The sequence below is a fragment of the Martes martes genome, assembly GCF_963455335.1.
Source record: "Martes martes genome assembly, chromosome: 13".
NCBI classification, from domain to species: Eukaryota; Metazoa; Chordata; class Mammalia; order Carnivora; family Mustelidae; genus Martes; species Martes martes.
In genome coordinates, this window is record NC_137901.1 from 24089610 (window position 1) to 24232132 (window position 142523).

At 46.0% G+C, this 142523-nt stretch overlaps 4 protein-coding genes and 1 pseudogene across 7 annotated transcripts in view; 4 read left to right on the top strand and 1 right to left on the bottom strand.

The window, feature by feature from the left end:
- Positions 1-4032: 4032 nt before the first annotated feature.
- On the top strand, positions 4033-9854 carry CXXC1 (CXXC finger protein 1; the record flags this gene model as incomplete). Of its 3 annotated transcripts, XM_080821162.1 has the most annotated exons (15): positions 4033-4406; positions 5222-5340; positions 5441-5541; positions 5832-6067; positions 6159-6335; positions 6745-6771; positions 6849-7094; positions 7265-7372; positions 7548-7732; positions 8027-8234; positions 8313-8423; positions 8552-8601; positions 8749-8845; positions 9165-9317; positions 9401-9854. In XM_080821162.1, 15 exons carry the CDS (start codon positions 4404-4406, stop codon positions 9545-9547), a joined length of 1968 nt encoding a protein of 655 aa, XP_080677288.1. In that variant the 3' UTR covers positions 9548-9854. The 3 variants fall into 3 exon arrangements, with proteins under 3 accessions (XP_080677288.1, XP_080677289.1, XP_080677287.1); XM_080821163.1 differs by lacking the exon at positions 6745-6771 and having other exon boundaries at positions 4131-4406; XM_080821161.1 differs by lacking the exon at positions 4033-4406 and having other exon boundaries at positions 5201-5340.
- A 1065-nt stretch (positions 9855-10919) lies between these two features.
- MBD1 (methyl-CpG binding domain protein 1) lies at positions 10920-24332 on the top strand. The gene is given in 20 exon segments (XM_080821252.1): positions 10920-11071; positions 12469-12603; positions 15127-15241; positions 15332-15498; positions 15581-15663; positions 15828-15868; positions 16240-16386; positions 16491-16619; positions 17010-17129; positions 17213-17281; positions 17847-18014; positions 18358-18654; positions 18748-18885; positions 19228-19362; positions 19449-19510; positions 22438-22468; positions 22470-22518; positions 22521-22546; positions 22548-22725; positions 24195-24332. Coding segments are annotated over 19 exon segments (2082 nt in total). The 5' UTR covers positions 10920-11071; positions 12469-12493; the 3' UTR covers positions 24212-24332.
- A 719-nt stretch (positions 24333-25051) lies between these two features.
- On the top strand, positions 25052-69213 carry CFAP53 (cilia and flagella associated protein 53). The gene is made up of 8 exons (XM_080821253.1): positions 25052-25643; positions 29372-29601; positions 30299-30472; positions 52443-52746; positions 55850-56068; positions 63542-63758; positions 65742-65844; positions 68841-69213. Exons 1-8 carry the CDS (start codon positions 25338-25340, stop codon positions 69067-69069), a joined length of 1782 nt encoding a protein of 593 aa, XP_080677379.1. The 5' UTR covers positions 25052-25337; the 3' UTR covers positions 69070-69213.
- On the bottom strand, positions 36318-42380 carry LOC308353924 (transcription factor BTF3 homolog 4-like; annotated as a pseudogene). Its single transcript has 2 exons — positions 41847-42380; positions 36318-36382 (listed from the first exon to the last, which is right to left on the bottom strand). The product of its transcript is annotated as a transcription factor BTF3 homolog 4-like (transcript).
- Positions 69214-94330: 25117 nt separating the features above from the next.
- MYO5B (myosin VB) overlaps positions 94331-142523 on the top strand; it is a gene marked incomplete at its 5' end in the record, with an annotated part of 248587 nt that continues 200394 nt past the window's right edge. Inside the window, 2 exons of the mRNA XM_080821604.1 lie at positions 94331-94357; positions 94520-94711. Of these exons, the coding sequence (XP_080677730.1) occupies positions 94331-94357; positions 94520-94711 (219 nt within the window). The remainder of the gene's footprint in view (positions 94358-94519; positions 94712-142523) is intronic.

The window sequence follows — 142523 nt, forward strand, 5'->3', positions numbered from 1 at the left end:
GATTCATGAAGGGGTGTATTGGCTGGGGCTGTGAAATGGCTTCTTCCCACATAGCACAGCAATCACAACTGCTTTTGATTTGTAGCTGACAGTGAGTTTTTGTTTGTTTGCTTTTCTAAGATTTTACTCATTTATTTGCCAGAGAGAGAGACAGAGAGAGAGAGTGTGAAAGCACACAAGCAGGGGAAGCAGCAGGCAGAGGGAGAAGCAGGGTCCCCACTGAGCAAGGAACCTGATGCAGAACTCCATCCCAGGACTCTGGGATCCTGACCTGAGCTGAAGGCAGATGCTCAACCGACTGAGCCACCCAGGAACCCAACAGTGAGGTTTTAAGAACTATAGTATATCCTATCATGCAAAACCAGGAAGGCCATAGGGCTAGGTCAATTGCACTCAGCCAGACCTGTCTAGTAAGGCACATTCTATTTGGGGAAGAAAGAACAGTTTTTGTTTTTGTTTTTCTTTCTTTTTTAAAGGAACACATTCCTTTTCTTTTTTTTCTTTTTTTAAAGATTTTATTTATTTATTTGACAGAGAGAGAGAGATCAGGAGTAGGCAGAGAGGCAGGCAGAGAGAGAGGGGGAAGCAGGCTCCCTGCTGAGCAGAGAGCCCGATGTGGGGCTCGATCCCAGGACCCTGGGATCATGAACTGAACCAAAGGCAGAGGCTTAACCCACTGAGCCACCCAGGTGCCCCAACAGTTGTTTTTCTTGAGTGCCAGAATAATTATACAGCATGAGCACGTAAAACTAAAAAAATTAGCAAATAGGCCCTTAAATTTGGGAGGTGGTTTATCAGTCAGTCCTTTGGGCAGAGTATCATAATGTTTTAGGTCATTGACACTGAGGCTTTGACATTGCCAACCAATGGGTGATCATCTATGAACAGGTTGGACAATGTGGGACCTGTATTCCACCATCACCCACCACTTTGGCAAGAGCATTTGCTACTGGATCCCAGGGAGTTTTCATGTTCATTGCCTCAAACTGTCAGGTGGCCAAGAAGTCCCTGAGCAGTGGTGTGGTGGCTAAAAAGGCAACCGGTTTCACTACTACCCCTGTTCAGCATGGGTTGCCATGCCTCCACAGACTCAGTTGGTTAGGAGACAACAAGCTGAAACACATTCAGACTGCTTATTAGATTTAGCAAGATCATCATGGTATCAATTTTCTGCATCCCTAGTCTCACAAACATAACACACAATCAGAGGGGTCAAATGGGCAGTACCGGTGGTGGTCACTTTTCTGCTGAATGATCAGTTCTAAACTTCAGTCAAGTGCTTCTATAACCAGTGGCTGTTTCTGAAGGAGAGGTGAAGTGGTAAGTCTTGTGCTCAGCTGCAGCTGGGGAGATGAATGAGACATGGTCTTTCGGCTATTCCTCATAAGGGGGGAAATTCAGGGCATTCCACCAAGACTCAGATGGCAGTTAAGTCTTGCCTACTTGGCCTCTGTGGAGATGTGTAAGGCAAACAGAGTGCCATGGTATAATAACTAATCCTCCACAATATTTCAAACATGAAACTAATCTTGCATTTTGAAGATCATTCCTGGCATAAATATATTTGTTTATGGTATATTACCATTTTTACAAATTGCTAGATGCAATTTGCTTATATTTTGTTAATGACTTGACATCTGTGCAGAAAAGAATTTAACTTTGCCCAAAGAGAGGTCTGGCTTTTGGTCTCCTTGACTTCTGGGAGGTAATCTCTAAGCCCTTTAATGTCATTCCTGACTGAAGTGTCTTTGCCTGGGGGTCTTTAGTCACTGGATAGTCTAACAATGTGACTTAGGGTGAGAACTTAAAGTCACACGGTATCATGCTCTTGAAGGGATAGAAACTGTGATCAGACACATGGGTTGTCATTTTCTTTTCTTGTCACGTCTTTGTCTAGTTTGGTGGCAGGGAAATGATTATGAAAATGAATTGGAAAGTGTTCTTTCCTCCTCTATGGTCTCAAACACTTTGTATAGGATTGATCTTTTTTCCTCCTTAAATACTTGATGGAATTTATTAGTGAAACTATTTGGGCTTGGAGTTTTCTTTGGAGGAAAGTTTTTAATTAGAAATTCAAATAATTTTATAGCTGCTTGGCTACTCAAAATTCCTATTTCTTCATGTGTTAGTTTTGGGAAGTTGTCTTTTTCAATTAATTTGTCCATTTTATCTAAGTAGTCAAAAATATTGCATTAGACTGGTATAAATGTGTGAAAAATTCTCTTTTTAATGTCTGTCAGATCTGTACTGATGGCTCTTTTTGCATCCATGAGGTAAGTATTTGTTTTCCCACTGTTTTTTCTCAATTGAATAAAACACATTTAATAGGTTATATGTTAAAATTACAGTAATTGAATATACATTTAATTCAATTTAGTTATGTAACTTTAAAAGGTAATTAATTAGGTGAATTTGAATTAAAATTTAAGTGTATTAAATTGAAATTGAATGAATTAAATCATATTAAATAAAATGCAATATAACAAAGGAAACAATATTAAATTGAAATTAAATGACACACAACATTGAATTGAATCAATTGACTTAATATTAAATTATTTTAAACCAATTAAATTTAGTAAATCAAGTCAGCAGCATTAAATAAAATTTGAGTAATTACAATGAAGTTAAACTTGAACTATATTCCCTTAAACTTATTTTCATACATCAAATTGTAATCAAATTAAAATTGAATTATATGAAATTCATTTATTGATGTTAAAGTAAATTTATCAGTACCTTACCAACACATACATATTCATTTATACTAACTAAAATTAACTTAATACAATAAATGAACAACTAAATTTGAAGAATTAAATTTGTTAATTTAAATAAATTACAATCAAATTAAGATTAATTCAACGTGAATTAGAAAAAGGAGGCAAGTCTGGACCGGAAGGTCCGCTTTGTGGATTAAAAACACGTTTTAGGAAGAGAGGGTCATTGAATCCCTGTTGCAGTTCCTGTGTCTTCAGTTATCTGTGATGGTGTGGAGGGGCCAGAAGTAAAAATGTTTAGAGGTGGTGAAGAAAACGAAAACAAAAACCAGACTTCCGAAACCACCGGCAAGAGAATCATCAGTAGCAAACAAGTTGCTACCACGTCGGGAGCCAAGAAATCCAGAATTATCAGCAAACGGGAAAAAGTTTCTTTTTCTCCAGGCCTCTCTCCTCAACCCGAATCAAGTCGTTCTGACTCTGAATATGGACATGTGGACATTTACTGCGACCAAGACTCTCGCATTGGGTGGGGTTTGGGCGGGTGGGGGCACTGATCTGCTGTTTCTCATTTGACTTCGTGGTTGCCCGAGTTAGATCATTACCCTAACGGGACGTCTACCTCTCCGATCGATCCAAAAATATTTTTTTTATTGTACATGATCTAATTTTAAGATGTTACAATTAACTTTATAGGAGAGAATTGAATATGTATGAAACCAGAGAACTGAAATGGACGTCACCAGGAACCTGGCAAATCCACATTCTGGCGGTGGCCGGGGGTCAGGGGAAGAAGACTTGGTGAAGCTAGCTGTCTCGGATTTCAAAATCTGCTTTGGTTCGGCCACTTTCTCACCAGAGGCGGTCAGTTCACCACCGTTTATAGCTTTCCATGGTTGCTTCCATGAACCGTGCCAGGCCTGGCTGAGGAGCTGGAAGGAGTGAGGGCGGGAAAGAGTGGTGGACGGTGACATCGGAGACATAACAGTGGGAAAGGTTTCCTTCGCAGCGCTAAAGCACACAGTCTGCTGGCGCCCCATTAATACACGTGGAAGGGGAAAGTGACTGAATGGAAGAGTGAGTGTAACTTGATACAGGTAGTGTTTCGGGAGGAGCCACTCTTTCTTTGAACTTCTCCGCAATGCAAACCGCGGGCGTACGGAATCGATGGCCAAAATGGCGGCGCCAACCTGGACTCCGCGATTAGGATGCTGCCATGTATTGCCTGTGAACGTACGGACTCGGCCATCTTACGGAATCAGATTCCAAGATGACGGCATCTGAGTGGAAGTCGCGCATAGGCGCGGCCATAGTTCCTCCAAGGTTGTGTCCGTACAAGCGTACCGTACGGACTTAGCCCGCAAGGTGGCGGTGCCCTCGGGAAAGCAGCCATATAGGTGCGGCCATGTTTCCTGCAAACTTACGGATTTGGCGGCCGTACGGTCTCAGCAATCAAGATGGTGGCTCCTGAGCGACCGTAGAGGCTCTAGGCGGCAGATCTACTTGTTTGCTGCGGAGCCGACGCATTAGGCCTGCGCAATAAGAGTACGGTGCCCGGGAGGCGCGACCAAAGCGGAAGTAGTTGTGGGCGCCTTTACAACGGCCGCGGACGCCACCGAGAGGTCTGTACGGATTCGCGGGTCGCTGGCGGGGATCGCGGAGGGGTGCGCCGAGAGCGGAGAGATGGTGAGTACGGGTCCGGGGAGGGGGTCAGCGGTAGAGGTCAGCGGGCTTGGTAGTGGTGTGGTCCGTGGGCAGACTCGGGGGTCTGTGGTGAACCGTAAGGAGACCGAGGGCAGTATGGTGGGGGCCTGTGGTGAGCCTTAACAGGGGTGTGTGGGTAGAATGTTGGGGGTCTGATGTTCTGAATTTTTTTTGATGTGTGAGCCATCTGGGAGTTTTGTGATGAGCCATTGTGGGGGTCCGTAATGGAAGTTTGGTGGCGATCCCTTTCGGTAGTTCCGCGGGGGTCCGAATGGGAAATTGTTTGGGCAGAGTGATACGGGGTTTGCGATGAGCGGTACTGGTTAGTATGTGGTGAGCCGCGACGAGTCAGTGTCAAAGGACCGGTGGGGAAAGGTGACGGGGGCGGTTGTCTGTGGGCTTGATAACGGGGGATCTGCGGGGAACCGTGATGGAAATACATGTTCCGTCTCCGGAATCTACTCTGTGGTGTCTGTGAGAAGTGAGGGGGTCCTGTGAGGAGTCACGATGGGGGCAGCATGAGATGAACGGTCGAGTGAACTAAGTTATAAGTGTGTGGACTAAGTGATGGAAAGTCAGACAGAGTGATGGGATTTGTAAGTGTGGTACTGGGGTGTCGGGGTGAGTGTTGGGGGGCTTGTGGGGATCGTGATGGGAAGATTTATGAGGAGCTGTGACGGAAAGTCTATTGGCAGAATGTTGGGGTTTGTGGTGAGCCCTGATGGAGCTGTAACAAGGGACGAGGCACTATGATGGGGGTTCTCTAAGGAACCGTGATGGTGGGGGGAATCCCACAGGAGGGTGATGGTTCAGACCCGGAGCCTCCAGATGCTGGGGAGGACAGCAAGTCGGAGAATGGGGAGAATGCGCCCATCTACTGCATCTGCCGTAAACCAGACATCAACTGCTTCATGATGTGAGCCGGGGAGAGGCGGGCGGGGCTGACACTTGCAAGGTTGGGTGAGGCTGATGGGTCCGGCCTCTCACATCTGCACCACTCACCCCATCCTCTGCAGCGGGTGTGACAACTGCAATGAGTGGTTCCATGGGGACTGCATCCGGATCACTGAGAAGATGGCCAAGGCCATCCGGGAGTGGTACTGTCGGGAGTGCCGAGGTGAGGGGGGGGGTGGCCTGGACAGGGCAGGCAGATCCATCTGCCAAGGGAGGAGAAGCCATGAAGGGAGGTTGGGTCATGGGGAGTGGTGGTATGTGTCTGTGGGTGATTACTGGTTTGTGGTGAGCTAGAGTGGAGACTCCACTGTGAGCCCAAATACAGGGTCCCACCAGATGGGGTTGCTCTGCTCTGGAGAAGGGGGACAGAGAAGGTGGGCAGGATAGAAAAAAAGAGGAAGGAGTTCTGGGATCATCCAAATTTCTCAGTGTCCACCCACCTTGGCCCCACAGAGAAAGACCCCAAGCTGGAAATCCGTTATCGGCACAAGAAGTCACGGGAGCGGGACAGCAATGAGCGAGACGGCAGTGAGCCCCGGGATGAGGGTGGAGGGCGCAAGAGGCCTGCCCCGGATCCAGACCTGCAGCGTCGGGCGGGGTCAGGGACAGGGGTTGGGGCGATGCTTGCTCGGGGCTCTGCTTCGCCCCACAAATCCTCTCCACAGCCCTTGGTGGCCACACCCAGCCAGGTGAGTGGCTGCCATGGTTGGGGTGGGTAAGGGAATCCCCTTTCGGGCCCAACTGGAGTTCCTGATTTTTGTTCTGGGCTCCTCTCCTCAGCATCACCAGCAGCAGCAGCAGATCAAACGGTCAGCCCGCATGTGTGGCGAGTGCGAGGCCTGCCGGCGTACTGAGGACTGTGGCCACTGCGACTTCTGTCGGGACATGAAGAAGTTTGGGGGCCCCAACAAGATCCGGCAGAAGTGCCGGCTGCGTCAGTGCCAGCTGCGGGCCCGGGTGAGCATGGGTAGAGCTGGGCAGGGCCAGGTGGGGATGTCAGTATGTCCAGGAAGGGCTCATTCAGGCCAGGAGGGGTGGGCCAGGTGAGGTGGGGCCTGATTGCCTGCAGACAGGTGGGAAGGAGCCTGTCCAGATGAATGGGGCACGATCAGGTGTGCGGGGCTAGCAGGGGTGCCTCAAACCCTAGGTGGGCAGCGTAGAGCCAGATGTTTCAAGGCGGCCAGGCATGTCGGGGCCGGTGGGATGGGACTGAGCATGTCCTGGTTCTGAGAAGTGAGGGTAGTGGGTGTGTCTGGGGAGGCAAAGCGGGGCCAGTTGGTGGGGCTAGGCTCTTGTGGGAGGGGCTAGGGCAGGGCCACCCTCCATCCACCTGGGGCTGACCTGGGCCTTCCTCCTGCCGGCACAGGAATCGTACAAGTACTTCCCTTCCTCGGTGAGTCCAGCCCCCCAGGGCGGGGCGGGGCATGCGGGCAGGGCGGTCAGGGCCAGTCCTGAGATTCTGCCCTGCAGCTCTCGCCAGTGACGCCCTCAGAGTCCCTGCCGCGGCCTCGCAGGCCACTGCCCACCCAGCAGCAGCCACAGCCATCACAGAAGCTGGGGCGCATCCGTGAGGACGAGGGGGCAGTGGCATCATCAGCAGTCAAGGAGCCACCTGAGGCTACGGCCACACCTGAGCCACTCTCAGATGAGGACCTGCCGCTGGACCCTGATCTCTACCAGGACTTCTGTGCGGGGGCCTTTGATGACCATGGCCTGGTGAGCAGCCAGAGCGTCCCACGGTGGAAGGGTAGAAGTTACAGAAGCTGAGTTTCCATGATAAGGAGAGATGGAAGATGAGGCAGAGTATGGAAGGCTGATGTGGGAACTGACTCGTGGTGGGGTAGTCATGAGTGGGGCAGGTGGGGCAGTGTCTGTCTCACTTGCAGCCCTGGATGAGTGACACAGAGGAGTCTCCATTCCTGGACCCTGCGCTGCGGAAGAGGGCAGTGAAAGTGAAGCATGTAAAGCGTCGGGAGAAGAAATCCGAGAAGAAGGTGATGGAGAGGGTGAAATGGTTGTGGGAAGGCAGAGGGCAGGGAGAGGAGGGAGAGGCAAAGGTCAGGAGCTGGGTGGGACAAGAGCCAGAAGGGGGTGGGATATGGGGAGACCAGGGATCTAGGGCTGACTTTAACTCTGCCCTAACCTGACCTAACCTGCTTTGTCCCACAGAAGGAAGAGAGATACAAGCGGCATCGGCAGAAACAGAAGCACAAGGACAAATGGAAACACCCAGAGCGTGCCGATGCCAAGGACCCCGCATCACTACCGCAGTGCCTGGGACCTGGCTGTGTGCGCCCTGCCCAGCCTGGCTCCAAGTATTGCTCCGATGACTGTGGCATGAAGCTGGCAGCCAAGTGAGTCATTCTTGAAGGGTTTAAGGGCATCAGGGAATACGGGGTAGGGTGTGGCCAGAGCTCTCTGTATGTCTTCCCATCAGTCATCTGCCCACTCTTCAGTCCACAAAGCACCCATCTATCCATCCCTCGTCCATCTACCATTCAAGTGCTCATCTGCTTATTTATCTACCATTCACTCAGTTACCCTTTCGCCATTTGGTGAGCCATCCGTTCTGCCATTCGTGGATCACCCCACTTACTCTGTCGTCTGCCCCCTTTCCTGCCTGCACCTAACCCACTGCCTCCCTGCAGCCGCATCTACGAGATCCTCCCCCAGCGCATCCAGCAGTGGCAGCAGAGTCCCTGTATTGCTGAGGAGCACGGGAAGAAGCTGCTCGAACGTATTCGCCGTGAGCAGCAGAGCGCCCGCACCCGCCTTCAGGAAATGGAACGCCGATTCCATGAGCTCGAGGCCATCATTCTTCGTGCCAAGCAGCAGGCTGTCCGTGAGGATGAGGAGGTAGGCAAGCAAGGCCTAGCGGCACGGGGCCCCGTACCTGGTCCTGCCGGGCCTCATCGTTTCTTCCACTCCACACAGAGCAATGAGGGTGACAGTGATGACACAGACCTGCAGATCTTCTGCGTGTCCTGCGGGCACCCTATCAACCCACGTGTTGCCTTGCGCCACATGGAGCGCTGCTACGCCAAGGTCAGGGTGTCACCCTGAGGGGGAATATCAGTGGGTCCATGGGGGAACAGATGTGTTGTCTGGGGGTTGTCTCAGGTGGGCATGCAGCACACATCCACAGTTCCCTCCGTTTGTGCTCATCCCTCCAGTATGAGAGCCAGACGTCCTTTGGGTCCATGTACCCCACACGCATTGAGGGGTGAGTGTGGGCGCTGCGTGCAGTTAGACCAGGGAGGTTAAGGCTGGGGTCGGAAGTGGCATGTTGGGGCAGGATATGGGTATGGACAAGAACAGATGGGTGCCCCTTCTCTCCCTTCACTACCTCGTCTCTATTGTAAACCCCCAGAGCTACACGACTCTTCTGTGATGTCTACAATCCTCAGAGCAAGACCTATTGTAAGCGGCTCCAGGTGCTATGCCCTGAGCACTCACGGGACCCCAAAGTAAGTTTTGCCCTCAACTCCCCCCATTCTGTCCTTTCTTCCTCCTCACTGGCCACATTCATCCCTTGCTGCTTCTTTTACCTCCCTCCTTCCTTTTTCCCTACTTGACTGCTTCCATAACTCTCACTTTGCCTGCCTTATCACTCTTCATTCCTTTCCTTTTTCCTGTCTCATTATCTCCTGTTCCTCTCCTTTCCCATTCCTTTCTACTCCCTGAACTCTCTATTTCTTCCTTTCTATCTCTCTGACCACTCCCTATTCCTGTCCTCTTTTCTCCCTCACCGCCCCCATTCATCCCTGACCCCCGCTCTCCTTGCAGGTGCCAGCAGATGAGGTATGTGGGTGCCCTCTTGTACGTGATGTCTTTGAGCTCACGGGTGACTTCTGCCGCCTGCCCAAACGCCAGTGTAACCGCCATTACTGCTGGGAGAAGTTGCGGCGTGCTGAAGTGGACCTGGAGCGTGTGCGCGTGGTAAGTTTTGATGCTGAATGTGGCTGGAGTCAGGTGAGGCTTTTAGAGCTCCTTCTCACGGTTCTTTTCTGCTTCCCTGGCAGTGGTACAAGCTGGACGAGCTGTTTGAGCAGGAGCGAAATGTACGCACAGCCATGACTAACCGGGCAGGATTATTGGCCCTGATGCTGCACCAAACGATCCAACATGACCCACTCACTACCGACCTGCGTTCCAGTGCTGACCGCTGAACCTCACACTGGCCCAGAATTCCTCACACCCTGCATTCCAGGCCGAGGAGCTGCCCTGAATCTCCCATTTGTTTGTTCTGCCATTCATATGTTTCTCCAATGGTCCCTGAGTTTCTCCCTGTGCCTATCCACCATTTGACTACCCAGCTGCCGTTACCAGAGGGTCTCAGAATCTTTTCCTGTCCTTGTCTGTTCCTCTGTCTCTCCATTCTCTGTGCCTGGGGGGGACTGTGGAGTCTGCTCACTCTTGCCTCCCCCATCCTGGTTTTGTTAATAAAATTTTGAAGAATCAAGAAAGATTTCTACTGAAGGTTTTCACATTTATCCGGCTGCGACCACATTCCCAAACCCCACGGGTAGATGAGCTGTGGCACACACCTGTATTCAGAAGGGGTTGCAGCATACAGCTTTAAGCATACAGTTGGCACCTACTCTGTGTTCTGCAGGAGCCCCCCTTGGGCGGTGGGATGTGCCTTGCCGAAGGAGAGCCCAGTGGCCTACATTCTCAGCATTTCATCTTGAAACAGTGGGTATATAGTTGGCACTAATTCAGTATTGTGGTTGACTTACCACCCCTGTGTCAGCATCGACATCCTCCAAACTAGAAATGTATTCGATGGTGGACACAAGGTCTCGCTCTCCCTCAAACCCCTCTTTTGCGACACTTGTGTAACAGAAGTCCGGGAACCCCGTCCCGCCCTGTCGTCGGGGCTAGTGATCCCCCCACAGCACAGCCTTTCCAGGACGGGCCCCGACGGTCTCCGTTGCCCTGCCCTTCTGTTTACCTGCAGCGCGGCACCGCCCCCTTCTCCAGTTCGTGTGGAAGGTACTGGGGTTAGCGTGCGGCCGGACTAGTCTCCGCGCGCTCCTGCAACTGTTCGGCGGAGCGGAGAGAGCGGGACGCAATAGTCCTGGGGGAGATGTTCGGAGAACCGCACCGCACAGGCGCGACGTAGACGAGAGGTGGGAGAGGACGCCTCCGACACAACCTCAGCCTTGGGCACCCCTCCCTCCCGGTAACCGCTGCTGAAGACCTTCTGGGGAACAGTTTTAGGGCCAACCCCAACCCTCCACGCCCCCTTAGGTTGGGAGAGCGCAGGCGCAAGCCGGGTGGGCGGAGCGGGGAGAGCGCCGGTTGGGGAAGAGAGGCGCTCCGGCGCTGCAAGTCTCCGATAGGGGTGCGAGCCGTACTTGGACGTCAGGGTGCAAGCGCAGTAGGTCCCGGGCTAGAGGCGCGCGCTGCTGTGGGACTGAGCACGCAGGCGCGGGGGTCCTCCCCACTAAGGGCAAACGCCGGAGGGGCATTAGAGCGCAGGCGTCTTGCCGGGGGCGGGGCCCTAGAGGCGGGCAGCGGGTTTCCGGTTCCGGGAGCAACGAACGGCCGCGGCAGCGACAGCTACCGCTTCAGAGGAAGCGTCTGCGGAGGAGGAAGAAGAGCAGGGCAAGGCGGGAGTCACAGTCGGGACCCTCGCCATGGGTCCGCGGACCTAGAGCGGCGGAAGCTACCGGCCTGGTGCCGAGCTGGTGAGACAGTTGTGGGGGTGGAAATGGAGAGCGCTCAGGCGTAGGATGGGGAAGAATTGAGGCTCAGAACCCTGACGGAGAGGAATGAAGGGCCCTCAGGCCGATGAGTGGGAGGAATGGCGGCGTCGGAATACTGAAGGGGAGGAATGGGAAGGTTTTGCCTGAGGACGGGGAGTATTGGGGCTCAGAGCGCTGACAGGTGGACGTGTTGGGAGCCTGGACGAGGACGGAGAGGGTTGGGGAAGGATCCGAGCCCCGAGGGGAGACCTTGGTGCCTCTCAGGTTAAGGAGAGAAATGGGGGTTCAGAACGCTAAGAGGGAGAAATGAAGAGGGGTCTCAGGTTGATGACGGGAAGAAATGGGGCCATTGGGAGGTTGAAAAGGAGCGGCGGGGACTCCTGTGGAGAAGAGAAAGAATAGGGATACCGAATGCTGAGTTAGGGATGGCATCTTGGGACAAAAACGGGGAAGATTGAGGGGTGGGTTCAGAATGCTGAGGGGGGAAATCAGGGTATCTCAGGGTGATGAAGGGAATGGAGAATACGAGACACTGAAGGGAAGGAATGAAGAAACTTTGTAGCTGAAGTCGAGAGGAATAAGGTTTGGGGACTGCTATTGATGAAGACTTGTGTCTCGGAGCACTGACAGGGAAAATAAGGGAGGAGGAGGCTTTCAGGCTGAGGAACAGGAGTGAGGGGCTGTTCAGGGTAAAGAGATGGAGAAGCTGGGGGCTCTCTGGCAAGGACACAGAGGAAACTGAGGCAGTAGCATGATAAGAGGACATCAGAAAGGGAAGGAATGGGAGGGTTAAAAGACTGAAAGAGAAATTGAGGACTCCTGGGTCAATGATGAAAGTGAATGGGAGGTCAGAACACTGAGGTAGATAGAGTACTGGGACCTTGGTCTGAGAATGAGCAGAATGGGGGCCTCTTGGGCTGATGATGGGAGGAATAGGGCCTCTCAGGTTGGGGAATGGGGTGTAGGGAGGTTTCAGGGTGACAAAGGGGAGGCGTAGAGACCAGTTGGTTAAAGGCAGTGTCTCCTGGGAGGAAAGAGGTTCTTAGGTTGACAGAGGGGAGAAGTGATGGGTTCTCAGGCTGAGGATAGAAAGGAAGTGGGAATCAGGACCTTGATTAAGGAAAGAGGATCTTTGGGTTGAAGATTGGGACCCTTAAGTTGAAGATTGGGCTTCCAGGTCAGGAAGGGGGAGGAATGACAATCTTCTGGGCTCAGGACAGGGAAGAATGAGTTGGGAAAGGAGATTTTCTCTTGTATTGGCCAGTTGGCTGTGGGAGGTACCAGGCCTTGGACAAGCATACTAGCAGTTTGGGGGACTAGGGTACAACATGTTCTCTCCTAGTCCCTCAGTTTTCCTCATTGCTCCCTCCACATTGCAGGCCGCTGCTCCTTCCCGTGGCTTCCATGGCTGAGGACTGGCTGGAGTGCCCAGCCTTGGGCCCCGGCTGGAAACGCCGTGAGGTCTTTCGAAAGTCAGGTGCCACCTGTGGACGCTCAGACACCTATTACCAGAGGTACTGGGTGGGTTGTGGACAGGGTCATGGGTAAGGCTGAGTCTGGTTGAGCAGGGTGAAATCAGGGGGTGTGTTTAATTTTGTGGGTGGATTAAAATTATGCATATGTAGTCCATTCTTATTACTTGTGTATTTCATATTTGCTAATTTGCTTGCTAGAATTTGTATTCTTAAAGTTAATATTCCTTGTATTTTCATGGTCTTTCATAGACATGCACAGAACAGCAACAAGTTTAAGTCGCCTGATACATGCATTCCCAGCTGAGGTTGAATGTGACTTTCTTATTTCAGTTCTTTTACTGTAATCATGTGTCCTTTTCATGGTCTACTTAGTGCCATGTTTTTCACATTTTTGTACTTTTTATTGGTGATTTTAGTATTTAGAATGGCCCTCAGCATAGTGCTGAAGTTGCTATCTAGTACTCTAATTATTAGAGTCTTTTTGGGCCACAAGGAGAAAAACGTGATGTGCTGCAAGGAGAAAATACACATTAAATAAATTTCAGGTGTGAGTTGTAGTGCTGTTAGAAGTGAGTGCAATGTCAGTGAATCAAAAATGTGGTACATCTAGAAAAAGAGAAGGAAATTTTCCAATTTGTCCAACTTCCAATTTCTGGAAAATGCTAAAGTAACGCTGAACCTAAGGAAAAGGTGGGAAAAGGGCTAAGCCTAAAGATCAGTAATATGACCTGTAAAATAAAGTGTATCAATGTCAATATGACCAGTAAAACAAAGGGCATCGTGAGAGGCTGAAAGCCAAGGACGTTGACGGTTGTGTTACTCCTGTTTAGGAAAGTGTTGAATCTATCTTAGTGCTGACTGGCTTATGTGTTTCAGAAGGTGATGCATTGTAAAAAATGTTAAATTTGCATACAAGGTAGGTCTGCAGATTAAGAGTTTGGAGAAGAATTTTTAAAATACCTGTTAAGTGTTACATGGGAAATGTGTCACGCAGAAGACCAGGTTTTCAATACTGACAAGACTGGCTTGTTTTACAAGGGCCTTGGTAAAAGTACCTATATAACAATACTCCAAAGCTCCTGGCTTTAAATCATTCAAAATTATTCATTCATTCAAATTCATTCATTCAAATTCATTCATTCATTCATTCATTCAAAAATGAATGATTTAAAATCATTCATTAAAATGATTAAATCATTTAATCATTTAAATCATACATAAACGAGGTTACACATTGATCATCTGAGGCTCGCAGGAAGCTAACCTGTAGTTTCCCTAGGACCAGAGGTTCTATGTTCACTAATTCAGTGTTTAATGTGACTTTATACAACATACCACGAATGATAATCGGCCATTAATACGTGAATATACATGTTTGTGTGCTATTTGCATTTAAGGATCTAAGGTGTTTCAGGATCTATTAGTGATGCCGTTATTGAATTTACTCTTCCTGAACTTCCTGAAGTTCACTCTTTCTGAACTTTTTTGGTATCTAAGTTGCTGTTTTCCTGGAGGAATATAGTAAAATCATAAATATAATTGTTTGCTCATACTTAGTTGTATGTTTATCCACATATAACGCATATGAAACTGTCACAATTTATATTTTTAAGTGTTGTCATCAAGAACCGTAAAAGACTAGAGGTTTTGTCCTAATTAGGGCAAGATAACAAGTATGTCACAATTTTGTGGATGCTGGTGTAGGATATATGACACTCCTGGGTCAGAGATGAAAGATAGTTTATTAATACTCACAGTAACAGCAGTATTCAGAATGTCTTTATTTTCCTGTCAGTTCCCCAAATGCCAGTTCCCACATCATGACCCGAAGAGGGCTATCTGGCATCTGCCCATGCATTGGGTTGTAGGAAATGAACTACTTGAGATTCAGGAATCTAGTCTTTTATGTTAGGATAGTAAGGATGCCTTCCCTCTGCTCTGGAAGGAGAACTTATCTCTTATCTTCCAAGGCTGTTTGCTGTACAAACATCCTTGAAGAGATAGTTCATAACAAAGAACTATCAGTGCCTCTCTTGCAAGACATGCAAAAATGCTGGAGACCCGTGGAGTATTCTCTTTCAGTATTGCTTATTCCTACTTTGTTTTGTATGTAGTTGCGTTTGTATGTTTATGCATGCACTTGCATATATATTTATGTGCTTGTTTATTTGTGTGTATGTTTTTAAGCAGGTGTTTATCTTTTTTGTTTTTTACATATTTAGTATGCAATATTAACATACTTACACATTACTTAACAGATTGGGATTGGTATTTCTGTCTGTATAGACTATAAGTAGTAACATATGATATAAATACGTACGTATCTACGTTTATATTATTTATTTATGTATGCACATGCGTGGCTATTTGTACACATCTTATATTTCCGCTTTGCAGGCTTAGTTGGGGTACGACCTGGTCAGGGTTTACATGCCAATCCCAAGCTACCTCCTGTATCCCCTGCCAGCCCTACAGGCCTGTTCACCAGCCCAGTGGGAGGGTTGTGTGGGTGGAGTGGCCATGGCTTCACCCAGGTACCAACCCATCCTGGCCCATCCTTAGCCCCACAGGAGACAGGATCCGAAGCAAAGTTGAGCTGACCCGATACCTGGGCCCTGCGTGCGACCTCACCCTCTTCGACTTCAAACAAGGCATTCTGTGTTATCCAGCCCCCAAGGTACTACACAGTGTGGGGTACCCAGCAGGGATGACTGAGCCACCTAACACCTACCCACTGATCTCTTCCTTCTTTTCCTCTCATCTGCAGCCCCAGTCCTTACCTGTCCCTAGCAGGAAGCGGAAGAAGCCTTCACGGCCAGCCAAGACTCGGAAACGTCAGGTTGGACCCCAGAAGGGTGAGGTCAGGAAGGAGGCCCCAGGAGATGAGACCAAGGCTGATGCTGACACAGCCCCAGCTTCACTGCCTGCTCCTGGGTGAGTGGTGACCTAAAGTGAGCCAAGAGGGTGAGGGTTGCAGTTGAGGGTGCACTTAGAGCCCCACACCCATGTTTTCCAGGTGCTGTGAGAACTGTGGAATCAGCTTCTCAGGGGATGGTACCCGAAGACAGCGGCTCAAGACATTATGCAAGGACTGCAGAGGTGAGTGGCCCCCCAGGCCCTGGGACACAGAAGTGAAGCAGGTCTGACGTCAGGTTAAGACACCACTGTCAGACTGGAGGTTGAAGGGTGGACGTCAGGGGAGCGGCAGTGCGTGAGGGTAGATATCTGATGCTTCTTGTCCGCTTCTCCTTTTCCCTCTGCAGCACAGAGGATTGCTTTCAACCGGGAGCAAAGGATGTTTAAGGTAAGCACGACCTGCCTCCTCCTCACAATTGTGTGGTGGGAGCAGGATGTGATGGGGGCTTGTGGAGGGTCTGAAGGAATGGTGATGGATTCACAGTGTGTCAGAGTCATTTTGTAGGGAGCTAGCTACCATCAGTAGACAGTAATGGGTTGTTGGGGTGTCAGCAGTTTCAGCGATGAGGTTAACAGGGCACTGGTAGACATTGGGGTTAGCCTCTGATGGCCGCTAATCAATAGTTGTCAGGTACAGCGATGAGGCAAGTGGTAGACTACTAGACCTGGCAGTGGGGGCTAATAATAGACATGTAAGGGGCAGCGCACCTGGAGCTACTCTGTCTGGGCCTATGACCTCGCCCCACCCATTCCTGGCAGCGTGTGGGCTGCGGGGAGTGCGCAGCCTGCCGGGTAACCGAGGACTGCGGGGCCTGCTCCACATGCCTTCTGCAGTTGCCCCATGATGTGGCCTCGGGGCTGTTCTGCAAGTGTGAGCGGAGACGGTGCCTCCGGATTGTGGAAAGGGTGAGCTGGGCAGGTGGGGTGGGCCAAAGGCTTACCCTAGCCCCTGGCTCTCATAGCTCTGGCCCCATGCATCATGCTTGTGCTCCCTCCCATCCCCCCAACAGAGCCGAGGGTGTGGAGTGTGCAGGGGCTGTCAGACCCGAGAGGACTGTGGCCGTTGTCGAGTTTGCCTTCGACCTCCCCGCCCTGGTCTCAGGCGCCAGTGGAGGTGTGTCCAGCGGCGCTGCTTACGGGTGAGTTAGGCTGGAGGGGCCAGTGCTGTTGGGGCCAGGGCTGGGGCAGAACTCATCTGCTGTTAAAGTTGCTACTGCTGCTGCTGCTTCCTCCCAGTCTTGCCCACCTCATGTCTTCTTTTCTCCCTCACCCCATGCTCAACTCCCTGGTCCCACCTACTTGCCCCTATCTGCCAGCACCTTGCCCACCGTCTCCGTCGCCACCATCAGCGATGTCAACGACGCCCTCCCCTAGCTGTGGCTCCCCCTGCTGTGAGTGCTGCACCCCACACTCTGCCTGCCTGTCCCATGCATGCTTTCTGCACTTCTCTTGGGGGTGGGCATGTGGGTTGGGATCCTGTATCTGCCTGGTGCCATCAAGCCTAAACTACTCTTCTGGCTTTCTCCCAGGGTAAACGTAGCCGCCGCAGAGGAGGCTGTGACTCCAAGATGGCTGCCCGGCGGCGCCCCCCACGAACCCAGCCACTGCCTCCAGTTCCCCCATCACAGCCTCCAGAGTCCCCAGAGCTGGTGAGGCCCTGGTGGGCCGGGGGAAGGCACAACCCTAATCTTACCCAGTACCTGCCCTGACCCCAGCCCATTTGCCTCTGCAGCACCCCAGAGCCCTGGCCCCCTCGCCACCTGCCGAATTCATCTATTACTGTGTAGACGAGGACGAGCTAGTGAGTGGCCCCACCCTACTTGGACAAACCTAGACCCTCCCAGGGTACTTGGTTAAGCCCAAAGAAGCAGCTGCTGCAATGGGCCTAATAGGGAAACAGCAAGACACAGTAATGGGTACTAGTATGGGGTGAGCAGACAATGGGGGAGGGACCAACATGGGATCGATAGGTGCAGCAGCAGTAGCTAATGTCAGGTGAACCCGTGCTCTGGTGGGGCTAATAGAGGAAAAGTCGGCATAGTGAAGGGAGTTCACATAGGTTGAGCAGATTCAGCAGGTGCAGTGGAGGGTCACAGTGGAGGCTCAGCAAAATTCTGCTTGAGGTGGGGGCCAAAGACCTTGGTAGCCACTGGTCTAGCAGATGACGTGATGGATAGGCGTTGGAGCAGCCACAATTCTGATGGTATTGGGCACTGTCCACTACAATGATAGTGCCTGGTGTTGGACTAGCAGGTGCCGAGGTGTGACCAAGACCAGTGCACAGCTGGTTCCCTCTGATGAGGCTAGTAAAGGAGCAGCATTGGAATAGTGCCCATAATAGCATCCTCTTCTTGCCTGTCCCCCAGCAGCCTTACACGAACCGCCGGCAGAACCGTAAGTGTGGGGCCTGTGCAGCTTGCCTACGCCGGATGGACTGTGGTCGCTGTGACTTCTGCTGTGACAAGCCGAAATTTGGGGGCAGCAATCAGAAGCGCCAGAAGTGTCGTTGGCGCCAATGCCTGCAGTTTGCCATGGTGGGTGGGACAAGTTGATTCAGGGCCCCCAGTGCCTGGGAGTAGTGGTAAAGGCCTGGTAGGTGGGTGGGACAGGCCATATGTGCTGTGCATCTTCAGAGGAGTGGGCAGGGCAGTAGGTTCAGCCAAAGATTAGCAAACATTGTGCTGGGGCAAATGAAGAATCTGAGTGGCACTGACATTGCTAACAGGAGACCAGCAGGCTCGATGGTGAGGGCCTCCTGTATAAACAGGTTCTGTGCTAGAACTAATTGGGATTAGCAGGCATATTGATCAGGGCAGGGTGGTGGATATTGGAGTTGGTCACTGTGCCACATGGCCATAACACCCTGTCTTTATTCAGAAGCGGCTGCTGCCTAGTGTCTGGGCAGGATCTGAGGATGGAGCAGGGCCGCCCCCACCATACTCTCGTCGAAAGAGACCTGGCTGTACTCGACGGCCCCGTCTGGGCCAGATACTGAAGACCTTGACCACACCCACAGTCAGATCAGGCCGGGCCCAAACTCCAATGAAACAGGAAACGGGAAGTGGCTTTGTGCTACCCCCACCTGGCACTGACCTTGTGTTCTTACGGGAAGGTGCAAGCAGTCCTGTGCAGGTGCCTGGCCCTGCTACAGCTTCCACAGAAGCCCTGTTACAGGTGAGGGTCCCATCTTACCCTGCCCTCCCCAGCCCTATCCAGCCTTGTGCCAGGAAGCTGGGACCAAGTCTGCCGCAATCCTCCTTCACACAGGAGGCCCAGTGCCCAGGCCTGAGTTGGGTTGTGGCCTTACCCCAGGTGAAGCAAGAGAAGGTGGATGCTCAGGAAGACTGGACACCGGGCACAGCCATCCTGACTTCTCCTGTATTGCTGTCTGGCTGCCCCAGCAAGGTGGGGGTCAGTGATGGGTGGTCTGTAAGCAGAATGATGGTGGTTTTTTTGAGCAGAGCAATAGATGTGCTGATCGCAGCCTTACCATAAAGTTTCCCTACCTGTCTGACACATGCCCCACCTTCCCCAGGCAACTAACTTTGCCTGCTTCGCTGTCCAGCTAACAGAAAAAAGGAATTCTCTGAGGAAGGGGAAAGGTTTGTAGGTTGAGAGATGCGTTTTCTGGGCTGAAGTGTGTTGGAAGTGAGATTTGTCAGGACACTGACAGGTTGGTTGGTAAGAGACTATTGCCTTAGGCCAGCCCTGCCCTTCTGACTGATGCCTATTTCCCACCTCTCCCAGGCAGTAGATGCAGGCCTGCCACCTGTGAAGCAAGAGCCATTGGACCCTGAGGAGGACAAGGAGGAAGAGAGCAAGGATGACTCCGCCTCCGACTTGGCCCCAGAGGAGGAGGCAGGAGGGGCTGGCACACCTGTGGTCAGTGCTGGGGGACACTTAACCCTGCCTTGACCCTGCTTTAGCCCCATTGGCCATGATGACCCATGATATTAATTCTTCCCCAGATCACGGAGATTTTCAGCCTGGGTGGAACCCGCCTCCGGGACACAGCGGTCTGGTTGCCAAGGTGTGCCCCGCACAGTGAGGGATGGTATGGGGTTGGTGCTGGTCAGATGTGGGCCCTGAGTTTTAAAAGTAGAGTCAGTAATTTGGTGTGGTGCAGTGGGAGGTAAAGGCTCATATCACTGTGTTGATTATGATCAGTGAGGGGTTATGTGCAGGACGCTAGAGATTTCTCCTGAGGTTCAGGTCAGGGTTTTCCTTGGGTGTGTGTATGTTGGGGGGGGGGCGGGGTGGAGGGACAGGGGTCAGTGGAGGGTGAGGACTTAATGCCCTGCAATGAGATTTGAAAGAAAAATATAAAAGCCTGGTCCATATCTTCCTTAGGAAATCCAGAAGGGGTCAGGTTTAATATATAAATTTTTATTCAGAATCTTCATTTGGGGTCTTGAAGGCCTCTGGAGTTGACAGGTGGGCTGGACAGTGGTGGGTGGGCGGGTCTGGGCCCTGAGATAGCTCTGATCTGGGGCCACGTGCAACTGCTCAATCTCAGGCTGTCTTTCACCTCCTAGAACATCCTTTGTGGATGGGGTTGGGCTGTGTTTCTTGAGCCTTTCCTGAGCCTGTTGAGGTTATTAATATAGTTTTAGCTGCTCCAAAGAACTGTCCCTGCAGGCCTGGCAATAGGATGAAGGATAACTGCCCCTGAGGACAGGGCTGGCAGGAAGAGGACAAGGGAATGCTACCTCCTGCAGGATGTTCACAGACTGTACCATACAGCCCCAGACAAAGGCAACATAAACTGTTAGCTTAGGCACCTGGATTCCTTTGTTCCCACAAACTAGTTTCTGCAGGCCAGAAGCTCCTTCATCTGCCTTGGGCAATTACAGAGGTACTGACTGAGTACCTGCTGGGTGCACTGCAGTGTGAGAGCTACAGTGGTGAATACAATGACCCTGGAAGGCTTATCCTTCAGGAGACACACGGATTCCTGCCTTCAGGGAACTTATCATCTAAGTGAGGAAACAGTTTCCCTATGTGTGAAATCAGTACATGTTAATGGAGAAGGTAATGATGTGTTATCTCGTTTGTAATGGAGTATTTTAAAAGCGAGAAGAGAGAGAAGGGATAATTATGGGGAAATGGGTGGTGTGCACAGAATACTAGGAAATGGTTTTGTAATGCTCCATTTTGCAAAGAGCGAACTTCATTCAACATACAGACCTGCTCCCTCTTCTCTAGGTCCAAGGACCTTAAAAAACCTGGAGCTAGAAAGCAGTAGACTGGAGGCTTCTGCAGACTGTAGGATTCAAGGTGATATTTACAGACTGGCTTTATGAGAGAACACTGATCTACTCAGAGGCTGGACCATAGACCCAGGGGCTTATGTAGGATTCAGTAGGAACTGGAAAAACCTACCACCAAACCAGAGAAGCAGGCCTATTCAGTACAATGAGCTTAAAGAGGAAGTAAGCAGGAAAGGAAGAAAAAGAAAGTTGTTGCATTTGCTCCAACTGGTGCAAATCCCAGGAGCTTGACTGTGATAAGCTGTGGTGGGAGATCTGGGGTGGAGAGGGGCTGTAAAAGCCGCCACAAAACAGCCTGTACGAGCCATCTTCATGAATAATTTTTCAGTGGCTTCTGGATGAGACCTGGCAGTGTTTCTGAACATTTCCATTTCCTCAGAGAGACAGCATTGGAAAATTGTAATGTGAAAAAATGAGGAAAGGAACTATTTGGTTAGTTCCTCCTACTGATCTATTTAGTCCTCCAATCTTTTTAGGGAAACAATGATTTTTGCCCGTTTTTGCATATGGGAAAACAGACTCAAAGAAGTTAAATAACTTGTCCAGTGTCCGACAGACAGCTAGTATCAGTAAGCCTAGGAAAAAAAACCCCCAGGTTGTATAAACCTTGTTCTTTAAGCCACCAAACTGTAAGCTGTAATCCTATATCCGATAATGTATAATATTATAGTAACAGAAGTTTCCAGTGACCTTGAAAACAAGGTGGATTACCCTAAACACAACAAATTGTTTACACTGCTGCCTCTAGCGTGGTTTAGGGAGTGCCAAGACTGCGTGGATTTGGTCACCTTGTCACAGCATCCATGCATTCAAGAGACTGGGTTGTTCTGAGGCCTTGGGTGTTGCATAATATTCTTCAGACACTAACGGACATCCTTCTCCAGGGTTCACTGTCCATTTTGCTTGTTGCCCTCATTCTCCTCAGCCAAAGCAGTCTTCAGAAGTAAAGCTGCCAGGCTGGTTTATCTTTGCTTATAGCTTGCTTCCCCTGTCCCTTGATGACTTTTATGCTTGGTTTGTTCTTGGTCCCTCTCTATGAGGGGTCCAAGTTCCTGCCTCAACTCCTGCATAAGGGCCAGTCTTGACTCAGTCCTGCCTCACTTCCCAGTTCTTCATAAAGTGCCAAAAAGTTTAGACCTGTCCTTCATTACATAGCCAGCTTTATAGGGCTGTGCCAGGGTGCATGCCTCCTTAAATTTTGTAGCCTTTGTATCTCCCCTGCCTTATTCTAGTCCCAGCCCTGTAGCTTTAGATAATTCAGATGTAGATTAGACATTTCCCTGCTGTTAACCCTTTCTGCTACCCTTCTTTGCCCCTTCCTTTGCTTTACCTTCTTGAGCCAGAGACAAGACTGGCTAATTTTCTGGTATTGTTTTGTTCTTCCCAGGACCCAGGCACCTAACCCTAGTATTGTAATGTCTAAAATGAAATTTGATTGGCATTCAGACTTGTAAGAGTCTGATTACAGTGTGAGTCACAATACAATCAGAAAAGTAGTACCACTAATGTAAATATTATATATATATGTATATATATGTGTGTGTATGTATATATATATATATATATTATATATATGTATATTTTAAGGGACTTAATAGGGATTTGAGCTTATACAGAAGTGGGAGCTGATTAAACAGTCTCTAAGGCTGTTGTCTTTGCATCTAATGCTGGAGCTTGAAGTCTGCAGGGCAGGCAATCGGGAAGGGAAGATGGATGTAAAGTGTGGGAGACGGAGGACACTTTGGCGTGCACGAGCAAGAGCTGGAACCGGCGAGGATGGCCTAGAACCCATGTCAGTGTCTCACCATCTCCAACTGCGATAATGTGGGTGTCCTGCAGAAGAAGCTGGTGCCCTTCATCACAGAGTTAAATACTCATCTGGCCCAGGAATTAGAGAAGCAGAAGGAAGATCCCAGGGAAAGTGGAGCAGCTGCAGGCCTGGCTGCAGGCCTGACTGCTGCCCCACACCAACGAGGTGAGCCAGCAGATAAGTGACAACATGTGTGAACTGCAACAGTGCCTGGTGCGCCTGCACCAACCTTCCGAGTGTAAAAACAGTATGCTGCTGCTTCACTTCTGTCCTCCAGTTACCATGCAAACGGTCTCTTGTGGCCCATCCTAACCGGAAGCATACAGGGAAGGGAGTTCTGGGAAACGTAGCCTAGTCAAGGTGACACATTACAAAGCCACCCTGCCATGAATCAGCTCCCAAGGGTCTCACTGCTCACCTGAGGATAACTTGATAAAGCTACGTTGCTGGAAATGCAAAGCTGAAGACCATGGATTTCATGGTGACCCCAGCAAGTACAGAAATACTGTCAAGCCCACCCAGAAAAAAACTGGCTGGTCTCGGCTATTTTTGTGTCATTCATTCAAGTAATGAGAACCTGGCCCATGGTAGGCACTGTACTTGATACTGGGATACAGGAATGAAAAAGATACAGTCCATGCAATTTTATTAAATAACATAAGTATGTATTACAAATGGTGAATGGATATCCAACTTTATCATGGAATTTAATGGTGAAAATATAGAATTCAGGAAACTGTCGGGAGGAAAGCCCTTGCGTGAACCTTGGGGCACAATAGGAATTGGAAATAATATAAATAGTTTCTATCTCTGAGCTGTTCTATTTTAAAATTATTTTAAAATGATTTTTATTGTCCCGTTTACTGTTTCATATATTTAGTGTTTCTTTGGGGAGTGTCTTGATGGTGTAACAGTGTTGACTCTGAGAAAGTGGGATGGTGGGTGGCAAGATCAAGGTCAGGTTCTGTCGAAGGACCTTGGGCCAACCACTTCTCTAGGCCTTGGGGCTTGGCTGAAGGCGGAGGCTCACCGCTGGTCCCGGTCCCGCCCCTCCACCCTCTCAATAGGCCCGCCAGGGGGCGCCGGGGCCGCGGTCATCCCACCACCGCTCTGGGAAGACGCAGCCCCTCACCCCTGGCCAGGGCGGCCCAGGGGCGTGGCCTTTGCTGGCCGAGACAGCAATCCTTGGCCAGGCTGGGAAGAAAGCCGATTCTTCAGTAGTGGTAGAAACGGGCAAAACAGACCGGAGTTAAGTTAACGGGATGCGCCCAGGGGAGGGTGCAGCAGGACGAGCTCTCGACCGACGCTGGGACGTTTGAGGACAGCAAAGTGTCACCAGGGGTCGGCTTCCCCGTCGCAGAACTCATTTCGACAGGATCCTACGGGCTGTACGACCTCTGGGGTGTCCGACGCGCTCTCTTGTATCTCTGCTGCTTTTCCCAAACCCAGCGCCTGACTGAGGGCCTTTTCATTGCCTCCCTTCTTTCCCAAGGGTGTGGTGTGAGGGGTGGTTCCACCCAGACCAACTGGTGGGCCACTCGCCCGTGGGACACGAAGATCAAGGAACTGACCCTCAGGACACTGCCCAGGGAACCGAGACGACCTCTAATTTCTTTCTTTTTTGTTTGTTTCAGGCTACGTAAACTCTTAGCAGTAAATGAAAATGAGTATTTTACCGAACTGCAATTGAAAGAAGAAGCATTATAGGAGAAAAAAAAAAAGACAAAATGAGAATTATTAAAAGAGATTATAAAAAGAAAAAAGAGACATTATTTTGTGGCTGAAAAGCTGAACCAGCATTTCAGGAAATGGAATCCAAATCTAGAAACGTACCGCATACAAAATCTGAAGTGGGTGGATTACAAATGATTAAGGAACGCTAATTTACAGTAAATTGCGGCCTTACGACGCTATACACAGTAGTTGTACTTTGGTTATTGTTAGATGTCAGTGACTGACTAGGTTCTGATTTTTTTATGTGGTCTAGTGTTCTGTGCTGCTCGCTGCACTTGAAAAGGAGAGTACCAAAGCATTATTCTTAATTGGCTTTTAGTTACTACCACCTTGCTCTTGACCGGAAGTACAGCCCTGGCTCTACCTGTGCTTAAGGCTCTTTCTAGGTTCCCGGAGCTGTGTTGCCTGTTCCCCCTCCTCAGATACGGATTCTTAGGGCCTCATTACTTGCGCTTCCCATCCATGCCCTGACCCTGGTTTACTGTGAATGGTACCTCAGACTCTTGGTCTTTATTTTGCCCAGCCAGGTCATGCCATTGCCCTCTTAGCCCATCTGATTTGTCCCACATCCTGGAGTGCCCCGAGTCAGCTCTGGTTTCTGCCCAGTGCAATAGGAAGATCTTATTACTAACAAATTTATCATTACTAGTTTGGGTGGGCTGACAAGACAGGCTCTCTAGGCCTTGTCTTAGCTGGAAGATGAGAATACCTGCTGTTCCATCAACGCTTTAAGATATTTGTGAGGCCCAAAGGTTTTATGTGTGACAATACCTTGCAAATTACCGTAAAGAACTACAGAAATGTAAGGTGGTTGTCCTGTGATGATTATATATTACCATCAAGATTTACCTAGAAATGCCCACAAAATTTAACCTTCCCACAGAATATCCACTAACTTTTCTCATGCTTTTAGGCTGATTACAGGATATAAATAGCAAAGTCGATTGGTATGTAATTAGATTTTCACCTTCCCTTCGGGTTAAGGAGGCTTATTTCTGCTATTCTGATGAACCCTAGAGGAAGGGAGCGAGGTCGGTGGAGGCATGGCGAAGGGCGGGGTGAGGACTGCGCAGACTCAGCTCCTCGGCTCCGGGAGGAAGTTGGGAGCACCAGCGTCTATGGTCGCCATGGTGACGGGACCGACTTCGGCCCCTCCCACCTGCCCCTCACCCTGCTGGGCGCACCATGGCAACCAGACCTCTGCACTGCGGAAGCCGGTCCCGCAGGTCTTCGACGTTGGGATACCGCGGCGGACGCCGCCTCCATCCCGAGGGACTCGAATGTACAGCCAGCGATTTGGCATCGTACAGCGGGAGGTTAAGGGCCCCACTCCCAAAGTGGTGATCGTGGTAAGCACGGGATGTGTGTGCGGGACCCTACTGCTTTCTGCATCTCCCAGCACTCCGGGCCCAGCCAAGCCCAACCCGGCCCCAGCGGTGGCTCTCTCAAGGGGAGTAGGTGCCTTGTGCAGTGGGTTGAATTTTGAAAGAAGGAAAGATAAGGCCATTCACTTAGTTCCTGTACTCTGTTCCTCAGCCCCCCACCTTCCACTCCCCCCACCCCCACCTCGTATCAGTTATATTTAGGTTCTTTATCTGTAGAATCACCACTTGGGATACTGAGAGTTTTCAGTCTCCAAGACTCCCAAAGAAGTCTCCCATTGTGATGTGGCATGGCTGTCACAAAAAGGGTGCTGGGCCTGGGCAGGGCAGGATATCGGGTCTGGGCTGCTGGTGATTCAGCTGTATGATCTTGGGCTGGTCCTGCATTCCAGGGAAAGCGTATGAGGAAGGAGCATTGGGCTGTGAGAGGTTGTGAGCAGTTATACTGCCCTTCCTGTGCCAACTCAGCTGTAACAGAAGTGTCCCTGCAGGCTGGCAATAGGGTGGTTGGTTGCCTCTAAGGCTGGGGTGGTGGTAGGAGGCCAGGAGAATGCTGTGTGCTGCAGAATTTGTGATGGGTCTTGCTCAGAACCCCAGACACTTGGTTTATGCACCTAGATACCTTTGTTCCTACAAGCTAGTTTCTATAGGCTAGAAAACCTTCATGTGTAATTAAACAATTATAGAGATATTATTTGAGCCCCTGCTGTGTCCACAGCACTTTGAGAGATATGGGGGTAAAAACTGACTCTGAGAGGTTTATTTTTCATTAAAAGTCTGATCCCTGCCTTCCTGTTGCTTATTCTCTAATTGCAGAAATAGTTTGTTCATGCGTAAAACCATTAAAGGCTAACATGGTAGATATTCATATGCTATACTGTCTGTGATGGTATTTTATGGCAGAAATACCAGCAATAACGAAGGATACGGTTTTATTATGCACCACAGTACACATAGCAATTCTCATTCCACTCACAGACCAGCTCCCTCTTTTCTGGGTCCAAGGACTGTAGGTTCTGGGTCTGAAAATCAGTAGATTGGAGGCCTCTACAGACTGTAGAGTTCAAGGTTTCATGAGGGACAGAAACTGATCTACTTTGGGTTCTGTATCCCAACACAGAGCTTGGGGACTGGGCTATTGTTCAAGTGCCATTGCTTGTGTTGGGAACCAATAAAGAACATGAAAAAAAAATTACCACTGAACCAGAGAAGCAGGCCAATTGAATACTTTGAGCTTATAGAAGAATAAAGGGGAAAAGGGAAAAGTCAGTGTTGTGTATCTCAGAAATCAGAGTGTGATAAGAAGTACAGATGTTAGAGGTCACACTTGCGGTGGGGGAAGAATTAAAGCCACCAGGGATGAGACTTGAAGCTAAAGCATTTCTCCAGGAGAAAGCAATAAATGATGTAATGTGTGAAGTAAAGGAACAGTTACATGGTGAGTGCTGCTTGGGGACCCAGTTATTTAATTCTTAAAATAGTTTTTTAGGAGCACATTTATTTTGCTCATTTTGACAGGTAAGAAAACTGAGATTCAAAGAGATTAAGTACCTTGTTTAAAATCACATAGTTGTAATGGGTAGAGGGCAGAATCAAACCTAGACCGTAAAACATTGTTCTTTAAGACATATAAACTGTAAACTCGATCATTAGAAACTGTAATTTAACATGTTACAGTGACAGACCCTTCAGTGACCTTGGAAACACAAGGTAGTGATTAAATCCTATGTTTTTTCCTGCCTTTAGCATGGTTTAGAGTTGCAGTGTCCAATATGGTAGCCACTAGCCATACATGGCTTTTGAGCACTTGAAATGTGCGTAGAGTCACATGTTGAAATGACAATATTTTGAATATATTGGTTAAATAAAACATTATTAAAATTAACTTCCTGTTTCTTTTTACTTTCTAAAATACAGCTACTAGAAAATGTTGAAGTATGGATCTGTTTTACATTATATTCATGTCAAACAGTGTGGATTTTGAGTAATACTGAAACTGTGCATGAATTGGTATCACTTTGTTATTAGATAACTCCAGTTCATATTTTACTCCTCCAGACTCTTGTTCTTTCCTGACCACAGAGTCCTGTACGGTATGCCCCAAGCTTTGAAGGGGTTCCTGACCCCTGGCTACTGCTCAGGATGTTTCTCACTACCCTTTACCCTCATTCACCTTTTCAGTCAAAATGTACCTCAGAACCAGGTTCCTGCTCTGACCACTCAAGGCAGTTGATTCTTGATGACCTTGGTGTTTGGTTCTCAGCCCATACGTCTACTGGGAGCCTGAATTCCTGTGTGTATCCTGAACAAGGTGTAGTGTTGACCCTTTTCCACTTCATTATCATTGAATCTTCATTCATAAAATGCCATACATATTAGAGAATAGTAGTTTGATAATTAAGTGGCTCTAGACTCTAAATGGTTATGATATGGATTATCTACCTACCATATAACCCTCGACATCATCTGTCTCCAATCCACCTCAGCCCTGTCTTGTTCAACTAAAATTCAAAGTACCTGTATGTGTACCTTGAATCTTTTCATCAAGCTATCTGCAAATATTGATTTTCTTTTCCTAGGAGACTACTTTACCAAAACCTAACACTAGTATTTTGGTAATCCTGACAGTGATGTTAGTATAATGTTAGAATTGTAAATTATCAGATTGACTTTCTGCCATATGAGTTAAGAATTTTGTTACTTGTAAATCAGCATCGTGGAGTCTCCCTATTCACCTAAGGTTGACTTGATAAAATTGGCTGAAATACAAAGCTCGAGACCGTGGATTTCATGATGGCCCCAGGAGGAGTAGAAATTGCGTCAAGCCTACCCAGAAATGTTTCCTTCTTCCCTCCTTTCCTCTCTACCCCCTTCCCTTCTTTTCTTCCTTCACATTGAGAACCAACAGTGGTAAGGCATTATTCTTCAATGCTAAGAATACAGAAATGAGAAAGACTGTTCACATGATTTTATTAAATGTGTTAATATGTAATCAAAATTGTGTGTTTCCAACTTTTTAGTGGAAGTTTGTATTAAAAAATTTAGAAATTCAAATTACCCCAAAATGTCAGGAGTACTGTCCTTGTATTAAACTGGGCACAAGAAAAATAAGAAGAAAACATTACTATCAGTTTTTCTCCTTTTTCCTTTTCCTTTTCTCCCTTCCCAATCCCCTCCCTCTCTTCTCAGTATAGGGTTTTTTTAAACTGTCACAGCTCATTATATATATTCTATATACTTAGAGAGAGTAGCTTCTTCTAGTTGAAAGTATTTTGATGGTAACTGTGTGGTCTACCCCTGAGAAGCAATGTGGGGGCAAGATGAAGGTCAGGAATTAGAAGACCTCTAATTTTTGTTCTATACAGTTTCGCCCTGACTATTGGAAGCACCTTGGACAAATCACTTACTGTTTCTGAGTTTGACTAAATAATCACTAGAGTCCTGCTCAAACTTTATAATTCCATGTACTTTTACTCAAATGGCACTTAAATATTTGAGACTGATTTGATGACATCTTAAGTATAGGCTCAAAGAATCAAACATGTTAACCCTCAGGCACTTAAGCTATCTGCAGTTGTAGCAGGATGTATTACTTTGATACAACCAATGTTATTTAGTATTGGTGGAGGTCATGATTACTTGAAAATATGCAATCGATTTTGGATAGATTGTAAGTGATAATTATTTGTTTTCAGAGACCCAAGCCTCCCAAAGTTCACGGGGCCGAGCAACAACTGGAAAGAATCCAACGCAGCCATCAGAAACATCATGCTATTTTGGCTTCTATTAAGTCAAAGGAGAGAGATCGCTTGAAAGTTGAGTGGGACCAGCACAATGATCGTAAGTTTGTGGACAGTCTTGTGAAAGCAAGAATCAAGGATGCCATGCAAGGTTTCATCATCAACACTGAAGAAAGACGAAATAAGTAAGGTTCACAAACTGGTGCTTCAGACTGTAAAACATTCCCAAGATCCTGATGTGAGATTGACCAAAAATCAAGTGAATTTTTATATTAAGGATCATAGCCAAGATATTCATACCCTTACCAAATCAGTAGCTACTGTTTGTTTGTATTTTCACTTGTGATAACCCACATTTGATAGAAAGCTAAAGAATATATTGTTTAATATTTTGTTACTTTAGTTAAAATCTGTTCATATTCTTTTGCTGAAGATGTACATTATCTAATTTGTATGAAATCAAATAAAATATGGCACATCAGTTTCTGTTGCTTTAAATGAGGACTAGTCTTATTTTATAGAAGACTGCAGTGATTTTTTTTCCTTGATTGCAAGGAAAAATGTTTATGTTTATGATTAAACATGTTCTTTGGGGGCACCTGGATACCTCAGTCAGTTAAGTGTCTGCCTTTGGCTCAGGTCATGATCTAAGTGTCCTGGGATTGAGCCCGCCCTCCCCTCCAACTGGGTCCGTCTCCCTGCTCAGTAGAAAGTCTGCTTCTCCCTTTGTGCCCCCTCCACCACACCCATGCACATGTGCTCGCACTCTCTCTCAAATAAAAAAAAATCTTTTTAAAAAATAAAAATAAACAAAAGTAAATAAAAAACAGTAAAATGGTCCATGTGGCATAACAGTTTTAATTTTTTTGTAATTATTTTCAGGCTACGTGAACTTTTAGCATCAGAAGAAAGTGGGTATTTAACTGAAATGCAGTTGAAAGAAGAAACAATTAAGGAGAAAAAAGATAGGATGAGAGATAAAACCAGATTATTGAAAGAGAAGAAAGAAAAAGAGAGACAAGATCTTGTGGCTGAAAAACTAGACCAGCAATTCAGGTAATGATATCAGGAAAAGCACAGAGACTCTGAAGTTGATGTATGAAAAAATGATTTAGGAATACTAATTTATAGGAAAGTATGGCCTTGAGATGGTATTCCCAGTAGTTGTGCCTTTAAGTCTTGGTAATTATACACATCATTGGATAATGCAGGCACTGAAGGTTTGCTGGTTTTGTTTTGTTTTGTTTGTTTGTTTTTTAAAGATTATTTATTTATTTATTTGGCAGAGAGAGAGAGAGATCACAAGTAGGCAGAGAGGCAGGCAGAAAGAGAGGGGAAGCAGGCTCCCTGCTGAGCAGAGAGCCCAACGTGGGCCTTGATCCCAGGACCCTGAGATCATGACCCAAGCTGAAGGCAGAGGCTTAACACACTGAGCCACCCAGGCACACTTGTTTTGTTTTGTTTTAATCACAGTGTGCCTCCAACTGACTTTGCACATTTATGTCACCTGCCTGGCTTTTCAGTTATTGGAGGTTTTGTTTTTTTTTAATTAACATATAATGTATTATTTGCTTAAAGGGTACAGGTCTGTGAACCATCAGTCTTACACAATTGTTTTTCTGTTGTTTTGTAGTGAGAATGCTTCAGACCTACTGTGTTAACAAATTTTAAATATGCAATATAGTGTTATTGTCTATAATCACCATATTCTATGTTAGATCCCCATAACTTATTTATTCATCTTATAACTGAAAGTTTGTGTCCTTTGACCGACATCTCCTCATTTTTCCCACCCCTAGTCCCTGGGAACCACCATTCTACTCTCTGTCTCCATATATTCAACCTTTTTTTTTTTTTTTTTAAGTGAGAGTACAGTCTTTCTCTGTCGGTCTTAACCCACTTAGTATAGTGTCTTCCAGGTTCATCCATGTTGTCTCAAGTGGCAGGATTTCCTTCTTTTTTATATTGACTAATATTCCATTTCACACACATCTATGTGTACATAGATGTGTGTATATATATGGTATATATATCACACATTTTTTTTATCCATTCACATAACACTAGGTACTTAGAATGTTTCCATATCTTGACTATTGTGAATAATGCTGGAACGAACATGAGATTGCGGATAACAAGATACTGATTCCATTTCCTTTGGCTATATGCTCAGATGTGGGATTGTAGGATCATATGGTAGTTCTATATTTAGTTTTTTTAGGAATCTCCATTCTGTTTCTTATAATAGCTGTACCAACTTAAATTTCCACCAACGGCATACAAAGGTTTCCTTTTCTCTACATCCTGGCCAACAATTGTCATCTCTTATCTTTTTGATAATAGCCATCCTAGCAGGTGTGAGTTAATATCTCACTGTGTTATTGATTTGTATTTCTCTGGTGATTAGGGACATCGAGTGCTTTTTCACATACTTTTTGGCCATTTGTATATCTTCCCTGGGAAAATGTCTATTCAGGTCCTTTGTTCATTTTTTAATCCTATTTTTTGGGGTACTGAGTTGTATGAGTTCCTTATATATTTTTTATATTAACCCCTTAACAGATACACAGTTATCTGTTAAGTTATCCCATGATTGCCTTTTCCATGTTGTTGATTGATTCCTTTGCTGTGCAGAACTTTTTAATTTGATGGGGTCCTACTTGTTTATTTTTGCTTTCATTGCCTTTCCTTTTGGTGTCATATCCAAAAAATAATGTCAAGACCAATGTCAAAGAGATTTTTCCCTGTTTTTGCCTATGTGTTTTACAGTTTCTGCTTTTATGTTTAAGTGTTTAACCTGTTTTGAGTAAACTTTTATGAGTGGTATATATAGTACTCCAATTTCATTCTTTTTCATGTGGATATCCAGTTTTTTTAGTATATCCAATACTACTTATTGAAGAGATTATTCCCCATTTTGTGTTCTTTGCCTCCTGGTAAGAGATTGGTTAACTATGTATGTTCGGATTTATTTCTGGGCCCTCTATTCTGTTTCATTGATCTATATATCTATTTTTATGCCAGTACTATATTGTTTTAATTACTATAACTTTGGAATATAGTGAAATCAAGTGTGTGATGCTTCGAGCGTTGTTCTTTTTTTTTTTTTTTTAATCAAGATTGCTTTGGCTCTTTTGTGGTTCCATCTGAATTTTAGGATTGTTTTTTCTATTTCTGTGAAAAATTCCATTGGAATTCCAATTCCATTGGAATTTTGGTGGATATTGCACTAACTGTATAGGTCACTGCATAGTATGGACATTTTAACAATATTGATTCTTGGGGCGCCTGGGTGGCTCAGTGGGTTAAGCCTCTACCTTTGGCTTAGGTCATGATCTCAGGGTCCTGGGATCAAGTCCTGCGTTGGGCTCTCTGCTTAGCAGAGAGCCTGCTCCCCCCGCTCACCCCATCGCCTGTCTGCCTCTCTTCCTACTTGTGATCTCTCAAATAAATAAATAAAATAATAAAAACAACAACAACAACAATATTGATTCTTTCAATCCAAGAGCAAAAGATTCCTTTCCATTTATTTGTGTCTTCAGTTTCTTTCATCAGTTTTCAGTGTATAGTTTTCAGTGTATTAATCTTTCATGTCCTTGATTAAGTATTTTCCTAAATATATTATTATTTCTGATGCTCTTCCAAATGGGATTGTTTTCTTAATTTCTCTTTCAGATAGTTCATTTTTTGTGTATAGAAATGCAACTGATTTCTGTATGTTGTTTTCATATCCTGCAGCTGTACTGAATTTATTGATTAGTTCTATTTCTTTAGTGGAGTTTTTAGGGTTTTCTATATAAGATCTTTCATGTGCAGACAGTTTTGCTTCTTTTCCATTTTAGATGCTTTCTATTTACTTTTCTTGGCTAATTGCTCTGGCTAAGATCTCCAGCTCTATACTGAATAAAAGAGGCAAGAATGGGCACCCGTATCTTGTTCCTGATTTCTGAGGAAGAGCCTTCAACTTTCTACCTCTGAACATGATGTGAGCGGGGAGCTTCTAATATATGGCCCTTACTGTGTTGAGCCACGTTCCTTCTGTACCTAGTTTGTTGAGAGTTTTTATCATGAAACTATGTTAAATTTTGTCAGATTTTTTTTCTGGCCTCTATAGCCATGATCTTACAATTTTTATCCTTCATTTTGTTAATGTGCATCACATTTATTGATTTGTGTATATTGAACCATCCTTGCATCCCAGGGATAAATTCCCTGGGCATATGATCCTTTTTAAATGCTGTTAAATTTGGTTTACTAGTATTTTGTTGAGAATTTTTGCATTGATGTTCATCAGGGATATTGGCCTGTAATTTCCTTTTCTTGTATGTCCGTTTCTGGCTTTGGTAGCAGGATAGTGCTGGCCTCATAAAATGCATTTAGAAATGTTTTCTCTTCTTCAATTTTTGGAAACTTTTGAGAGGAGTTGGCATTAATTCTTCTTTAAATGTTTGGCAGAATTCACCAATGAAGCCACCGTAGTCCTGGGATTTTCTTTATTGGGAGATTTTTTGATCAGTGATTCAATCTCCTGATTCATTATTGGTCTTTTCAAATTTTGTATTTCTTCATGATTCAGTCTTTTAAAAAATATTTATTTATTTGAGAGAGAGATCACAAGTAGGCAGAGAGGCAGGCAGAGAAAGAGCGGGGGAAGCAGGCTCCCTGCTGAGCAGAGAACCCAGTGTGGGGCTTGATCCCAGAACCCTGAGACCATGACCTCAGCTGAAGGCAGAGGCTTAACCCACTGAGCCGCCCAGGTGCCCCATGATTCAGTCTTGATAGGTTATATATGTGTAGGAATCTATCCATTTCTCCCAGGCTAGTTAATTTGTTGGCTTGTAATTATTCATAGTAGTCGTCTATGATCCTTTATGGTTTTGAAGTATCAGTTGTAATGTCTCCCTTTCATTTCTGATTTTATTTTATTTATTTATTTATTTCTCTCTTTTTTCTTAGTCCAGCTAAAGGTTTGTCAATTTTCTTAATTTTTTCCAGAAACCAGTTCTTACTTTCACTGATTTTTTTTCTATCATTTTGCTAGTCTCTATTTTATTTATTTCTGCTCTGATCTTTGCTATTTCCTTTCTTCTGCTAACTTTGGGAATAGTTTGTCCTTTTTCTAGTTCCTTGAAGTAAAGTTAGTTGTTCACTTGAGGTTTTTCTTTTTTCTTAATATAGGTGTTTATTGCTATAAAATTCCCTATTAAAACAACTTTTGCTGCATCCTGTAAGTGTGGTTATGTTGTGTTTCCATTTTCATTTGTTTCAAGATATTTTCTGATTTCCCTTTTGATTTCTTCTTTGGCCCACTGGTTGTTCAGAAGTGTGTTTTTTAGTTTCCACATTATTTGTTAGTTTTCCAGCTTTCTTCCTGTTATTAATTTCCAGTTCTATACCATTGTGGTCAGAAAAGATACTTGATAAGATTTTAATCTTCTTTAATTTGATAAGACATTTTTTGTGACCTAGCATATAATATATCCTAAAGAATGCTCCACGGGTACTTGAGAAGAATGTGTATTCTGCTGTTGGTGGATAAAATGTTCTGTGTATGTCTGTGAGTTCTACTTGATCCAAAGTGTACTTCAAGTTCTGTGTTTCCTTATTGATTTTCTTTCTGGATGATCTATTTCCTGTTCAAAGTGGAGTATTGAAATCCCCTGCTATTACTGCATTGCTGCAATTTCTCCCTTCAACTCTGTTAATATTTGCCTAATATATTTAGGTGTTAGGTATATACATATAATTATTATATTCTTTTGATGAATTGATCCTTTATAATTACATAGGGACCTACTTTGTCTTTTTTTTTATAGCTTTTGAGTTAAAATCTGTTTTGTCTGATTTAAGTTTAGCCACCCTTTCTCATTTGGTTTCTATTTGCATGGACTCTTTCTATCCCTTCACTTTTCAGGCTTTATATGTCCTTAAAGCTGAAGTGAATGTCTTGCAAGCAGCATATAGTTGGATCTTGTTTTTTTTTCTGTTCAGCCACTGTGGATACTTTCAAATTTCCTATCTTTGATTCTTAGATTTTTTATTCTATTTGATCAAATCTGGTGGTGATACCCTCCCTTGCATTTTTCATTTCACCCATTGTATTCTTTAGCTCCAGAATTTCTGTTTGGCTCTTCTTTATGATTTCTATCTCTCTGTTGAAACTCTCACTTAGTTCATGTATTATTTTCCTGATTTTGTTTGTCTATGTTCTCTTGTAGCTCACTGGGCTTCTTTTTCTTTCTTTCTTTTTTTTTTTTTTTTAAGATTTTATTTATTTATTTATTTATTTATTTATTCATTCATTCATTCATTCATTTGACAGAGAGAGAGCACAAGCAGTGGGAGCAGCAGGCAGAGGTAGAGGGAGAAGCAGGCTCCCCACTGAGCAGGGAGCCCAGCATGGGGTTTGATCCCAGGACCCTGGGATCATGACCTGAGCCAAGGGCAGATGCTTAACCAACTGAGCCTAGGGATCTCCCTAGGGCATCTCCCACAGAGCTTCTTTAGAACAATTATTTTGAATTCTTTAGGATTGGTTACTGGAAAATTATTGTGTTCCTTTGGTAGCATCATGTTTTCCTGATTTTTTTGTGTTCCTTGAAGTCTTGTATTGCTCTTTTCACATTTGAAGAAGCAGTTACCTCCTCCAGTCTTTATTGGATTGCTTCAGGAGAGAAATACCCTCCTCAGTCAGCCTAGCTAGGGATTCTGAGGTTTTCTCAGACCTTTTTACAGTTGTCCCTGCTCCTCACTTCTTGTTCTTTATTTTCAGGGAGAGGATTTTTAAGATTGTATGCCTTCTCTCAATCCTGAAAAGCCAGGCCAGATGCTGTGAGCCTTCCATTTGTTTTCCCTAGTATGGTACCCCAAAATGCTCAAACTCGTGTACTTTCTCTCAGTCTCACAGAGTTGGACTGGCTTTCTGTGCATGCTGGCTAGCCATCTGCAAAGGCTCACACTTATTGTCTAGTGGAACACATGAAGGGAGCTGCCACAAGGGGTGTGCCATGGAGTAACAGGGGTGTTCATAGGGTGTGTCGGCAGGCAAGTGTCGCCAGTGGCTTACAAGCGGGCTTTCTGATGGAGTTCATGTGGCAGTTAGGAGGATACATGTCCCTTGATGAGTTCCAGGCCCTGGTTGTTGTGTTCCCTGCCTCTTCCAACCCTTCAGCCATGCACCTCAGTATTTTGGCTAGGGTGAGAAAGAAGCAGGACCTTTTGGAAGAAGTCAAGTGCTTACTTACATGCTTTTACTTTCTCCCTTGAGAGAAATCATGAACTGAGGGACATCTTTCTTGGCACTAATTTTGCCACCTAGGGTGAGAGGCGACATGGATAAAAATGAAGCTGTTCTTGCTCCTTCAATGTGTCTATTATTGGATTTTTGGCTCTTGTGGTGTGCCTTCCCCATGGTATTCCTAGACTCCCACAAAGGCACTCTCATCCGTGGGCAACTATCAAAATTGATTCTATGGGAGGATAATGGTAGAAAACTTGTAGTCTACTGCATCGCTCATGTCCATTCATGCAGGTACAGAATTTGTGTAAGTCCTGTGCTCTAGTGTTCTGTGCTTGTCTCCCAATTAGAATGGAAGTACCAAGTGAGATTCTGTTACTGAATTTTAGATATTCACCTCAGACTTACTATTGGCAGGAAGTTCCTGTCACAGGAAGTCTTCGGTAGAGTTGAGTTTTCCCCACTGTCCCTAGTGCTGTCTTCTCCACCTGTGCAGAACATGTTCTTGGTTCCCTCTTCTTTACTGTTTCCCTTCCTGGTCTCTCGGTCCTTGGAGTCTGATCACCTTAACTTTTGATCCACTTCCTGACTCATAACCACAGTGACTCTCAGTTTTCAGATCCCTGGTCTTCAGTCCAGTTCTTTGGTTGTCTCCATCAATCCTTTTTGTTTTGCCTTTCCATCTTGGGATACCCTGAGTCTATGCCCTCATTTCAATCCAATACCCTGTACTTATAAGAGGGAAGATATGCTTGGAAGTACCTGAGGGTGATCTTCTGAGATGATTTGTATCATGAAGAGCTTGGCAAAGGCTTTTAATTTCACAAACTGAGAAATGCATTACCTCTAAAGCAAAGGTATACTAAAAAAAGTCTCAGTTTTTCTCATTTTGCTAGTCTCTATTGTATTTATTTCTGCTCTGATCTTTGCTATTTCCTTTCTTCTGCCAACTTTGGGAATAGTTCAGCTCTTAGAGCAAGGACATATTTGCATATTTATAATTTCATTATATATGTAAGTCCTCAGTTATATTTTCAGTGCCTCTAATAATGCCTTATAAAAGTGTGAACATCAAGAATTACTATTATATGTCTCAGGATGATATGTTGATTTTGCCTCCCCCTTTCACTCATGTTTCTTTTATTTTTTTAATTTTTAAAAAATATTATATTTATTTATTTGACAGAGAGAGACACAGCGAGAAAGGGAACATAAGCAGGGAAAGTGAGAGAGGGAGAGGCAGGCTTCCTATCAAGCAGGGTCCCTGATGCGGGGCTCCATCCCTGGACCCTGGGATCATGACCTGAGCCAAAGGCAGACGCTTAACGGCTGAGCCACCCAGGTGCCCCTCATTCATGTTTCTTAATGTAGTGATGATCACATGATGTAACCCATGCAATGCTCCAGATTATCCACTTTATTGGTGTCTTAATTTTGGAGTAACTGATTAAAATTTTTATCTTCAGAAGGGATCTTTAAAGTTCAGATGTTACCTGGAAATGCTTAAAACATAGCCATTATCATTCAATAATTAAATAAATATTTCTGAACCCCTACTTTGTGCCAGATTCTGTGATTAAATAATAGATTGATTGGCTTAACTACAACAACAAAAAATGATGTCACTTAGGCTATCAGGTCACCAAATGTGAGCCAGGCATGTTGTATATTATGTTACTCTGGATTCATGAACAGAATAATGTAACAAAGTAACATAACAAAGTAAATGTAAACCCTGAGTTAAAAGTCTAGCACAATTCAGAAGGAATACAAGAGTACATTTTATATAGCATGCAAAATTTGAGCAGATGAGAAATCCAAAGGTCAACAGGTGCAAGGAAGCAGCAAAACCGGGCATGTAGAGGATTAAGATATGGTTTCAAAGGCAGAGCTTTTGCCACCTCCTCTCTCTCTCTCTCTGCTATGAAGTTGTTATTAATCATATAGACTGTCTAAATCCTCCTAGTAGAGGCCCAGAGGACAAGTAAGCTATTTCAATGAGTAGTGTGTACAAATTACAGATACAGCTGAGCTAGCAGTAAATTAGACTGCTCAGACTGAGGGAATAGAAAGTTCCAGGGCTTGGGGAACTGCTGAAGGAGGGCAGTGAAGAAAACCAGAGTAGTAATGCATAGGGCCAGAAGGGACTCGTCACTTTTTTCATCTAGCAAATGGGTAACTTGAGTTCCACAGGTATTACTTTTCTGGAGTCTTAAAGCTTGTAGTAACCAAGACAGAATTACACTTGGATTTTCTAGCCTATGTAAAGTGTAACCTCACCACTGTCCTTGGTAGGACTCAGACACTCCCTACTGTGTGCTGGAGGAGAAGATGCAGGGAGGGACAAAGGGGACACTGGCAAGGGAATTTCAATTACCATTCATATATTTTCCACTCCCTGGTAAATGTTGCTCAACACAACTTCATAGAGAAGTTGTATAACTTGCTAAGTAGATAAATTATTAGGCTTTTGAAGAAACAGTTGTATCCTACAGTGTTATAATTCATCTGAAAACAAATTGTTTCAGTATTTTTAATGCAATATTGCCAATTCTTCAATACAGAGCATCACACATAGTTTTAATTCTTTATGAGAGTGAAGGATGAGGATTAAATTTTGACCAATGATGCTAAGTCAAGCCCCATTGGGGCACTGGGTGTCTCATAGGCTAGAAAATCCAAGTGTAATTCAGTCAAGTGTCTGACTCTTGATTTCAGTTCAGGTCATTATCTCAGGGTCCCGGGATTGAGCCCTGTTGTTGGGCTTAACGTGGAGTCCGCTTGAGGATTCTTTCTCTCTGCCTGCCCCTCTCCCCACTTGTTCTCTGCCTCTTTTTCAAATAAATAAACAAATAATCTTTTTAAAGATCATGCTAGTTCAGCAGTAAATAAATGAATAAATAAGGCCCCATTATTGAAATATAACTGGAGCTTTAATACATATGTAGAGCAAGATGAAATTGCTGCTCCTCCTCCTCTGCTATCTCCTCCTCCTCCTTTTTGTATCCCCCTGTATGAATATGCCACAATTTATTCACTTCCCAGATGATAGGCATTTCAGTTATTTCTGGTTTGGGACTCTTATGACTGCAGCTGCTGTGAACATGCCCGTATGTGTCTTTTGGTAGCCACATGCTTTCATTTCTGTTAGGTACCTAGAATATTTGATGACTGGAATGGGTCATTTTTAGTGTTCCATTCCTCTAAACAGAAAAATTATTTTCAGTAATAATGAAATGAAATGAGTAATAATAACAAGACAGCCAATGATTTCTCTTATTTTAAATTTTAAAATAATTACACATTCACAGAAATTGTCAAGAGTGTAGGGGTGCCATGTACGCTTATCCCAGTTTCTCACCATGGTTATATCTTAATATAACTATAGCACAATATGAAGAAAATTGACAGTGGTACATGTGTGCACAGTTCTGTGTCATTTTATCATGTGTAGATCCATGTAACTCACCACAATCATGGTACAGAACTCTTCCATCACCACAAAGATCCCCCTCATGCCACCCCTTTATGGTCACACCCACTCCTTGCATCCCCACCATTCCCAATCTCTGCCAACCGCTAATCTCTTATCCATTTCCATCGTTTTGCCATGCCAAGAGTGTTACATACAATATGTGAGGTTTTGAGATGGGCTTTTGTTACACAACATAGTGCTTATGAGGTCCGTCCCAGTTGCTGCATGTGTCAATAGTTGGTCCTTTATAGTCCCTTGTATGGATGTACTTAGGTTTGTGCAAACCATTCACTACTGAAGAACATTTTGGTTGTTTCTAGCTTTTAGCTATTATAAATAAATCTAATATGAACATTTGTATACAGATTTTTGTGTGATTGTAAATTTTCATTTCTCTAGGATCACTGTCCTGGGCTATTGCCAGGACTTCCTGTGTATGTTCATTTTTAGAGAAACTGCCAAAGTGTTTTCCAGCATGGCTGTCCCATATTACTTTTGCACTAGTAATGTATAATAGACCAAGTTTTTCCATAGTCTTACCAGATTTTTGTATTGTCACTATTTGAACAGAGGTATGGTATGTATTGATATCTCATCAAGGTCTTTTTTTTAAGATTTTATTTATATATTTGATAGTCAAAGATCACAAGTAGGCAGAGAAGCAGGCAGAGAGAGAGGAGAAGGCAGGCTCCCTGCTGAGCAGAGAGCCCGATGTGGGGCTCGATCCCAGGACTCTGGGACCATGACCTGAGTCAAAGGCAGAGGCTTCAACCCACTGAGCCACCCAGGCACCCCTGATATCTCGTCAAGGTCTTAATCAGCATTTCCCTAATGGCTGGTGATGTTGAACTACTTTTATGTGCTTATTTGCTATCTGTATATCCTCTTTGGTGAAATGTCTCTTCATGTCTTTTGCCCATTTTCTATCTGGATTAGCTATTAAGTTTTTAGAGTTCTTGTGTATTCTATTTTTTAAAAAGATTTCATTTATTTATTTGACAGAGAGAGAGCTCGTGAGCGCAAGCAGGGGGAGTAGCAGACAGAGGGAGAGGGAGAAGCAGACTCCCCGTTGACCAGGGAGCCAGATGCAGGGCTTGATCCCAGGACCCTGGGATCATGACCTGAGCCAAAGGCAGACACTTACCTGACTGAGCCACCCAGGTGCCCCTGTTCTTTATATATTCTAGAAATGAGTCCTTTGTATGGGATAAGTGGTTTGGAAACATTTTTCTTCTTAGTCTATAGTTTGTTTATTTTGTTCTTTTTCCTCTTAACAGAGTCTTTCACAGAGAGAAAGTTTTTAAGTTTGATGAAATCCAGTTTATCAATATTTCTTTTATGCATCATGCTTTTGATACATTGTGAATTTTTTTTATTATATGGCCATTTAAAAATCTTTAATCAAATTTCATCAAAGATTACTGGCCATATTACATGCCAGGATTAGCTTTCTACAAACAACTTTGCTTTCTGTGTACAAATCAGTGTCAGTGAAATAAAAAGTAAAATTGTATCCTAGGCGAAGAACTTTATTAACCTTGTTTCAAACTGTATTCCCAGGCTTCTTCAGCTTAATTAGCTGCCAAGAATGAATTGTGCATAAGCAAAAACTGAAAAGAGCTGCAGTGTCCAATGGCTTGGGCTTAAAAATATTAGAGATCTAGATTTTATCAGATCCAGGGATAAAATTTTTAAAAAGCAATCATAATAAAAATAACAGCTCCCAGTAACTTCTTCAAGTTTCATCTTCTTCAGAAATTGACTCCAGTCAGTTTGCTTATTCTTGGAAGCTTCATCAAAATTCTCTGTAAGATCTGGAACTTCCTCCTCCTCCTCCTCTCCGGTAGCAAGTGGGTCTTTTCCATCCACAGATTGTTAGGGCAGAGCTTCAGCCAGTCTTCAACTGGTCAGACTGTCGGTACCAAGTTGGCTTAAGATACCGGCTAGCTTTTCCATCAGCTGCTTTGTGTCAGTGTGGCCTGTAATGGTGAACGTGTTTGCTGCCAGCAATGCCTGAACTTTGGGGTTGTTAAAGTGCATCACTGTTCCTTGGTTTGTGAACTATTCACTTCTTCAATACCAGAAGTATTGTGTACCCCTAACTTCTTTAAGGAGAACTGAAGGTTTTTATCATTGGCTGTAGCTCTTCTGTGAACCACCTTCCTCTTTTGGTGAGCAGTTCCTTTCCCACCAATGTGCACTTGTGCTTGCAGTTAGGTGAGTTTTTCCTGGTGGGTGATAGTTTCTTTCATCAGTCTTGTTGGAGCAGAAATGGTACCGCCCCGGGGGGAGTAGGGGCGGCGTTTAGGTGATCTCTGTCAGACCAGCTGAAATTAGGTGCACACATGCAGGGATGCAAGATGGCAGCTAGAGCTGTTTTTTTTTTTTAAGATTTTATTTATTTATCTGACAGAGATCACAAGTAGGCAGAGAGAGAGAGGGGGAAGCAGGCTCCCTGCTGAGCAGAGAGCCCAATGCAGGGCTCCATCCCAGGACCCTGAGATCATGACCTGAGTTGAAGGCAGAGGCTTAATCCACTGAGCCACCCAGACATCCCCTGAAATTTGTTTTTAAGTGTCCTATATTTATATGCAATTAGTGATTAGATCCCAGATTCAAGTAGACATTTTTTGGCTTTATTTTGTTTTTGTGTTTTTATTAAAGGACTACCTTAAGATGTGTTGTCAGAACACTTGAGAATTGTCTTGCCTCTGTTAATTACTGACAGAGGTGATAGAATGAAGTACCAAAGAATCCAGGTTTCAGGGCCAGACTACCAGGTCTTCAGTCCCAGCTCTAGCACATATGAAATGTATGAACTTAACCATGATGCTTAACTGCTCTGTGCTTCCATTTTATCTAACCCAGAGATAATAATAAGAATGAACTTGGAGTGATGTTGCAACATTGGTTGTTATGAATATTACAAGAGTTCATAACATGTCAACTGCTCAGAACAGCACCTGGCAAATAATAAGCACTTAGTAACTGTTGCTAATAATATTACAACTACTGGCCATGTGGTTTGGGAAGACATTAAGGTTCCCTGAGTTTCAATTGCTGTAACTCTAAAATGGGAATAATACTTGCTGCTCCATCTAAGTTATAAGACACATGTGAGGGTAAAATGTGAAAGTACTATTTATTTATTTATTTATTTTTTAAAATTTTATTTATTTATTTTAATAAACATATAATGTATTTTTATCCCCAGAGGTACAGGTCTGTGAATCGCCAGGTTTACACCTTTCACAGCACTCATCATAGCCCATACCCTCCCCAATGTCCATATCCCCACCACCCTCTCCCGTCCCCCTCCCCCCAGCAACCCTCAGTCTGTTTTTTGAGATTGAGTCTTTTATGGTTTGTCTCCCTCCCGATCCCATCTTCTTTCATTTTTTTTTCCTACCTACCCCCAACCCCCCATATTGCACCTCCACTTCCTCATATCAAAGAGATCATATGATAGTTGTCTTTCTCCGATTGACTTATTTTGCTAGGGATAATACCCTCTAGTTCATTCACGTCGTCGCAAATGGCAAGATTTCATTTCTTTTGATGGCTGCATAGTATTCCATTGTGTATATATACCACTTCTTCTTTATCCATTCATCTGTTGATGGACATCTAGGTTCTTTCCACAGTTTGGCTATTGTGGACATTGCTGCTATAAACATTCGGGTGCACGTGCCCCTTTGGAGCACCACATTTGTGTCTTTAGGATATATACCCAGTAGTGCAATCGCTGGGTCATAGGGTAGCTCTATTTTCAGTTTTTTGAGGAACCTCCACACTGTTTTCCAGAGTGGTTGCACCAGCTTGCATTCCCACTAACAGTGTAGGAGGGTTCCCCCCTCTCTGCATCCTCGCCAGCATCTGTCATTTCTTGACTTGTTAATTTTAGCCATTCTGACTGGTGTGAGGTGGTATCTCATTGTGGTTTTGATTTGTATTTCTCTGATGCCGAGTGATGTGGAGCATTTTTTCATGTGTCTGTTGGCCATCTGGATGTCTTCTTTGCAGAAATGTCTGTTCATGTCCTCTGCCCATTTCTTGATTGGATTATTTGTTCTCTGGGTGTTGAGTTTGCTAAGCTGTTTATAGATTTTGGATACTAGCCCTTTATCTGATATGTCGTTTGCAAATATCTTCTCCCATTCTGTCAGTTGTCTTTTGGTTTTGTTAACTGTTTCCTTTGCTGTGCAGAAGCTTTTGATCTTGATGAAATCCCAATAGTTCATTTTTGCCCTTGCTTCCATTGCCTTTGGTGATGTTCCTAGGAAGAAGTTGCTGCGGTTGAGGTCAAAGAGGTTGCTGCCTGCATTCTCCTCAAGGATTTTGATGGATTCCTTTCTCACATTGCGGTCCTTCATCCATTTTGAGTCTATTTTCATGTGTGGTGTAAGGAAATAGTCCAATTTCACTTTTCTGCATGTGGCTGTCCAATTTTCCCAGCACCATTTGTTGAAGAGGCTGTCTTTTTTCCATTGGACATTCCTTCCTCCTTTGTCGAAAATTAGTTGACCATAGAGTTGAGGGTCTATTTCTGGGCTCTCTATTCTGTTCCATTGATCTATATGTCTGTTTTTGTGCCAGTACCATACTGTCTTGATGATGACAGCTTTGTAATAGAGCTTGAAGTCTGGAATTGTGATGCCACTGACTTTGGCTTTCTTTTTCAATATTCCTTTGGCTATTCGAGGTCTTTTCTGGTTCCATATAAATTTTAGGATTATTTGTTCTATTTCTTTAAAAAAAGTGGATGGGATTTTGATAGGGATTGCATTAAATGTGTAGATTGCTTTAGGTAGAATAGACATTTTCACAATATTTGTTCTTCCAATCCATGAGCATGGAATATTTTTCCATTTCTTTGTGTCTTCCTCAATTTCTTTCATAGAATTTCTTTATAGTTTTCTGAGTACAGATTCTTTGCCTCCTTGGTTAGATTTATTCCTAGGTATCTTATGGTTTTGGGTGCAATTGTAAATGGGGCTGACTCCTCAATTTCTCTTTCTTCTTTCTTGTTGTTAGTGTAAAGAAATGCCACTGATTTCTGTGCATTGACTTTATATCCTGACACTTTACTGAATTCCTGTACAAGTTCTAGCGGTTTTGGAGTGGAGCCTTTTGGGTTTTCCACATACAGTATCATATCATCTGCAAAGAGTGATAGTTTGACTTCTTCTTTGCCAATTTGGATGCCTTTAATTTCTTTTTGTTGTCTGATTGCTGAGGCTAGGACTTCTAGTACAATGTTGAACAGCAGTGGTGATAACGGACATCCTTGCTGTGTTCCTGACCTTAGCGGAAAAGCTTTCAGTTTTTCTCCATTGAGAATGATATTTGCAGTGGGTTTTTCATAGATGGCTTTGATAATATTGAGGTATGTGCCCTCTATCCCTATGCTTTGAAGAGTTTTAATCAGGAAGGGATGCTGCACTTTGTCAAATGCTTTTTCAGCATCTATTGAGAGTATCATATGGTTCTTATTCTTTCTTTTATTAATGTATTGTATCACATTGATGGATTTGCGGATGTTGAATCAACCTTGCAGCCCTGGAATAAATCCCACTTGGTCGTGGTGAATAATCCTTTTAATGTACTGTTGGATCCTATTGGCCAGTATTTTGGTGAGAATTTTCGCATCTGTGTTCATCAAGGATATTGGTCTGTAATTCTCTTTTTTGGTGGGATCCTTGTCTGGTTTTGGGATCAAGGTGATGCTGGCCTCATAAAATGAGTTTGGAAGTTTTCCTTCCATTTCTGTTTTTTGGAACAGTTTCAGGAGAATAGGAATTAATTCTTCTTTAAATGTTTGGTAGAATTCCCCTGGGAAGCCGTCTGGTCCTGGACTTTAGTTTGGAGATTTTTGATGACTCTTTCAATCTCCTTAGTGGTTATGGGTCTGTTCAGGCTTTCTATTTCTTCCTGGTTCAGTTGTGGTAGTTTATATGTCTCTAGAAATGTATCCATTTCTTCCAGATTCTCGAATTTGTTGGCGTAGAGTTGATCATAGTATGTTCTTATAATTGTTTGTATTTCTTTGGTGTTGGTTGTAATCTCTCCTCTTTCATTCATGATTTTATTTATTTGCGTCCTTTCTCTTTTCTTTTTGATAAGTCTGGCCAGGGGTTTGTCAATCTTATTAATTCTTTCAAAGAACCAGCTCCTAGTTTCGTTGATTTGTTCTATTGTTTTTTTAGTTTCTGTTTCATTGATTTCTGCTCTGATCTTTATGATTTCTCTTCTCCTGCTGGGTTTAGGCTTTCTTTGTTGTTCTTTCTCCAGCTCCTTTAGGTGTAGGGTTAGGTTGTGTATTTGAGACCTTTCTTGTTTCTTGAGAAAGGCTTGTACCGCTATATATTTTCCTCAGGACTGCCTTTGTTGTGTCCCACAGATTTTGAACCGTTGTGTTTTCATTATCATTTGTTTCCATGATTTTTTTCAATTCTTCTTTAATTTCCTGGTTGACCCATTCATTTTTTAGAAGGATGCTGTTTAGTCTCTATGTATTTGTGTTCTTTCCAAATTTCCTCTTGTGATTGAGTTCTAGCTTCAGAGCATTGTGGTCTGTAAATATGCAGGGAATGATCCCAATCTTTTGATACTGGTGAGACCTGATTTATGACCCAGGATGTGGTCTATTCTGGAGAATGTTCCATGTGCATTAGAGAAGAATGTATATTCTGTTGCTTTGGGATGGAATGTTCTGAATATATCTGTGATGTCCATCTGGTCCAGTGTGTCATTTAAGGCCTTTATTTCCTTGTTGATCTTTTGCTTAGATGATCTGTCCATTTCAGTGAGGGGAGTGTTAAAGTCCCCTGCTATTATTGTATTACTGTCGATGTATTTCTTTGATTTTGTTATTAATTGGTTTATATAGTTGGCTGCTCCCATGTTAGGGGCATAGATATTTAAGATTGTTAGGTCTTCTTGTTGGGCAGACCCTTTGAGTATGATATAGTGTCCTTCCTCATCTCTTATTATAGTCTTTGGCTTAAAATCTAATTGATCTGATATAAGGATTGCCACCCCAGCTTTCTTCTGATGTCCATTAGCATGGTACATTGTTTTCCACTCCCTCACTTTAAATCTGGAGGTGTCTTCAGGTCTAAAATGAGTTTCTTGTAGGCAGCATATTGATGGGTTTTGTTTTTTTATCCATTCTGATACCCTATGTCTTTTGATTGGGGCATTTAGCCCATTAACATTCAGGGTAACTATTGAGAGATATAAATTTATTGCCATTGTATTGCCTGTAAGGTGACTGTTACTGTATATTGTCTCTGTTTCTTTCTGATCTACTACTTTTAGGGTCTCTCTTTGCTTAGAGGACTCCTTTCAATATTTCCTGTAGAGCTGGTTTGGTGTTTGCAAATTCTTTCAGCTTTTGTTTGTCCTGGAAGCTCTTTATCTCTCCTTCTATTTTCAATGATAGCCTAGCCAGATATAGTATTCTTGGCTGCATGTTTTTCTTGTTTAGTGCTCTGAATATATCATGCCAGTTCTTTCTGGCCTGCCAGGTCTCTGTGGATAGGTCTGCTGCCAATCTAATATTTTTACCCTTGTATGTTACAGACTTCTTTTCCCAGGCAGCTTTCAGGATTTTCTCTTTGTTGCTAAGACTTGTAAATTTTACTATCAGGTGACGAGGTGTGGACCTATTTTTTTTTTTTTTGAGGGGCGTTCTTAGCATCTCTTGGATTTTGATGTTTGTTCCCTTTGCCATATTAGGGAAATTCTCTCCAATAATTGTCTCCAATATACCTTCTGCTCCCCTCTCTCTTCTTCTTCTGGAATCTCAATTATTCTAATGTTGTGTCATCTTATGGTGTCGCTTATCTCTCGAATTCTCTCCTCGTGGTCCAGTATTTGTTTGTCTCTCTTTTGCTCAGCTTCTTTTTTCTCTGTCATTTGGTCTTCTATGTCACTAATTCTTTCTTCTACCTCATTTATCCTAGCAGTGAGAGCTTCCATTTTTGATTGCACCTCATTAATAGCTTTTTTTATTTCAAATTGGTTAGATTTTAGTTCTTTTATTTCTCCAGAAAGGGCTTTTATCTCTCCGGAGAGGGTTTCTCTAATATCTTCTATGCCTTTTTCGAGCCCGGCTAGAACCTTGAGAATCGTCATTCTGAACTCTAGATCTGTCATATTACCAATGTCTGTATTGATTAGGTCCCCAGCCTTCGGTACTGCCTCTTGTTCTTTTTTTTGTGGTGAGTTTTTCCACCTTGTCATTTTGTCCAGATAAGACTTACTTTCTCCTCCTCTAGAATTCTGCTGTTCTTGGTGAGTGAAGTTGGTCTTGGCTGCGTTTCTTGTTGATCTTCTGGGGGAGGGGCCTGTTGTAGTGATTCTCAAGTGTCTTTGCCGCAGGTGGAATTGCACCGCCCTTGCCAGGGGCCGGGCTAAGGAATCCACTCAGGTTTGCTTTTAGGAGCTTTTGTTCCCTGAGCGCTTTCCGTAGAGATCCGGGGGACGGGAATGAAGATGGCGGCCTCCCAATCTCTGGCCCGGAGGAGCCAAGAGCTTGGGGTCCCGCTCCTCAGTGCGCCCTCAGAGAAAAGCGCCCAACCGCCTCTGCCTCCCTGACCTCCGGTCGCACCTGGAGTAAAGCAATCAATTGCTGGCACTTGGAGAACAAGCGCCCGTTCGCTTCTGTCTCCGTGGCCTCCGGCCGCGCTCCGAGCCCACCCAGCCTGCGACCGGCACAAGGTAACCCCGGGCTGTGGGCTCACACCTCGGCTTTGTCGCTGTAGCCGGCTTCCCCGCTCTAATACCTGTGAGCTCTGCGGCACTCAGACGCCCCCCAGTCCTTCTGTGACCCCGCGGGTCCTGGGGTTACGCTGACCCCGCCTGGGCTTCCCCCTGGTTTAGCCTCTGGAGCGATGTCCCTCCGTGGAGCAGACTTTTAAAAGTCCTGATTTTGTGCTCCGTTGCTCTGCTGCTTGCCGGGAGCCGGCCCCTCCCCCCACGGTCTGTCTTCCCGTCGCTTTGGATTCACTTCTCCGCAGGTCCTACCTTTCAGAAAGTGATTGATTTTCTGTTTCTAGAATTGTTGCTCTTCTTCTCTTCGATTTCCGTTGGATTTGTAGGTGTTTGCAATGGTTAGATAAGCTATCTAGCTGATCTCCTGCTATCCGATGTCGTCTCAGCCTGCTACTTCTCCGCCATGTTGACTCCTCCCCCTATTTATTTATTTTTTTAAAAAATATTTTATTTATTTATTTGACAGAGATCACAAGTAGGCAGAGAGGCAGGCAGAGAGAGAGGAGGAAGCAGGCTCCCCATGGAGCAGAGAGCCCAATGTGGGGCTCGATCCCAGGACCCTGGGATCATGACCCGAGCTGAAGGCAGAGGCTTCAACCCACTGAGCCACCCAGGCGCCCCTGAAAGTACTATTTAAAACACTCACAAACCTAAGGTTTTCCTCTTATCAATGATTATTTTAATTAAAATACATAGATACATTTTTATCTGTAGATAAAAATGAGCTTCCCTGAATCAAGTGTTCTCAAGGTTAAGCGAATAGATGAATCATTGGGATGTAGGAAGGAAATGTTTGATGTTTTTTATTTAAATCTCATCTGTCTTTGGTTTTTGTTTTTGCTATATTTAATAATTTAGGTGATATAGTAATATAGTAATAATTGCATACAGTTTATAAATAATAATCCTACCTGTTTGTGGGTGCTTAGAATTTTTTGTTTTTTGTTTTTTTTTACTGGAAAGGATACCTAATCAAAGTTTGAAGATTTACTGATCTAAAGAAATACTTGATATGAGCACCTTCATACAGTGTTAATTCAGGCTTTCTTGGCAACATATGTCATCAGGTGCCTTACAACATTTTTGTACTCACTCTGATTTTATATTAAGGAAAGGAATACCTTAGGAAATCATCAGAGATAAGCAGAAAGAGCTACATTTATAAATATGCATTGCAGCATTATTGTAAGAGTCAGAAGTAACCTATACATTCATCAAACAAGGAAATATTTAAATAAATTGATATATTTAAAGGCTCTAGCCTCTATTCCATAGCTTAGTAAATTATAATAAAGTTTTGGGGTTAGGTATCTTAAGAAGATTCCATGAAGAGACATTCCCAAAATAATGTTAGGTGGAAAAATTAAGATATAGAGAGATATCAATATAAGTACATAGATACACAGAATGACCCCAATTCTAATAAAAATGCACATACACAAGACTAGAATGAAATACACTAACATGCTAAAAGCAGTTATCTCTGGGGAGGGAGATTAAGCATATTTTTATTGTTTTCATACTTTTCTATATTTTCCAGTTTTTCTGTATGTATTGGTTTTATAACTAGAAAGTTTTAAAAAAATATTTTATTTATTTATTTGACAGAGAGATAGAGAGCACAAGTAAGCAGAGCAGCAGGCAGAGGGAGAGAGAGAAGCAGGCCCTCTACTAAGCAGGGAGCCTGATGAAGGGCGTGAACCCAGGACCCTGGAATCATGACCCAAGTCGAAGGCAGACGCTTAACGACTGAGCCACCCTGGCACCTCAGAAAGTTTTTTTTTTTTAATAAAGATTTTTATTTATTTATTTGACAGACAGAGATCACAAGTAGTCAGAGAGGCAGGCAGAGAGAGAGAGGAGGAAGCGGGCTCCCTGCAGAGCAGAGAGCCCTATGCGGGGCTCGATCCCAAGACCCTGGGATCATGACCTGAGCCGAAGGCAGAGGCTTTAACCCACTGAGCCACCCAGGCGCCCCAGAAAGTTTTTTTTTTTTAAATATCATAAGCCATACTTGTTGTTCTTAGGCTTCAGTTTTTCATTAACTGAATAACTTTTCCGGAGTATAAGTCATAGGATTAGGAAAGACTTTAATTTGTTGTCATGGCCAATTCTGATAGAATTTCACTGATGAATTTATTTTTCAATGTTAAAGTGGTTTTTTTGTTTGTTTGTTTTTTGGTAACCTAGCAATTCAGCTTCTGTAATCTTTTGAGCTTTCCACAGAATATAAATAACTGCCAGTTACCATTATTTTGCTAATAAGCATAACTGTATATCAATTTAACCAACAATTATTTAATGGACATTGGGTAGGTAGTATGGGGAATATATTTCTGAAATATATGTTCCTGAGTCCCAGCCCTCACAGAGATTCCCCTTTAGTCAGGGAAATGAGACTAGCCCTCATCAAATGTTGAGCAATGCTTAACCATATCTGATAAATGTCAATTTCTGTGTATTGACCATGCTTGTAGTTTTAGACATCAACCTTTCTTTCAACCTTAGCAACTAAAATTCTTTGAAGTTCTTTATTGAGCCAATTCTCAAATTTCAGCTTCTTGGTGCTAAACTTGATGAAACTAGGAAGACTTGGTGTTTTATAAGCATTACTTTGAATCAGAGGTTCTCAAACTTGACTATATGCTAGAAGTTTCTGAGGTGCTCTGAAAAAATGTAGGTGCTTAGATTCTGCCCCCAGATATTCTAATTTAACTGGTCTGGACTGGGAGTAACAGAAGGAAGAAGTGGAGAGTGGGATTTTAAAGATACCCCTAAGTAATTCTAAAGTGTGGACAGTATTGAATATCATAGCCCTTAAACTAAAAACAGGCTCAAGGAAGAACTTCTGAGGAAATTTGAATTACTAAGACTAAAAGGAAGGACGAGGCCTAAACACTTACAGAGAGAGTATTTCTTCTGGAATGGTGACATAAGCCTAGATATGAAAAGGTAGCATTTGGGCTATTTTCCCAGCTCTGGCAGAAACCCCTTCAGTGACATGGGTCCCACCAGGAATCCAGGGGCATTGGGGCAGCTTTACCGTGATATGCTGACCCTTAGCTCTTTTCTTGGCTTTCAGGGCCTCTTCCTACCAAAGCCTTAATCTACGTGTAATATCGCAGGGACCCATGCCTCTTCTGTTTCCTCTGTGATCATAATAATAGTTACCGTTTATTTAGCTTCTATTATCTACCAGATATTTTCATCCATTTTCTCTGATCCTTACCAGAACCTTGAAAGAGAATTGTTTTACAGATAAAGAAACAGGCTCAGATAGGTCGAGTTTTTGATCCACGGTCACACAGAAATGTCAGATTGCTGTTTCAAAGTCTGCTCGGCCAGACTTCGGTGCCTGTGCTTTGTCTGTGCCCTCATGCCGGTCTCCCTGCTGCCCCTCACACGTCTTCTCAGCTCTGGTGGCCTACCTCGAGGACTTTCACTTTTCATACTTCAGTGTCTGTGCAGATGTGTGCTTAAATAGAGCAGTATCTCATGAGAGGCTGGGTTTTGCCTCTTAAAAATTCTCCTTTCAGAGAACGGTGTGAGGAGCTCCGTGCTGAATTGTTTTGTATCCATGAGAAGAAGGTGAGCGAGGAGCGGAAAGCACAGGTAGCTTTCAATGAAGAGCTGAAAAGGCAAAAACGGGTGGAAGAGCAGATGTTCTCAAAGCTCTGGGAGGAAGACCGATTAACCAAGGAAAAGCGAGAAGCTGAAGAGGCGAGGAGGCAGAGAGAGCTGGTGGAGAACACACGCCTGGGCCTTAATGCCCAGATCACGAGCATCAAAGCACAGAGGCAGGCCGAGCAGCAGCTGAAGGAAGAGGAGGCACGCTTTGTGGTGGGCCTTTTATGATGCTTGTTGTGGGATGATCCACTCAATGGGCATAGTATGCAGTTTGTAGGCCTGCTACCATGCCCTTTGCCTCATGGCCTGGCTAGTTCCCCGGGCAACGGCCATGGTCAGAGCCTTGGATTCCAAGGCCCAGTCAATAGTGCCATCCCATCGCACAGGGCAAGTTAACTTCACTACTGTGACTTGGTCTCTTTCTCTAAAAAATGAGGCAAAAGGCACTTGTCTTTGTTGTGAGGATGAAATGTGATAATCATGGGCAGTACCATGAAGGGCTGGTGGCAGTTTGGCAACATCCCCCCATTCTTTGATACGGATAAATGACAGATTCCAAATCCTATGTAAAGTGCTATGCAACAGCTACAGTGGCCCCTCTGCCCCAGCCACCAAAATCAATCATTTTGTTCCAACAAGGTCATTGCCCCTACTATAGAGAAATTAGAACTATCACTGGAAATGTATGAAAGCACTAAAAAAAGAAGCAATTCTATATGTATATAAAGCTTCCAGCAACTAGTACTTCAATGTCAACCAAATTTAGAAAAAATGTGTATTTTCCTGGGAAGTCCCAAGTATTGAAATTTAGAACCATAAGAAATGCTAAAGGTAAGATAAAGGTAAGATACTTCAGAGCCCTAAACATCATCCTGGGTTTGAGACTGTTTTTTTTTTTTTTGGAGACTTTGATGTCTAAATATTTTAGCTTCTCTAAGAAAATTGAAATGATGGCCCCCAAATTACTTCTGTTGTAAGATACCTAGTGAGTCATTTTTACTCACAATACTTCTGACACCAAATGTGTGGTTTTTTTCCTCACACCAAAGAATTCTATAATTCTCCATGGGTCCTACCAACTAGGTGGCCTACAATTTGATTGGATTCTGACACTAGCTACCAGCGATAGCATTAGACTCCACAGGTTTAAGGGCTCAGTCCCAGAAGACTGCTTGGACTCCAGAGACCAGTCACAAGTGGTAGGTCCTCAGGGTACCCACACCTCTGTCCAACGTGGCTACAAAATCAGTTTCTCTTAGCTCCCCTTAAGTTTGATAATTCACTAAAATAGCTCAGACACCTCCAGAAAGTACTTTACTTGCTATATACTGGTTTATTTTAAAAGGTACAATTCAGAAACAGGCAAATGGAAAAGATGCATAGGACAAGGTATGGTGGGCAGCACACAGAGCTTGCATACCCTTTCTGGGCATACTGTGTTCCCAATACCTCCATGTGTTCACGAACCCTATTATTTGGCATTTTAATGGAGGTTTTCTTATATAGGCATGATTAATTGGGTCACTTACCATTGATGATTGGACTCAATTTCTGGCCCCTCTCTTCTCTGGAGGTAGAGGGATATCTGGAACTGAAAGTTTCAACCCTCTAATCATATGGTTTGGTCTTTCTGGTTACCAGCCCCACCCTGAAGTTATGTAGGGGCTCCCACCACCAGTCATTACGTGAGGGTACAAAAGATAGTCTTACTGGGACGCCAGAGTGGCTCAGGCATGTCATTTCCCCCTTAAATACATGTCAAGTATGTGTCTCAATGACATGATTAAGGACCTTTCCTTATACATGCCAATATCAGACCTAAAAAAATTAACTGTGATTCCTTTTTATTATCTAAAATCAATATCAAATTTCCATCATTGTCTGAACTATTAGATATTTAAATCAGAATCAAACATGTTCTTACAGTCTCTCTAGAAAGGGGGACTCTATCTTTTTCAAAGTAAGGCACAATTGAGGTTGAAAGGGATGCCATAAATTCATTACATCAGCACAACAGGTGCACAGTCAGAACTACCCCGGAGAAATCAAGACATGATGAACTGCTTTTAGGTCTCTTAATCTTGAACACTTCTCTCCTGTCCTATCCTATCTCCCCCATGTCTCATAACGGGGATTTGGCTGATTGCTTCATCCTGGTGTAGTCAGGCTTACTTTAAAAAAAAAAATGTGGCCTGCTATTACACTGACTTTCATTTTTGATAGCCATTGCTTTTCCTTAGATGTAGCAGAGGTTTTTGACGTTTTCTTTTGACCCTCACAATTCAGGACTTACTATTCATGACATTAATAGGAAAGTCTAGCATGTAACTGTCTTCTCACAAACCAGTGATCATGGTGACTGTGGCTGTTGTGAATCTCAGTTAAATCACACTGGGAATTGTATACCATCCTCACTATTGCCATGTCATCTCTTGTCCCAGCTGGGCAAGTACTTTTCCCTCCAGGACTTCTCAGCTGCCTCTGGCACAAGGACTAATGCTGCAGTTTATACCATACCCAGATTTTCTAGCAAACCCACAATGCCTGACAATATTGGTGCCCTAGTTAAAACTGCTTGACTGGCCAGGCAGTTAAGCCACCTCAGAGGATCAGAAAGATAAGAAAATGAAAGGAATGGGGGAATAATTTTAAAAAACAAAATGCATACAATTTAATTTTGTATATGTAGCTGATGGCACCTTTCCAGTTTGGGGCTCCTATAGCTCCTTAATAATGTGTCCATATCTGGATGTTGCAGGTGTACATAGAAGAGTAAAGTCTAGAAGGCCAATACACTGAAATGTTGAGTGTGGTAGTGGGTGGTGGGTACTAGGATTAAAAGTGATTTCTCTCTATACTTTTGCATATTTTGAACTCCACAACCATTTATTATTTCATAATAATGCACAGCACAAAGTGCTATTCCTGATGCGGCAATGAAAAGTCAAGTTTTCCATCTTACAGTCCCTCTAAATTCAGGTGTGTGTATCTCCAAGAGACACTTGATTCTCAGTCTCTTTTTTTTTTTTTAAAGATTTTATTTATTTATTTGACAGACAGAGATCACAAGTAGGCAGAGAGGCAGGCAGAGAGAGAGAGAGAGGAGGAGGAAGCAGGCTCTCTGCTGAGCAGAGAGCCTGATGAGGGGCTCGATTCCAGGACCCTGAGATCATGACCCGAGCCGAAGGCAGAGGCTTTAACCCACTGAGCCACCCAGGCGCCCCTGATTCTCAGTCTCTTAAGTGAAATGATTTACCTTCTGTTTTGTTTTGTCCAACTGTACTGATGCATAATCTTCATTATTGTTTTGCCTTAGGAAAATGACAAAGCACAGGTGAAACTTGAGAACGAACAGGATAAGCTAAAGAAACAGAAGGCAAAACAGGAAATTAGGGCTGCTTTGCAGAAAGCCCTCCAAGAGAAGATAGAACATATTCAGCAGGAATATAGAGAAGAACAGGATTTGGACATGAAGCTTGTGCAAAGGGCCCTTCAAGACTTACAGGAAGATGCTGATAAAAAGAAGCAAAAAAGAGTAAGATGTTTGTTCAAAATGTGCTACTACTATGTACTGAACAAGATTGCTCGCTCAGTTTTCAGTCTTACGGGAGCCAGCCACATGTGAACCATACTATGCTACTCTTAAGTGTGGTCCACGAACCAGCAACGTCAGCATCATCTGGGAGGATGTTAGAAGTAGAAATTCATAGCCTCCAGAATCAGAGTCTCCAAATTAAAATCTTGGCAGGGGCAAGAAATCTGTTTCAACAAGCTCCCCCAGGGGATTCTGATGCCCATTGAATTTGGAGCCCTCCTATAAGGTGGAGTTGGCATTGTGATAGCAGGATGGGAGAGAAGGAAGTGGGTGACTAAGTATGCCGTGAAGCTGGCAAAAATGTCACTGAAGAAGTGGTATTCGAGTTGGACCTTGAAAGATATGTAAAGTTTTGTCAGGCAGAGAGTAGAGAAAAGTGTTGGGTATGTATTCTGTTGTCTGTTCTTTTGAAATTTGTATTGAAATCTTGAGGTCGTTGTACCTTTCCCGTAGGTACTATTTTTTTTTTCGTTGTTTCTTTTTAAAAATAAACTTTATTTTTTAGAGCAGTTCTTGGTTCAGAGCAAAATTGAGTGAAAGATACAGAGATTTCCCAGGTACCCCCTGCCCCTACATAGGACGTAGCCTCCCGTGCTACCAATATCCCCCAACCAGAGTGGATATTTGTTACCACTGATGAAGCCACATCGACACGTCCTTATCACCCAGAGTCCATAGTTTACGTGAAGGTTTACTCTTGGTGGTGTACATTCTATGGGTTTGAACGAATGTAAGATGACATGTAGCCACCATGAAAGTATCATACAGTAATTTCACTATCCTAAAATCCTCTGTGCTCCCCTGGTTGGTTCCTCTCCCCTGACTCCAAACCCATAGAAACTACATATCTTCTTACTGTCTCCAGTTTCACCTTTTCTAGGATGTCATCAAGTTGGAATCATACAGTATGATGCCTTTTTAGATTCACTTATTTCACCAAGTACTGTGCATTTAAGTTTCCTCCATACCTTTTCCTGACTCTATAGCTCATTTCCTTTTCACTCTTAATAGCATTCCATTGTGTGGCTGGAGCACAGACTATCCAGCCACCTACTGAAGGATATCCTGGGTTGCTTCCGGTTTTGGTGATTATGACTAAAGCTATTATACACATTTGTGTGCAGGCTTTTGTGTGGCTGTATGTTTTCAGATCATTTGGGTAAATGCCAAGGAGTTTAGCTGCTGGGTCATCTGGTAAGAGTATGTTTAGTTTTCTAAGAAACTGCCAAATTGGCTTCCAAAGTGGCTGTAGCATTTTGCATTTCCACAGTCAGGGTCAACTGTACATACTAGAGGCCTGGCCCAGGGTGGAACTCCAGGTATGGGCTCTATTGCTAGTTGAGCAGATCTCAGTGAGCTCTGTGGGGTTGCCAGGGGTGCACCTTGGAAAGGAATGCATGGTGTCCATGACTGAGTTTAGAATCACTGTGACTTGGGCTTCTGTGTCTAATAGAGCCAGGAATGTCTGGTGATTGCCTTTGTCCCAGTGGACCACCAGAGTCGTAAATGGACAATTGTGCAGATGGGACAAGCTCTGAGGAACTGCCAAATCCCTAGGGTCATTTTCTGGGAGACTGTCAAGCCTGCCATCAGGGATGTTGTTTGGGAAAGAGGGAGCCTTGGGATCTCTGAAGGCCTCTGAGACATTAACTTTGGGCTCTGTAGTGAGGTAATCACTTGTTTTAAAGAGAGGAGCTTACTTCATATTTGTCTCAATATAAGATCGCTAGGCACCCCCAACTGGTGGAGCTATTAGTACAAGGCCCCCTGCTATTTAAAATGTCTCAGACATTGCTTCCTGACAGATTTGGCATGGGAGCTCCAGGACCAGGAGACAGGAAGGTTGCTCTACTGGGTTGGTTGCAGGCTTGGCACCTGAAAGCTAGCCTTGGGCTTGTGTGCTGCCTTGGTATTATAAAATCTGGGAGTCTAGTTAAGTGTCTGTCTCATGGGGTGCCATCAAGTTTACTCTTTCCAGTGCCTGCTGAATAGTATGGGAGGTCCCCACAAAGTGGAGGCAATGGCCCTGTTAATTTGGGAGGGGGTTTGTCTGTAAGAGGAATTATCTGGATTTATGGACAATTGGGGCCTCTTCAAGACTGGAGATAAAATCTGGGTCCTCTGGGTTGCTATGTTCAGAGACGTGATAGACCCATTGGACCATACCAGTGTTACAGAGGACTCAGGCCTCATCTAGTGTGTTCTGCTGGCTTTGAGCCTTTGTGGTAATAACTACAATAGAAGGGTGAGGTCAGCTCCAAGCCATAAAAATCCAGGCAAGCGGAGGAAGAGATTCTCCCTCTGTCTTCAGAGCTGGTGCCTTTGGGTCTGGACTCTCCCTCATCATTGGAATCCTTGATTATGGTGTTTCCGTTTTCCCGCATGGAAGGCTACAGGGGTCCTGGAGTTGGGATTTCCCTCCTCTCAGGTCAGTTAGGCTCAGATAAAAACTGCAGCAGGTTAGGCTCTGGTTAAATATTTGCTCCTGAGAGCAAACCCAAGAACAGCATGTTCTGGTGGTGTATTTCAGAATGATTCCATTTCTTCTGCTGCAGGAAGCATGAAAGGCTTTTTCTCTGATCTTCACTGTGAGAACTTGGTAGAGCTTCAGGAGGTAAAACTCCCAAAAGTGTGGTCTCCCCCACCTTTCATGACTGGGTCCCCTTAGAGTTTTTAACTCTTAGAAGTGTCTACACTGAGCCTCTAGCAATTCATCAGTTGCAGGTTTTCCTATCCCAGCACTGGTTCCCATAGAAGTTTCTGCTCATGGGTTTCCACTATGGTAATTTGTGATTGTCTGTATTTACCTGTCTGTCTCTCCAATCTGGGGGCAGTGGTTTACCCTGTGACCTCACTTCTCTTATGGAACCAAGATTGTTGATTTCTTTTTAAGATTGATTTAAAAAAAAAAAAGATTTTTTTTTTTTTTTTTTAAATTTCTGAGAGAGAGAGAAAGAGAGAACATGCTGAGCACTGAGCCAAACACAAGGCTTGGTCTCATGACCCTGAGATCACGATCTGAATCGAAACCAAGACGCTTAACAGCCTGCACCACCCAGGCGCCCCATGATTGTTGATTTATTAAGTTAAAATTAAAAGCTGATTTATTAAGCTTTTTGCTTGTTGTTAGAATGCCAGAATGGCACCTTCTAAGCTCCTTATATACCAGATTGGAAACCAGGAATCTTCTACTATTTTTTTAATTAAGTTTTTTATTTTGGGATAATTATAGATAATTATAGATTCACATGCAGTTGAAAGAAATAATACAAAGAGATGCCATGGACCTTTTATTCAGTTTTTCTCTATGATGTCTTGAATAACTATAGTATATTATCACAGCCAGGATATTGACATTGAACTGTAAGGATATAGAACATTCCCATCACAAGGATTCTGAAGAATCCTTCTTTGGCCACATCCACCTCCCTCTTGTCTTCATTCCCTTCTTAATCCTTGGCAACCGCTTACCTGTTCTCCATTCCATAATTTTGTCATTTCAAGAGTGTTCTATAAATGGAATCATATAGTATGTAACCTTTTGGGATTGACATTTTCATTCAGCGTCACTCTCTGGAGATTTATCCAGGTTATTGAATGAATCAGTAGTGTTTATTTTTATTGTCAAGTAGTGTTCATGGTAAAACTGCACCATGGTCTGTTTTTACCATTTACCTGTGTATAGGTTTTTGTATGAACACAAATTTTTGTTTCTATGGGGAAAAGGCTTTGAAGGTTAGTTGTGATTGCATGTTTGGTTTTTTTTTGTTTGTTTGTTTTGTTTTTATTTTTATTTATTTATTTATTTAAACATTAAAAAAAAATTTTTTTAAAGATTTTAATTATTTGCCAGAGAGAGAGAGAGAGAGTACACACAAGCAGGCAGAGAGGCAGGCAGAGGCAGCGAGAGAAGCAGGCTCCCTGCCGAGCAAGGAGCCCGATGCGGGACTCGATCCCAGGATCCTGGGATCATGACCTGAGCCAAAGGCAGCGGCTTAACCAACTGAGCCACCCAGGCGGCCCTGTTTTGTTTTGTTTTGTTGGTTTTTTTTTTTGAAGAGTTTTTTTTTTTTTTTGCAAAGATTTTATTTATTTATTTCACAGACAGAGATCACAAGTCAGACAGAGATCACAAGTAGGCAGAGGCAGGCAGAGAGAGAGGGGGAAGCAGGCTCCCTGCCGAGCAGAGAGCCCAATGCGGGGCTCGATCCCAGGAGCCTGGGATCATGACCTGAGCCGAAGGCAGAGGCCTTAACCCACTGAGCCACCCAGGCGCCCCTTGTTTTGTTTTTAAAGAAAACTGCCAAGCTGTTTTCACAGTAGCTTTGCCATGTGATCAGTAATGGTACATTCCTACCAATAATGAATGGATGATTGAGTTTCTCCTCATCCTCCCCAACATTTGGTGGTGGCACTCTTCTTTACTTTAGCTCTACTGATAGATGTATAGTGATATCTCATTGTTTTTTTATTTTACATTTCCATAAAAACCAATGATGTTGATCAATTTTTCATGTGCTTATTTGCTATATGTATATCCTCTTCAGTGAAATGTTTCCTCATATTTCTTTCCCGTTTTCTAATTGGATTCTTTTCCTTCTTTCTTTCTTTTTTTTGTTATTGAGTTTTTTGTTCTCCATTAGATCACTTTATTTTATTTTTTAACAGCTTCACTAAGGTGTAATTCATACAATTTTCCCATTTCAAATATATATTCAGTGGCTTTTTGGTATATTCACGTAAGTGTGCAACTATCACCACAGTCAATTTTAGAATTTTATATTATCTCACTCTTCCCTCTTCCCCACGCCTTGCCCCCATTCCTTTTTTTTTTTTCAGATTTTATTTATTTATTTGATAGAGAGAGGGAGGGTTGGAGAATGCACACAAGCGGGGGATGGGGCAAAGGGAGAAGAAGCAGATTCCCTGCTGAGCAGGGAGCCCAACTTGGGGCTGGATCTCAGGACCCTGGAATCATGACCTGAGCTTAACTGAGCCACCCAGGTGCCCCTCCTTACCCCCATTCCTAAGCAACTACTAACGTATTTTCTGTCTCTATAGATTTGCTGTTGTGGACTTTATTATGAATAGAATTATATATTTTGTGACCTTTTGACTGGTATCTTTCACTTAGCATAATGTTTCAAGGCTTATCCATGTTGTAATATGTATGAATAGTTCATTCTTTAATATGGCTGAATAATTCTTCACTGTACCGATGCATCATGTTTCATTGTCAGCCTATGGATATTTGATTTGTTTGCATTTTTTTGGCTATTATAAATAATGCTACTGTGAATATTCTCATATAAATTTTTGTTTGGACATAGGTTTTTGCTCCTCTTGGGCATATACGTAGGCGTAGAATTAATGAGTCCTAAGGTAACCCTAAGTTTTTGAGTACTTGCCAAATTGTTTTCCAAAGTGGTTTCACCATTTTATGTTCACACTAGCAGTGTCGCAGGTTTTGATTTTTCCACATGCTTGTTTGCACTTGTTATTGTTTGTCTCTTTTATTTTAACCATCCTAGTGCGTCTGAAGTGATCTGTTATTGTGGTTTTGATTTGTATTCCCTAATGAGTAATGATGTTGAGCTTCTTTTTCTGTGCCTATCAACCATCTGTATATCTTCTTTGGAGAAATCTATTTGAACCTATTTGAAATTTCAAGAAATCTATTCCAATCATTTTCCCAATTTTTAATTGGATTATTTGACTTTATTACTGAGTTGTAATAGTTCTTTATATGTTCTAGATACAAGTCCCTTATCAATAAACTCTGTGTAAATATTTTTTTTTCATCCTGTGGGTTGTCGTTTCACTTTATTAATGGTATCCCTTGAAGTACAAAAGTTTTAATTTTGATAAAGTCCGATGTATCTACATTTTGTTTTGTTGCTTGTGCTTTTAGTGTTATATCTAAACATCAGTTCCTACCCCAAGGTCAAGAAGATGGTGGTCCTATGTTTTCTTCTTAAAGTTTTATAGGTTTAGTTCTCCCATTTAGGCCTTTGATCCATTTTGAGTTAACTTTTGTGTATGTTGTGAGGTCGAGGTCCAACTTCATTCTTTTGTACACAGATACCCAGTTGTCCCAGCACCATTGTTGAAGAGACGGTTCTTCCCCTATAGGATTGTCTTGGTACACTTGTCAGAATCAGTTGATAGTGAATGTGAGGGCTTATCTCTGGACTCTTGATTCTTTTCCATTAATCTGTGTGTCCGTCCTTATGCCAGTAGCACATATATATATATGCCTTGATCACTGCAGCTCTGCAGTAAATTTGAAATCAGGAAATGTGAATCTTCCAACTTTGTTCTTTTTCGGATTGTTTTGGCTTTTCTGGCTCTCTTGCATTTCCATATGAATCTGGAATCAGCTTGTGGATTTATGCATAGAAACCATTTTGGATTTTTTTTTTCCATTTTGGATTTTGATAGGGATTGTTTTGAATCTCTAGACCAAATGTAGACAGTTGCCATTTTACCAGTATTGTCTTCTGATCCATGAATATAGGATGTCTTTCCACTTATTTTTTCAGTTTCTTAGTTTTCAGAGTATAAGTTTTGCACTTCTTTTGTTAAATTTATCCCCACAGATGAGACTATGAATGCAAGTTATTCTGAGGGTACAGTTCAGACCTTGTCAGTCCTCCCCCAGATTTATGATATTCTCAAAAGCAGTCAGAACAGAGATTGGATGGAAAGGCACAAGTATAATACATGAACAACAGAGACGCCAACTAAAAATGCCAGCATTGCAAAGCCCAGTTCACAGTCATAGCTGCACATTAAAATCACTTGGCGAACTTAAACACTATTCATTAGAACAGACTCTCAGGGTGAGATTCAGCCCTTGGTGCTTTTTAAAGCTCCCAGGTGATTCCAGAGTATAGCTAAGGCTGAGAATGTCTGTTATCAAAGTATCAAGTGACCATCTTGTAGTCAGAAGCAGTGCTGTCATAGTAGTAATGACTTACTTTATCAGGTTACAATTTCATAACCTACCTAAATGGAAATAAATGAAGATAAAGCTGTATAATTGAAAATTATGCAGGAACTGCTTTGAAAAACAGTTTGGGAAAGTATTTGAAGTAACTGATTCAAAAATGTATTATAATTATAGCACAGGTACAAAGAATAGCACAATAAACACCCATATGTCCTTCACTGAGCTTCAACAACCACCAGCTAACGGCCTTTCTGTATTTTGTGTGTGCCCCACCCACTCCCTACCACCACTCTTGAATATTTTGAACTAAACCCAAGAGAGACTGTTTCATCCATAAATGTCTCATTATGTAGTTCTAAAAAATTGGGATTGTAGCTCTAAAAGATTGTTTTAAAACTTATCCTCCATACCATTATCACACCTACAATTTTAACAACGTGAGGTAATTCTTCTGTTTGTAGGAAGAGATGGCAAGAGAACAGGAGATATATCTTCAGTATGTGGCACAGCGGCGTGAGGAGGAGAGAGCTCAGGAGAAAGAACTGGACAGAATATTAGAGGCAGAGAAGGAAAAGAAGCTGGCCGAGAAGGACAAGGAGCTGCAACTTGAAAAGGAGGCAAGGAGACAACTTGTGAATGAGGTCATGTGTACAAGAAAACTTCAAGTTCAGGAAAAATGTAAGGACGTGAATTATAATAATATTATAGTTGGGCCTTAATTAACTTAAGTAGTAACCAAAATATTTATTAAGTAGGTATTATGTGTAAAATGATATGAGGGATGTAAAAAGGATTAAGGCAAGACCCCTGCCTTTCAGAATTTATCTAATTTAATCCTTGGAGTATAAACTTATGAAGAGTTTTATATCCTAGTAGAATCTGAGGAATCATGTGCGTTGAATGGTCTGTGCACCTTAGTGACTATAAAAGGGAAGAGAGAAGGTAGGGCACAACGCACACCTCCCTCCTCCCTTTTATCTGTCCCTCTTTTCTTTCCGCAGGTGTTTCCATACCTCCATGCCTTTACTCGGGTAGTTTTCTCTGCTTATGATGCTTTTGATCCTGAGAAATCCTGGAGATCCTTCAAGGCCAGCTCAGATGTCTCATTCCTCAAATATGTCCCCTCATTCTTAATAAATCCTCTTTCTAGGACTCTCACTATGGCTTGCTCACATCCCTGTCTTAGCACACCTTTGTATGCCTTCAGCTCCAAACTGTGCTTGGTCATGAAAGGAAATATTTGTTGAGAGGGTGGACTGCCACCTTCAGATTTCCAGTGTTCCATGTCCAGCCCAGTGGACCAGAGAGGTAGTAGATAGACACATTTACCATTCAGGTACTATTAGACTTCACACTAGTTGTCTTTGCAAGAGAAAGCTCATGTATTCTCTACTCCAGGAATTATAACAACCGTTGAAAATTGGTAAGCCTGTATTGGGTGGAGTTGTAAGAAAATGAGAAAAAAAGCCTATAAACTAAAAGATTTCTGTTTACCCCTGATAAATATTTTAAAATATATTGAGGCAACATGGAAAATTTAAGTATTTGGGGCCATTTTTAAACAAAGGAACAAAATCAACCGTAATTCTACCACCCAGGAATAGCTACTATTCACAGCTTCATGTATTTCCTTCTAGTATTTTTACTATGTATATAGCAAATTAGGATTTATGTTGAAAGTATTGTTTTACAGCCTGCCTTTGCCACTTACCATAAACATTTTTCTAGGTCACTTTTTTTTTCAATTATAAAATTTGTAATGCTGCCTAGAAATCTATAATGAAAATGGACCATGATTTATTTCATCTAAACACAACTAATGGACCTTCAGATTGTCTTTAATCTTTTTACTATTATTTTAGAATTGCAGGTTACTATCTCTGTACATAGTTCTTCTTGGCTTATATATGATTATTTAAGAAAAGTTCCTATAAATGGATTTGGGGGCCAAAGTTGTACATTTCAGTTGTGTTTTTGCTGACTGTATTTATTCTTTTGTGAACTCTGGTTTCTTTCTTATTTTTTCACCCTTACTGGATGCTTATGTTTTTAAATTTTAATTTATTAATGCCTTATATATTATAAACTCAGACCTTTTCTAATTATTTTGTCATAAACTCTTTTATTTTTTTTAAGATTTTATTTATTTATTTGACAGACAGAGATCACAAGTAGGCAGAGAGGCAGGCAGAGAGAGAGGAGGAAGCAGGCTCCCTGCTGAGCAGAGAGCCCACTGCGGGACTCAATCCCAGGACGCTGGGATCCTGACCTGAGCCGAAAGCAGAGGCTTTAACCCACTGAGCCACCCAGGTTCTCTTGTCATAAACTCTTTTTAACATAAATGACAACAGAACTGTTTGTTCTTGAGATGAGAAAGGTAAGAAGTGTTCTAATAGTGATAATCTGGTTTGAAAAAGGCTGATCACAGATTTTCAGTGAAAAATCGTTGAGAGTAATATCTGTGTAGATCACACACATTCAAACCTAAATCCTCTTCTTCCCTTGATGGAGAGGACTACTTTTACCCTATCGACCTAAGACACAGTCCAGTGATTATAGGCTCTGCCTCTCTAAAGACAGGATGACCCTGATGCCCAGAGGAATGCCAGCAAGCCTTCTGAAGAAAGTCATTTACCAAAAATTACTTTTGTTTTTCTTCAGTACAACGAAAGGCAAAAGAACAGGAAGAACGTGCTATGGAACAGGAACGCATAAATGAAGGTCTGAAAGAGCTTAACCGTGAAGAGAAGGAGAATTTTGCAAGGTATGATTTTGTTTCCTTTATTATTGTTTACTGCCTAAAAAGGGGGAAGATTTTTAATGTAGGGAGAGGACAATGTGCCATCACTCATGCATTACTGACATTTTTTACATCAGTATTACATTTGTCCTAAAAGCTCCAGTCACTTTACAAAATCCCATATAAAAATAAACACCAAACATCTTGGTAAAATTAAATTTTATTGTTATTGTGTACATTGTGATTATAGACACAGGTATTAAAATGAATATTAAATATAACTATTAAAATGAATGAATACCTTAAAAAATAAAGTAAGTTAAAATGATTTTTTAAAAATAGGCTCCAACATTAAATCCTAATGAAATAATAAGAAGACTATTCTTTCACATGAAATGAGCCCTGAAACTCAGTGTGGCTTGATTAGTTGAAGTGGCAGAAATGGCTTCTGAGAATGGAAGTCCATACAAAATGTCCTCAGGAGAATTTTTGTAGCCTCACTGGAAAACTGAAATGTTCTGGGTGCTTTGGGAAATAGCACTGCCTTCCTCTGACAAGGCCCCTCTGAGAGCCACCACCAGGTTCTGGCGGAGGAAATAGGCAGATCCCTCCTGGCAGCATTTCTTGGACCATAGCACCCCTTTCCCACCGATGACCAAGATACCCAATTCAGGTGACCGGTGTGGTGGAGGAAGATGACTTGGTTCCTCTAATTGCTGCTCCCCTTTCCTGTCCCTTGGCCCTGTCCCATGACACACATACTTGGTACATAGACATAAGCTCCTTTCATTCTAGAAAAGAGTCGGGTTTATGTACCTGAGCCTAGTGTGAGCCTAGTGTTTGGGGGGACTAACAATAATTTCTGGCCTACCCTACTGATTTCCTGCTATTGCCTCTGCTCCGGAGGTCTTTCCTTCTCACTTCTGAAGTTTATTGTTGGAGATGTGAGAGGGACCTGATAAATAGCAATAGGCTTCCCTGCCCAACTTCTGAATCAACTGAGAGAAGGAAAACAGTATGTGTGGAAGGTATCATAGCTACCTTTCGGTGCATAACAGAATGCCCCATGATGTGTGCCTTAAAGTGAGTTATGATTATCTCTGACGGTTCTCTGGTTGACAGGGCTCCCTTGGGTGATTCTTCCTTGAGGTCCTTCATGTGGTTCAAGTCAGATGTAAGCCAGGGCCACATTCATCTGAGGGCTCAACCGTCCTGGACACCTAAGATACCTACTCATATAGCTGGCAGCGTGTGCTGACTGTAGATGGGGACTCATCCGCTGTTGTCCCCCAGAACAACTTCATGTGGCCTTGCCATGTGCTGGGGCTTCTCACAGTGTGATGGCTGGTTCTGACAGGGAGAGTTCCAATAGACAGGATGGGGAAGCTGCCAGGCCAGTGAAGGGCTGCCCCTAGGACCGGCGTAGCATCACTTGTCATAATCCGTTGGTCACGAAAATAGTCACCAGGGCTATCCAGATTCAAGGGATGGAGACAGAAGCTCCACCTCTTGATGAGGGGAATAGAGGTCCACATTGCAGGAGAGCGCATGGGAGGGAGATGCTGCTGTGACCGTCTTTAGAAAATGGACTCTGCCACCGAGGCGTGTGCATGCTTTCTTTTCTGATAAAAGCTGATAGTTTTAAAATGAGGCTTATAGATTATAAAATGGCATGACCACTATGGAGAACGTATGAAGTTTCCTCAAAAAATTAAAAATAGGGGTGCCTGGGTGGCTCAGTTGTTGGACGTCTGCCTTCAGCTCGGGTCATGATCCCAAGATGTGGGATAGAGCCCCGCTTTGGGGCTCCCTGCTCAGTGGGGAGTGTGCTTCTCCCTCTCCCTCTGCCTCTCCTCCTGCTTGTGCTCTCTCTGTCTCTCTCTCAAACGAATAAATAAAATCTTTAAAAAAAAATTAAAACTAGAACTACCATGTCATTCGACAATCCGACTTCTGGGTATATATTCAAAATAATCGAAAGCAAGATGTTGAAGAGATATTGACACAGCCATGTTCATAGCAGCACTGTTTACAATAACCGGGAGGTGGAAATAACCCAGGTGTCCATTAACACATGAATGGATAAACCAAATATGTTATATACGTACAACAGAATATTAGTTAACCTTAAAATGGAGGAAAATCCTGTCAGATGCCTCCTCATGCATGAACCTTGAGGGCATTATGCTAAGTGAAATAAGCCAGTCACAAAAAGACAAGTACTATATGATTTCACTTATACGAGATCCCTAGAGTAGTCAAATTCATAGACACAACAAATAGAATGGTGGTCACCAGAGGCTGGGGGGAGGGGGAAAAGGGAGCTCTTGTTTAATGGGTGTAGTGTTTCAAGTTTGCAAGATGAAAACGTCCCGGGGAACTGATGTACGACAACGTGAATGTACTGAACGCTACTGAACTAGATACTTAAAAATCGTTCAGTGGTCAATCTTACGTTGTGTGTTTTTTACCACAGTAAAAACAAAACAAAACGAAACAACACACTATAAAATTTAAAATGTGGTTTATATGTTTAACATGTGGCTTATGTGCGGAGGAAATCGTCTAGTTCATACTGAACAGAACGAGGCACACTCACCCCGCCAGGCTCCAGCAATGCCAGCCTGCTTCGGCTCTCCCGCAGGCGAGTGGCCCTTTGACAGCAGCGTGGAAAACCTGCAGACTAGTCTGTTCCTGCTTTGACCAGTAGAGAAGTCATTTCTTCTCAGAGAAGAGTGGGAGAGGGGCTGGAGAGAGGCCAAGGACTCACTCCAGATAGCAGGAAATGTGAGGGGGCGAGAAGTATTCCCTCCCTAAAATCAGTATTTGTTCTGTTCATCTTAATTATTATTGTGTAAATAAACACATTATTGAATTTTCCGTCTATTTTTTCCTGTATCACCCTGATTTTAATGGGAATTTTAATTTGACTTCAAAAGTTACATTTTAATTATGATGCCCTAAATGAATCCAAATGCTTGCTTTTACAATTTTGTACTTTGACATTTCTAATACCGCAGGCGCTCCAGTTTGGCCCAGGAGTACAGAAAGCAACTTCAGATGCAAATGTCCTACCAGCAGCAGGCCCGGGAAGCGCAGAAGGAGGAGGAACGCCGAGAGTTTGAAGCAGGGGTCGCAGCGAACAAGATTTGCCAAGACAAGATCAGGGAGATCCTGTCCTTCCATCAAGTGCTGCCCCAAAACATTCATCCCATGCGGAGGGCATGCCCTGATAAGCTCCCACCATAGTTTCATAGACGTTAATATATTTTTTCACAGTCATTTCATGTCTTTACAACCCATGGATAAATTTCCTTTATTTCTCTGAGTTTGCATAATTCTACATAATGTTATTCCTTCAAATTAAACTTTGTGCCTTTTTTTAGACTTCATAGACTTACATATGTGAGTGATTTATTTCATATCATACAGTTATTTTCCTGACTTACCCCCACACCTCCCTTTCTTGGTCATTTATTAATAGCTACAGTTTCTCCACCCCCCCCACTCAAATGCCCATTTTCTTTAGCCTTTGTCTCATATACATAATTGCTTTGTCTCATATACATAAATCACCCTATCAACAGGGCAGAGCTGGGCCTAACAGCCACTTTCATTAGCCCACTTATTTAAATATTACATAAATATTTTCCTTGCATGTGACTTTGGCAAGAATGGAACAAACCCCTTGTTTTTGTGGAGCTTATGTCCTGGGAGAGGAAACCAGACAACTTATTAAGTACTATAAAGCAGGAAATGGCAAGAGTGCTTGAAGATCAGTTTGAGCAGCTGATACTCGAATGAACCAGCGATATGGTTATCTGGGCAGAAACATCCCAGCCAGAGGAAAGAGCCAGTACAAGGGGCCTGGGGCAGAAATCTGTTTAGTGTGTTTGAGGCATAGCATTTGTGCAGAGTGGAGTGAGTGAGGAACAAAGTGGTAAAAGATTAATGAGAAAGGCAATGAGGGCTAAATGATGTAAGGCCTTGGAGCCATGGTGAAGACTAGCTTTTCCCCAGCTATGAAAAGCTGTTACAGAATTTTGAGCAGAAGAGTGACATTAGATGTAACAGGGTTGCTGGCTGCAGACAAAGGCTGAGAACAGATTTTGGGGAGACAAAAACAGACTCAGTTAAGGAATGATCATAGTAGCCCAGGTGAGAGGTGAGGATGGCATGGTAGCCAGCCTCCACGACAGTCCCTATGATCCTCCCCTGTATCTCCGCCCTTGTGCAATCCCCTTCCACCCTCATCCATGGCTGCCCTGTGTGATCAGTGAGATACTTATACCCCCTCACAGACAAAGTGTTCTAGCGTCTTCTAGAGAGCCTCCTTAAAAACGACGGGGAGGGAACTTTTGGAACTTCTGGGTAAGGAGCTCTGGAAATCCTCTCCCCAAAGGGCAATGTTAAAACGGGAAACTGTCAAAAACAGCCATTTCAGCACTGGAAATTGACCAAAGGCATGGAACAGATGGAGAAGCATTTATTCAAGAAAATCTACAAAACCGTGCTGAGAATGGTGGGAATCTGTGGCCTCCTGGCCAGGAGCTGCTGCCACATCCCCCTCAGCTACATGGAGCAATAGTTCCACCAGGGCAAGGCAGGCTGTGAGGACCTGCAACCTCACCGCCAGGGGAGGCCGACTTGACTGGGAGCAGTATTTGGAACAATACATGCTTGGGGCATTGTCAAAGTAATAGTGGTTTTTGTGGCAGTCAGAGAAGGCCAACATCACAACTAGCCTGAGGTTGTGATACTGATTGGGACAAGCAGCAGAACAGCCAGAATTTACAGGAAGATCTGGGGAACGTGACAGCCATAATGGGCTTTGGTATTTGAACGGGTTTCCACATATTCTTGGTAGTCAGGAAGGCTGTGTAGACAGAAAGCTACATGCTTGCTCATAAAGGACAATGGGCAGGTCCTAACAGTCTACTGATCCTTGGCCAAATGTGAGGGCTTGCACATACAGAAAGTAAAAGCTGGTGCAGATTTGGCCTAAATTTTGAATGTGCTCCCCAACCCTCACACAGATCCACAGCAAAAGGTAGAAGCCTTACTAGCTTCATCACTCACTGAGCATACGCCATAAGGACAGAGGGCCAGCCCTAGGAAGCCAGCCAGCCTTAAAAATAAAGCAGGAATTTTATTTTATTTTTATCTTTTATTATTTTCAATTAACTGATGTATGATACATCATTAGTTTTTTTTTTAAAGATTTTATTTATTTATTTGACAGACAGATCACAAGTAGGCAGAGAGGCAGGCAGAGAGAAGAGGAAGCAGGCTCCCCGCTGAGCAGAGAGCCCCATGTGGGGCTCCATCCCAGGACCCTGGGATCATGACCTGAGCCGAAGGCAGAGGCTTTAACCCACTGAGCCACCCAGGCGACCCTCATTAGTTTTTTTTTTAAAGATTTTATTTATTCATTTGACAGAGAGAGAGATCATAGTAGACAGAGAGGCAGGCAGAGAGAGAGGGGGAAGCAGGCTCCCCGCTGAGCAGAGAGCCCGATGTGGGGCTGACCCCAAGATCATGACCTGAGCTGAAGGCAGAGGCTTAACCCACTGAGCCACCCAGGCAACTCACATCATTAGGTTTTGATGTTTAGTGTTCAACAATTCATTAGCTGCATATAACACCCATTGCCCATCACCACATATGCCCTCCTTAATAACCATCACCCTAAAACAGGAATTTTTAAAAAGATTTTATTTATTTGACAGAGAGAGACACAGTGAGAGAGGGAACACAAGCAGGGGGAGTGGGAGAGGGAGAAGCAGGCTTCCCACAGAGCAGGGAGCCTGATGTGGAACTCGATCCCAGGACCCTGAGATCATGACCTGAGTTGAGGGCAGACACTTAATGACTGAGCCACTGAGGTACCCCTAAAACAGGAATTTTTAAAATGAGCAGGTATCAGTATTATCTCCTCAGGTTGTATAAAGGCTCAATGAAGTCTGGAATATGTACATGATTTGATTAGCTACAGAACGTTACTCATATGTGGGCATTAGTATGCGGCCCATACTCCCAGTGCAGGGTTCTCTCCTCAATATCTCTAATTTGTGGCCACCTGTGTTCTCTTTGGACTCTTCCATTAGTAAAGAGGTTCTTTACATCAGACTGCAATCTATGTCTTCTAGGTGTTGGCAGAACATATATCCAACAAAGGACTCATTTCCAGAATATATAAACAGCTGGTACAATAAATAAGAAAAAGGTAACTCAGTCGAAAAATGGACAAAAGACTTGTGCTGACACTTCACAAAAGAGAATAAGAAAATGGGCAATAAGCAGATGGGGAGATGCTCAGTGTAATTGCTCACCAAAGAATTGAAATTTAAACCACCACGAATAACTCTACACACTCAGCGAAATGGGTAAACTGAGAAAGACAGGCCAACAAGTAGCGGGAAGAACACGAGCAGCTGGAACTCTCCTACACTGACGCTAAGAATATAAATTTTAAAATCACTTTGGGATACTATGAAGCAGTATTTGCTAAAGCTGAAAATATATGTACCCTGTGATCCAGAAATTCCTCTTTGATATTGACCCAATGCATCCGCATATGCGGCAAATGCCATGTATGACATTGCTCATAGCAGCACCATTCGTAATAGCCCAAACTGGAAGCTGCCCAAATGCCCACCCAGAGTAGTATGGAAAACACTGTACACGATGACACTGAATGAACTTTGTTGCATGAAACAGCATTGATGAGACTCATGGACATGATGAGCAAAATAAGTCAGACGTGCTATGACGTTCCACTTATGAAAAACCCAGAAGCAGGCAGAACTAATTTTTGGTATTAGAAATCAGGTGATTACCCTTTTGGAGGAGAGTTCCTGGAGAGGGACTTTTGGGTATTAATGTTGTGTTTCTTGATTTGGGTGGTGGTGATTTAGTGTGTGCACCTGAAGAAAATTCTTCAAGCTGCACATTTAAATAATTTATTTATTTATTTGTTAGAGAGAGAGAGAGTGTACACACAAGCAGGCAGAGGCAGCGAGAGAAGCAGACTCCCCACCGAGCAAGGAGCCTGATTCCGGACTCGATCGCAGGACTTGGGATCATGACCTGAGTCGAAGGCAGGGGCTTAACCAACTGAGCCACCCAGGCGTCCCCAAGCTGCACATTTAAAATCTGTTTTCTCTATGTGTACTGGCTCCCATTGAGTTAAGAAAATCAACCTTTCTGAAATAGCTACTATTGGTCATGGTGCTTGTTTCTGGATCTTTACAAACTAATATTTGGAGGCCACTATCATGTGTCTCGCCATTTATTCTCCAGGTCAAAATATTTCATTGGTCCATGCACTGCAGAACCTTCATCATCGCCTTGCCCTCTAGTGGTCACTGGTCATTTTCCCAGATGTGTATTAAAACAGGATGCTCGGAACCAGATAAAAGCAGCCCAGAAGAGGTCTGCAGAGCCCAATACAGTGGGACCACCACTTCCTTTAATCGCTGCATTATACTTCATTTAATGCAGTTCACGGTTGGGCACCCACCATCCAAACTCAATTGGAAAAATGTAGTCACAATTGTCTTGTCCTTGGCAGGCCCTACCTGCTTGTTATAAACAAGCTGCATATAAACCCATGACTAATGATGTTGTACTCAGGGAGCCCTGGTTGGTGAACTCAAGGAGGACCTGGGAGGGAGGCACACCCAGAGCGGGGACGGACACTCGTCTCCCCATACCTTGCCATCCCCGGCTCCTCTGCTCAGCTGTTTCTGAGTTATATTCTTTATAACAAAGCTGTAAATGTAAATATAGAGTGTTCCTGACTTCCGTGAGCTCTTCTAGCCAATTATTGAACCCGAGGAGGAGGGATGGTAGGAATTCCCAATTTGTAGCTGGTTGGTCGGAAGTCTAGGTGTCCCAGGACTTGCGACTGGCCTCAGAAACGGGGCGGGGGCAGTCCTGTGGGACTGAGCTTTTAATCTGTGAGATCTGCACTAACTCCGGATAATTAGCGTCAGAACAGAACTGAATTGTTCAATATCGGTATTCTCCAGAGAATCACAGAATTGGTTGCTGGTGTTGGGGAAACCCCCCACTTAGCAGGGGGTGGTCCTGGCATTTGAACCCTGATGGAATACAGAGTCTGCACTTTCCGTTTCTTTGGTTCGCTGCCTCCCCACAACGGGTGGTACTGGCAAAATCAATCAAGGACAGACTTGTACAGCGTAAGAATCCATCATGAATATTTTAGTTTTCTTTATTTTGGAAATGATAGAACAGAAACCCCCTCCAAGTCTCCTGTCTCTTGGCTCAGCACTTTTCTTCATATAACATCATGATTTGTTACCAAGACCTAATTTATCAGAGCACTCTTAATCAACCAGGATGCCCTTCCTGGCTTGCTGTCGGGGCAATACAGAGCATGAGGCTCTTTTCACTCTATTTCCATCATACTGTGGCCTGTATCCACACCTTACGTGGGCTAACAGCATTTTGGTGCAAATCCATCAAGAATACTTATGCACACACACTCCATAAACTACAAATGGGCATGAATATTTTTCTTTCTATAAAGCATCCTTCTAATACTTTGATTATCTTATATAAACTGGGCAAACAGCCCCTCAGAATATAGATGAGAACTTCATTTAATAAAAAGAATAGCTTCCTATATAGGGACATCCCTGAGATAATAGGAAAAAGTCACAATAAAGAGATGTGATTCTGTTTATGCCTCCGGAGATGCGGTTGGCTGGAGAGAGCTCTAGGAGCCAAAAATTGCCCCTGGGTATAAACTCTGAAGTTCTAAGATGTGTGTTTTGGATAGAGGCTGGACTTACTTATTGTTTCCAAGCATTGTGATGTGGGACTTTTATTTGAAATGACTTTATAGATGAGGTTCTGGGAAAGCTGACATAACGAGACAGTTTCATGTTGGGTTCTTGCCCCATGTATCATTAATCAGCAGTGTGACTTCCGGGGGGACTATCTGGGATGTCCTTTTGTTGTCTAAAAACCGAGGTGCTGGGGCGCCTGCATGGCTCAGTTGGTTAAGCAACTGCCTTCGGCTCAGGTCATGATCCTAGAGTCCCAGGATTGAGTCCCACATCAGGCTCCCTGCTCAGCAGGGAGTCTGCTTCTCCTGCTGACCTCTCTCCTCTCATGCTCTCTCATTCTCTCTCTCTCTCTCTCTCAAATAAATAAATAAAATCTTAAAAAAAAAAAAAACTTTAAAAACCGAGGTGCTTCTAGCTGGAAGGGTCCTGAGAGAGTATCTAGACCAAACCCTTCACGGTAGAGCTGAGAGAGAGACTCAGGCTATGAGGACTTGGCTGCCGTTAGGTTATTTGGTAGGTGATCTGGGAAGAAGTTGGGGATGGGCAGAGTAGCAAGGAGCGGCCAGTGCAAGCCACTGCTGGTCGCTGGGTCCCATTCCCACCTGGGGGCCTTCTGAGGAACCGTGTAGAAAGCCTCGCAGGTACATATTGCCCAAGGTGGCAGCTGGGGCACTTCTCGCCCCTCTGGCCCCTTCGTTGAGGGCTGCCCCTGCGGTGGCTGGGAGGCTAAGGAGGCTGTGGGAAGGCCCTGGGTGATAAAGCAGAGTCATGTGGGGGACGCCCCTGAGGTGTTTCCTGGAGCCCCAGATGGAACCATTGCTAAAATCTGGGTTTTATTTATCAAGCGAGTTGCTTGAAGCAGGTACCAAGTCTTAGACAGCTCGAATGATCCCAAGCTTTCAGCATGAGATTGTGCACAGAGCAAGTCTTCAGAAAATATTTCCTCATTTCTTCTTGGGTAAGAAAGGGAGGATCAGTAAGCAGAGTGACAGGGTGACCGTGGAGCCTTCTGTCTGATTCTTCCACACCCAGACCTAAGAGGGCCAAGCAGGCGGCCATGGGATGAGGCCCGGCTGAGAGAGACCAGCCCCAGAGGAGCCCCGGCAGGGCCAGCAGCCGGCTCGAGCCGACAGGAGGCAGAGAGCCCTGACGTGAAGCGGCCAAGGCCAGACGCAGGCTGGCAGCTGGGCCGGCCGTTGAGCCGGGAGAGGCCATCCGAGGTAGCAAGCCTTGAGGATTCTACGGCTCCCAGGTCTGGACGGGAAATGTCCTGTAGCCACAGCCTTTGGCAGAGAGCAGGTAAAGGGCTCCTGGAGGCTGTGGGAGAGGTTTGCCCTCCCTCTCCTCACCGGGGGAGCTAGAATGTTCACAGACTCACAGTTTGATCCTGGCACAGGTCTACTCTGTCACGTCTCCACACGCGGGCTTTCAGGTGAGGGACTACCCAGGCCCAGGTTAGCCGGATGGATGTGGGGAGTGTGGGGTAGAAATGAAAGGCATTTTGCCCCTTTGTGTCTCTGGTCACTCAGTAAAGGTCCCGCCTCCGATGGTAGGCTTCTGCCTGCCTCTCTGTGGGGGTTCAGCGGATTTGGGCCTGAGCAAGAAAAGAAGATAGGACCTCGAGATGGCAGGAGCATACACAAGCTTCGGTGGGGCGCGGCGTGGCCGGGGTTGCGGGAAAGGCCCATCCCTCACGGCAGGAGAGCCAGACAGCAGGGAGATCCAGCTGTCACCGTCCAGAAAGGGTGAAGGACAAGGGAAGCTCTGGGGGAGAGGGGGATCAGGGAGGGACTCACAGGTCTAGGGGATGTTGCTCAGGAGCCCAGTGGGAAGCCTCTGGGTCAGAGAACTCCAAAGGGGCTCTGGCAGCGTGGGGCCTGACCTAGGCCCTATCTCAGTAACAGCATGTGGTGGTGGTGGGGGGGTGTCGTGGGGTAAGTAAAGCAGGCTAATTGCCTAAACTTTTGTGTGTTTGGGCTATTTTTTTTTTTAAGATTTTATTTATTTATTTGAGAGAGAGAGATCACAGGTAGACAGAGAGGCAGGCAGAGAGAGGGGGAAGCAGGCTCCCTGCTGAGCAGAGAGCCCGATATGGGGACCCTGAGATCATGACCTGAGCCGAAGGCAGAGGCTTAAACCACTGAACCACCCAGGCGCCCCCATTGTTTGGACTATTTTTAATATAATGGGATGTGTGAAGATTTGTTTGGCATGGGAGGGCTTTTGAACTAACAGGTCTCTCAGCCTTCCTGTAGAAAGAAACAGCCCAGGGGCCAATACACGGAGGCCACCTTGGGCTCTTTTCCTCTAACTCTCCTAGCACCAAGAACCCAGCTACACAGAACTGATAGTCAGGGATCCCTAATCCCTAAAGAGACTCCATCCAGCTCCACACACGTCCCAGGGCTTCACTCAGTCACAGTTTTGGGCTGTCTCCCACCACTAGACTATGAGCTCTCTGGGGGAAAGACCCAGCTAGGAACTGAGTTGGGTCCCCGTCCCCCTATCCTGTGCTAAAGCCCTGCCCCGCAGTGTGACTATTGAGAGATGGGACCTTTATGAGGCAATTAGGTTTAATGAGGTCACAAGTGTGGGCCCTCATCAGATAAGACTGGAGTCCTGATAAGAAGAGGACGAGACAGCAGAGATGACCGGCTCTCATCATGCAGAGAGGCAGCCCGTGAGGATGTGAGAGGTGATGCTCTTCAGGCCGGAAAGGGGGGCCTCCGAAGAACCCAGCTGCCTGTGGACACCTTGATGGTGGACTTCCAGCCTCCAGATGTGGAGATTTATTTTCCAGAGAAAATAAATGTCTGTGGTTCAAGCAGCACAGCCCGTGGTAGTTCATGAAGACAGCCCAGGCAGAGTGATACGGAGCCTTCTTACTCCCCCGAGGATCTCTCACGGCACGTAGGACGGTGCCCGGCCTGTCGCAATTCCTCAACAGGTGTTTGGGAAACTGAAGCGCAACGTGTGAACGAATGAGTGATGCGTGGGGCCGAGGGTGCCCAGGGTCTGGACGGTCTCACAAAACCCGTGGCTTGTTGCAGGAACATGGTAGAGACAGAGCAGCCCACCAGCACTCCCCTCCAACTGCACCACCTGAAAAGCTTGCAAACCAGGCCTGATGCTAAACTTCATTAGCAACAAAACCTGACCCACACGAGTGTAAAAGTACTTATGATGATCTCACTAGGTTTTGCCGCAGAACGACTACTGCTTTTGATTACTGGGAACTCTCCCACTGAGAGTATTATTAAATCTACGGCTTAGGAATCTAATCTGGGTGGCTCAGTGGGTTAAAGCCTCTGCCTTTGGCTCAGGTCATGATCCCAGGGTCCTGGAATCGAGCCCCACATCGGGCTCTCTCCTCCACAGAGAGCCTGCTTCCTCCTCTCTCTCTCTGCCTGCCTCTCTGCCTACTTGTGATCTCTGCCTGTCAAATAAATAAGTAAAATCTTAAAAAAAAAAAAAAAGGATTTTACTTACCTTTCTAAACTCCAAAAGATGTAGAATTCCAAAACTGGGACGTCTGGGTGGCTCAGTGGGTTAAGCGTTTGCCTTCAGCTCGGGTCATGATCCTGGGGTCCTGGGATCGAGCCCCACGTCTCGGGCTCCCTGCTCAGTGGGGTGCCTGCTTCCCCCTCTGCTAGCTGCTCCCCCTGCTTGTGCTCTCTCTTGCTGAAAAATAAATAAAATCTTCAAAAAAAAAAAAAAAACCCACACAAAAAACCCCAGCAACCCATATGTGGCCCTGAGGATTTTGGATAAAGGATTGTGGCCTCGTGTTGCCTCAGGGGTTAATCCCAACCCCACAGCTGTCAACCTCAGGAAGACCAGGGCAAACACTAATTATCTGGTATATAAATAAACCGCAATTGCCATTTGAACAGAATGAGAAATAACTTAATCCTACGCTGGGGAGACGTGTGATTGGAATTAAAACATGTTTATTGATATACACGCTCCGGACGAGAAGTTGATTTCCTCAGCCTAGAAAATGTGCTGAGTACAGTTTTAAAAGAAGTAATGAGAAAGTACAGTATTACCATGGAAAACAGCAGTGGTAGGGTTTACAGTCCAATTGGCTTTTTATAAATTGCCTTTGACAACTGGAGAAATCAATAAAAATGCAATTACAAGAGCACCCACGATTATTCTGTATGACTAGCAGGCACACTCCTATAAATAATAGGATAAAGTTAACTTGCTGAATATACAGAGTCGAGTCTGTTTTTCGTAGAACACTCAAAGTCTTTGGTAACTAGTGCTCTCTCGGCTAGGTTAAACCCCTGCGAGACCCTGTGGAGCAAATAAAACTGATATGGCGTCTTCCGTTGGGGAGGTTAGCCTTGTCCAAGAGCAAGACCTGGGGAAAGAAAGAAATGTGAACAACACAAGGCAGCATATAATAGTGCCATATTAAATATAATCAAGTGCGTAGGACAGACTTCCTGCCTAGCCTTCTTTTAAAGGCTCCAGAATTTTCATGTGGCTTGGTTGAAGGGGGAGGCTTCCAGGTTGGAAGACAGGTACAGAGAACGTGTCTTGAAGGTGCATGGAGTGGTGACACACAGTTTCTGTTTAGATTTTGTGTTTATTTTATTTTTTTTTAAGATTTAAAAAAATATTTTATTTATACATTTGACAGAGAGAGATCACAAGTAGGCAGAGAGGCAGGCAGAGAGAGAGGGGGAAGCAGGCTCCCCGCTGAGCAGAGAGCCCGATGTGGGGCTCGATCCCAGGACCCTGAGACCATGACCTGAGCCGAAGGCAGAGGCTTAACCCACTGAGCCACCCAGGCACCCTAGGCAGGGATTATTAGAAAAATTTACAAATGAAGGAATCCAGGGCCAAAGTGACTTAGTCCCTTAGGTCCTCAGGTCGGGCAGCTGGGAAGGTCAGGATTTGAATTGAGTCATCTGCCTCCCAATCCAGAGCCCTTTCTAACATACGTTGTGAGGCAAACCACTTTCGAAGCTTTTTTTTTTTTTTTAGGTTGCAGAACTTTGAACTACATGACTTACAGTATCTTAAATCACTTGAAGAAAATAAGTAGTTCCAACGAAAACAAAAAGCAAAAGCAAAAATAAAAACCTTATAGTGTGGGGAATTCTCACTTGAAAATGAGGTATGGACTCAGAGTGAACGCCATGCCCACAGTAGGCTTTGAATAAATGCTTAGTGGTCCTGATTCATACGGAAGGAGTCCTGAGGTTATGGATTCAGTTCGCAACTCTCAGTGTTTATAGCTACAGCCTGAGCAAGGCTGGGGGAGAGAGAAGTACCACTCTTTCCCCACAGAGTGGTCTGCCTGTAGTTGGCTGGTCCAGGGTGTGTGTGTGTATGTGTATGTGTGTAAATTTAGCATGCTACTAATCATGGTGACATTTGAAAGCCCTGTTATGCATACAGGCACACACCTCTCCCTACCCTGGAAACTGAGGCACGGTGCTCAGCTCCTGCGGGCCCCCAGCTTCCAGGGCCAATCAGGAACCGGCTGTGGTCTCTCTAGCTCTTTCTCCAAAGGACTGACTGCTGGTCTTGCTGCAGCCCAGGAAGCAGCCATGCTCTGGACCCTGACTCGGGGAGAGACGCTGGAGACAGGTCATGGTGACGTGTGGAAAACTGGGGTGGGAGAACTAGATCCTGACAAGGATTTAGAGCAACAACACAAAACAACAAATCATTTCATTGTAAATGCTGTAAATCAAATCCCAAGTCCGGGGCCAAGAGCTGGAGAAATTTATGTGCAGTAAAAAGGCGAAGGAGGTAATCATTCAGGTTGAATGTGCTTTCCCAACAACGTGTGCTAAATGAGGTGTCCACACTGTCAAGGAGAAGGGAGACTCTTCTACTGCTTAGCAGAGAAATTACGTTTCCTGTAAGAGAGTCATCCAAGCCACCTGGGTTACAATGGTAAAAAATAGAAAAATCAGGTTCTATCTCTGGCAGTCCCTGTGTCACCGCCCAGACCCCCAGTTTCCACTTTGTGACATTCGTCTGTCTCTCTCTCCTCCCAGCCCAGCATGCAGTGACCAGGACTCCCCTCCATGACCTCCCCATCTCTCAGGCCTTTTTCTCCCATGAAGACACATGGCTTTCCCTCCTCCCCCACCCACAGCAGGTTCTCCTCTCTCTCTTTTCTGACTCCAACTCATCTCTTCTTGATGTGTGCAACACCCAGCCCTCATCAGAGAATGTTCAGGAAATCTAATCTCTGACACGGCTATGACCCTGGTTTGAGCCAACATCTTCATGGGACAATCCTGCTTGGGGTTTCCTACCACCAGGAGACTCCTGGGGATGGACTTCAGGTGGCTTCCGGGCTTTTGTTATTTCAACTCTCACCAAAGTGGGATTTCTGGGGCAATGGGAATGTGCATTTTAATGTTTGATCACAATTGTCAAGCAGGCAGCGATATCCTCATTGAGGCTACTGATCAGCTTCAGAAAAGAAGGGGCTGATGGAGGGCTGCAGGTCAGGGAGGGCGAACACCCCGGTTAGGTTGCTTCAACTGTTTTGTGTATGTTTCAAGTCATATCAGAAAATTTGTTGGCACATCTGAAAGGATTGCAATGAACGAAGCCAGACCGAGTCAGAGGTGATCACAACATGACATTCCTGCAACAGCTCAGCGCCCCATGTGGTCTGGACGAGCCCCCAGACTGGTCCAAGGCGCTGATGTCCTGCCTGTGGACGGAGTGCTTGACTGCGCCACCTACTCTCTCAGCCCAAAATGTGCCAGCAAACGGGGTCCCCCATTTCTTACCTCTCCATCAAAGCAAAGGACACTCTATTCATCAAAGCTTGTGTCCCCTGTCATACCCCAAATAAATGTTATATTGTAATCATAGTTTGGCGGTCCACTTGCGACCGTTCATGGCTATTAAGATCCACTGACCTCCAACCAAACAGATCCCCTGGCGTTAGCATGAAGCCTGGGGAGGTCCCAGTGGTGGGGCCCAGCAGTGGGTCCCAGGGATCCTGACAGGTGAATAGATCACAGCATTGAGAATCTGAAGCAAGATACAGGCAGGTCCAGGCATCCAGGAGGAAGTGCTGCAAAAATTGGGTTGAAGGCATGAGACCTGGGCTTACAGATGGGACCAGAGACCAGGGGGAAGACCGTGGTGGGGTGGCCGAGTCTTTTCCCAGAAAAATCTGGGTATGCCACTGGGCATAGGACAGAGAGGAGGGCACCAGGACAAGAGGGGGGTTCAGGTCCTATAACCACCCTGTGACCATGTCTTTTAACATGGTTGTAAGCAGTAAAGCAGGATCCCAGTGACTGGAACTGGAGTTCAGGGCAAAGGAGCATCAAGAACCATGTGGGCATTGGACTGACTTTGGGCTTAAAACTGGTTGCAGCCCAGGGAGGGGGAGCTTCCTTGTGGGTGGTACTGGAGGTGTGAGCAGTGGGGAGCCCGGGGCTGTACGGTTACTGCCCTGACCACCTGTGGAACGAGCTTTAACACCAGCTGGAGCAGGAATGGCCAAATGCTTGAGTCAAAAGACAACTTTGTGAGAATTTTACAGCCTGATTTATGGAGTAACACATGTTGAAATAGAAGCTGACCATAAACTTTCGGTTAGAGCACAAAAATAAAATGCTAGATGATATGCCTCCGCACGATCCAAAGCTGCCAAGACTGCGGATGCAAACATTATTGGGGCGCCATTAGGTGGCTGCTAATGGACGGCCTGGAGGGGAGGAGCCTCCTTGGCGCATGCGTAGGCACAGCCCAACCACGCTGTGGCAGAGCGGGAGCTTGGCTCTCCCTGGGGTAGGGGGCTTGCCTGTCACTTTGTTACCTCGGGTGCCTAGGAAATGCCCAGCTCTTGTAAAAGCGTGTTGAGCAAATAGGTGAAGATAAGAAGGAAGACTTTGTTTTGCATAAACGATAGCAGCTCCAGCCCCATATTTTTCTTCTGATGGGACAGAACTGTCACCGGACAAGGACATCCTGAGATGTCACCTGTACTGGATTGAATCATGTCTCTCCAAAAAGACATGTTGAAGTCTAACCCCCCAGTGCTTCAGAATGTAACTTTATTTGGAAATAGGTTCATTGCAAATGTAATGAGACAAGATGGGTCATACTGGATGGACTGGGTGGGCCGTAATCCAATATGACTGGTGTCCTTATAGAAGGAGGAGAGGACACAGAGAGACACAAATGCACAGGGAGAATGCTGTGTGACAACGAAGGCAGAGACTGGAGTGACACAGCTGTTAGCCAAGGGACCCCAAGCATTGGCGGCCACCACTGAAAGCTGGAAGAGGCAAGGAAGAGCTTTCCCTAGAGATGCGGGGAGGAGTATAGCCTTCAGACACCTTGATTTGGGGCTTCCAGCCTCCAGAACCATGATACATGAATTTCTGTGGTCTTAAGCCACCCAGTTTGTGTTTCTTTGTTGTGGCAGCCCCAGAGAACTAATACATCACCCAAACCCCTACTTCCTGCTGGAAAGAATTATGCTTGCGATGAGGACATCCTTAAGAATTAGAGAACAAAACGGCTTATGTTCTCACGAGAGGAGGGGAACAATACACGGATAAGTAAGGAAAAGATAGACTATGCCAGACAGTGATAATGGCATGGGGAAAACAGAGGGGGCTGGGAACATGGAATGACAGGAGATGTGACTTCCAGTGAGGTAGGCAGGGAAGGCCACAGGGAGAAAAGCCCTGAGGAGGTGAGGGGGAGGACACCTCGGAGCCAAGGCAAAGGCCCCCTGGGGACTGGCCTGGGAGTGTGTGAGGGACCCGAGATGCCGGCGGAGGGGAGTGGGTGCAGGGAGTGGAGCTGAAGCCACTGCAAGGACTTTGGCTGAAGGAGACAGAAGACCTCAGACGTTCGTCCACAGGGGCATCTAGAGAATGGGAAAAAGACATCCTAGACAGTGAAATGTTTGTGGAGTTAGGAAGCATGGGTGTGGGGTGGGGGGCTGGGGCCGGAGCTGAAGGGTGGGGGCCACACCAGTGAGCACTCAGGCTCCAGGGAGAATAGATGGTTATGACTGGGCAGGAACAAGAAAACAATGTAAGACTTAGAAGAAAGGCGCTAAGATAAAACCACATCTTCGGTCTCTCTGCTCAGCAGGGAGCCTGCTTCCCCCTCTCTCTCTGCCTGCATCTCTGCCTACTTGTGATCTCTCTCTGTCAAATAAATAAATAAAATCTTAAAAAAAAGACAAACCTGCACATCTGATGACTTTGCCCATGTGTTATCTCTTTAAGGGTGTTAGTGTTTGAATGATAGATGCCTACAAGTATACATGGCCACTGAAAAAGAATGAGTCAATTTCCCAAAACAGATCAGAGTCACAGGCCAAAGTATCTCTTAATAAGCTCAGAGGCAGTGGTAAGTGGGTGTTTTCTGCCAGGCTAGAGAGTTTCAAGGTAGCTAATCTGAATTAGGCCAAGTTTGAATATGCAAGGAATTTTCTGCACTCTGACTTGAGTGCAACTTGTCTACTCTCTGTAACTAGCTCTTGTGAAATCGGGAAAATTAGGGCTAGCTAACAGCTTCCTTCAACTCTAGTATTCTATCTGGGTTTGTGTCTGCTGGTCTCGCCTTTGGACCCCTCCACCGCCTCCCCAGACACAGAGCAGAGCTTGGCAATGAACGATACCGGAAGCAATCTCACTGTGTGCCTGCTCTTGGTGTCTAGACCCGCACACGGGCTTCAGTCCCTAGGCAGAGGCTCAACGCAGCTAAACTAACATTTATTGAGCATCTTCTAATGATGAACACTCTCCTGAGATCTGGGAATTCCCTAGTGAACAAGACAGACAAGGGAGATAAGGGCTCTGATTCTCTGGAGCTTAGAGTGGTTGGAAGAAGGGCTGGACAGGAAATGATAGGAATATGAATAAGGGATTTCAGAGTGTGATGTGACAGAATGGAGAGAGAAATAGAGTGAAATCGTAAGCAGGGGGATGAAGGAAATCCCTCTGATTAGGTGCTAGTTGAGGTTAGGAAATTGACCAGAACTAGGGAGAAGCGAGTGAGGCACTAGCCTCGGGTGCAAAACTTTAGGGGGTACCAAAAACTCAGTAATCAAGATAAATAATATGGGTAAAAAATAAAAATTCATGCCCAACATATGAGGAATGAAACATCCAGAATTTAAATAAAGGCAGGATCTGACAAGAGCTGTGATGGGTCATATCAGACCCTGAGGTCAACGGAAAAAAATGTGTGTCCCTGTTTATATGTTTTAGTGTGTTTCTTTAACAGTTAACTTTGCCCAGAAATAGATTTTGGAAATATTACTGATGACAGCCTTTGCTTCATTAAAGCAAATACGTAAAGTGGTCCTACATTCTGTTTGGAGGATTGGATTGTAAAGGGTTCACTCAGCAAACTTGGGGTGTTCAAATCCTTTGCATTCCAAAGAAAGAATTGGTTCTTGATCACCTCCTGGGAGTTACCCTGTAAGTCTTTGGAATCCTCCCTAGGAGTGTCTTTGTGTGGCTTGGACTTAAGGCCATACCAGAGAGTTTACACTGTCAATGTGATTTGGGTTGATGGCCTTTTTTTATTCACCCGGGACCCGCCATGCTCTGTCAGTTTCACGTTGAGGGTGGAAGGAATGGGACTGGGTAATTAAGGTTGGTCAGTGGGGACTCATGCCTGGATGACTGACCTCCCATAAAAACCCGGGAGGCTTGGGTGGGCTTCGCTATTGCCAAACAGGGACAGGGAATGTCATGTTGTCACACATCCTTGCAGAGAGAAGTAAGAACTGCACCTATGAGTCTACTGGTAAGGACAACCGGAAGCTTGTGCTAGCCCTCTCCTGGACACCACCCTACGCACCTCTTTCCTTTGCTGATTTGACTTTGTATCCTTACCCTGTAATAAACCCAAACCATGAACAATATAACAGCTCCGCTGAGTCCTTGTGAGTCCTTCCAGGGAAGAACCAAACCTGAAGGTGGTCTTGGGAGAGCCCTCATCCCAGCATAAGTAAGAGATTTAAACATAAAATAATGTGACTTTTAATACGTGTGATTTTTATTATTTTATTATTATTTTTATTATTTATTTATTTATTATTTTTTATTTTTTATTATTTATTATTATAATTATTTTATTATTATTTTATTATGATTTTTTCAATCCTTACCCACTCCTTTCATGTTCTGGGGGAAAAAATAACCTTTAAAAATATATATGAGAGGACACCTGGGTGGCTCAGTCGGTAAGCATCTGCCTATGGCTCCGGTCATGAACCCAGGGTCCTGAGATGGAGTCCCGCACTGGGCTCGCTGCTCAGCGGCGAGCCTGCTTCTCTCCTGCTGGTGCTCTCTCTCTTTCTCTGTCAAATAAATTAAAAAAATTACACATATGTATGTATACACACACACACACACATATATATATATACATATGTGTATATATATATATATATATATATATATATATATATATATGAGAGCATGCATATAGGGGCTGCATTGGTGCTGTGGCTTCAAACTCTTCTATGAGTCAGCAGTGGTACTTTACATCCATATGGCTAAGATTTGGGGAAGAACATGTGTGGCTGGTGAAAATCAAGACTTTTGTTTCAGGCAGGTTAAGTTGGGGATATTTTGAGACATCCATGTGGAAAAGTCAAGAAGGCAGCTGCATGTTTGAGCTGAGTCCCCAAAACACATTGTATTTATCTCTAAACATCTAGTCCCTTTCAGGGTGTTTGAAACATAGTGGGTGTTTATTTATTTTTTAAAAAGTTATCTATAAGAGAGAGAACACGTGCGTGCATACAAGCAGAGGGGTACAGAAGCAGGGGGAGTGGCAGGCAGAGGGAGAAGCAGGCTCCCCGCTGAGCAAGGAGCCTGATGCTGGGACTTGATCCCAGGACCCTGGGATCATGACCTGAGCTGAAGTCAGATGCTTAACCCGCTGAGCTGCCCAGGCACCCCTGGAATGTAAATTCCTAATAGGAGGTTACCTGGCCACCCCTAGAATTAAAGCTCAAACTAACTGTACACTGAAGTATTCCAAAGTATATTATAGACATCATCAATCTCTGGTACCAAATAGAATAGAAACACACCCATGCAGTGCCAGAAGGCTTCCTGGAGGAGGTGGGACACAGGGGTAGTTCTAATGCAGAGGTTCTTGACCTTGGCTCGCTCTAGAATTACCTGGGCGTGTTTAAAGACCACACCCCAGAACAAGTGAATTGGGGCTTCTGAGTGGAGACACAGAGGTCAGGTTTTGTGAAACAATTCTCAGGTCACTTGTATGTGTCACCAAGACAGAGAATCACGGCCTTAAATGATGAGTGGGATTTGGAAACAGACAGCATTTTCCAGGCAGTTTGTATTAATTGGCTAGATTGTATAATTAACACAAGCCCTGAGATCCAGTCTCTGGCTTTGATGGCCCCTTACTTTATCTCAGGATGTGAGAAAAGTCTCATCTGGAATTAGGGAGAAACTTGGGTCCCACAACAAGATGTCTATTTGATGGTTCAAATTTGATTTCTTAATGGGTGATATGGACGGAAGGGTGTGCTTTCTGAGCAAGGCAAGTGGGGAGAGATTGTGAGTGAATTTCTCTGTCCCTCAGGAAGGGCTTGTGGGCCTCCACTTCTTAGTTCTTCACAGAAACGTCCAGGCCAAGAGCTGCTGGGCCGCCAACCAGCTCTGTGGCTCTGGGCAGGTCCCACCTCCTCTCTGAGTGTCAGTGCTCCCACTTGTCACATGAGAAGGTTGGACGTTGATCTCCTTGAGGCCCTTCCAGTTGTGACTTTCAAAGATCAGGGAATTATGGAATACAGAAAATGAGAGAAAAAGCAAAAATAAAACTGGCTGCTGAGAAAAGTGTCCAGAAGAGGGCGCAAGACGCTGGGGATAGAATTAACTGGGGTCCTGGCCATTCTCTGCAAAGGGATCCTGCCTCTGGTTCCCTGAGAGCAGCCCTCGGTGAAGGGCAGTGATCAGAGACCGGGGAGGGGTGGTGCTGGGCCGGGGGGGTCAGAGTCGCTTTTGCAGGATGTGTAGATTGTGGCATGGAGGCTCTTCACTTGCATTTTCTTTGATCCACACCAGTTTATTTTTTAACTCCCTTTTCTCCAAGCTCCAGTAGCTATGCCGGTCCTTTCTGGGGGTCATTACAGTTACTTATAGAACAGCCTTGGGTTCTGCGAACAGCTTGGGAGCAGAGATTTTGGGGGTTCTGGGGAAGTGTAAACTCCACTTTTTTCTCTGGCTCTTCCCCCAAGAAAAGAATCTAACCCTTTTGCTGTAGTCAGGGTGCCTCTAGGAAGCAAAACCCTTCATTCCATTTGGGACTAAAGCCAAGCTTTAAATGAAACCCCCACTGAGGAGAACAAAGGATTTACAGTCTTACCGATTGCAAAGGACTGATACCAAACCTTCCCAGGAGCCAGCTTTGAGATGGGGCTTTTCTTCCCATGAGGTTCTCAATATAACATTTGCAACAACAGATCTAGACTCTCTTTGGCGTCAGGAGCGAGGTGGATGGAGGACAGCCACCAGAGCCTACGCCCTGCCGCCTGGGGCTGGTACAGTCCAGCCTCGCACCCGCACCTGGTCGCAGAACCTACAGCAACCTTGACAGTGATAATCCAGCCTCTGCTTGAATTACTCCCGGGACAGCACACTCACTTCCTCATGAGAGGCCAGTTTCTCTCTTAAGCAGTTTTCCTGATTAGAATGTACTTGATCTTTGTGGTTGTCCTCTAACTTCCTCCCTGTGGTCTGAGTCTGGCCTCCACAAGGCAGGACTAGCCTAATGTGTCTTTGGCATGACAGATTTTCAAGTATTTGAAAACAGTTATGCCGTCCCCATTTCTCTGGTTGGTTTACCCAGCCCTCCACATTCCCCAGGGCCCTGAGTCCTTTCTCTCCCTCACCTCCCCCTGCCAGCATCTTCAACCATCCCCACATAGTAGGGCACCCCCACTCCTCACCACCTGGGGGTGCAGGAATCCAGGTTGGGTTTGGTGTCAGGGCCTCCTCCTTACAGAGGGTAACAGAATTCACTGCTGAAGACCTCACTGGCTGAGCGCTAACTTAGAATGAGGGAAAGGGCGCCTGGGTGGCTCAGTCGTTAGACGTCTTGGGTCATGATCCTGGGGTCTTGGGATAGAGCCCCGCATAGGGCTCCCTGCTGGGTGGGGAATCTGCTTCTCCCTCTCCCACTTCCCCTGCTTGTGCTCCTGCTCTTGCTGTCTCTCTCTGTCAAACAAATAAAGTCTTTTAAAAAACCCAAAAACAGAACAGGGGAAAAATACATCTGCATTGCCCTCAGAAAAACTCAGAGATGACCCTGAAGAAACCACAAAGCTAAAAGCATTCCACAGCACCGAGGCTGTTAATGCCATTTTATTTTATCATTATTTATTTATTTGTTTTTTTAATTGGAGAGAGAGAGAGAGGGAAAGCATGAGCAGAGGCAGCAGCAGAGGGGGAGGGAGAAGCAGGCTCCCCACTGAGCAGGGAACCTGATTGGGGGCTCGATCCTCGGACGCTGGGATCATGACCTGAGTGGGTGGAAGGCAGATGCTTAATCGGCCGAGACCCAGGTGACCCCTATCACCATCACCATCATCATCATCATTATTATTTTAAGTAAGCTCGAAGCCCACACAAGTGGGGCTTGAACTCACCACTCTGAAAGCAGGAGTCGTGTGCTCTACGGATTGAGCCAGCCAGGTGCCCCAGTTAATGCCATTTAAAATCCTAAATTCCTAATAAAGTCTTAATTTGGTAGTTTGTGCGAGAGGTTGCCCTTTGCTCTGATGGACTTTCTTGCTTTCAGGCTCTCCAAAGGGATTTTGAAAAACCATGTTATGACTCCACACATTTTTAGTTTAATAACTGAAATTTTCATAAGTTTAGATAGTTGCAACAGATGCAATTTTTGGCATGTTGTACATACTGTCAGCTTAAAATAAAGCTCAAACTCTTTTAAATGGATTCAATGGGTTCTCATTGCCGCAGCAATTTGATACCCTCTGTTGCTCGTTAAGAGAACACACAAATGAGTTCTTTAAACATTCGTTTTTTTCTTGAGCTTGAAATTCCATTCTACTTTCTCTACAGAATTTTAGTCCATTTTTATGCCAGAAACTCTTTAACCCACCACCCTATAATACTTACATATAACAAAAGTATGTATATAAACTAACATATTTTAAACCATTTTTAGTGGTCTAGTATTAACATTATCCTGAACAAAAGACGGTGTTTTTATGTAACTTCAAAAATCTATTCTGACTTTCATTCTAGACATGGGTGCTATATATTTGTTTACATACATTAATAGATGTGAAAGGAAGTTCTAATAGAACAATGTCCCTCCATCCTTCGAGTTCCTTCAGAGTTGCCAAAAACCACACAGTGATTCATCAGAAGATTATTTTTAATAATCTGTCAGCTGACAGGGGTGTCTGGGTGGCTCAGTGGGTTACATGTCTGACTCTTGATCTTGGCTCTGGTCATGATCTCAGCGTCCTAGGACCAAGCTCCCTTGAGTTAGTGCTCAGCAGAGTCTGCTTCTCTCTCTCTCCCTCTCCCTCTGCTCCTCACTACCCCCTCACCCCCATCACATGCACAAATCTTTTAAAGACAATAATCTGCTGGCTGACAGCGGGTTTGGGTCCTCCTTCAATTTTGTTGCTAACAGAATTGGAATCCACCTGTCCTGTACAGGGTACCTGGCCCCTTCAGGAGAGTCACTCCCGTTATCAACACCAACGTTTCTAACTGTCTTTCCGTTTGGTGTTCTGGAGGCCCTTGCTCCCCAAACAAAGCATCTTTCTTTTGAGCAGTGAGGAGGGAGATCTGATAACGAGACCCCCTTCACTGCAGTCCTGTCTGTTGGCAAATCAGTGTTGAGATTTGCCAGGGCGAATGGAGATTGAGAATCTGGACACTGACTCCCTTAAAATAGATTATTGACTAGAACTCCTTGAAATGTCTTGGCATACACTGGTGGACCCCCCACCCCAGTAAGAAGATGGCTCCCTTGCCGGTAGGAACATTCGGCAAAGCAACCCGCCACGAAGGGATGAGAGGAAATTGTGGGGACGAAGTTCTTACCAGCAAGCCAGTCATCACAGTACACTTTCTGTATGTGATTTTATTAGTCATCTTTTGGTGCATCACAAAGCACCCCAAAGATCAGGGGTTTCAAACCACACCCTCTTATTATCCCACAGTTTCTGCAGGTCCCCAGACTTTATTATGTTTCTTTAATTGAGACACAGCATTTTCTGAATCCTTTATTTGAGGGTGTTTCATTTGGCTACGATCAAAATGTCAGCTGGGGCTGTGGTCTTCAAGTCCCATCTGGAGGCTCAACTAGCAAGGAATCCACTTCCACTCTCACTCATTCACCTATTGGGAGAATTCAGTTTGAACTGACCCTACACCAGCTGGGGTACTTATTAAACACGCAGATTCGTGGACCACACATGGACCAACAGAATTAGCACCCCCTGGTACCCCATTGGCCTGGTACACATTAACGGTAAAGAACCCCCAGCGTAAAAACAAGTGCTTAGAGTGAGACAGAGTGTAGTTGAAGGCCTGCTCTAGAATGTTCCCCCCACCGGCCTCACCTTTCTCATCTGTGAAATAGATTCATTATTCAAACTTCCTTTATAGGGCTGTTCTGAGGCTCAGACAAGATCCCGGAAGGAAAGCAGTTGGCAAGTTTCCTGGCACAAAGTGAGTTTTAAAAAATCTGTATTATTATTCAAAGAGGGAAAAACCATATCTAATTGTGAGATTAGAAATTCACAAAGCCCTGGCCAAGAGTAGGATTCTCCTCAGGGAGGTAATTTGGTTCAGTCAGCATGAACTGAGCTTTTAATCTGTGCCAGGGATGATGGAAACTAGAAGGTTGGAGACAGGGAGGGGATGGGGAGGAAGGATGGAAACAAATGAGTTTCAGGTTAATGCTAGGTCCTGGTGGGATTGCTAGTGTTGTCAACCGGGCAGGTGGAAAGGTGGGTCTACAGTAAGGTTAGAATTAGATTTGAGAGTTAACAATGCAGTGAGAGGCAAAATGGGGACTGTGGATGAGAAGAAGAGATTTGGGAAATGGGCCACAGTTTTATTGAAGAACCAGCAAACAGAGTTAGAAAAGGACATCACGGGGTGCCTGGGTGGCTCAGTGGGTTAAACCTCTGCCTTCGGCTCAGGTCATGATCTCAGGATCCTGGGATCGAGTCCCATGTCAGGCTCTCTGCTCAGTGGGGAGCCTGCTTCCTCCCTCTCTCTGCCTACTTGTGATCTTTCTCTCTCTGTCAAATAAATAAATAAAAACTTAAAAAAGAAAGAAAGAAAATGGCACCATGAAGGTATGTTTAGAGAGGCTGGGAAAACAAGAGGAAAAAAAATGAGAGGTGCTAAGAAGAAGATGGTTGAACCTGAGTGGGGAGAGTCCTTTACTACCCCATGCTTCAGAGGAAGAAAACAATTTCAGTAGGATGCGGGGTGAGCAGTCATTTAGGAAGGGACTAAAGCAGCAATTCTTAACCTTGGCTGTCATTAGAATGACCTGGGAGCTCTTAAAAATCCTTTTACCTACGCAGCACCCCAGACAAGTTAAATCAGAATTTCTGGGAGTGGACATCAGGCATTTGTTTTTATAAAGGTGCAGAAAATGTTGAGAACCCTTGAATTATGGAGGACTGGGTTTAAGTGGAGCCAGCTGGTACAAGCTACTACCTGAAGTTTAGCAGGAAAGAACAGAGAAAGAGATGCTGGTACAGACGAGACCCCTGATGGAGAATGGTGATGAATCCAATGTCCAGAGCAGACATGGGGACTAAGCTTCAGCAAGGGGGTTTCTTTACCCAAAAGGGGAGAATCCCTTAGGTGTGAAAACAGGGAGCTGGCTCCACTCCCAGCCTTTCAGATTCAGCAAGTCTGAAGCCTGACAATCTGCAGCTCTAAACTTCCCAGGTGATGCTGATAGCCCTGGGTTGCACTTGCAGAACTACTAGAAAACAGGAAAGGAAACTAGGCAGATAGATTTTTGAGTGAGAGATAAGTGGTGGAGCCATTTCCTTTCTGCTCCAGCAGGTGATATGAAGAGCTCCATTTCACTTCCAAGGAGCATCCTCTCCAAGCTTTGGTCACTGCATTTGTCAACCTTGGAAGTACAATGTTTTAGAATTACGGAGGAACTTAAAGTTTCAGACACTAGGGTCCCACTGTTCACCAATCAGAATTCCTGAGGGTAGGGTTCCTTCCTTGGATCTGGTAAAGCTCCCTGGGCCATTCTCATTGAGGAGGCGCAGTTGGGAAGGGTTGGGCAGGTGAATTAAATGGAGGTCCTGGATTCCACGTGGGAAGGTCTTAAATGCAGAGAGTTTAAGAAGCCCCTTCGAGGGTCTGAGGCTCTAGAACTATTTCTGCAGCGGGGATGGACACACACTGCAGCTGAGAACTACCCTCAGAGGCCATTCCTCATTTAGGGACAAATGCCACCTTCAGATAAACCAAGGTCCTTTTTTTTCTACAGTATTTGCTCTCCCTCCGCCAACTCCTGCTAACTACCTTCCTTTGGGCTGAAGTTTACTTTGCTACTACAGGTAGAAGGAGGACAGAAGCTACTGCAGGCAGTCAAATGCCATTAGCGGGGAGGGGGGCGGGCGGGACGGGACAAAAATGAGGTAGAAAGTGGCAGAGAAATGGAGAGTGCGCATGTAAGAGCGAAGAAATGCAAGACTTTCCACAAAGGCTAACCATAATCCTCTGATGGGGGTGACGGCGGTTAGGAGCCTAATTGGAAGCCGTGGGTGAAACAGGCAAAACAAGTAGAGAAGCTACGAACCCACTTCTTTAGTAAGGACTTTAGGCCAGGGAACTCAGTTCGACGGAGACCATCGTTTGTATAGCTAAGTCCCCTTTTATAACCTCCCATGACAACTGAATTTTAATGAGAGTGTTGAACGCAGCCACGTGAAGTCGGGGGAAATGATGGGAGGTTTCAGCCATAGACTTTTATTCCTCTATTTCCTCTCTCCGTCCTCGCCTCGCCGTCTGTTACTTCTCTGTCTTGTTTCCCCTCTCCCTGCCCGGCTTCTCCCGAGGGCTCGGGGAGCGTGGCGCGGCAGGTGCAGCACCCGCGCGCACCTGTGCCGGCGTGCCCTTGGCGGCCAGCAGGGGGCGACCGGCGCCAGCTGCGCGCCCGGCCCCGCCCCCGGCCCCGTGGACCCCGCTGCAGCGGGGGCGCGGGAGGGCGCGTCCAGCCCGGCCCCCGCGGGGCTCAAAGGCGGCGGCCGCTTGGCACCGGCCGCCCGCTCCGCGGCCCTCCCTCCCTGCCTTCGGCCCTCCCCCTCGGGCGCCCGCACCTCCTCCCATACCTGAGCGGGGAGCGGCGCCGCGCCGCCTCCTCCCCCGCCCGCCACTCCTGCCCGGCCGCAGCTGCGCCGCCACCGCGGGAGTAAAGGTCGCGCCGGCCGAGGGCGAGCCGGCCGCGGCGCCTCCGGGAAGCCGGCGGGACAGGTCCAGGGGCGAGCGGCGAGACACCGGGAAACTCTCGGCCGGCCCGGGAAGATGGCGCCAGGAGGGCCGGCTGTGGACTGAGAGCCGGCGGGCGGAGAGGAGTCGGGACCCGCCGCGCGGCGGGGCACGGGCAAGGGCCGCACGCCAGGCGCGGTGCCCCGGCGCGGGCCGGCCCGCGGGGTCATGTCGGTCGGCGAGCTCTACAGCCAGGTGAGTGCGGGCCGCGCGCCGCGGTCCCGGTGGCCCAGGTGAGGGCGAGAGCTGCGCGCTGCCGGCCGCCGCGGCCCTCGGGGGCGCCCTCTTCTGCGGTCCCCGGAGGCGGACGGGGGCCCGGGAGCCGCCCGGCAGCCTCCCCCCCTGCTTGCTCCCCAGCGCCCAGAACTTCGGGAGGCAGAGAAAGTTTGGCTGCTCCGGGAGCGTCCTGCGCTGACCGGCCGCGGCTCCCGGCGGCCCGGTGGCGTCCGCTCGGCAGCTCTGCCTCCGGCCGGGGCTTCTCGCCTCCTCCCCGACGCCCTGCTGTCGCTTTCCTCGCCTGGCTCTGCTGAGTTTCCCGGACCGGTGGTGGTGGGGTGGGGTTGGGTGCTGCCAGCTCCCAGCCCGGGGCGTGGGGACAGCCCCGCTGCCGCCCCCTCCCCTGCCAGTGGACCCCGCTCCAGCCGCTCTGCAAAGCAGCTCGCAAGGGCGTCCCTCTAAGGCTTCCTTTAGCTCCAGCGCACCAGTGGGGGAAGCCCGCACTTAGGGAATGTTACCACTCGGGGTGGAGAGAAGGGGACCCAACCTGCTATGAGGGGCTGATGGCTAGGGTGGGCAAGGGGAGATAAGCAACGGGGGAAGTGAGATGCTCGAAGGATCTGCAGAGACCCCAGGGAAGCGCGTTCTTAATTTGCAGGGGGCGGGGGGCTGAAAGCGGCCCCTTCGCGTGGTACCAGGAAGGGTTCAGTTACCGATGGGAAGGGGGTCGGAGGAACGCTGACCTGGGGGTGGAGTTTGGATTTCCAGGATGTCCTCAAGGTCAGCAGGGATGTGCGGGGCTCGGCCCCCACGGTCGGGAACAGGTGCGGCTGGGTGGAGACGCCCTGCTTCCGCGGCAGTTGTTTAAAGTTCAGGACCAGCCGCCGCCTCCCCGAGCGTCCACGGCCGCTCAACCGCCGCCGCGCCCCGCTCGGGTTTCAGCTTGGCAGGGGACCGCGACGGGCCGGGGCCTGTAAGCACGTGCCCCTCCCCCCTTCAGTAAGTTTTAGAGGCTTGCACGCCCCGTCTTTTCCGGGGCTGTGACCCGTTTGACAGTGGCTCGTGCGTCCGTGTGCGTGCACGGGTGTGTGTGTGTGCGCGTGGGTGTGCGATTTGCAGGAGACCCGCCCCGGCCAACAGGTCTAGGCGGGGAGGAAGAGCTACTTCCGCGTCCTCACCTGGCTCTTGCTCTCCGCTGTCCCGCGCGTGGGCGAGCTCTGCGGCGGGGTGGGCTGGCTGCATCGTTGGACGGATTTTCTAATTTCTCCTGGGAAGAGAGAGAGCCGAGCTGGGAGGACACTCAAGAGGTGGCTGTAGAGGCTGAGGGTGGGGTCACCGCAGCCTCGGACACCTCCTCCACCCCCACTAGGGCTCCCAGCCCGGGTTGCATATGGGTGACAGCTTCTGGAAGGGGGGAGGAAAGGGGGAAAGCTGGGGGAGAGTGGTTCGGTGAAAATCTCTGGCGTGTCTGGCTTTGAAAAGTGCCCCACCCGCTTTACCCCTGTGCCTCTTGGGAGGAGCCCTGAAAGCCTTGGCTTTCAGTTTTTCCGCGAAGTGGGTTGTCAGGCACTTGGACTGGAGCTGGATCCCGGGGATGGGGGCGCCTGAACTGGAATGTAAAGCCCTGAAGCTCTATTAACACTCAGAAGTGCACGGAGACACTACTCGACTGCCAAATAAAACGAGTGCCTCAATGGCCCATGCCTGCCACGTATCACAAAGTCCTTCATCAGATCACTGTGGTTATTATGTGAAGCTAATGGATAACTGAATAAACCTGTAATTTTGAAGCCCTGATCTTAAAACAAGATTGGATTGCTTTTCATAGACCACACTTCCAGGGGAAAACACTTGATTTTTCTCCTTAGAAACGAGTATATTATGTGTTATAAGTGAGTGAATTGCATGTTAACTATTAGAAATGGACCCTAGTGGCAGTCCGAGCCAAAGTTTGAGAGTAATTTTCTGAGTTTGTGGTAAGGACAAAACTATCCTAAGAAAAGGGTCTTGAGCAAACACACAAGTCACTTAAATTGGCTTCATGGTTGTTGAGGGTTTGACACAACTCAGGCTATCAGAATGCCTTTGCAGGGCTGAGGGACTTGACCTGATCATGTTAGGGGGTTTCTAGTTCTTAATCACTTTTAGGTAGATGGATCTGAAATTTGAGACTTTCTGTGGCTCACCCAGTAGCTTCCAGATTGAATTTTGAGCAGTTGTTGTTCGAGTTAGACTTAAGCTTTACTATGAGAAGCTGGTGCATTGTTTCCTAACCATTATTACCCTACTTGCTAGGCTGGATTCTCAGTATGCATATGAATCACAAATTACATAGAGAAACCGTGCCTGCTACTCAGATTCATTTTCTTAGGGAGATGATTTGTTCATTTTAGTGTGTTAAAACAGTTCATGTTCTCCCTTTTAACTCGCTAGGCTAGTTTAACGTGATGAATGCTGGATACAGGCACACACTGTAATGTATTATGCATGATGGAAATAATTATCCATTATGTCAACAGCATTTATAAGTGGGTTGGAAATATGAAAGCCCTTTAGGACTATACCTGTTGCTTTAGTGACCTAGTTGGAAGGTATTATTGGAAGGAGAACTTTAAGTGCATAAATTAATCTGAAAGTACAGTTTCAGGTAAGAACTTATATATTATTCTATTCCTACTTATTCTAGAAGAATTTTTTTTTTTCCTCCTCTGCCACGTTACTGTTTTCTAGCTGGCTGCGCTCTCCAACTAGATGCTCTCATGCTATGTGAATTTCTTTTCTTTTTTTTTTTTTGAGTTTTTAGTCCTTGATGATGGTAGCTTCCCATCAACAAGGGAGTGTCTGTTTTCAGAAGACCCAACACCTCATCTTTGAGAAATTGCTCTCTAGTGAGACTTTTCTTGGAGGGAAGAGAACTAGACTCCATGCCAGGCACTTTGAGGGTGATGTCAAGGTGAGTCAGCCTCCTCTACTCTTCACAGGAACCTGGAGCTGACAACGGGCGGTCGTGTCCCAAAGCGCATGTCTGTGGCGATTAGTCCTGCTTTTCCTGTGGGTTGGAGGCATGGGCTAACTTGATTCGCGCAGGTCCCAGGAAGAGACCTGAACATGCATAAGCATCAGAAATACAATTTGTGATAACTGCAGAAAATAGTCTAAGTTTTTCATCAGAATAACCCTTCTTATAAATACTGTTCTTTCAGAGGAGTCTTTCAGGAGGCTGTTTGGATCTTAGCCAGCAGAGTGACAGAAGTTGCAGACTGAAACATGTACCTTCAAACAATTTTCTGGTTGATTTTATTTTATTTTATTTTTTTTCGTAATTGACAAATGGTGTCTTAGCCGGGAATGTTTGCTGCTGGTTTACTGGTGGAGCCCCCCGTGTATGTTAATGGGGGCTTTGTCCTCTGCTTTCCTTATGCATGGGGTATGCAGGTGTCTCCTGGGTGTCTGTCTGGAAAGCAGCAGGAGCCTCCTGCCTCTTGTCCCCAACCTGCCACCCTTGGAGGCATTAAGGATTCACTCCTACTTTTGGCTCCCAAGGGATATTTCAAAAAACTGGTGCCAGTAGAGACGTAAGTGGTAGCAGATGCTGGCAGTGCTCCTGTGGGCCCTTGACTCTTCCCTGGTGCTTGTTCACTCCCGATGGCACCTGTTTCTGTCCAGGGTTCTTGTAGCCTGAGCATGCACCCCTGCCCCCGGACAGTCCAGGGAGTATAACTCCCTTAGTTATAAAGTAGCTTCCACACTCCCCAGCCTTGGGAACGGGGCTGCCCTAGGGTGAGGCCCCTGCTCTTTCCAGAGCTGTGCAAGTTGAGCCCAAGTTTCACTTCTTGGATTTTGCTGAATATCACACCCCTGCTTGCCTTCTTCCCCTTCCCTGTCCCAATCCCCCAGTCTTGGGAGCACCACCCAGCAGGTCACTTAAACAGGAATCTTCATCTTAGGATCTGATTCTGGGAACCATGGTGGCTTGGCCGAGGGGATGTTGAGAAACTCAAGGGCTCTGGCTTCCTTATGGTCCTTTGAAGCTAGGTTAGCCACACAGAGGCCTTTAGTGTGCCCCCCCCCCTTCCTTCTTGCCTTATTCTCTGCCTTGTGACTTGCTGCCTTTCCCATCCCTAGTTCCCACTCCTTCCTGTCTGCCTCCCTTCCTCACATGGGCCTGCAAAGCTAGTGGGCTCTTCTTGGCTCTGCTGGGGAGCATCAGAATTCCAAAGTTTGCATGCAAATTACACTGGTTCCAGGCACATTCTCTGCCTATTACGCATATGCACTGAGTGAGCGTGCCCCGCCCCAACCCCCCTGTCAGTAGTTCTTGTCCCATCCTTCCACCCCCTTCCCCCAGGCTGAGCACACCTAGAGAACAGACAACACAGCAAACCTTTTTTGGAGCCTCCGGTGTGTTTAGCACTGTGCCTTGTACTGAAGAGATGCTTACAAGCTTGTCCCCACACCCCCCCCTAAAATGCCCCTGCCCCAAGTTCTCCTGGAACTTCCTTGTAGCTCTTTGCTGACACCATGTCTCCCCACTCGGGCCTCTTGGGAAAGCTTGCATTCTGGCTGCTAGTTTCTTCCAGTTTCCTTTTGGTTAGTGTGCTCCGAATAGTTCAGTTGACTGCAAGGTACCCACCCCCGTGAGAGGCTTCTTGACCACTCCAGGTCTGGTCAGAGTCTCCATATACCGTTGTATTTTGTTCAGAGAGATGGCATCCACTTGTTGGTTGGAGGGCCGAGGCACCTCTAAGTAAAAAACACATTTTCTACGATCTGGCAAGAGATTTTTGTTATTCCTAAATATTTTGTGTCGTAATGGTCAGCTATAAGGTATACTGCTTAAAACCTTTAAGTCTGAATACAGCCTTCCCTAAGTGATAGTGTATTTCACTATACATAGTTTTCAAGGTAAACTTGTATTAGTTGAAATAGTTGGCCCATCATATATTTCAGTAGGCTCCCAGAAACTGCATTAAAAAGCAGTTCATGTAAGAGTGGAGCATCTGTTCGGATGGGCTTGTCAACAAACATTTTGCATTGTCATTGGGCAATAGAACCTGAAGTTCACGGAGTTAACAATACAGCCATACCCCTGTGTCCTTAACAACACAACATTACCCTTGTGTCACGGGAGGAGCGCAGATACTCCATTGTGGGTGTTTTGTGGAAGCAGGAGTTGGGTGTGCTGTGGTTGGGGGGTGGGGGGGGAGGACAAGGAGTGGGGAAGGACTTTAGCAGTGGTTGGCTGTGACTGGGCCTTGAGTGAATAGGATTTGAATAGACATGGAGGGTGGAAGGGGGAGGGCATTATCAGGAGGCAGTGGGAGAGTGCTGGGAAGCATGGAGGGGGGAAGGGATGAGCAAGACCGATTTGGGGACGGTGGCCATAGTAATAGCTTAGCTCTTGGATCATGAAATTTCAGACTTCTGGAACAATTGCAAAAAAAAAATGGAGTTGTGTTTTATTCCAAATACCCCCAATGTTAATGCCTTCTGTAAGCATGGCCCAGTTGTTGAAACCGGGAAATTAAGCTTCATGCGGAACTAACTGGTCTGTGAACCTTACTGAAGCTTATCAGTGTTTCCACTAATGACCTTTCTCTGGGCCAGGGTCCTTTCTAGGATTCCACATTGTTTAGCATCTTCGCGGCTTTGATCTCCAGTTAGGGGCTGTTTCTCAGTTTCTTCTCTTTTACAACATTGGCAGTATGAGTATTGGTCCATTATCTTGTAGAAACGTCTTCAGTTTGGATAACCCTGGTATATTCTGCTTACATGGCATTTATGAATTTTGGCTAAGAAAACATCAGGAGTAATCAATTACTCTTAGGGCACCATATCAAGAGATCTGTGCTATCATCGTGTCCCATTTCTGATGGTATCCCTTCGATCCTTTGGTTAAAGTGATGTCTGTTTCCTTTTATTGAGGGGTATTTACATACTAAGATATGGGGTGCTTAGTATCTTTTTTTAAAGATTTATTCACGGGAGACAGATGCAGAGGGAGATGTGGGACTCAATCCCAGGGTCCTGGGATCCTGACATGACCCAAAGACAGATGCTTGACTGAGCCACCCAGGAGCCCACTTACACTGTTTTTTTTTTTTTGTTGTTGTTGTTGTTTGTTTTGTTTTTTAGCCACTTAGGGATTTTTTGAGCCTAAAATTTAACAAGGGCAGGAGTCATCAAATATGACCTCGAAGTTTCCAGCTTGAGTGTGGACAGAGAAGTCGGAATGGGGCAAGAAATACTCAATTCTTCTTCTTCTTCTTCTTTTTTTTTTTTAACCTGTTCAGTTTGGGGTGATTCTTTCCACTTATAAACTGATGTTTGAGGATATATGAGCTTAAAGGAGAAATGTTAGGATCTGGGGGTTCTTGCAAATAAAAATTATGGGTAGGATTTTCTCTAAAGAATGCCAATCTTAGAACATGATTTTGATAAGGACCAGATCATGACCTTGGTGTGGGCAGTCCTGGCCTCTGGTCATGATCTTGGTAAGGACTGTCCTGGTTACGTGGTTAAATGCTCAGCTCTGACGCTTTGGAATAAGTGGATTGATTTTTTTAGAAAAATTTTTAATTTTTTTCATCTGAAACTGGGACGGTACCTGCGTCTTAAGAGTCCTGGAGGATCACATGCTTTAACCTGTGAAGTGACCGCCTCGTGCAGTGTCTCGTGCACTGCACGGGCTTAACTGGTGATCAGCTTTTCTCCCCCTGGAGTCCTCGTGCTGTGTGATAGGTGGCCTTGGAGGTTCTACTCTCCCACTGCCCCGCTGGGGAATGGGCAAGAGCAGTTTGAAGGAAGTTTTCAATTAAAGCTGTGCTTTCTGGCCTTTCATTGGAGTTCTTAAGGGAAATCTAAACACTTTTCACAATGCCTTTTTTTTTTTGTTAATACAAACGATTATTGAAACAATTCCTACAACGTGGGAAGGGCAAAGGCTCCTGTTAATCTCGTTCCCAGAAACCGCTGCTGTTAATCACTTACTTAGTTTCCAGACCTGTGTTGTTCAATAGGGTGTTCCTGAGCACTTAGTGAGGCCGGCCCAAGCGGAGAGGAGCTGGAGGTGTTAAAGACAACACCAAACAAAAACAACGACAAAAAAAAAACAACCCCTAAAAACCCAACCCAGATTTTAAAGATTTTGTACAAAAGATGAATGTAAAATATCTCCTGCTATTGTCGATTAAATGTTGAAATACTTTGAATCAAACACTTTAGCCCAATATATCCACCTATTTTTAACATGGCTCCTAAAAAAATTTAAGACCCCATATGGAGTTTCTGTTAGGCGTCACTGCTTTATTGATGCACGGTTCAATATACACTTCTTAAAGATTTTATGTATTCAAGAGGGAGACCAAGCACATAAGCAGGGGGAGGGGGAGGGAGAAGCAGGCTTTCCCACTGAGCAAGGAGCCTGATGTGGGGCTTGATCCTAGGACCTGGAGATCATGACCTGAGTTGAAGGCAGATACCTAACCATCTGAGCCACCTGGGTGCCGCAGTATAATTTACTTAAAAATGGGATCATGCCATAGATACTATTCCAGATCTTAAGCTACTATGCCCCCCCCAACTCTGTAGCATAATAAAGGTAATTTACCATTTAATGGCTGTATAAAATGGCATATTATGGATTTACCATAATGTTAACTGTTCCAATTTTGATGAACATAGAATTGTTACAATTGTGTGTGTGTGTGTGTGTGTGTGTGTGTGTGTGTGTGTGTGTGTAAAATGTTGCAGAACATTCTTGGAACCTCTTTCCATTTATTCACTTAGGATATGTTCCCAAGAGTAGGATTGCTGGCATGCATGTTTAGCTGTTCTCAATACGACCAGTAGCCTCCAATACGACCAGTAACCTCCAAAAAAACATTCTTCCCCCTCCCCGGCACCGGCCATTTTTGCTCTTCTTAAACTTACACTACCAGGTTCATTTTTGACTTAAAATTGGTTTCCCTTGCAGGATTGAGCATCTCTTCATATATTTAATGTGTTCATTTGTAGGTTTCCTTCTATTACCTATATCAAGGCAGACACTTAATGGACTGAGCCACCCAGGTGCCCAATAGCTAACTCTTTTAATGGAAGCACAATTAACAAGATAGAGGGTGTGGAGGACAGGAACCCTTCTACACTATTGGTGCAGCCACTATGGAAAGCCTACGGAGGTCCCTCAAAAAATACCATATGATCCAGTGATCCCAATAGTGCGTATTTACCCAAAGAAAATGAAAACCCTGATTCAGGGAGCTAAGATAGCTATCGTTCATGGAGTCCTTTTTGAGCCAGGTTATTTCTAAGTGCTGTGTATTAATTCACTTAATAGTAACTTCTTCCTGTTATACCTGGAGGAGCTCGGCTTATGGACTGGCCAGAAGCTGTACTTCTCTTACCAAGGAAGTAGGACCCCCAGGTGTCTGGCCAGGGGCTGGCTTCTGCCTTCTACGAGGATTTGTTCCGTTGATGGTAGAACATCTGTACAGAAGAGTCTGGCACATGGAGGTTGCTTTCTACCAGTGCTGCCCTGTCCCCCAGCAGCAGAGAATCCTCCCAGAGGAGAAAGGAGGAAGGATGGTCTGAGTACAGAAAGGTGGGCAGATGGTCAGACCCTAGAATTCCTTTCTTTAGGAACTTAGTGCTTTTTGTCCTCCTGCCGCCACAACCCTCAACCCCACGGGCATCCTGGTGCGTCTTCACACTGTCCCAAATGCAGGCAAAATGGTCTTTGGCTTTCCTTAGCCCTCCATGGCCCCCAAAAAGGTTCACCTCTTGAAGATCCAAACATAGAAGATGTAAGACACTCAAGCAGTGTAAACCTGGGGGTCTGGAAATGTAACCATTCTGACTCCTTTCCAGACACTTCGCCTGGCTCCATCCCCCACTTCCCCAACAGCACAGCAAGAACATCATCTTTCTTGCCACACTTGGTGGCTAGTGAGTCTCTTGTTCTAAGAATGAGCGGAGAGCAGGCACGGGACTCTGGGAAGCTCTTTTCCAACTGCTTATTTAGTCCGGGGCCTCTTAGACAATGTTTCTCTTCGGCATCTGAGGAGGGCGCCTTCCAGAGGGATAACCAGGACTGTAACTGTAGGGGCTTCTCAGGGGCTTTGTCCAAGCGGTTCAGCAGCCCCCTGCAAGCAGGGGCGTTGTAGGTGGGACAGGAGGGAGGTCCTCACGTTGTCTGGATCCTGGAGTGGGTGAGTGCTCGTGCTGTCTTGCTGATTTGCTGTGGGAATGATGAAGACTCTAGGTCTGAGGTCCAAGTTAATAGCTCATAATGCTCCTCTTAACATTTATTCACTGGCTCATAAGTTCCTGCCCTCGTTTGAGCGACTCTGATACCGACGTGGACCCTGGAGGCTTTTCTCTCCTTGGCTGAAGTTTGGGGAAGGAATGAAGAGGCTCATCAGGGGAAGTTAATGATTTTTCCCAGGGAGCTTTTGCCAAGATGTGTGGTGATGTGAAATCCTAAGTGAACAAAAACATTGAATTCCATGCAGAAAGCATCCAAACACTTCCCTTACAGTGTGCTCTGCACCAAATTCCGGTCCCCCGGCTTGGAGACCAGCCTCCATAGGTAAACCTACTGGGCAGAATTCCTGTTCCATTTGTATTCTGACCTCGGAACTGGTCATCTTTGGGGAGGATGACAAGGTAAAGATCCTTGAACTGGTAAAATGTACTATATTCGGTTACTTATTTGTGTGCCCTGGCCATTCACTGGGGACTCTAGTTATCTCTTGATAACTGGCCACTGGACCCTAGTACAGTCTTGCCAATGACAGGATGCATGCTTATATTATCTCCAGTTTAGGTGCCACTAGTCGGGTTGAGTGCTTTAGAGAATGCAGACAGAATGCTACCATCAGCTAGGAGTTTCTGATGAGCAAAACGGACCATGTTGTTGGAGGACGTATGTATATGATGAAATCGAGTGGGGGGGAAAACCAGAATGGTGGCAACCTGGGGGATGGTGGGGCTGTCAGCAGACTGCTAGATCGCATGGTGAGTTCACAGGTTTTGTTACTGTGCTTCGTCAGTGACCTATCCGACCGTTTCTGCTGAAAATGGGATGTTTTCAAAGCCAGATTTTATGAACCTCTGACATAGCTAATCCTGGATGTCTTACCCACGTGTCGTTGATGGTCGAGTGTGCATATCTGCACGGTTCCTCTCATTCAAGGTGTAGGTTGGATCTTCTCCCATCCCTTCATTCCCAAGTTACAGTCCTTGCGTACTGTGGAAACTCCGTGAATGCTGTTGGATCGGTTTAAAGCCTCCTATACTGCCTGCCTTTTTCCAGGCCATGGCACTTTGAGGAAAGGCCTTTTTTCCACTAAGGAGCCAACTTTGCTGTAACATTTTCTCCTGTCATTTCGGCTTTTGGCTTCGGGTACCCAGTGGAAGACCCATCTGTTTGCTCTGCCACTTGCCTCAACCTACGAATGTGGAGCCCCTGTCAGGAGATAATTAAACGTTGTTTTTCTTTTTTATTACTGTGCCTGAAGGCTCAGCACAAGGTGTGAATGTGGAATAACAGCAAAGTAACGTCTGTGGACATGGAAAGCTCCTATAACTGCCTTGGTTTTGAATAGCCTAACCTATTATGATATCCTATATCATAGCCTATAATATCCTAACAATTATGATCACAGATTTTTTTTTTTTTGGCCTTTCCTAAGGTTGCCACTTACATTAAAAGCCTAATCTCCTGTTTATTCCCAATTCAACTTGATTAACAGTCTCAGGCAGATGCCCGTGAGTCCTGATGGGGATTGGGGACAAATCCTGATCTCCATCCTTCATGTGAGCTCAGACAAAGCCAGTGGGTTGTGGGGAGAGACTTGCTGAGTCAGGAAAGAAAAATCCGACTGAGTCGGTTTTTGGAGTCTTCTCTCACACAGGTGGTCCTCTGTCTTCATCTGAAGATCCCTTTGGATTGATCACAAAGCCAATGAGTGTTCAGGGTACCTTCTACCTGCTGGGATATAGTCACAGCCCTTCCCTGCAAAGGTGTCTTTTGACCTTGGGTGCTCCGAGTCTAGTGGTTCATTTCTTGTATGAATAGGCTTGAAGGTATTAGTATGTTAAAAGGAGATAAATTGCTTTGTCTCATCAGATTTAATCATTTTCAATTTGCCTATATTCGCTAATGAGGGCTAATGTTTGTTTATAAAATGAGGAAAATGAATGTTTCCTCAGCCAGGAGTGAGTTTCTTTGCTGTTGAGCTGCTTGTTCTTTTGTCACTTTGTGTGTGTATACACGTGTGTGACTGTGTCACACACAAACTGCACACCAGAGTGAGGAGAATGCCTTTACCATGTGATAGGACCTGGCTGCGCGTCACAGTTGATCTCGGCAAACAAGTGCTTTTTGCTGCCGGGTGTGGTTTCTCTGCTGAGGCACCAGGAAGCTGGAGCTCCTCAACGCCTCTCCTGAAACTGACTTCAGATCCGATGTGTTCGTTTCCCCTTGTGTGGTGGTGATCTCCCGACGCCTGGGAGGTAGGCCTTTCTGGAGATATCCAAGAGTTCCTCAAAGAACTAGTTTGGTTGAGTAAGGTAGGTGTTCATTGAGCTGCATTTCTATTACAGACTAAGTGACTTGAAGGTACTGATGTTTGTTTTATGTGGCCGCCTCCTTGCTGTGGTCCTCCAGGGTTAGCGTTGGACTGATCTCAGTGGGTCGGCAGAGAGCTCCTGTGGCTATCAGGAAAAGACTCCTTTGAATGGAGCCATTCCATTCTGCATCTGGTCTGCTTGGTTAAAAATTTAAAGGCTCAGGAGGTGCCTGAGTTGCTCAGTGGGTTAAAGCCTCTGCCTTCAGCTCAGGTCATGATCTCAGGGTCCTGGGATTGAGCCTTGCATTGTGCTCTCTGCTCAGCAGGGAGCCTACTTCCCCCCCCCTCTCTCTGCCTACTTGTGATCTCTGTCTCTCAAATAAATAAAATCTTAAAAAATTTAAAGGCTCGGGGTGCCTGGGTGGCTCAGTCAGTTGAATGTCTGACTCTTGGTCTTGGCTATGGTCTTGATCTCATGATTGTGAGTTCAAGTCCTATGTTGGACTCTATGCTGGGTGTGGAGGCCTACTTAAAAACAACAGGGGTGCCTGGGTGGCTCAGTGGGTTAAAGCCTCTGCCTTCAGCTCAGGTCATGATCTCAGGGTCCTGGGATCGAGTCCTACATTGGGTTCCCTGCTGAGCGGGGAGCCTGCTTCCTCCTCTCTCTCTGCCTGCCTCTCTGCCTACTTGTGGTCTCTGTCAAATAAATCTTAAAACAACAACAACAAAAAACCCTAAAGCCTCATTGGATTTTGTAGTTATACTGACTTATAGTCCCTCTTAAATGTATGTATGTTAATATGACCCATACATGGGCATAATTGCCTCAGTGTTAGGACAAGCATACTAGCATTATCTATTGACTGAAAACCCAATGGAAAGCCCATTCTACCTAATTTCCCAAAATGCTCTTTGTAGCGTCTTTCCCCCTGCTTAGCATCAGGCAGGATGTTGGACACTTGATATTAGAAAGGAGGGGGGGTTAGCATTATTCATAATGGTCAAAAGGTAAAAGCAAGCCAGTGTCCATCCTGGATGAATGGACGAGGGACTGTGGTATATCTAGACAATGAAGTCATTTTCAGCCTTAAGGAGATTCTGATGTGTGCTGTATCACAGATGAACCTCAAGGGCATGACCAATGGACTTTAGGTGTCCACTTACGTGAGCAGTACCTGGATGAGGCGAATTCAGAGACCACGTAGAATGGCGGTTGCAGGAGGGAGGGGAGAGTCCAGGTGGGTGATTTTATTGGTACAGAGGTTGAGCTTTACAAGATGGGAAGTTCTGGAGCTGCACAGTGGTTATGGCTGTATGGCAGTGTGAATGCACTTAATGTTACCCAACTGTACACTTAAAGGGTGAAGGTGGTAAATTTCCTGTGTATTATACCACAATCAGATTGGGGGCAGTAAAAGGAACGGGGAACATAAAGGTTGGACTGGCTAGACCTGGGTTTGAGCCCTGGTTCCCTGTTTGCCAGCTGTGTGACCTCCAGCGACTGGTCACCTCTAGGCTTCAGTCACCTGTGACATGGGTAAGAAGCTAGAACAACCCTCAGAGGCTTGCTACTGAGACGCAGTGAGAGCTCATGAATGGTAATAGTTGCCAGGAGATGGTCTTGTCTTCTGGAAAGCTGCAGTTCAGGGCAATGTAGGGGTGGGTGTGGGAGGGCTTACAGGATACTTGCGGTGCTGATTCTCTGGCTCCCGTTCCTCTGAAGGGGGCAGCCAGCCTTGGAGTGGGTCCTAAACTCGCAAAGCCCTGGCATTGTTCAGGCACTAGGGCTGTGTCTCTGCGGCGTCTTTTTCAGGTGTGGGGAGGGAACAAAAGGAGCCCGGAGGGCTTAATTTTGAAGACCACCTATCCTCTCAACCCTAAAGGGCCAGACCTAACTGTTCTGTAGCTTACAATGGTGGGGCTTGTCCCAGGTCGTATGGAGAAGAACACCCCACCCTGACCTGCTAATGGGGTGCCTATGCCCATCTTAGCCCTCGCTGGCACTTGGCATAGTTGCCTGTTCGCAGGGTACTTCAAGATACTGCCTCTGCCCTAAGGATGCTCTCTTTAAAGCTGGACTTAGCTGGTCTGCGTGTCCTAATCTAACATGCCAGTGTAGGATTCGGGGGGCCAGAAAGATGGCTGTGACCTTTGAGCTTTAGGGACCAGGTTATCCTGTCCGTGGTGGCAGCCCTGCGTTTCCTGCTACACTGATGCCATCAACAGGACTCCATTACTCTTGGCTCTCTTTTTCTCTTGTCTTCTCCCCTCTGGCTTGGATTAAGTACCCCTTTCTGAATCTTCAATCCCAGTTTAGATTGGTGGTGACGGCTGCCGCAGATTGGCTGTTGGCTCTGTCACTAACAACAGGATCTCGGAAGCTTTCCTGGAAAGGGGCCCCTTGAGTTGCTGTTCAGGGGCAGGTACCTGGCCCAGGGGACTTTTGCCTTCTATGCCCAAGGAGATTTCAAGGATGGTGGTCCCCGGGAACACCGTGCTTCCTTCCGAAGAGGCTGCAGGTGTCGCAGCTACTAGAGCGTAGTTTTCTCACTTGGAGTGTGGCAGAGAGACCTGGAGAGCCAGTGAAAATAGAGCTGCTGCATGTCAGCCTGTAGAACAGGACATGGGGATCGGTCCAGTGCTTGGATTCCTTTCGTGCTAGATTCTGGCTGTCTACGGTACTTGCCTCTTTAGAGTTCGTAATCGGGTTTTCTGACCAGCAGCCCCTGCCTTGGATTCTGATGCTGCTGCCACATCTAACCTGCTAGGAAACCCTAAAAACAGTGCTGGGATGTGGGTCTTAACACCTATTATAAATAGTCCCATGGTAACTGTTTTCTTCTTGGATTTCATCCATCTCCTCTACTGAAGTGTTTTAAGGCTGTCCTCCTCCTGCGTTTCCCTCCACTTCCTCGCCTCCCATTCCTTAACCTTAATCCATCCTTAATAAAGGCTCCAGGGGTCCCCTACCATTCACAGCCCTGGCATCTGAGTGGCAGCCTGGAACAGAACCCCACTCCGCGGGCCGTTGGGGTTACGCAGCCCGCAGCCGGGGAGCGCGCTCTGACTGAGTGGGATGCACGCTCGGGGTGCAGTGTGAGCCGTCTCAAATCAGAAACTGCCGAAATGCTGGCCGGAGACCGCCGCGTCCAGAGTGGTGAGCACCCAGGCAGCCCTGGAGCGCAGCCCATGTCCACGGTGCTGTAGCTGAGCGCTAGCCCACCAGCTCGTCCAGCTGGAAGTGTCTTGCACTGGATCTCACTCACTCAGTCCCCTTGGTGCTGGACTTTGAACTCTGTCTTAGCTGCTTGGGCTTTGCCAGGGGCTCCGTGGTAGCACACCCTTGCTGGGCGAGGCTTATGCATTGCAAGTATCTTTCCTGTTAAATTACTGTGCAAGTAGACCTCTTCAGAAGTGGTTATTTTTCACATACTACTAATTCATGGTGGTAAACAGTGGCTAGTATTTGAGCTAGCTCGCAACACTGAACCGGGGAAGCTGGTGGTTTTCAGTCCTGCCTGACCAGTGTTCTGCAGGTGGATAGTGGCCTTGATTCTCCTTTGTGCCTGGTTGGGCTGTGAACTGCATGGTGCGTCTGAAACGTTCTGCAGAGCTGTCCGCTTTCAGCTCACTGTGCTGGAACTGCCCTGGCCCACACCTGCGATGTCTTCCAGTCTTCGTCTCAGTGGTCTGGACAGCTGTGTAGCAGATGCAAATATTTAAGAATCTTAATCCGGCACAGGGAAGAGCATAACAGGTGCCTAAAAGCTAGTCCTCCTTACTAAGGAGTTAACAACTGAACTCACTGGGGCGTCTGAGAATAGTATATCAAGGAGGCATTTTACCGAGACCACAGCTGTGGTGGAGTGTGGTTCCTGCTCAGTGGGAAGTTGAGGTTCCTTGGCTTTCGTGACTGCCCTGAAGATGGTGGTTTGAGAGGAATTCTCACCTCTCACTCCTTGTCGGTCCCTCAGTGTGCCCTTCTATCCTGCCTCCGAGGGTTGAGGAGGGTTCGTGCCCCATCTAGAACGACACGTTCATGCGTGGGGATGAAGATCAGAATCCCATCGCCTGGGAGCTTCCGGCCTCCAAAGTGGTTTCTTCCTCTGAGCTGTTCACAAGAGCTCACTAGAAAGGGAGCTCTGCCTCTTCTCGTCCAGAAAACTCTTCTCTCCAGCCCCAGGTTCCAAGACTGGGAGTGGGATATAGGGTTGACAACTTGAGTGGATAGGGCGGGATGGGGCTGAAGATTTGTTTACATTGCCCTTTAAGACTGACGTCAGACAAGGTTATGAAGGATTCTTGTCAGTGACCGTGCTACTTGAGGAGGGCAAAGATGGGAGCATATAAAACTCTAAACAATGGTTACAAGTGGCTGTGGGAATTGATTTACTATACCCTTTTAAAAAGGTCCTCCAGAAAAAATAAATTCCTCTAGCGAATACAGTCATGCCCCCAAAGTATGGAAAATCATCTGCCTGAGTCTTTGCAGGGTGACCCCCAGTGCACTGAGCTGGCCCTCTAATCTTACCGTGCAGTCCTTTGTTGAAGCTTATTCTTTTATTTTTTATTTATTTTAAGATTGTATTTATTTGGCAGAGACACAGCGAGAGAGGGAACACAAGCGCGGGTGAGGGGGGAGTAAGAGAGGGAGAAGGGCAGGCCTCCCGCTGAGTGGGGAGCCCGATGCGGGACTCGATCCCAGGATGCTGGGATCATGACCGGAGCCGAAGGCAGATACGTTGAAGCTTATTCTAGAGGATAAAGCTGAATTAGTACCAACTTTTTTTTTTTTTTTTTTGAAGATAGCTTTGTTTCCATAAAATTAAGATTATCTTGATTTATGTAATTGTTTTAGTTTTACTATTTCAACTTTGTTTTAAACAGGGGGTCCTAGAAAGTTTTCCTGTGAAACCCAGTATTCATAATTTGCCTTAAAGTATCACTTTTTATCCTAAATAGGTGTTACGGATGGTTTGTCTGGTGCTGTGCTAACATGACTTCCAGTGCCTTCAGATACAACCAGGAAAACACACAGGCAGGAAACTTGTGCCATTAACTTTCACTTGGGATGATAAATGACAATAATCATACAGTTGTCTTACAGGTATAAAAACGACTGCAGCCCTTAGTAAAGGGTAATGCTATTGATTTTATGTACTATAGTGAGATTGCTATCACATGAACCTCCTTATGACCTCTGTTGTATCCAGACCATGCTTTGCAAAACTGACTTCAAAATGGAAGTTTTGCAAAGTTCTCAGATGAATTCTGCCCAGTGGCAGCTCTTTGGTCATTGTGAAGTGTCGACCTGGACTGAGGCATGGCTGGAGGGGGTGGAGGTTGAACTTGACCCAAAGAGGAGTGATGCTCTTTGAAGAGCATGAGCAGCGGGGCTGTTCCTCAGCTGGGGTGAGCCTGGCTCCTGGACGGATGCACTGAAAGGTGGGGAACGCAGCTGGCTGTGCTGGTGAGAGCAACCAGTCTCCAGGAGACAACCACAGAACCCCACCAAAACATCTTAGGGTGTTAGCTGCCGTGCTTAGTGAGGCTGTGCCCCATGGTGAGGGTGCGGTGGGAGGGGGAATCTGTTTGCTTAGGCAGTTTGGAGCCTGTGGGAGTGAGAGCATCTGTGATGGGAGCAGCATAAGGGATTTTCAGAGGTAATTTTGGTGCTCCATGACTTTTACTGTATTATTGATTTTAGGATTGACACCCCCCCAAATATGATTTTGTTCAACTATGTTTTTTTTTAAGATTTTATTTATTTATTTGATAGAGATTACAAGTAGTCAGAGAGGCAGGCAGAGAGAAAGAGTGGAGGAAGCAGGCTCCCTTCTGAGCAGAGAGCCTGATGCGGGGCTCGATCCCAGGACCCTGAGACCATGACCTGAGCCGAAGGCAGAGGCTTTAACCCACTGAGCCACCCAGGCACCCCTGATTTTGTTCAACTATGTTCTGATATTGATGACCTACTTCGAGGGATCTCAGTACATGGAGCTCATCTAGAGGTAGATTCCTGAAAACTGTAGCATCCAAGGAACAGCTGGGGGGACACGGGGCTTACAAGTCAAAGAAAAGGAACCATAATCCCAAAGTACTGCAGGACTGTGTGTCTCCTCTGAGTTCTTCCAAAGGTCAGCGTGGTCAACAGTGGGCATATGTTCAGGGGGGTACCTTTAGCTTGGTGTACAGGAGCTCATGGCTGGTGAGGGTCTTTCTGCCCCAAGTTGGGCTGCCTTGTGCCGAAATGAGCTCCGCAGGTGTTGGAGCAGGCTGGGCACGGTCCAGCAAGGATGCCGCAGGGGAGTGCCTCAGAAAGGGAATTTGACCCCTACAACCTAAACCGCTTACCCACCTGAAAAGTGGCTAAAAAGAACTACCAGGAAGGAAAAAAGATGAAAAGGAATAACTTCAAATGGTAAGGGAAGTAAGGAAGAATTTTTGAGATTATACTTATCTATAAAAGTATGCTTAAATTGATTTATGGTTTCTCTTAGAAAAATGTTTCTACCTCAGCTGAGTTTAAGATCCTTTAGGATGAAGGTATGTATAGGTTGCAAGATCAGATGCAGGCAGAAAAGGAATGAGGGAGGAGGGGCGGTTCAGATAAAGGAAACGGAAAGTACAGAGGTAGGGAGGCAGGATGGGGGCTCTGCTGCTGGTCTGGACCCGCTTGCGCAGAATGTTACTTGGGTCAACCCTAGAAGAAAGGCTGCTGCAGTGAAGTGGGATCAGATCCCCTGAGAGCTGGTTGGGACCTGGTTCCGCCTTTTTTTTTTTTTCCCTCCCCCAAGATGTCCGCTCCCCATAATGCCCTGGAAGCTGAACTTAGCTCTGGATCAAGCATCTAACTGCGCTAGATCCGAGAGGGGCTGATGTCCTGGTGTGGCTGGCTGCCCTCTGTTAACCCCCGCCCTCATCCCCTGCCATTCCTCTGCCTGTCACTTGATGGGAGCCCTGCCACGGGCTCTGTTCTAGGAACAGGGCCTGATGTCTGAGGTCTGATGCTTTCTGAAGTTGTGACACGCCTGTCAGGGGATTCCTTAGCACCCTGTGAGGCATTTGTATAACCAAATGCAAGAAAAACAAGACCTTTTCTACTTCACACATGTGCATCGGTCTCTAAGGGCTTATTACTCTCCTGCCGCAATCCCCTGATTCCAGCCACGTGGGAGGGGAGAGGTGACCTTGAAGGAATCCACAGGGGCTTGGCTTCAGCTTTTCCCCTTCAGAAAATAGCCGTTCTGTATTGTTAACAGCGATCTCTCCCGCATGCTGTGTGTTTTCCAAGTTGTGTACCGTCCTCGTTGTCTTCTTTCCTTCGGTTCACTAGTGCCCTCTGAGGTAGGGAAGGTAAAGAAGCTGAAACTGAATTGTGAGGTGATGTGCTCACTCACCCTGGGAAGTGGGCAGCTGCCAGGCTGCAGGCGGGGCTCCAGCACACCCACCCTGGTGTGGCCCCTTCCTGGGGACTCTGGGATGGTGGACGTGGGGGAGACCCATCTCCTGTGGTTTTGCTGGTTGGATCAGAGGGAGGGATCAGAGGAGGGAGCCCAGCACGAAGCAAAGATGGGGTATGTGGAAGATGAATCAACAGGGCTTGCAGATAGACTGGGTGCGGAGAGGCTCCCCTCCCCATTTTAGATGTTTAACATTAGAATGAGGGGGTTACACCCTGTCACTGAGTAGGGGAGTCTTGGTTGAGCCTGGCCAGAGTTCACCACCATAGGACTCACTGGACCAGGAACCTTTTAGGAATTCTGATTCCCTAGGCCTGGGGGTGGGTGTGCTTTCTCTCCTGGTCATCCTATCAGACAAAATGGTCTGGACGGTCTCATTCATGCTCACGTGTTGGGGAATGCCCTTGCACAGTTACACTTTGGTGAACATAGTCCCCAGTGGTCATTAGAATGAAGGTCTCCACTAATTTTTTTTTTTCTTTAAATATACAGACTAGCCACTCTGATTTTTTTTTTTTTCTTTCTTTAAATATACAGACTAGCCACTCTGGCTAGATCCCTTCGTGGACCCAAAAGTATTTTTTTGGTAAATAAGCACAGGGAGGAAGACCTATTGCTGCATTTGCAAAGCTGGTTTTGGGCTTGGTTATCAGAGGAGGGGGCCCTGCTGGCTGTGTGCCTTCCCCCGGGTTTGTTTTCAGGGTGAACTAGATGGGACCATGCATGGCTCCTCAGTCACTAGGTGGTGACTGTGTGTGGTGGTTCGTTTCCCATTCAGGACCATCTGCACCCTCCTAAGTTCTTGACGGGACGCCCTCCTGTGCGCCACGCGTCTTAGGCTGAAACTCTAGAACTCAGGAGCATTCTCGGCTGCTTGCCACATGAGAGAGAAGGACTCTTTGTGGATACCAGCTTGAAGCTCTCTTCCGGCCGAAGCGTCAGGACTGCTGCGTTTGATTATCAGCTGATGGCCTCGTGTGACCAATTCTTCCCCCACTGGCGGAATGTCCACTCCTCTCCTGCCTTGAGCTTTTCTGTGCCCATGCTGCTTCTACCTAGAATATTTTCTTTCTTTTTTTTTTTTTTAAAGATTTTATTTGACAGAGATCACAAGTAGGCAGAAAGGCAGACAGAGAGAGGGGGGGAAGCAGGCTCCCCACTGAGCAGAGAGCCCGATGCGGGGCTCGATCCCAGGACCCTGAGATCACGACCTGAGCCAAAGGCAGTGGCTTAACCCACTGAGCCACCCAGGCGCCCCATACCTAGAATATTTTCTTTCTCAAGTTCGTTAAGGCTAAGTGTTAGCTTTTTCCGTAAACCCTCCCTGACTACCTCAGCCTAGGGAAATCCGTTTTCATACTCTGAAGCAGTTACTGTAGGTTCTGTCCACGCATTACTTGGTCTCGGCATTTGTTCCTGTCCCCTTATGCCTCTGCGTTGGTCATGGTCTGTACTGTTCCTAATGTGGCAGGTGATGGCTTAACGCTCTACATGCTTGCCTTGTCTCTTCAGCTCCTTGATGAGGGCAGAGACTGCCAAGGGCCCAGTGGATGTTACGTCATAGGTATTTGGTACTTGCTGGTCTGAACAGTTGAGAGTCTGGTTATCTCAGAACTTTTTTTTTTTTTTTTAAGATTTTATTTATTTGACAGATCACAAGTAGGCAGAGAGACAGGCAGAGGTGGGGGGGAAGCCGGCTTCCCACTGAGCAGAGAGCCCGATGTGGGGCTCGATCCTGGGGCCCTGAGATCATGACCTGAGCTGAAGGCAGAGGCTCAACCCACTGAGCCACCCAGGTGCCCCATCTCAGAACTTTTGAAGGTCCTGGAAGATACTGAGGGGATGTTACGGGCAACCATATTTTACACCTCTTCACTTTAGAAACAAAAACACATGCAAGCAAGTAGAGAAAGATGGAATGCTGAATTTCCTGCCCGTTCTTCTAGGTCAGGTAAAACATGCATTTCCTCCTGTTCACTGTTTTCCGATCTTGTGTTCCAGCCACGTATAACACACTAATCTTAAAGCAGGGACGGAAAGGATAAACATTGACCATGCTAGTAAGGATATTCCAGGCGGCTGAGGCACAAGCCTGCAGGACTGGGAGCCGGGGCTCAGAATTCTTGTCCCACTGATGCCGTTTCCTTGCTGTGAGGACTTGGGCGAGTGGCTGAATGTCTTCAGCGGTTTTCTCTCATGTTCAATAGAAACAACTGGATTTACCTCACAGTACCGTTCAGAGTGAGGATGAATGTAATGGTGCGAAAGAAACATGGAAGAGTGGGGAGGGAGTCCCGGCCCTCTGTGAGGGGTTACAATACAAAGGCATCGTGATTAGAAACGTTGCCTAAGAAACAAAGTATAGACCTAGGAATGAAAGCGTGGTTTCTGGCAGCCCCCAGGTTACTGACTGGTTGTATTCTGAAAGTCCCACCGCGTCTTCCTCTGTCTGGGCTGCTGTCACAGGGTGCCGCAGATGAGGGGCCTTGTGCACAGCACGCTCCTTTCTCGTGGTTCCGGAGCCTGGGAGTCCAGGGTCAGGGTGTCACCGTGGTTGGGTTCTGCTGAGGTTGTAATTGGTGGTCTTTGCTTCCTCAAACAGCAGAGAGGGCCAGAGAACTCTCCAGGGTGTCTCTCTCTCTCTCTCTCTTTTATTTTTATTTTTAAAGATTTTTATTTATCAGAAAGCATGAGTGCACAAGCAGGCAGAGCGGCAGGCAGAGGCAGAGAGAAGCAGGCACCCCACTGAGCAAGGAGCTCGACACCGGACTCGATCCCAGGACCCTGGGATCATGACCTGAGCCGAAGGAACTGGCTTAACTGATTGAGCCACCCAGGTGTCCCTCTCTCTTTTATTATTATTTTTTAAATGATTTATCTTGGATCATGCAGAGGAGGAGAGGCAGAGGGAAGTGGGGAGAGAATCTCAAGCAGACTCCCCGCTGAGCACAGGGCTTGATCCCAGGATCCCCGGGATCACGACCCGAGCCAAAATCCAGAGTCAGCCTTTCAACCAACAGAGCCACCCATGTGCCGCACCAGGGTCCTTTTTATGAGGACATGATCCCATTCCTGAGGGCTTCACCCTCCTGACCTATTGACCTCCCGAAGGCCCTGATTGCTAATGCCGTTGTTCTGGGGGTTAGGCTTTCAGCAGGAACCGGGAGGACACACGGACCTTGAATCCATACCCGCTGGCATTGAGAATCTTTCTCCTGGAGAGCGTGTTCTAAGTGGTGCTGCAGTGGGAGCACACCCGCGAGCGTGTCTAACTGCTCTCGTGTCCTGAGCAGGTGCTGCTGCTCCGGGAGGATGCCGCCGAACACTTCTGTTCCTTTAAGGAGCGGTCTACCGGTGGCCTGTCTCCAGCCCTGTTCCTCTTCGTCCCCTGCCGCGGGGAGCCCCCAGAGTCTCAGTGGAGACGGACCTGCTCCTGTTTCTGGCCAGATGCTTTTCTTTCTTTCCTTTTTTTTTTTCTCTTTTTTAACGGCCATCACTTCACAAAACCTACCACTGCTTTGTCCCCTTGGCCCTGGGGCAAGTCTGTGCTCCTGCTTTGGTGGGTTTCCCTGTTAGTAATGGCAACCCGGAAGGCAGGATTCTGCCTACATCGTAATGTTAGGATCGCTTTGGTCGTGCGTGACCGGAAACCCCACTGTAGGGCCCGGACACCATCAAGGGGCTGCTTTCCCTCCACGGAAGGAGGATGGTTGAGGGGGACCGTCCGGGATGATGGGACCGGGCTGCAGCCCCTATTTGGCTGTCCTGCCAGCCTTACCTCGTGACCTCACCCCCGTGTCCGCGCGCCTGCATTCCAAGCAGAAAGGAGATGGAAGCGTGAACAGCAAAAATGGTCTATTTTAAACATCTTGAAACTGTTTCCAACTTAAGAGAGTTGCAAGAATCATTGAAGGGATTTGCATTTCCTCGAATTGGGCTTTGAGGTTCGTGAGCTGTCCGTTGTCGGAAAGGCTCCGGTTCAGGGTGCCACCTGCCGCCTGCCTGGCCTGGCTCTGGTTCCCTTCGGTCCGCAGCAATGCCTTGGTCTTTACTGGAATTTCCTGATGTGGCCACTTCTGAAGGTTCTAGCCCCGGCACTGTTAGAAAGACTCTCCGTTTGGGTTGCGTGTTTTTGGCCGGATGCTGTGATGATCGTTGCCACCTGTGGGAAGGCTAGTGATGCCTCATCCGGCCTGTTGGGGGTGGGGGCAACTTGGCTCATTTCGGGCACGTCTGTCAGGTTCCTCCTCTGTGAAGATGCTTTTTTCTCTCTTTGCAATATTTTGTAGGGAGATACTTTGAGGATCTAAATTTCTACTTCTCACCTGACTTTTTATCTAATTTCAGCATCCTTTGATGTTTTCTTACCTAGATTTGGTTTTAATACGGTGGTAGCCACAGGGTGACTTGTGACCATCGTTTGCTCTCTGTTTGCTTCTATCATAAGGAAATGCCTTCTCTTCCCCATATATAGCCATTCACTTACCCATGTGAGCTCAGGAGTTTTGTTCAATGAGTTATAATATGTGACGGTCACTTATTTTGATCAAACTGTCCCAGATCAGGTTGGTGGGCACCCTTTAAGTGGACTTCTCTGCCCTCTTGACATGAGCTCATTTTCGACCCTGACATAGCGTTCCAGATGCGTCTTGTATTTCTCTGCCCCAGCCCAGAATCCATTTCTCCTAAGGATCCCCGATTCTTTCTAGTGGAGAGGTACTTGGAAACCAGTTTCCAGGCATTAAGTTAGTGGTTGCCCCTAGAGTGTCGTTGCCCTCAAGCCCTTTGTGTGGACAGAACTAGGAAATGATTGTGTATAGACCTGTACTTGTACACATAAATATATTCTTGTATTTTTTTTTAAATGCCTAAAGAAATACAAGTTCACGCCAATACCTTCTAATTCAGGCCAGCCTCCCTCCTCCACGTTTATGCTCTGAGGGCTTGGCTTCCGTGGTCTCAATGCTGTGTTCCGGGTCTACCACCATCGCTGGTGGACTCCCATCCCACTTGTGTTTGGGTCTCCCCACCCATTCCTCCAGGCCACCTGCTGGCTTTAAAACACCATCTCTTTGAGAGAATTATAGATTCACATGCAGTTGTGTCAAACAATATGGAAACAATCCCAGAGGCCTTTTACTGTTTCTCCCAATTGTAAGATCTTACCAAGCTACAGCAGAATGTCACAACCAGGATTTTGTCACTGACGCGGTTAAGACCCAGACATTTCCGTCTCCAGGATCTCTTACCTCTCCTATGCTACACCCACCTCTACCCCCTCTTTAACCTCTGACAACCACTAATTGGCTCTCCATTTATAGAATTTCATCAGAGTTGTTACACATACGGAGTCATACAGTACGTAACCTTCTGGAATTGACTTTTCTCGTGCACATAATTTAGAAACCAGCTTCGGCCGTTGCATGGTAATGCATGCCTTATTGCTGAGCAGGATTCCGTGGGGCGGCTGTACCACAGTTTGACTACTTGTCTGTTGCTTCCGGCTCGTGGCTGTCAAGGTGCCATAAACTTTGGTATATAGGCTTTTGTAGGAATATGGTTTCATTTCTCAGAGATAAATGCCCAGAAGTGCAGAAGCTGGGTCTTCATGTTTAGTTTTTAAGAAACTTCCCAGCGTATGAGTGATCTCATGTTTGCACACTCAGCATTTTGTCATTTTTTTAAAAAACTTCTAACTTGAGACGTTTACAGAAAAACGGAGTGACAGAAAACCTGGTTGTACAGTTTCCACATCCCTGTTCCCACTTTCTCCTGTTAGTGTGCTCCATGTGTTAAACCAACATGAGCACATTCTTTTTTTTTTTTTAATTTATTTTTTCAGTGTTCCAAGATTGTTTATGCACCACGCCCAGTGCTCCGTGCGCAATACATGCTCTCCATAATACCCACCACCAGGCTCACCTAACCCCCCATCTCCCCCCACCAAAACCCCTCAGTTTGTTTCGGAGTCCACAGTCTCATAATATGAGCACATTCTTAATGAACATTTATACTCTATTCCTATTTCCTTGGTTTTTACTTGGTGTTCCAGATGGCACTGGTGAGACTTGGGGAGCAGTGATGGGGACGCCCTGGGTTGTCTTGGGTACTGTGGTGGGAAGGAGAATCAGGGACACGGGCCTTCCAGCACAAGAGACAAAGGGAATTCAGGCATATTCAAGGAAGAGACAGCCCATTTTCTAAAATGCCAGTTGTCAGAACTGTCCTGAGTCTTCTGGAACTGTAGGCCTCTGAAAGGACCTCAATAAATCACCTTGTCACTAGATTTTCCACTTTACTTTCTTAGCTGTTCAACATGTTTGACTTGGAAGGATGAAGGCCCTTTGGTGTGCTTTGGCTGTTAGAGGGGAGGGAGGCAAAGGGAGAGAGGTCTGCCTCTGATGCAGTGAGAGGGAGTTAGTGAAGCCCAGAGGATTGTTCCCTGTTGGGCCCTTGCCTTAGGGGTTAGCATTTTAATTAGCAATCTATCACTGTGGTGCTGAATAATTTAGAATTAACAAAAAGCCAGCCAAGGCCCCATGTGGTACTTCTTATAAGTACAATATAAATAGCCCAGAACCTTGCCCTGTGTGAAATTTTACAACTTTCTCGAATGGCCTGTTATTTGAGTGGTTGGGTAACTAGACTGTAGGCCCGCAGGGCAGCAGTGGCCTTTATGCTGAATACACAGGTTTCTACGCATGATGATAAAGTGTTTTTGCCTCACACGTGGGGCCAGATGGCAGATGGGCTTGGGCTTATTTATTTTGGAGATTTGAACATTCAGGTTACACATACAGCTTTAAAAAATTGGCAAAAGGAGCCCTAGGCATCAGACAGACATCATCTCTCAACTACAGATCATTGCCGGTCTCAGCTGGAAGGGAGGGAATGAAGGGGCTTCAGGGAGGGTGACGGGCCTTAAACCAGATCTTTGAGCCAATGGGATGTGGGCCAGAGGACAGCAAGGAGGGTAATCATGACTGTTCATGGGGTAATCCAGTTCTGATCGCCACCACCATTCCTTCCTTTCACTTTGTTCTCTTCTGGTGGAGATCTGGTCACCACATCGAGGCCGGGACCAGTGGTAAATCTCCAGACTGAAGCGGGAGGTTGAATGGTGTGGAGCTGTGGGAGGATGAACCAGGGAACCAGTCAGAAGTTTAAGCCTACCACCTGTGTAACTTGGGTCCTGTCCTTTTGGGGGTCAGTCATCACCTCCTGCGTTTAAAAACAAAACCATCTTCAGTACCTGGAGACATGTGACATCAGTGAAGACATCCGTGTACGTTGCCTCAGACAGGAGGTGCTCAGTGAGGTCTTTGAACTTCCAAATTGTGAATGCACGTAAGGAGGCAAAAACAGGGAACCTCGTGTGGTACACAGCAAGGATTTTCCTTAGGAACTACCAAATGGTTCCAGCTGGGGTGTGCTTGCCAGGATGGTAGTTGATAAAAGATACTCTTGGCGGGGGGTGGGGTGGGGTGGGGGGTAGGGGGGTGGGGGGACGTGCCTGGGTGGCTCAGTTGGTTAAGCAACTGCCTTCGGCTCAGAAGTCCCAGGATCGAGTCCAGCATCGGGCTTCTAGCTCTTCGGGGAGTCTGCTTCTCCCTCTGACCTTCTCCCCTCTCATGTTCTCTCTCTCAAATAAAATCTTAAAAAAAAAAAAAAGATACTCTTGGGGGATTCAGTTAACTTGTGTAAGTCTTCAATATCCTTTCCAGGGGATTCTTTAATACTTTCTGACCTTTTAGTCACTTATAGGATTGGAACCATGGATTTAGTATATGTGTTCAAGAGTGACCACTCTTTCCAAATGAAATAAAAATGGATCTCCAAGACTGTTCTTCATAAGATATATACTTGCACTTGGCTTTGCTGAAGATGGAAATGGAGTAGGTCACACTGGGGAGAAAGCTCTAGTGTTGAACGCCCCCCACCCCCCACCCCCGCCTAGTCATGCTTTGGGGACATGAGGGTGATCTGGTGGTGACATGTCACCCCATTGATCTCCAGTGTTGTTTGAGCTGATTTGTCCAGCTGAGGGGAGGGACAGTGTCCCCTTCCTCACAGTCCTGGGTGCGTCCCTCCGGGAGCTGTGCACTCAGTGGGGGAGGACCACCTTCCCTGATAGAGGACGTTCTTTGGTCAAGCACATATGAGGAGTTGCCCTTCCCGGCTAGAGCCTCCAAACAAGCTCTTCAGGTCCATTTGCAGGTAGAACACAGGGTAGTCAGGCTGCTAAGACCTCCCCCCTTCCCCAGATCCAAATTGAAGTCCTGCATCGAGTCCCTATCAGTGGTGTCTTCACGGGACACCCTTCCCTCGGCCTAATCTCCTGAGGAATCTTAAAACTCTGAACTGACCGTGATTTTTCTCTTGGTAGGTGGGGAAAGGAAGTAGGAGTTAGGAAATCTTAGATTTGTGTACAGAAGTTTTTTTTGGTGGTGGTTTTGTTGTTGTTTTGCAATGAACTTGTAGCTCTTAAAGTCCCAACAAATGGGAGTAAAATGCTTGAAGCTTCATACAGCCTATAACTGACATGCACCAGGTTTTTTTTTTTTTTTAAACATTTTATTTATTTATTTGACAGAGATCGCAAGTAGGCAGGGAAAGGGGGGGAAGCAGGCTCCCCGCTACAGCAGAGAGCCCCATGCGGGGCTCGATCCCAGGACTCCGAGATCATGACCTGAGCCGAAGGCAGAGGCTTTAACCCACTGAGGTACCCAGGTGCCCCGGTTGTTTTTTTAACCTGATGTTTAAGCAAAAGACTTAATCTGTTCATGCCTGTACTTTCTGTGGCTTAACCATAAAGTAAATATGGCCATTTGAGAAATCATTTGGGCTTGTCTCACCAATATTACCTGTCAGGTGAACTCACTAATGCCCTGTGTGTGGCAGTAAGTCCCGAGGCCAGTGTGCATTCTCAGGACGACAGGAGTGGCATTCTACTAAGTCACTGGCCTAGGGTAACGACTCTTCCAGTAACTGAGAAGAGGACAGGGACAAGCGGGAGTTTCTCCATTTTGGGAGAGAGCAAATGCTTGATGGTGAATGAAGCATCCAGACCTTGGGAGGGAGGAAGGCCCTCCGTCAGCCTTGTATGGTGAGGGAACTGTCTGACACTTTCCATTGAGCAGTATTGTTACTGAGTGGACACCTGTGATGGACAACCTGGCCCTGGCTCCCAGCCACGTAACTGTAAACGCTTATTAGTGGTGGTCTGGTAGATGCTGGTCTCTCTCCTGAGTTGGTCACCAGGTAGCTCCCTGGGTCTTCAACCCTGCAGCCAACCCCTGCAAGGTGGGGATCATGCCTAGCACCCTGGAAACGGATGAGGGAGCCAGACCCTCCTGCTGGAAGGGAGGGGGAGGACCCCCACAAAGCCATATGCAGTTCATGATCCGTCAATGCCAAGTCGACTCCCAGTCTTAACACTTCTTAACTCTGCCATGGCTTCAACAGGAAGGAATGGATTTCTGGGTAGAAAGTCCTTTAAAAAAAATCTGAATACCTTGAATTCAGTAGACTTAATCCTGTAGGAGGCCTGGGGTCACAGACCCAGTATATGATGTATGTGAGTACCTGATCCGGGAGACCTTTCCTTCAAGGACTGCCAGAGGGGGTTCCCCTCACAGTGGTCTCTTATGCCACCTGCTTTCCTCAGATCCTCACTGATGGCAGGGGTGGTGTGTTGGCCATGGCAGTGGTGCCCTGGGTCAGGCTGGCCTGTTAGGCTCTAGCTGAAGAGCATACCACCCATAATGTGTGGACTCAAAGGACATGTTTGAGGTCTTTTCACCCTGTTTCGGGCCTAAGGAACTATGTAAAAATCATGGGAATCTAAGTGTGACGTGACAGGGGCCCTGAGTTAGTGGTGAGTTACCGGATACCCTGAACTCCAAGCTGGGCGTGGGCCAGCTTCTGTGGTCTTGGAGTCCGAGTCTCGGGCTGCCTTGCCTCAACCCGTCACGGGCAACTAGCTTGTGGTTTCAGGCAGAAGAGAGACCCTTCGTTTCCTCGAATTTTCCATTGCCTGGAATGTTGTATCTCCACAAGCTTGATCTATTCTGTGATGCCACTTGTAAAAATAGGATTCTGCTCCTGCCTATGCAGCTGACGTGAATTTTGTGAGGGGATGTTAGAGGCCCTCTAGTCCATCTTTTGGGATCTCAGAGCAGATCAGAGTGTCACGAGCATGCCACCCACCTCTCTTACTGACAGGGGCAAAGTCCTCCTTGGGGGTGCAGCTGGGCCCGGGAGGGCCAGCTCAGCGAATCACTCGTTCATCCTGCAGCTTGTTGGCGTAGCCTGGTCTCGGGGGTGCCTGGTCCCTGCTGAATGGAGCCCGCTTTTCCCCAGCTAGCCTTTGGGAGCTGCTGACTGGATCCCAGACTGCTGTTCATTTGGAAGTTGTTCCCGTTTCTATCAAATGCAACGCAGCGCGTTTCCTACGGCACGAGGCACCTGTGCTGCTGGTGATGGCTGAAGTTAATGAAATAGGATAGGAGGAGAAGCTAAGATGACGTGTCCCGGGAGAGTGTTCCTGTTTCTGCCTAGAGCTGCTGCCGGGGGATCCCCCTTTGTCCCTTAAGTTGACAGACAAAAAGCAAAATGGCCTTGCCGACAGAGTGTTGCTGGGCCTGTGTTGTGGTGGGGGAACGGGCCCTCCTTTACCGGTCTCTAGAGGAGAAAGACCACCCTGAAAGGAGTGGGGCTAGCCTCTGCACCCACTGCAACTTTGGCATCAGGAGGGTTTCATTTCTATGCATGATTTCTCCCCTCTTGTGGAGGAGTGCATGAGCTGCAGCGGGGAGAGGGGTACGTATAGGCAGGCCTGGTTGGACTGACTCACTGGAGGTCTCTTTCCACAAGGTCTTGAGTCCTGTTGTGTCTTGGAAAGTGGACAGCCTTGACTGAAATTCATTTCAGAAGATCTGCTGATTGCACTGTGTTCCATGAATCATTTTTGTTTGCTACAGTTGCGTGATCACCCAACAAAACCCCCACAAATGTAAAACGTGGTTGCCTCTGAGTTTGTGAAAGGTGGTCTCTGCCAAGGGCACTCTACTTTGCTCATTATGACCACAAAATGTGAGCCAGAGAAGCTGCTGTGACAGGGCCAGCATGGATGGAACGGGGTCAGCGAAGAGATGCTGAAAGCTACATCTTCCAGTCAGGCTGTGCCGTGCTGACCTTGGGGCTGCAGATGACATTGCCTGGGAAAGGTTGGCACGGTGGAGGACCTAGGAGTCTGTGGACACTTCATAACCCGATCTCCTGTCCTTCACTATCAGCCCATTGGTGGCGGCAGGGGTGGTGGTGGTGGAATGTGTGTAAGGAGTTAATGTGATATGGTAGAGAGCTCAGGGCTGGTCCTGAATTGGCTTCTAGAACATGCCACAGATTTCCTGATGATCTGACGTTCTGGCATTCACCTCCTCTCATTGGTTCCATGAAGCTGTGTCGGAACTGTCTGAACAGTGTTGTCAATCTTATAGAAAATATGCTTTTAAAAGGCAAATGTCTTTTATGGAAGGCCTGATGTCCCTAGTAGAGCAGCATGATCTTTCTAGATTGTTTAACAACACATGAGACATTCTTCTATCCTTGTGGTGTCAAAAACTGGGTGCAGGGATTCCTATTTTGAGTGGTAATGACATTTTAGCTGTATGCTAGCATTTGGCAGGAGTTTACTTGGGGGGTAGGGAGGTGAGGGGAATGTTCTGAAGGTTATTTTTCTCGAGTTGTTGCTGTTGAAGAATGCTAACATGCAGAAATAAATTTTAGAACCTGATTCAGAGAAAGAATTTGGGCCAAACAGAACAGTTTTAGAAATAGCCCTTTTCCTGCAAGATCAAAGCCTAGAGGAATTCGAGAATGTAGTGAAACCTCCTTTGCAGGAAGGGCAACTTCTCTGTACTAGGCAATACGACCATTAAAAGAGTGGTCTGTTGGCCACCTGCACTGCATTCAGGTGACCTAGCGTGTCGTAATTTTCATAAACCAAAAAGCAAACCAAACCCTAGACTGGTTTAGATAATACCTGGTGGCCCCACCCATGGTTAGGTTTCTCAGCCTCCCAGCTTCCTGATTTGAGGCATAATTGGATTCTTAAAAACCCAATCGCCTCAAAATCCACCTCATCCTGTTTTTCCTCTAGAAACTCTCTACCTCTGCCTTTGGCTCAGCAGTGGGGTGTGGGCTTCTGCACCTTGAGCTGTATGATTGCTCAGGACCCCTAGGACACTTGGCCCTAGCCTCCTGGTTGTCCCACACTGAAGATTGTCTAGAACTTGGTTGTCTGTAAGGATGCTTTGTGGAGTCACCCAGGTCCCTACCTCGGGCTGTGGGAAACCGACATTGGGCTCAGGTTTGTTCTACAACTTCCCCTCGAGGGGAAGGTGGACTACGACAAGAGAGCACCTCTCATGTTTCTGGAGCCCCAGCCCTTACTATCATCCCTTCCTTCCAAATCCCTTCACTGTCTATGGTCTCCTCACAGAAATCCATGCTGTTGGGTGTTTTGGGGTGAGGGGTTTCCTCTCAGCTTAATGGGAGCTGGACTGTGAGCTCCATGAGGGGCAACCATGAGTTTCTGTGCTTTGTGCTCAACAAGGAGGAGTCCTGTGCTCGAAGGACACAGACTGAGGGATAGCTTGAGGGAGAATGGCCAGGATGGTGAGGGAGGCAGAAAACCAGAACATGAGAGAAAAGCTGGAAATGTTTCAGAGGCTTTTCCTAGAGAAGTGTTTAGATATGGGTTAGTAGTATTCGGAGGGTGGGCAGTGGATGTGAACACTGTCTCCACAGAGTTGTGAGTTTGGTGTTACAGAGCTGAGTGTGGAGTGGGGAGAGACAGAGTTAATGTCACTGAGGATTTACTTCGTGCTCGTCCTTAAGTTCTGTTGTATCCTCTCCCTGAGGTCACAGGTATGATAGGTGGGTGAACCTCTCCAGAAGAGTTTCCATCCCAGTCTAGAGACCCAACTTTCAGGTGCCTAGGATGGTCCGCTGAGTTGCTCCCATAAGCTCCCACTGCTGGACCTTCCATGGGGAGTGTGCCTGCTCTGTGGCCTGGCCACAGGAATGTGTTGAGTTAAAGGACCATCCAAAGTAATGTTTACTTTGGGGGAGATTAAAATATCTATTTTTAAAGATTTTATTTGACACACACACACACACACACACACACACACACACACCCACCACAAGCAGGCGGAGCATCAGGGAGAGGGAGAAGCAGACTCCCCACCGAGCAGGGAGCCCAATGTGGGGCTCGATCCCAGCCTGGGATCATGATCCGAGCTGAAGGCAGATACCCAGCCGACTGAGCCACCCAGGTGCCCCCTGCAATGTCTGTTCTTCTGGAGAATGCTGGCTATGGCCTCTGAAGTGAAGTAAAATTAGCCAGTCTATAGATTCTTTAAGAGAAAAAGGTTGTTACCCAAGACCTACCTATAAGGCCCCTTTCCACACTTAGGGACCCACGGTTCTGAACAGGTAATGCTTACACAGCCCGCCACATAGCCTTGCCCTCTGTAGATAGCTGCTGAACTTTAAGAATAAAACAAAAAGCCACAACTTCTATAAAGTGGAATTCAGGAGAGCAGTTATTCTGGATTGATCCGGAGTTAGGGATGTGGGTGTACCCCTGGCAGATCCCGTTGTTGGTTCTCCTTCCATGCTTAAGAGATATTCTTGCCTGACCTTTCCTCCTTAATTAGAAATTGTTGACCTTGGCATGTTGTGGTTGCGAAAACATGTCCTGTGGATGTGTGGAGCCCTTACTCCTGTCCATGCTGTTGCTGCATAAATCCCGTTTGTTTTGTGGTGCTCCATGAATCATTACATTCATTCACTCACCTGCTGGCTTGTCCTAGTTCTATAAGGGGCGGGGGGGGGGGCGGTTGGCGTGAGGGCTGAGCAGAAGAGTTCCACCATCTGAAGCTCAGCCTTGAAATAGGGCGGCCATGTAGACAGAGGCGGATGGGATATGGAGTCGGTGAGTGAGGGCTGAGGAGGGCTGAGGAGGATGCCGGAGGTGTGGCCATTATGACCTGGGGTATTCTAAACAGACTTGGAAGACCTTGAAAAATGGACAGTGGGAGAAGGTTTAGGAAGTATGGAGCAACACGTAGGCCTGAGACAGAGGACAGTGAAGGGACTTGTTCTTGGAGTAGAAGATTCAGGAGAGGTTTGTGTAGGGGAGGTGAAGGTGGTTGTTGATGTGAAGGGGGAGAGGAGCCACTGAGCATGAGAAACCAGGTGGTGTGATGGTCTGGGGGGTTGAGAACCCAGGAGCCAGCAACCTGGCTCTTCGCCTCTCTGGCCAGGTGACTGGGCAGGTCACTGCAGCTCTCAGCTTGAGTTTCCTGAGTTGTAAGTTTGGGCCCAGCCATGGAAGGGGGTTGATCATCAAAGAAGATAACAAACATGGGAAAGCACCTTGGAAATACCAGGGTGTTGGTCCATATGGAAAGCTTTCTGTAGGAATTAAGTCCTTCAACATTAGTCAGAAAGTGGAGGAAAACATCTTTCCTTCCACCTCACAGGGAGGTGGGGTAAACCGGTGTCATACCAAAACTTGGGCCTGATTTCTTCAGTCTGGGGAGAATCTGTCAGGGGTTAGCTGTGTGGGTCTGGTTAACCTGATGGTGAGGCTGTGTACTTTCTCCGCTAGAGTCTGTTGATTTTTCAGAAGACTCTGACAGCTGTAGACAGACCTGTCTGACTTCTCTGGGAGTCTACCGAGGGTAAGGAGTTTCCAGCTGCTTCCTTTCACAGTTGTTAGTCTTCATGCATGAGAGGAGTAGTAGAATTTCCAGGACTTTGTGCAGCCACCTCTCCTTTGGAAATGCCCACTAAGAACAATAACAGCAAACATTGTGCCGTGGTGGTGCCAGGGGCGGGCTTGTGTTTAACCTGGGAACTTGCCAGCAGCTCACACACATCACCATTCTTACTCCATCACCAAATAGTCAACCAGCTTCCCAGGTGCCAAGAAGCCGCTCACCAGAGTTGGGTCCTCAGAACGTCCCAGGGAGACCGTGACCAGACAGGGTTTACCTCAGGAGCCAGGGAACTGGCATTTCCCCTTCGGTGCTCTTACCAGTGGACTCTGACCCCTCCCTGGGCCTCAGGATTTTCCCTTGGAAGTGAGGCGTTTGGACAAGATGACCTTGAGGGGGTCTTCTAGCTACCTCCGTATTGGAGGGTTGTGATTGTCCATGTAAGAGGCATTATTGTAACTGTAAGTCCCTGAACAGTACAGATGGTAACAGCTAGTTATTCACACCAGGAGAAAGTGCTTGTGGGTCCTAATGACCAGAAACAGCTTTGCCAAGAAGGTAGAAAGGGAACTGAAAAGTCTATCTGTATAAAAATAGGGAGTCAGGGCTCACCTGCCCAATGGAGGGGTTAGGTGTAGAAAAGGGGCAGATGTGGTTGAGGGGGCTGAGGCTCTCCTTAGTGCTGAAAAGCACTAACTGGGAGGTTCAGGAATCTTTCCTCCTCTCCCTTTTTGTGATATAAATATTTGAGTATCTGCCAGACACTGTGCTTTAGACGCATGACCCCAGGAAGACCTTATATAAAACTAATACGACTTGCATATTGATGTCTTTGACCTCATTACTTGGTGATCCCTATTACCAACTCCTGTTCTCAGGGAAATGGCTTTTGGTGCCCCTTTCCACGAGATCTCATCCTACTATCCTGTTTCCACCTATGAAAATAGCATTGTATTTGTTCAGTCTGTTGTGTAATTCCACCATTATTTAAGGATGTGCTTTATACCGGGCACTAGGTATGCATTTGTAAACAAAACATACATGATTTCTGCCCTCGGAGTTCCTGCTCTAGTGGGAGAGGCCAATACTCAATCACTGCAAGATAAAGGTGAGGTGAGCAGTTGGAAAAGGTGCTCCAGTGAAACAGAACAGGTGGTGAAAAATAATTTTAGATTTGAGATCAGCATGAGTTTTTGGAGAAAGTGAAAGATACGAAGTTAGGGGAAAGGTTTTGATTGGAGTTGGGGAGAAAAGTCTGTTTCCAGCAGAGGGAAAAACCAGTGCAAAGGTCCAGGGGCAAGGAAAGAAGTTGTACGGTTAGAAGAACTACGTAATAAAGGTCAGAAGTGTAAATATTAGGGGATAAATCCCCTATATTAAATAAATAATAATAATCCTTGAGAGCAGGATAAAGGGGTAGGCCAGGGTCACACAGGGCCTTGTGATGAGGCAAGAATTTTGGATTTTATCCTAAATTTAAGGCAATCAATTGTTGGATTTTTAAGCAGGGAAGTGACACAGCTGAACTCAGGTCTAATGATTTTGGCTACCATGTGGAAGACAAATGGTTTGGGGGACAGGAGTTGAGGTGGAGAGATCAGTTACAGGGAGACTGTTTTGGCTTAGGTGTTGTGAACTTCGGTGGAAGTGTTAGAACGTGGAGGTGCGCTGGGGGTCACGGTTTGCTCCGAGCTTTTGGCTCCATATCAAAGTGGGAATGCCATGTGCTGAGCTACGATGGTGAGCTCCCTAGAATAATAATACGTTTCCTACAACTTCTATACCTAGATAAGTAGAGCTAAAGACAGGACTTAGTGCCTGTGGGTCTTTGCATCATGAAACAGCAAAATTTACCATACTTCTGTAGATGACAGGTGTTTGGCTGCGTGGGCTGTGGTTTTTTTTGTTGTTGTTGTTTTGTTGTTGTTTTTAATAAAATGCAACATACTTTCGCCATCAGTTGTGCTCCTTGGTATTTGCCCAAAAGCAGTGAGAACTTATGTCTACATAAACCTGCTCGCTGGTGTGGACGTCCTCTTGTTTATTTCTTAATGACCCAAACTTGGGAGCAACCAAAATGTCCTTCCGTGGGTGAGTGGATACAAACTGTGGTACGTCCACACAGTGGAATAGTATCCAGGGCTTAGAAATGAGCTACCAATCCATGCCAGGACCTGCAAGAACCTTAAGTGTGTATTTCTAAGTGGAAGAAGCTAATCTGAAAAACCTGTGTATTCTATGATTCCAACTTCATGATACTCTGGAAAAGGCAAAACTATGGAGGGAGTACAAAGATCATTGACTGTGAGGGTTAGGGGATGGATTTTAAGATAGTGAAACCATTGCATATGCTAATGCAGTGATGGGAGAAAGTCCTCTCCTACTTGTCAAAATCTGAACTGCACAACAGCGAGAATGAACCCTAATGTCAACTGTGGACTTGGAATAACATGTCGGGGGACACGGATAATAACACATGTACTCCTCTGGAGAGGGATGGTAATCGTGGGGGGAGGGCCTGCATGGGGTGGGGGCATATGGGAACTCTACTTTCTGCTCAATTTTTTGCTGTAAATGTAAAACTCTAGACGTCTACAAAAAGGGGGGGGAGGGATAGGAGATTGTTGAATGAGTACTGATGTTAGATGGTCCCCTAGAAGCTGATATTATTTTATTTTTTTTTTAAGATTTTATTTATTCATTTGACAGAGATCACAAGTAGGCAGAGAGGCAGGCAGAGAGAGAGGAAGGGAAGCAGGCTCCCCGCTGAGCAGAGAGCCCAACTTGGGGCTCGATCCCAGGACCCTGAGATCATGACCTGAGCCAAAGGCAGAGGCTTTAACCCATGGAGCCACCCAGGCGCCCCAGAAGCTGATTTTAAATAGGAATATATTTTAATCCATATTTCATGAAGGCCACTGTACTGGTTCTGATTAGTTGGGTCCTGGTTGAGATTAGACTTTAACCTGGAACAATCAGAAGGCTCTTACAGATAGTGGTCCCAGAAAAGGCATGAGCTCTCACTGGGACCTCCTTGCACATGACCAGAGCAAGTGCCATTTTTCTCCTTGTGATCCTAGAACTGGAACAAGAGATTTTAGCTCACGTCTTTGACCTACTAGCATTAAAGGACGTTAATGTTTCGGAACACATTAAACTGATGTTGAAGGCCTCTTTGATGCTGATTTTCCGTATTTTTTTTTTTTTTAAGATTTTATTCATTTGAGAGAGAGTGAGCGTGTGAGCAAGTACACTCATGAGGCCCATCACGGGGCTTGATCTTAGGACCCTGAGATCATGACCTGAGCCGAAGGCAGATGCTTAATGGGGTGAGCCACACTGGCACCCCGATCTTCTTTATTTTTATAAAACATTTTTGTATCTTAGTTTGTAGTATTTATTGAACTTTTTAATGCCCAGAAATTCCTGTTCTCAAAAGCTACTCAGAGGATTGACTTTCCTGATGGGAAAACAAAACAAAAACAGTTCCCGAGTGTTAGGTGGACACACTTTGCTTTTTCTTCTTTTCACATCTGTTGTGGTAGAACTCCTCTTGTGCTGGCGGGGAATGTGGGGCGAAGCGCCTTAATGACTTCTCTGATGGACTGGGGAGCTGGGAGGCTCTTTCATCAGCATGTAGACTAACTGCGTGAAGGTGGTTTGCAGGGATGGGTGTACGGACTTGAGGAAGATTTTTTAACTCAAAACATCGGGGGTGAGATGAAATCTTCCACCCGGGGGTTGCCGAGATGTGTAGCTGGTTGACAGTTTTTGCAATCTTACCCTAATGTGAGTCTTACTATCTTTTTCTAAAGATGATGGTAGGACGACTGGTTCAAGTGAAGCTCTATCAATGAACTCTTTTAAAGACTTACTATAATGGGGAGAAATGAGTCGTAGTTCCCCGTATCTACCTGAAATGGGGTGTCACCTGTACCACGTGCGTGCTTCCTGCCTGGCCTGATTGCAGCTGCTGTTTCTTTTTTTTTTTTTTAATATTTTATTTACCTATTTGACAGACAGAGAACACAAATGGGTAGAGAGGCAGGCAGAGAGAGGGGGAAGCAGGCTCCCCACTGAGCAGAGAGCCCGATGCGGGGCTCGATCCCAGGACCCTGGGATCATGACCTGAGCTGAAGGCAGAGGCCTTAACCCACAGAGCCACCCAGGTGCCCCTGCAGCTGCTGTTTTTATGGCTTCTCTTGTGCTGGAAACCTTACCCACGTGGATCTATAAATTCAGAAAACAAGTTTAACCTTTATTTTTTGGAGGGTAGTCTGAGAGTCAAAGCCACTTAAAAGGGTTGCAATTGGGATTAAAGTCTGTGCTCTACAGTGGACCTTTTAAAATCCGCTCTGCTCCCTTTTTATTCTGTTAACAAGCAAGTACCTGGAAAGCAGGTGGGAGTGCAAGGCTTGTAAGCCTCCCTTTGTGGTGTAGCAGCCGCTGCCAGGCAGGGCTCCAGTAGAACTGCCTTGGACACGTGAGAATCTACCTGATCTTAAGGGGATTTAGGAGAAGGAAGCTTCAGTACCCTCCCCTGGCCATTCACCCCAGGGTCTTGATGGCACTTGTGTAAAGGCTCCGTCTGGCAGTTCCCAGTGACCAGTGCTTGTTGAACAAGCCAGTGATTCATCTGTATTTCTGCTTGCTAATCCTGTGCGAAGAAACCACCTCCTCATGGTGCTTCCAGATGATAGGTAACAAACAAGAACTCCAGCGGCTGCTGTGGGCTAGAAACTTCAGGGACTAAGATGACTGAGGGCTGTTGGCCCCAGCTCTTTGGACTTCAGCCAGGAAGCCCTACCTGCCCCTCCCCGATGTGCTCTTGGGCTTTGATCACCTTTACTGACCAAAGGAGGCATGGTGTTGGGCCACCGACCATTGGGATTTTTAGGATGAAAGGAGCGCAACTTAGCATACGAAGAGGAGACTCTTGACCTCCGTGTTGTGTGGCCTGGATTTTCAGAGGTTTCTTCCGGCTGACTACTTTGGTAAGCTTCAAATTCACGGGATTGATAGGATCATCTTGGAAAGATTCAAACAATACAGGGATCTCTAGATAAGCAGTGAAAGTCCCCATTCCCTTATCCCTCCTTTCTCATTCTTTTTCCTTTGTCAGAGGTAGCCACTCTTACTTTTGAGGCATGGAGGGTCTATATACAAGTGCGGAGTGGGGAAGGCCCTCTGTGAGACGACCACACACCCATCGAGTCCCAGCCATGACTGGGAAGGCTCCTCTGTGCTCGCAAGACCCCGGAGGACTGCCTGCTCCTGTGTGGGTCCGCACGGGGTCCTGGCCTTGTTGACCTCCTGCTGTGCTAGCCGATCACATGCATCCCATGTGAAATGGCAGGTGGTCCAGGAGATGTGCTCTGAGGCTCTGGAGGGTAAGGCCATTGCAGTTTTGGACACCATTTTTACTCAAGTCCCAGTCACGGGCTACCCTGGTCTTATTTTTACAAGAAAAATGAAATCTTTCTCCCAGTTCTCATGCTGCTTTGCTCCTAAGTTGCCAGGATATACACCTCCTGCGAGGTGTGCCTTACATCCTAAGCCTTGTGTTACTGCTAGGGGGGGTTCTGTCCTCCTCTACAGGCTCCCTCCTGTAGCCTGGGAGTCACAGTTTTGAAGTGGGTGCTTGGAGCCCTGTGTTGTACCTCACACAAGACCTCCCGTTAGTCTTCTGGCTGTTGACCAGGACCCGAACTCTTACTGCACCTGGAGTGTAGAAAGTGCAAACGTGATGTGCCATCCTACTGGGTAAGCTGACCTCTAACCTGGGTGATGAATTTATGTCCTAGGACATGAGTATTCTTGTAAAAGACCTAACCGAAAACAAATTATAGCCACGACAGTGGGACAACCACTTTATTATTTTTTTAAGATTTTATTTATTTGACAGAGCACAAGCAGGGGGAGCAGCAGGCAGAGGGAGAGGGAGAAGCAAGCTTACTGATGCGGGACTTGATTCCAGGACCCTGGAACCAGGACCTGAGCCGAAGGCAGAGGCTTAACCCACTGAGCCACGTAGGTGCCTGGGGACAGCCACTTTAACTCTGCATGAGTATGCCACTAGCAGTGACTCAAGTTTGGTTTTCTGCATTTTTCATAGGGAAAATTTTGGCTGCTACTTGTCCAAGGGTAGAATCCAGAATTCAAAAAAGTGTGAACAAGGGGTGTGAGTTATTTTTTGATATAATACTTTTTTAGTTTTTTAGAATACGTTTTTCTTTTGATGAACATCAACTAATATACGATAGTCTTGTCCCACCACTCTATATAGGTTTTAAGAACGCCAGTGTCAGAACTAAGGAAACGATTATTTGAGCATTCCTGAGTTTTAACATATAAATCCTAAAACCTCTTAGGTTTCCTCGGTCATTTGGGCTTGGGGGTGGTTTTGTGAACAGATACCTGCTCCTATTTTAGTTCTTCACTGGAGAAACTTGAGATGTCAATACCCGTGGTCGATCTTCTATGTGATCGGGATGATGAAGTAGGCTTTAAAGCTCCCACTGCTTAAGGCTTTAGTAAATTCTGGAATAAAAGTCACCAGGAAGTTGTGCTTAGAATCCTGTTGAAAGCCGTGGTACCTCCCTTGCTAGGAAACACTGATCCTCTTTCATCGGTCCTACTATAGGAGGGATGCCTTCAGTGCCTCAACCCAAACTCCTCACCCCTGAAGCCTCTCCCTACATCCCACCAGGAAGTGCCCTGCCTGTGGGTTAAGCCCCTAAACACCCAGGGAAGGCTCTGAAACCCTGAAGCTGCTTAGGCTGTAGGATTAGTCTGGTGGCTTTCATTAACTGCCTGCCACCCGGCAGGAAACACCGGGGCTCACCTGGGATGTGGGATGGGCAGACTCTGCTTTCCATGAAGGCCTGGAAATTGAGCTGCTGTATAACGCCTTGGTCTTGAGCTGAGGAATTGTGGTCTGGAGAGGATTTCCTCTTTGTGATGACTCTGCACTCTCGTTTGCATAGTTCTTTGTTCCAGTTACTGCTCTGGCTATGTCCCCAGCTATCTGAGAAGAGAGGCAAGGGAGGCTCTGAGCTGGGTGGGTGTTCCCCTGGGATGCAGCTCTCTGGGTTGCTGGATTTCTGCACCCCTGGAACTGAATGGTAGAGTGAGAAAGCTGGAACCCAGGAAGCAGAATCCCAGGGTGGACCTTTCCCCTGGAGAAACCGGGCAAGTCACCATGCCGCCGAGTGACGCAGTCAGAGGGCTGATCTCCCCCACGTCGTCACTTGAAAATAAAAGCATGTACTCCAGTGGCCCCAAATGATTTTCTGATACAATCCAATCCTAGCTATGCCCTGACTTTTTAAACAAATCAAGGTTTTAGAAGAAAAGCTAGTGTGTATTAGAATTTCACTAGATCCAAGTGTCTTTCCTGCATGGTCCTACTTAATTCACATGACGATGTCCTGGAGTTTTTCTCACTTTTACAAATGAGGGGGAGACTGTATTCATTTATTTATGATAGTGAAAATCTTTCCACAGACTTCATATACAATTGTGACAGTGAAAGATAACTAAATCAGCAAATACACTGTACAAAAAGGAAAACTTACACTCTTAAGTCATGTTCTTGTCCTTTTTGCAAAAAGGAAAAGCCACACACTAAAACACTTGAAAAGAGTAGACCCACGAGGTGTTCGGAGTGCGATCTGCACGTGAAACAGCAGCACAGAGGTCACTCAAGCGTGCAGCCTGTGCTTAAAACTAGACCTGACTTCAGCATGCGCTAGATTCCAGGAGGGCTGGATAATAGAATTTGAAGATCCTGTTCTTAGAATTGTGATCCTTGGAATCTTGACCCTTCCTGACGGGGCTGAGATCCTCAAGGTGATATACCCTCCCCGAGATGGTCACGAAGCTGGGGAAGAGCCTGGCCAGCCCACCGCTCCCGGGAACAATTCCTGGTGGTTCAGAGTAGGATGGAAATTCTTTGTCACTGGAGGAGGAGGCTGGCATGCTAACCCTGAACTAGGAAACTGTGGCACGTTTATTTTTGGGAGTGCTTTTCACTGTGAGCTAGGAGTATGGTGGGTTGGGAGGAAGGTGAGGAGACTAGAAAGAACAAGACAAAAGCAAAACTTAACCCTGGAGTCAGAAGGGAGCCAAGGTCTCTGAACCACAATCAGGGAAGACCAGGAGCTTGTTCTAAGAGATGGCATCCAAGCAGGCATCCTGCATCCTGGGAGACAGAGGCAGGCTCTTGAGACCGGGACTTGAAAAATGAAAAATCTGATGGGTGTGTTGGCTAATGGCCATGAACCTGCTAGGGTCCATCACTATGCCGTGTGTGTGCAGTGTATTGGAGAACGTCTGAAGGCAGGTGCAGGGGACAGTTGGTGTAGATGTCCATGTAGCTTCACCTTTGGTTACATGGCTGTGCCCGACTTCTGTTTGTCAATGCTGGTAACCATTCCTGCCTCTCGTCTTCCTCGTGGAATCCTAGGATTTGGAAACATAGCTACTGAGATTCTTAGCAGATCTCTTAATATTTCATATTTATCAGTGTGCCAGTCATTGTAGAGTTGAGAGAGTAGGGCCTTCTTACAAAGAAGTTTCTGCTATTCAGTCCACAAATACAGGACTGTGTGTGAAGTGTTGTGACAGAGGCTTATGCAGGGACTCTGGTAAATCATGTTAGGAAAGGCTTCCTGGAGGAGGTGCCACTTAGAGATGTAGAGAAGGGAAGGGCATGCTGGGCGGTGGGAACGTTGTATGCTGAAGTGGGAGAAAGCACTGTGTGTTCAGGGAACCAGAAGTGTGCCAAAATGTCTGGAGTCTTGGGGGGTGGGGAGCAACATATAGTAAGGGTGGTAGCAGGTGGGGGAGGGATGGTAGCAGTTGTTGGGGCTGGGTTCAGGAGAGGCCTTGTGTGCTACCTACAATGTTTGGGTTTTACCTGAACCACTGGGGAGTCCTAACTGGTTCTTAAATTCAACTTCATCACTAGAATGGAATGGAATGTCTGTGAACATGGGGACCATGTTGGCCTGACAGCTGGTATCCTCAGGGCCTAGAATGGTGTCTGGCCAACACTGGTTGCTCAGCGAAGACTGCATGAACTTTATCAGCTTTGTGTATTGAATCTATGCATGTGTTGCGTGGTGGATTGGAGGTGGGAAGTACCAGAAGCAGGAGTGCTAATCAGGAAGCGACTAGAGTGATGTGGGTGAATCGGGAGAGCGCCATCATGCCCAGCAGAGGAGAAACCTGCTTTGAGAGCTTCTGGGAAGACCTACAGACTCCCTGTGTGTGGCTAGTGAAGGGAAAGGATGGAGGATGACATGGATGCTTTGAAGGAGAGAAGAACCCTGGGTGGGGAAGAAGGAAGGGTGGTGAGTTCTGTTAGGGGCAAGTTGGGTTCAGAAAAAAAATCTGTGGAACAGCTGGTGGTGTTGGCCTATGAATTTTTGGACATAGAGTTCTGGAACCCAAAAAGGCATTCCAAGTTGGAAATGGGGATGTAGAAGTTCATTGGGGATCAGGTAGAAATGAAAACCGTAAGCTGTCAGTCAGGAAACAAGATGGCGGCCCCCTTTGGAACCCTCTGTAATGATGATGCTTAAGGCACCAGGAGCAGAGAAGTTGTGCAGGGGATGGAGGGTGGGTAAAACATGCTCTTGTTTAAATTCAAAGGTACAGAATTGTGTGAAGTCAAGTCTGCCCCTTCCGTTTCTTTCCTCCTACCCTCCCCAGGAGCAGCAGTGGGAAACATTTTGTCCTATATCCTTCCAGCAGGTTTGTGTGTTTAAATAAGCGTAAATACATATGCATCTCACATTTACCCAGATGCATTTGGCTTCTAAAACATCCCCTTTGATGATAAACATACATGATTCGTGTAGAAAACACCTAAAGAGATCCCGTAAAAATATAGATGTAGTGTTGGGACTGAATTTATATTTAACAGCTCTTGATGAAAGTACAGAATTTAAAAATCATTATTCAAAACAGTAAGGGTTAGGTTATCTGGTGTCTGTGCATCTTTACTGAACATATGTGGACACGGGGTAGAGAGCATAGCCTTCTGCTCCCTGGTTCCTTCTTACCTGTTGCTAGTCTCGTGGTATATATCTCTTCACTGAGGTTGAATAGGCAAGCCTGGTCTCCTGGCTGTGCTGAACTGATGCTGGCCAGTGCAGCAGGACTCCAGACGCAGCAAGGTCCTCTGAGAACAGGTTCCAGGTTGGCCTGCCTCTAGCCACAGGTATCCCCTGGGAGGAGAGGGTTTTCCAAGGTCCTCCTACCTGGCTGGGTAAGACTGTGTCGTTCATTGGCTGTGTGACCTTGTATACATGACTTCACCTCTCTGGGCTTTAGTTCCCATCTGCAAAAGGAGGAGCCTGGACTATGTCTGCCAGAAATATTTCCTGATACCTGGCCCAAGTACCTGTGAGGGGTTAGATTGAAGGTAAAACATGAAGGTCTATTGAAAAGAGACTTCATTTGGTGCAGCCACTTTGGAAAACAGTGTGGAGAATCCTTAAGAAATTAAAAATAGAGCTTCCCTATGACCCTGCATTTGCACCATTGAGTATTTACCCCAAAGATACAGATGTAGTGGAAAGAAGGGCCATGCGTACCCCAATGTTCATAGCAGCAGTGGCCACAGTCGCCAAACTGTGGAAAGAATCAAGATGCCCTTCAACAGATGAATGGATAAAGAAGATGTGGTCCATATACACTATGGAATATTATGCCTCCATCAGAAAGGATGAATACCCAACTTTTGTATCAACATGGACGGGACTGGTGGAGATTATGCTGAGTGAAATGAGTCAAGCAGAGAGAGTCAGTTATCATATGGTTTTGCTTATTTGTGGAGCATAAGGAATAACAGGGCATGGGGAGATGGAGAGAAGTGAGTTGGGGGAAATTGGAGGGGGAGGCGAACCATGAGAGACTGTGGACTCTGAGAAACAAACTGAGGCTTTTGGAGGGGAGGGGGATGACGGATAGGGAGAGCCTGGTGGTGGGTATTGTGGAGGGCTTGTATTACATGGAGCACTGGGTGTGGTGCATAAACAATGAATTTTGGGACACCGAAAAAAAAAAAAAGACCTCATGCTCTAGGATTTGCCCTCAAATCACAATTAAACTGAGCTGCTGTCTTAGCCACCTTTTCTACCTTCTAGGGAAGTGGTGTGGTAATTTGTGTATTGGGAAAGGCTGCCCCTTTAATTTACAAAACACAAAGTTAAAAAATGAAAATAGCAGGAAGTGCTTTGAAGTGTATCACTTTATGGTAAATGTTTTCTTCCATCAATGTCACAGGCACCAGTGAAAGCCGATGGTGTAACAAGTCTGCAAATTTAGTTAGGGCTTTTGAGTTCCTAAAACACCACCTTAATGGAAAACCATACCATCTCCTCCAGATGACTTTTTTCCTTGTTTGTAGAAATCTTTTCTGGGCTACTGTGGTAGGTTGAATTCTAACCTTATAGGACATTGAGTTATGCTGGTTAGATAATCTTTTCAAAGATTTTGTTGTTGGAAATATTTTTTTTTAAACTAATGGAAAATATTTTATGATGAATGAAACATTTTTAAAGCACTTTCCATCAGCATTTTTTATTTAAATACTTCACCTTTTTTGGGGTGATCCTGAGGGGATTGCTGCTCTTAGAACTTTTAAAGACACCTGGAAGTAGGTCACTTTGTAGGAATTCTAATTTCGACGTCCAGGCAGGAGCTTCAGCTGAGAAAGACCTGAAAAATCTGTGCAGAAACTGTGTCCTGACAGGAGGTGTTTTACTGCTGTCTCTCTTGGAGTCCCCTGTTCCAGGGTACCTAGCAGATTAATGGAAAGTTCTGTATTGAACTTGAATGTGTCCCTGACACACTGAGGGGTTTAAGGAAGTGTAGGAGTCCTGCCAGAAATTATTCCTGGTGCTCGGACTCAGACAGCCTGGACATGTGCAGTGGGAGGGAGGAGAGGGTGCGTGGGTGGGGTTGAGATGAGCCGTGTGTATCTGTTACACACTGTCCTCCATGAGACCGGGAGCTTCAAGAATTGATAACCCATGCCCTCTCTGTAGACCCCTGCTGCTATCTTCATTTGGTTGGAATACCAGCAGTGCTCCTAAACAGTGCTTTGTCTCCCCAAAGAATAAATTTATCTTTCTCTCGGGTCTCTTGAGGGCCATTTCTGGGTTTATTTGCTACTCTCCTCCATGTATATAGTTCATGGAGAGCATCTTCTGGAAGCTTCTGTTTTCCACTTAAGTCCGGTTTCTGGATGGGAGAGTGAAAAACACATGTCACAGGGGTCTGAGTTCTCATGACAGCTGTGCCCCTTGTCTGCTTCCTCACTGTAAACCCCAAAGACTAGATGAGAAGGTGATACCATCTGACTGGAGGGTTGAGCACCTACTGTGTGCTCAGCCCAAAGCAGGACCTTTGTGAGAGCAGTGAAAGGGCAGAGTGTAAGGTGTAGACCAGACGGATGAAGCTGGCTGCATGCGAAGCAGGTTCTCTTCCTTGCACGCTGGGCTCTGACTTTACATTGTGTTGTTCCTGTGGTGCCCATCAGAAGAGGATCTTCCCCTCTAAGACTGCTTTCAGAAGTTTTCTGGATCTTGTGCTAATATTCTAGAACTTTTAAATTCTTATTCCCAGCTTTCATGTGTCCAGATAAATTTTGGTGTAATCACCTAGAATCTTTAGACCCATAGAGGTCAACGGCTCCACGCCCCTGACATTATGGCAGAAGGCCTTTTCTAAGCCCAAGGAACATTCCTGTTGTTACAAGGTGTTTCTGCTCTCAGTCATGGAGGGTTTTCTCCAGAATCCCACCCACTGACTCTGCTTCTGCCCTCCAGAGTTGAGAGAAACCTATTGTATTCTACAGGACAGCTCTCCAGATGTTAACACAACTTTCCCAGGGCCTCTAAGCTAAATAGCCATGTCTGTGTCCCCAGTGCTGTTGTTCATTTAACAGTCCCTTTATTATTCTCTCCCTCCTGTGAGTACTTGCTAGTTTGTCAGTAACCTTAATGGGTAGCGCTCAGGGCTAGATGCTGTTACCTTGATGAATTGGAACAAGCAAGATGAAACTTAATATAAATGTTAAATGCTCCATTTAAGTTAAAACGGTAATGCAATTTCCAAATTTCCGTGGGCTGGACAGAAGTCTGAAGAACTCATCAGTTTTCGTTGAGCTCCTACTGAACTGAGTCGGTAATTTCTCAGGAGTGTCCATGACCCTTCCATTCTTGAGAAACTTTTCCTATCCTGTCTTCAATCTTTTTTTGTTTTTTTTTAAGATTTTATTTATTTGATAGAGACAGGGAGAGCGGGAACACAAGCTGGGGGAGTGGGGGAGGGAGAAGCAGGCTTCCCTCCAAGCAGGGAGCCTGATGCGGAGCTCGATCCGTGGACCCCGGGATCCTGACCTGAGCCAAAGGCAGATGCTTAACCGACTGAGCCACCCGTGTGCCCACCTATCCTGTCTTAATAACACTCATCTCCACTGTGTTTTCTTATAGCTAGAAGGGATGCCGTGATTGGATGTGGGAAATCTGTATACTTGGTTTTGCAGGTGAAGGTGAACTTAAGTGCCCCTCATCGTTGCCTGTTAAACCCAGATTACCCTTTAAGCTCTTGGTCCAGCTGTGGCTGTTAGGTTAAAAAGGTCTTTTCGGGGTGTGGGGCTTTGGTGCTCACTGCCAAACATGGCAGATGTGTAAAATTGAAAGCCTTTATTCGGTAGTCTCCTGCGTTATACCTTAGTTTTGGGGACCAAGCACAAACCCCAGACCCTCATCAGAAGGCTTTCATCTCCCGTCAGGCACATGAAGAGACTGCTCCGTTGTTCGGGGGACATGGGTGTGGCAGGGGTCTGACTGCTCACCAGTGTCTGCTGGTCGTCATCCTCTGGCCACCTGTAGCATTGCTGAACTGGCCATGACCAGAAGGTTTGGTTTGGCCAAGGAGATATGAATGGAAGTCATTTGTAACATTTCAGATGGCACAGATTTTGCCAAGCTTCCCCCCCTACCCCCGGCCCACTGTGGTCATCCGGACTGTTGCAGGTTTAGGAGCCTGAACCTAGAAGTGTTTAGCTGGGAATTATTTGGTGGAATTGGAGCAAATGAAGTCCCATGGGTCCTGGAAACACAGATTTCTCACAAAGAAGTTATCCTTTATTTAAAGAAGATATTGTATGTGGACTTTATCTTTTTCCTTAGGCTTCCAACTCCTTGTCACTGCCTTTTTATGATCTTGAAAGAGATGCTGTAGAGGGGAATGGGCTGGTTGCAGCTCTGGGAGGCTGGCTGACCTTGTTTCTTGGCTC

Excerpts from the sequence above, each read along its gene's own strand:
- CFAP53 (XM_080821253.1), top strand. The coding sequence starts at position 25,338 with ATGGCGAAGGGCGGGGTGAGGACTGCGCAGACTCAGCTCCTCGGCTCC. Across the intron at positions 52,747-55,849 it reads AAGAGGAGGCACGCTTTGTG|GAAAATGACAAAGCACAGGT; the intron begins GTGGGCCTTTTA and ends GTTTTGCCTTAG. Across the intron at positions 56,069-63,541 it reads ATAAAAAGAAGCAAAAAAGA|GAAGAGATGGCAAGAGAACA; the intron begins GTAAGATGTTTG and ends TTCTGTTTGTAG.